This window comes from Trachemys scripta, chromosome 14 (genome assembly GCF_013100865.1).
Source record: "Trachemys scripta elegans isolate TJP31775 chromosome 14, CAS_Tse_1.0, whole genome shotgun sequence".
NCBI classification, from domain to species: domain Eukaryota; kingdom Metazoa; phylum Chordata; order Testudines; family Emydidae; genus Trachemys; species Trachemys scripta.
This window is the reverse complement of record NC_048311.1, coordinates 19,754,167-19,876,062: the sequence shown is the minus strand read 5'-3', so window position 1 is coordinate 19,876,062 and position 121,896 is coordinate 19,754,167. Positions and strand designations below refer to the sequence as shown.

At 50.8% G+C, this 121,896-nt stretch overlaps 5 protein-coding genes across 8 annotated transcripts; all 5 read right to left on the bottom strand.

Moving 5' to 3' along the window:
• Positions 1-2,924: 2,924 nt before the first annotated feature.
• UNC13D (unc-13 homolog D) lies at positions 2,925-52,083 on the bottom strand. 3 transcript variants are annotated; one of them, XM_034789585.1, is made up of 34 exons: positions 51,955-52,083; positions 48,257-48,402; positions 47,979-48,043; positions 35,944-35,976; positions 35,190-35,297; positions 34,384-34,443; positions 31,849-31,915; positions 31,317-31,509; positions 30,213-30,257; positions 29,324-29,392; positions 26,679-26,748; positions 25,972-26,076; positions 24,580-24,672; positions 23,861-23,964; positions 22,889-23,006; positions 21,980-22,104; positions 20,935-21,025; positions 20,257-20,313; positions 19,517-19,614; positions 19,039-19,090; positions 18,291-18,421; positions 17,630-17,750; positions 16,351-16,494; positions 15,914-16,012; positions 14,367-14,573; positions 13,872-13,940; positions 12,551-12,630; positions 10,841-10,946; positions 10,674-10,745; positions 8,277-8,360; positions 7,296-7,416; positions 6,279-6,402; positions 5,091-5,296; positions 2,925-4,521 (listed from the first exon to the last, which is right to left on the bottom strand). In XM_034789585.1, exons 4-34 carry the CDS (start codon positions 35,974-35,976, stop codon positions 4,415-4,417), a joined length of 3,159 nt encoding a protein of 1,052 aa, XP_034645476.1. In that variant the 5' UTR covers positions 47,979-48,043; positions 48,257-48,402; positions 51,955-52,083; the 3' UTR covers positions 2,925-4,414. The 3 variants fall into 3 exon arrangements, with proteins under 3 accessions (XP_034645476.1, XP_034645477.1, XP_034645475.1); XM_034789586.1 differs by lacking the exon at positions 51,955-52,083 and having other exon boundaries at positions 48,257-48,461; XM_034789584.1 differs by lacking the exons at positions 47,979-48,043; positions 48,257-48,402; positions 51,955-52,083 and adding an exon at positions 42,155-42,298.
• Positions 52,084-55,399: 3,316 nt separating this feature from the next.
• On the bottom strand, positions 55,400-64,609 carry WBP2 (WW domain binding protein 2). Its single transcript, XM_034789583.1, has 8 exons — positions 64,408-64,609; positions 63,030-63,138; positions 62,363-62,498; positions 60,590-60,682; positions 60,099-60,236; positions 59,717-59,839; positions 57,955-58,031; positions 55,400-57,671 (listed from the first exon to the last, which is right to left on the bottom strand). Exons 1-8 carry the CDS (start codon positions 64,464-64,466, stop codon positions 57,618-57,620), a joined length of 789 nt encoding a protein of 262 aa, XP_034645474.1. The 5' UTR covers positions 64,467-64,609; the 3' UTR covers positions 55,400-57,617.
• Positions 64,610-72,571: 7,962 nt separating this feature from the next.
• TRIM47 (tripartite motif containing 47) lies at positions 72,572-86,464 on the bottom strand. Of its 2 annotated transcripts, XM_034790369.1 has the most exons (6): positions 85,628-86,461; positions 81,320-81,415; positions 80,055-80,285; positions 77,995-78,190; positions 76,954-77,028; positions 72,572-74,547 (listed from the first exon to the last, which is right to left on the bottom strand). In XM_034790369.1, the coding sequence occupies exons 1-6, from the start codon at positions 86,318-86,320 to the stop codon at positions 73,922-73,924; spliced, it is 1,917 nt and encodes a 638-aa protein (XP_034646260.1). In that variant the 5' UTR covers positions 86,321-86,461; the 3' UTR covers positions 72,572-73,921. The 2 variants fall into 2 exon arrangements, with proteins under 2 accessions (XP_034646260.1, XP_034646262.1); XM_034790371.1 differs by lacking the exon at positions 80,055-80,285 and having other exon boundaries at positions 85,628-86,464.
• A 5,010-nt stretch (positions 86,465-91,474) lies between these two features.
• On the bottom strand, positions 91,475-104,863 carry TRIM65 (tripartite motif containing 65). Its single transcript, XM_034790421.1, has 6 exons — positions 104,325-104,863; positions 101,864-101,959; positions 101,477-101,710; positions 98,157-98,328; positions 97,120-97,203; positions 91,475-92,722 (listed from the first exon to the last, which is right to left on the bottom strand). The coding sequence occupies exons 1-6, from the start codon at positions 104,769-104,771 to the stop codon at positions 92,190-92,192; spliced, it is 1,566 nt and encodes a 521-aa protein (XP_034646312.1). The 5' UTR covers positions 104,772-104,863; the 3' UTR covers positions 91,475-92,189.
• A 3,513-nt stretch (positions 104,864-108,376) lies between these two features.
• MRPL38 (mitochondrial ribosomal protein L38) lies at positions 108,377-116,792 on the bottom strand. Its single transcript, XM_034790423.1, has 9 exons — positions 116,666-116,792; positions 115,027-115,206; positions 113,281-113,415; positions 112,975-113,183; positions 112,468-112,540; positions 111,495-111,540; positions 110,835-110,993; positions 109,833-109,969; positions 108,377-109,136 (listed from the first exon to the last, which is right to left on the bottom strand). Exons 1-9 carry the CDS (start codon positions 116,790-116,792, stop codon positions 109,000-109,002), a joined length of 1,203 nt encoding a protein of 400 aa, XP_034646314.1. The 3' UTR covers positions 108,377-108,999.
• Between the last annotated feature and the right edge of the window lie 5,104 nt (positions 116,793-121,896).

Below are 121,896 nucleotides of genomic sequence, written 5' to 3'. Positions count from 1 at the left end.
GAACGGTGTGTTGCCCTGTGGGGCTCATCCCTGCATGGAGCCGAATGCCTTGGCTGGAGCAAAGGCGACTGCACAGCGTGTGCCATCAGCGGCCCTTGGGTCCTGAGCAGCAGCAAAGACACAGCTTGTGACTTGGGCTATAGTGGCCTGCTGAATGGATGCCTCCGGGCGCTTCTCCTACAGGCAGCCACTGGCGCGGCCTCCCCTCCGCCACAACACAAGCCGCAGCGCCCAAAGCAGCGAGGGAGGGAATCCCCAAGCGGCAAGGGCCGCTTGTAGGACAGGACACGCCCAAAAGTAGGGGTGCCAACTTGAATCCCTGACAACCAAACACCCCCAGCCCCGCCCCCATTTCGTCATTTGAGTCCCCCGCCCCACCTATCCCGTCCTGTCTCCACCCCCCACCCCTCCCCACTCCGGCCGGGTCTCCACCAGCCCCCGGGACTCACCTGCAGAGCCAGCCTGGAAGGCGCTGATGCAGCGGCTGCCCAATTGGGACACAGCGGGGGGGAGGGGGGCAGTCCCCGGAGTGAGGGGCTGGGGTGGGAAAGGCGGGGCACAGCGGAGTGGGGCACAGGGAGGGCGGGTAGGGTCAGGCCCTGGAAGGGGNNGGGGGGGGGGGAGTTCCCCAGAGCGCGGGGCCGGGGACTCGGGGTGCAGCGGGGTGGGGAGGGACGGACCCTGGAGCGAGGGGCCGGGCGGGGTGAGGGAAATTGGGGCACAGCAGGGGATGGGGTGGGGCGCGAGGGGCCGGACTGGAGAACTCGGGGTACAGCGGGGTGGGGAGGGACGGGCCCAGCCCTGGAGCGAGGGTCGGGGGTGGGGTAATCGGGGCACAGCGGGGAAGTGGGTGCCCGTCCCTGGAGCGAGGGTGTGTGTGTGTGTCCCCCGAGTGACGGGCTGGGGAAATCAGGGCACAGTTGGGGAGGGGGGGGGGGCAATCACACAAGTTACAGTGCCCGCCTCCCTCTTCTCCCCGCGCCCCAGTAAGTGGGGGGTGCGGGGGGGGGGGGGGGGGGGGAGCAGCCGGTAGCCCCCCCCCCCCCCGGTGGCAGAGGCCCGTTACTGCAGGTACCCGGACGTCCCTTCTGTACCGGACAGGCTGGTCAAAAACCGGCCCCCTGGCAGCCCTGCCCAGGAGCGCCACCACAGGAGGCTAATTACAGGGCTGAGCTTGTGCCCGTCAGCCAGCTCCGGGGTAGGCTGAGCACCACTCAGTGCTTTGTGCTGCACCACCTGCCAGAGACAGGCAGGGCTCTGCCCAGGGGCCTCAAGCAGTGCCCCGTGTTGGCTCCTCCCCCCAGGCGCTGCATTGGCAGCTGGGGCTGACACCCCCCTACCCCACCTGGCACTTTACTGACAGGGAGCAGATTCCTGGCAGGAGCAAGGAAAGTGGTTTGAAACCAGCGCCGCTGCTCTGTGATTTTCAGCTTTTGTGACAGCACTGGCTGGTTAAACCCCAGGGTTCATGGGGGAGCATGGGGGGGGGCAGCAGGCCAAACTGGGGGTGTCTGGTACCCTAGAAACAACAAGTCTGCACCAGAGCAGAGGCCTAAGAAATCTGCTCCCACTGCTGGGCTGTACCTGTATTTCAGGGCACCTACATAGGCCCTGATGCCATAGGCTCATAGACTTCTGCCCAGGATTGGGGGAGAGGCAGGTGCTGAGAGGCGTGTACAGGGAATTTGCTGCTGCCGACCCCCCATCCCAAGCTGTGTATTTTAGCATGCCCCCCCCCCCCGCCATATGGGTTCTAGCTGTTCCATGCAGCACTTCGACATCACAGGAAGCCTGATTCTGCCCTTGCCCCCACTGGGACAATAGTTGCACTGATGCAGGTGGGAGGCACCTCAAGCCCTGCGTTTGTGGCAGGCTGACCCTGACCGAGGCCTGGGGCATCGCGCCGTGGTGGTGTAGGTGCAAGGAGTTGGCTGCCGCTGCGTTTCGCCTGACCTACAGTAGTGGGTTAAGGACTCAGATCTGCTGCCCAGAGTGTGGGCTCCCCCGCCCAGTACAGAGCTGCCTGCAGGGGGCAGAGCGGGACTGGCACAAGTGGGGCAGGGGGCACACTGGTGGAACAGCAATAGCCTACCCTGCGTAGGGTCAGGCTCAGGGAGCTGCTATTACAGCTCCCACCTCCTCATCACAGCCACGCGGCCCCCCCAACCCAAGACACGAGCTGCTCAGCCTCAGGACTTGCAGGGTGTGCTCATGGCTGCCTGGAGCAGGGAAGGCAGATCACTGGCTCTGTGCTGCAGCTCCTGTCCCCCAGCCTCTGGAAGCGAGCGCAGGGCAGTGGCAGCCTCCATCTCCGAAGCCAGTGGGGTGTTGGATGAGTTTGGGCTTAGGTCTCTCAGGCCTGTAACCAAACAGGCCTCGCTGCGGTGTGGCAGCTGTGGGGGAAAGAACCGCCTGGGCCCCGCCCCCGATCACTGGTGCTGCTTGAAAATGTGCCTCCCGCCAAACATGCCCGTGGCACACAATGGAACCGTTTGGCAGGAACCCAGCAGGCTAGTCAATGTTTGTGGAAAAGTTAACAAAACCCTGTGGGAGCATTTTGACTCGTCTGTTCTGAACTAGGTTAGAGTTTGTTTTAAATAAATGTAAAAGTCAAAATTACACCACGACAATGAAGTGCTTGAACCATATAGAAATAAAACAGGTCCATAGGGGTGGGGTGCTGAGATAAGTTTCTGGATGGTTGGGTTGATAGTTCCTAAATAGAATTTGTCAGAACTGTTGTGAGCACTTTGATTCGGGACAAAAGGAAACATCAAAATGTGAGCCTAGCCCAGGGAATGGCAATTCTCCGTTTCTCCCACCCTTGACCTGGCTAGTCATTTTAGCACCCATCCCTGCTCTGCTTATGCATCACATACTTGTGTATATAATTTTGTCCCCCCAGCAGCAGAGAGTTCCACAGGTTAACTGGAGGCTGTTTCCTCTTTATTGCTTTTACTTTTGTTGAACCATTGACCTGCAATCACAAACTTATTCCCTTACAGTCCTTGCATCAATTACTGTACAGCGGGGGGTTAGCTGTTAAAGGGCTGTAGCTTTGTTTTAAATAAGAATAGCTTATTTGTGAGAACCTTAAAGTAGGCTTAGCTGGAGTGCCCCACTTCCCTAGTGAGTACAGAATGGAGCAGCCCAAAGCCACGCTGATGCAGGGACTTACGCGTGGGCCATGTCTGAAGTGACAACAGTGAGCACGTGTAGCACCACACCCTGCCAGGTAGTGCGAGCCTCCCGGGACGAAAGGGGAGCAGAGGCTTCGTGAATCTGGGCCATTACGACGACTCCTCCACCTCTCGGTCGCTCTGGCGTTGACCCAGTCGCCTGCCATCACCGGGTGAAGGTAGGGGTGAAAGTGGGCTGGTACGGGCCGGTATGGTGTACCGGTAAAAAGTGACCACCAGTACTGGTCCATACGCAGCCGACGTTAAAGTGTTGCTGCGGCAAAGGACCCTGCGTAAAGCGCTGCAGAAGGGACAAAAGCAGCAGCTGCCCCAGGGCCAGCGATTTAAAAGCTCAGTGTGGTACCTACTTTTCCTTGTAGCAGAGAGGGGAAGCTATCCAACGAGATGAACACTTTCCCCCTTCGCCCAGTATTTCCACTATGAGAAGTTTAGTTATTTGTAACAGTAACTAAAACATGGGAGAGAAGTAGGCCTGGGCACGGTCCCTTTAAGGCAAAGGGCGCCGGCTCTGCACCTGCCTGCAGCAGCTGAGCAGACCACAGACCTCCCAGTCCCTGGCCCCAAGCCGAGGGCCCAGCCCTTGCCCAGAGCCAGGGTCTGGGTTTGATGAATTCAAGGGGGCGCTGTTCTGCAGCGGGAGCGCTAGTGATTTCCCCACTGTGGCTGCTGCAGGAGCTGCAAGAGGACACAGTCCTGCACTTACCCTTGACAGCAGCTCTCCCCTTCCCATCCTTTCAGCTCTGCTCCCTCCAGCACTAGTGAAGTCTTGCACGCTCCGTGCGGCTTAGACAGCAGCTCCCCAATGGCTTTGGTTGCAGCTTTTTTTTGGCCTCTCCCCATTTTCCCCTCCTGCACCACCTGGAGAGCAGAGTACAGCATGGCCTGCGGGGAACGCAGCCGGGGCACATCGCACACCCTGCTGGCACCTGACAAGCTGCTGCCGACTAGCCAAGGTTGCTGATGCTGGGTTGTGATGGGAAGCAGCACAGGGCTCCCCCCATCCTCGGCCTGAAGCCAGGTCAATTCCACAAACAGCTGGGACCAGAGACTGCCGCAGCCTAGCTTCACCCCCCAGGATCCTCCTCGACGGGAGCCTCTTTGCTGCCAAGGGGGCTGGGATTGGATGGAGTTATTTGCAACTGGCGTGGTGGTTTGGACCCTGCTACTGGGGCTGAGGCCTGCTCCCCTCTGGCCCGGTTCCTGCCCGGCTGTCATCACGCACTCTGCTTGGACTGCTTCGCCCGCTGCTTGCGCAGCTTCACAAAGGCCTGTGCCTCCTTGTCCCCTTTTCTGGACTCCAGCAGCTTCAGGAGTGGGTCCCCTGCGGTGAGGCGAGAGAGGCAGGGGTTAGAAAGAAGGGGAGCAGAGAGACTTCTTCCCCCTTCCAGCCCTTTTTCTTCCCCTTTCCAGGGAAGCATCCATCCTAAGAAACCCACATTCAGCCCCCACGGCTGATTCCAAGCGACAGCAAAGCACATGGCTGAGGGGGCTACAGCTTCAGCTGTAGCAGAGTTCGGGGCCGAGCCGAGAGCTACAGCTGCCCTAAAGTGACACTAGAGCACAGACTATGGTGTGCTCAGGGGTGGGCCCCTGCATGCCCCATCTGCAATGGGCCCCCACTATCAGAAAGCAGAGACATGTCTAAGTCCCTCACCACAGGCCAGCACAGAGCTGGGTCCATGCCCCAAGGCTCAGTATAACAGGGCACTAGCATAGATCCGAGGTGAGCACCCTGCCACAGGAGAAGGGCTCGCGACTGGATTGTCTGGTGGCACAGCTGGGGACGCCAAGCGCAGAGAGGTTAAGTCACTGGCCCAATATGGCACAGCGAGGGAAGCAGCACCAGGGAGGGGAGGGCAGGGGAGCATCTGGAGACAAAGACAAGGCTACCAGTGGGTTTGGGGTGCATCAGCGGTAACCGGGTCTGGGACACCCGGGCTGGGTCAGCCGCTTCCTCGTCTCCAGTCAGTCCTGGCACATTGCAGAGGGGGAAAAAGGCTTCTCCTTCCAGGTCGTTGGCTCCCACCTTGTCGTAGTCGAACACTGTGAGCAGCAGGCAGGCGCCGGCCTGCTGGCATTTCTCGGGAGGGACCAGACTGCAGAGAAGAGAGACAGGCACAGGCCTTCTCAGGCACAGGGCAGCCCACCCGCCAGGAGCAACAGGCAGAGACTCAGCCAGGTCCAAGCAAGGGGCTCAGACCCTGTGGAGCCCAGATACTACGGTGCCCTGGGGCTACTGAAGCAAAATCCAGCTGGCAGTGAAGGGGCCAAACTTGATTGCCCTTAGCATCAGGGCATAGGAAGCCAAACAGGAATTATTTATAGTGCCAGAGGACCCGTGCGTTCGGTGTGCTACAAACCCAGACATCCCTGCCCCCAAGGGCTTCCAATTGGAGTAGTTATAGCGAGCAGGTAGGGCCTTGCTGCCCGGTCACAGCTTCAGCGTGAGAGACTTGCCTATGGCTGGAGAACCCGGGGGGTCCTGTGCTTTATAAACCCACCTGTGAATAAGCAGGGGCTGGCCGGTAATCAGGAGAGAACAAATGAACCCCATGCTCAGTATCGGCTCTGCTCCAGTACTCACAGCACTGGATATTTCCCATTTGGTTCAATGTGCCCTCCCGAACCTCACCCCTCTAATTTTCGTGCTGATTTGGTTTAGTGCCCCCTGTCTCCCCGACCCCTTCTCAGCAGGCAGCCAAGGGCGTGGAGCCGCTCAGGCAGGCAGCCCCAGCATTCCACATTAGCAGATGTTGGCCTGGCCCCACCAAGAGACAGAAAAGCACTGTGTGTATGTTTCATTTCAGCTGCCAGGGAAGGCCCAGCGCTCTGCTCCAGGCCAGGCTGGGCTTGCCCTACCCAGTGGGGCTTTGCACACACAAGCCTGAGTTTTAGCCCTCCTGAACTGTGACTGCACTAAGCACATCTGGAGCGCATGCGGCTCTCTTCCCAGAAGGCCCCAGTGCAGGATCTGCCCCCCCGGTGAGCAGAGAAGCAAGCAGACCCTGTTGGGAAGGGAAGGTCTGGCCACTGGGGAGCAGGCGATGGGACGCAGCCAGGATGGCTGCTCATACATACAATTCAAAGGCCTCGTCGAACAACGGGTGGAGCTCGTTCTTCCAGCACTGGGTATTGCGCGCCACCACCTCGGGGAACTCGTGTCGCGGCTCCAGGGTCAGCTGGACAAAGGGGTCGCTGGAGCCTAGGGGGGGGCGGAGGAGAGACTAAGAGAGAGCACAAGGCTGCCAGGGGATCCCCTCGCTCCCAAGGAGCAGTGCTGTGCGCGCTGCTGGGATTGTTTCTTCTGCACTGGCGTGGCAAAGCCACGCAATAGCAGCTTTGTGCCCTCCCTCCCTCCCACACCATGGATCTAACCTCCAAGGGCGCTCGGGGGCTACAACAAGGGGGCAGAGTGCGGGATTGGTTCTCTGGGGCTTCTGCAGCACAAGAGTTTCTGGTTTGAAGGTCAGTTTCCCCTCCACAAACCCCGCTGGGGGCACATGTCCCCACGGCTTCTGGATTCTTCCAATCAATGGGCTAAACCTGGCTATGTGGGATTATCAGCTAACGGGGCTGCCACTGCGGTCAGGTGAGGTAGCAGTGACCTCTCCTGGACGGCTGCATGAATTACAGTCTGTTCCCTAGAGATCACCCCAGATTATCCAGGCCAGGTAAGAGGGGATGTGTGCACGTGGCTCTGGAGTATGCTAGTCTGATGCCACCCCCCCTGCTGTGTGTGCACCCCACACGTTACCTAGAGTGGAGACAAACAGGGATCGGTTCTATGAAGTGAGCCAGACCCCCTGCTTAATCTGCTGGGCTCTGTGCTGAGCTCCGGGCATATGTTGCAGATAACAGGGGATTTCACGGGTCATGACCAGACTAACTTCCCTGGGGTATCGGGCTCACAACTCAGCGCTGTGCACAGCTGACCGCAAAGGGACCCCTCTAGGCCATGTGCCAATGCTTTCGTCATTGCGCAGACAGTGCTCTCCCATACCCTGGAGCCACCGGCTGCATGCACCAGCTCTGATGCTGCGCAGGACACAAGCGGCACCTTGGTGCGGACTGTTTCCGCGGCCCACGGGCTCTCACCGTTCGAGTCCAGCGGGATGAGGTTGACAGCGTTGAGCACTTCAACGCGGAGCTTTTGTTCCGAGGGGCGGTAAAGAGCTTTAATGGTCACTGCACCGTACTTCTCGGAGCGGATCTCCAGCTGGGACGCGAGGAGCAGAACAGAAACAAGAGTTCGCCGGTTACGTGAATCACTGGTGCTGCCAAGGGGTGAGCATAGGGGTGCATAATCGGGGTATAGCACTCAGAGCCGGCATCACCGCGAGAAAGAGATCCCGACATGTCTGTACTGGGGTTAGGTACGTGAAAGGTGGACATGGGAGCAACTCTCCTCTCCCGTCTCAGCTGCTAAACTCCCAATCACCTGTCCTTCCCCGTCACCCCACCCCCTCCCTCAGGATGGCAAAGTAGCACTTTCTCCATCCCCAGTGGATCCTGCCATCCTGCACTGTGGGAGCAGAGGACAGGAATAAAACACACATGCTGGCCCACAAAGGAGGGTCCCAGAGTCTGGGTTCCACCTGCTTGTCTATACTGCAGTTTTATAGCCCCACAGCCTGGGCCCGTGAGCCCGAGTCAGCTGAGATGGGCCAGCCACAGGTGTTTTATTGCAGTGTAACAGGAGAACAACATGTACCGGTCAGGCCCAGCTTATACAAGGAAATACAAACAGAAGGGTCATGTTTTGTAAAGGGACCGTTCAATGCAACAAAATAAGTTTACTCACAATCACAGGACTGCAGGCTGGTAACCTGCTGCTTTATTTAACTGAATCATAACTGGGGGTGGGGGGAGGATTCCCACTGACTAAAAAGGAAGTGGGTGGGTGGGTGTGATGCATGGCTCCATCCCATAATTCACTAGGTAGCCCAGTTAACCCTACAATGACCACTTTCCTACCTGTGACTATGGAGGAGTGAAGTGAGGGGACAACCCAATGGGGGTGGGCAAGGTAATGGGGCTTTACTGGGAAGGGCCAGGCCAGGCTCAGCATGCTCTCACCTGCTCTCGGATTCTCTCGCTGAAGTAGTTCTGCATGAGTTTTCTGCTCGTGGTGGAGCGGAGCTTCAGCCCTTCCTCCAAATCCTGAGAGAACGGGGGGTGAGAGGAGAAACACATCCAGTCAGACACTCAGGCCAGCAGATACACACAGGCCAGCAGAGATCAGCACTCACATCCGCGCTCTCAGACCTTAACTCGAACCCCGAAGTCCCCAAGAGGGAGAGCAGCAGCAGTGAGAAGCCACCAGGAAGTTTAGGGTGGGAGGGGATCGAGGGGCATTCTCTTCCCATGACCGTGCCAACCTCTGCAGGAGCAGACAGCCCCTGGGAGCCTTAGCAGGCTCATCGGCGCCTGCCCCACCACTGCCACCTTGGGAACATTTCAGTGGAAACATTCTAACATGAGAATGGCCATACTGGGTCAGACCAATGATCCTTCTAGCCCAGTATCCTGTCTTCCAGGCACTTCAAAGGGAATGAACAGAACAGACAATCGAGTGATGCATCCATGGTCATCCAATCCCACTTCTGGCAGTTGGAGCTTTAGGGACACCCAGAGCGTGGGGTTGCATCCTTGACCATCTCGGCTAATAGCCATTGATGGACCTACCCTCCATGAACTTATCTAATTCTTTTTTGAACCTCATCACAGCCTTCCCGGCAAGTTCCACAGGGCGACTGTGCATTGTGTGAAGAAGTACTTCCTTTTGTTTATTTTAAATCTGCTGAATACTGATATCATAGGGTGACCCCTGGTTTTTGTGTTATGTGAAGGGTAAATAACACTTCCTTATTCACTTTCTCCACACCAGTCATGATTGTATAGACCTCAAACATATCCCACTTTAGTTGTCTCTTATCTAAGCTGAACAGTCCCAATATTTAATCTCTCCTCATATTGAAGTTGTTCCATACTCCTAATCATTTTTGTTGCTCTTCTCTATACTTTTTCCAATTCTAATGCATCTTTTTGAGATGGGGAGACCAGAACTGCATGCAGTATTCAAGGTGTGGGCGTACCATGCATTTATATTGGCATTCTGATATTTTCTCTCTTATTATCTATCCCTTTCCTAATGGTTCCTAACATTTTGTTAGCTTTTTTGACTGCCACTGCACACTGAGAAGATGTTTTTAAAATACCTAGCCACAATGACTCCAAGACCCTTCTTGAGTGGTAACAGCTAATTTAGACCCCAACATTTTGTATGTATAGTTGGGATGAAGTTATTTTCCAATGTGCATTACTTTGCATTTATCAACATTGAATTTCATCTGCCATTTTTTTGCCCCATGACCCAGTTTTGTGAGGTCCCTTTTTAACTCTTCGCAGTCAGCTTTAGACTTAACTAGTAATTTTATATCATCTACAAACTTTGCCACCTTATTGGTTATCCCCTTTTCCAGATCATTTATGAATATGTTGAAAAGCAGTGGTCCCAGTACAGCAACTTGGGGGACTCTGCTATTTACCTCTATCCACAGTGAAAACTGACCATTTATTCCTACCATTTGTTTCCTATCTTTTATCAAGTTACTGATCCAGGAGAGCATCTTCCCTTATTCCATGACTCCCAATTTTGCTTAAGAGCCTTTGGTGAGGGACCTTGTCAAAAGCTTTCTGAAAGTCCAGGTACATTGTACCCACTGGATCACCCTATCCACATGTTTGTTTACCCCCTCAAAGAATTCTAATAGATTGGTGAGGCGTGATTTCCCTTTACAAAAAGCCGTGTTGACTCTTCCCCAATGTATTGCGTTTATCTATGCGTGTCTGATAATTCTGTTCTTTACTGTAGTTTCAACCAATTTGCCTGATACTGAAGTTAGGCTTACTGGGCTGTAACTGCCAGGATCACCTCTAGGGTCTTTTTAAAAAAATTGTCATTACATTAGCTACCCTCCAGTCATCTGGTACAGAGGCTGATTTAAGCAATAGGTTACATATCCCAGTTAGTAGTTCTGCAATTTCATATTTGAGTTCCTTCAGAACTCTTGGGATAATATCATCCTGCCCTGGTAACTTATTACTGATTAATTTGTTCTTCTATTGACACCTGTCTGGGACAGTTCCTCAGATGTGTGACCTAAAAGGAATGGCTCAGGTGTGGGGGATCTCCCTTACATCCTCTGCAGCAAAGACTGATGCAAAGAATAAATTTAGCTTCTCCGCAATGGCCTTCAGTTCCCACCACTCCTTTAAGATATCTCCCTGATGAGAGGGGCGTATTCTGAGCTCTGTCCCTGCAAGGGAAAGGGCTAGCGATTTACTAGGGCGTGCAATGAAAGCTTAGGACTCCAGCAGCTTTGTGTGCATGCAGGCTCCCTCCTATCGGGACTCCTTGGCTGGGAGATCACTCTGCTAGAGCCAGCTGTGACAGGTGCAGGAGCTTCTTACCATGAATGCCGGCATGTGCAGGGCGTCCGTTGGCAGCCCGCAGCCCTCAGCGTGAAAGCAGAGCTCCAGGCTCTGTGGGAACCAGAGAGGAGTGAACAGTTATTTGCTGTATGGAGACCCCTGAAGGCAGGCCTCTGCCCCATGCTCTGCTGCCAGGTGCTACCTACCTGCAAGGCGAACTTCAGCCTCTTGTAGTACCTGGAGGAATTTTGTTGCTGGTTGGCTGCAGCTGTCAGTTCATTCAGGACGTGGTTCCAGAGCAGCTCCAGGAGGCTGTAGTGAGTGGGGGAAAGGCAGAGAATGGATTGCAGCACACAGCGAGTTCTAAAAAGGCCAGTGCAGCACAGCAGATACTATCAGTCCCCGGGCTGGAAAACCCTAATGCCTCAGTGGAGACATGAAGCTGTTGGTCTTAGCTAAGACATAAGTGAAGAGAAACCCAGGCCAGGAAAGGAGGAGGGGAAGTGAAAAGTGTCAGTGTATTGGGACATACTTCTATTGCAAGCGGAGCACAGGCTGGTTCCACTGCAGTAGAATAGAACTATCTATTGCAGTAATAGCCCATACACTGCAAACTGGGGTGATGGCCTCAGCTCATACACTTTCAGGTCAGAAGGGACCATCATGATCATCTAGTCTGACCTCCTGCACATTGCAGGCCACAGAAGCTCACTCACCCACTCCTGTGATAGACCCCTAACTTCTGGATGAGTTACTAAGTCTTCAAATCATGGTTTAAAGATGTCAAGTTACAGAAAATCCACCGTTTAAACTAGTTTAAACCTGCAAGTGACCCATGTCCCACGCTGCAGAGGAAGGTGAAACCCCCCCCAGGGTCTCAGCCAATCTGACCCGGGGGGAAATTCTTTCCCGACCCCAAATATGCTGATCAGTTAGACCCTGAGCACGTGGGCAAGACCCATCAGCCAAACGCCTCGGAAAGAATTCTCTGTAGTAATTCAGAGCCCTCCCCATCTAGGGTCCCATCACCAGCCATTAGGGATATTTGCTACTAGCAGATCAGCACATGCCATTGTGGGCAGTCTCATCATACCATCCCCACCATAAACTTCTAAAGCTCTCTCTTGAAACCAGTTCATTTTTTGCCCCCACTGCTCCCCTGGGAAGGCTGTTCCAGAACTTCACTTCTCTGATGGTTAGAAACCTTCGTCTAATTTTGAGCCTAAACTTGTCGACAGCCAGTTTATATCCAATGCTAGCCACGAAGTTATGACAGCTCCCCATAAATGTCTCTCAGGTTAGCATGGGAAGTGACAGTAAGTGAGGAGGTAGCACTCTATCCCTCGGCTCAGTGTTGAGCTGACGGCCCAGTACAGTGGTGGAAAGCACCATGGTGCTGGAGACGGCATCCTGGGGGTATAGACTTAAAACGAAGGCCCGGAGCACTATGGTGATCAAAGATCCCATGGTATTCTTCACAACTGCAGGGGTGTTTCCTGTGTGGTAAGCTGGCTGGGACATTGTGATTAGTATATTCCCTTTGCCTGAAATCCCCCTCAAAAAGCCTGTTGTGTGCAGTGATTCTGGGCTAGAAAGGCTGCCGCATTCCACTCCAGATGTGGTTGCATTTCAGCAGTGGGGGAAGGATCTCCATATATGTGGTCTGCAGAGTGCTTTGAGATCTTTAGGGATAGAAGGCTCTATATAAGGTAGCATAGTTCCTGGAGGAGAGAGACATGATAGCAGCGGAGAAAGCACCCTGCAGGGAGCTGCTGTGTGCAAAGAGCCACGACTGCAGTGAACCCATTGGTCCGGTCCACAGCAATAGACTCTAGGCTAATGGTGCTGATCCAACACTCCCCCCCGCCCACATCCAGCCCACGGCTGACCCTTGTGGTCCCAACACCGCAGCTCACCAGTTAAAGTTCTCTTGGACCAGATGCTGGTTCATGTACTGCAGCTCCGACTCCAGGAACTTCATTAGGGGAATGATGGACTGTGGAGAGGAGAGTCAGGAAACTCAACGGGGAAGGAGTTTCTCAGGCCCTGCCTCCATCTGGAACTTCTTTGCCAAGCAGCTCCCAAGCTCTTTGGGCCCCTCTGCCATTTCCCAGCCTGAGAGCTCAGCTGTGCCACCCAGCACCTGCCTCCTACTCTGTTGTGCCCACCTGACCCTGCAGTGGAGCTGGGGCTGCTCCAGGGGGGCTTGGAGTTGCATGTATGGCTCTTGTTTTGGAGAGAGCTTGTGCACCTTTGGGCTGGGTCTGCCAGGAAGTAGCAGACATTGACAGGGGGCTCTGGCTGTGGTAACTCCCCCCCACTCCCCGTGCCTGGATTCTCTCTGTGCTACCTAGAGCATATAACTGGATTGGTGACAGCCATAGACCTATCTGGCTTCCCCCCCACCACATACACCTAACCCACCAGTCACAGCACCAACCCCCGACTCCTCCCCCATGATCCCATCCCACTGAACTCCCGGCCTACCCCTCTTGGCTCCCAAGCTGCACTTTGACCAATGCAAGGTGTGTGTGTGTGTGTGTGTGTGTGTGTACGCACATGTGTGTTTGTGTGTGTGTGTGTGCACCCCTATGATCTCTCAAAGACATAGGGCGGGTAACAGGGCTGGCACAGCCTGAGTGGGGAGGAGCTGGAGAGTTACAGCCAGGAGCCAGCAGGGGGTGCTGTGAGTACAGCAGAGGAGGGCCCTGATGGGCCTCTTGCACTTGGTATGTGATGAAGGGCGGGGACAGACCCTAGAGCTAGACACAGGCCAGTTCCTGGTACTGCCTGTGCTGGGGAGCCTGGCAAGGAGTCTACCAAAGAGACGGTACAGTTCGGAGCCGTGCAGCAAACAGCGTGTGCCTCTCGCTTCCCCCAAGAGCCAGGCTGGCTCCGAGCAGGGAGGGGTGAGGCACGGTCGGGCATGCAAACCTCTAGCAGCAGTTTGCGTGCAGCTTTCCCTGGGTGGGAGGGAGGGGGACTCCGCCCTGTAAACTGCCCGTGCCAATTATTATTGTAGGTTTTTATGGCGCCCCTTGGCGTAGCAGCCGGGCACCGAGGTGGACATGTAAGCATAGAGTCAACCCATCCACCCCACGCTGAGGCAGGATTGGGTATTCCTAGGCCATCCCTCACGGCGCAGGCTACCGGGACACGCAGGGCACTGGGCAGAGCCAGGCTGTCCCTGGGCTGATTATCTCCCACAGGCAGCACATCTCAGGAGTTGGCACCTACATCTTCTGGATCCTTAGAGTCACTGGTGGCCGCCAGCTTCTGGATGTGCCTGGAGATCCCGGCATCCAGCTGCCAAAGAAACACACACTTAGAACTCTGGCTTTGCCCCCCACGCCCCCTCCATGCCCGAGGTTTCTGATGGAGAACCTGCCATGCCAGCTCCTTAGAGCTCAACCCCTTCATCACCCAGCCGCATCTGCCTCTGGCACCGGAGTCCCTGATCTCCCTCCCGAACGAGGCCGCCACCCAGCCCAGCAGCTGGGAGTGGTGGGCTGTGCCCTGCTGCCTCCCACACGTCACTGGACTGGGTCCCTTCTGACAGCACGGCAGTCCCAGGGAGAGAGCCGGCAAGACTTAGCTCCATACTATTGGCGTCTCTATTGGCCAGACCCAACAGCTAATGGAGCCCATGAGTATATTTCTATTGGCTTCAATAGGCTTTGGATCTGACCCTATTTGATTGAGTCTTCACCTTGAGCCCAGGCTGGGGGTTACCTTTTTTGCCAGGTTCTGCACCACGTCTCTGATCTCGTGGTCGAGACAAGTGATGGTGCCCTGCAGCTGGTTGTGCAGGGTGTGCTCGATCTGCTCCGGCTCAATGATGCCCTCCATTCGCTGCTCCAGGAGCCCCCAGTCCAGCTGCGCCGGCAGCTTCAAGATCAGCAGCCGCAGCTGCTCCACGTTGTTCACCACGATGCAGAGCTGGGGTGGGAGGAAAGAGGAAAAGCCCCACGTCAGTGAACACGCACTACCCTCGCTGCCCGCAGCCCGCTCCCCCTGGTCCAGTCCCATCCTCACCCCCATAGGCCCATCGTGAAAGGCACCCTGCACCCAGGGGACATCAATGAGCAGTCTGGTACAAACACAGACAACTGGGGAAAGTGAGGCAGGGAACTATTAGGCTCCTGCCCAAGCCAGTGGCAGATCCAGACCCCAGATACCTGTCTTCCAGACCTGTACTTTAAGATCACACTATGATGAATTGTCTGAGCTAATCAGAGGGCAGGGATGACACCCAGTTCCCATGCACGACCATAGCTGGGCATTTATTTCCTTGCATTCTGATTGGACAAGGCTGTAACTAAATGTGCAACAGGCAAGCTCTGCAGCTCAGTCCCATCCCCTTTTCCCCCACCAAGATTTGAGCATTGGCCTGCTAAACCCAGGGTTGTGAGTTCAATCCCTGAGGGGGCCACTTAGGGATCTGGGGCAAAATCAGTACTTGGTCCTGCTAGTGAAGGCAGGGGGCTGGACTCGATGACCTTTCAGGGTCCCTTCCAGTTCTAGGAGATAGGTATATCTCCATATAGTATAAATTAGCCCCAGCTGGCCGTGGCTATGAGACACCGAGTGCAATCATAGACACGCTGGGGAAATGCATGCTGAAGGTTGGGCCAGCGTAGGAGACATTGCAGGCAGGTGAAAGCTGGTGAGTGGGATTATGGTCCCGATGGATCCTGGGAGCAGGGCAGTGAACGCAGGAGCCATCCAGCTCTTGTAGGTACTTATCTGGCCCCTATTACTGTGGTATCTGAGCCCCCCACAATCTTTAATGTATGTATCCTCATAGCACATCTGTGAGGCAGGGCAGTGCTGTTATCCCATGGTACAGATGGGGAATTGAGGCACAGAAAGGCTAAGTGATTTGCCCAAGGTCACCCAGTAAATTCATGGCAGAGCAGGGGATTGAAGCCAGGTCTCCTGAATCCCAGGCTAGCACTAACCACTGAGCAATCCTTACTCCCTGGTTCCCTCACCGAGAGATCAATGAGCGTTTCCATCCCAAAATGTCCCAGGACTTGCACAGAACCCCCCAGTTCCAATTCACTCCCTTCAGAACTTGGGCCACTCGCCTGCCAATGCACTCCTCAAATAGGACTATAGGGAACGAAGGCTGGGATATTATTACCCCCATGACCGCGCTCTGGTCACAGACCGCCCCCCGCCCCCGCCCCACATGCGCTCTTTAGAGGCTCCCTGGACAACCTCCCAATCCCTCTCATCTCCCTGAATTTCCAGCAGTGGCTGGCACTGACACTCACCCTGTTGGCTGCATCCCCCTCATCCCGCTGTTTTGATGACAGCTCCTCTGCCCGGGTCTTGATCAGCTTGCAGTATGTCAGAGCGATTTTACACATGTCCTAGGGGATAGGGCAAGAGGCAGTGAGCTTGGGTAACGCACAGTGGACAGAACACTGCACAGGTTTGCGCTGGGGGCAGATGTCGGATTTACCACCCCAGATCATGCCAATGGGCCATTCCCTCTGAAGCCCTGTCTCTGAAACTGACCTATATCTGATGCTTCAGAGAAAGGGATTAAAAAACCCAAACCACTTGGCCGATGTGTATAGGGGTAGGAGAGGAATTCCTTCCTGACCCCCTGCAGCTGATGTTCTGAAGCATGACATTTGATCACCGCTTCTTAGCATACTTACAACTTGCTATTACTGATCCAGCTAGACTGTCCGACTATACACACCTCAACAAACTTCACCATGATCATGAAGGCTTCTTCTGGGTCCGGCCAGTCCAGCTGCTGCCAGGTTTTAACAATCTGAGCATAGCACGTGGACAGGTCAACAGTGGACGTGCTGTGTTTAGTCAGCTCCCCCAGGGGCATCAGCTGGGTGGGTGGCAACAGAAAAAAATATTTTACCGAGAAACTTGCAAATAAACCAACAAACTAGTTCCAAAGCCAGCTCTTATTGCAAAGTGGCCCCTTATTCACCTTCCTCCTGACCCTTCCCCTACTCTGCTCCCCCCAGGTCACTGGTCTGGGACCTGGCAGTTTTCTCTTGGCCACAGCATCAGCATGCCGTGGCAGAGGAGTTAATGGTGCTTTCTCTCGCCAGGGCTTCTATCCAGTCGGGGTCACATGGGTCTCTCCGTTGATTTCAGTGAGGGAAGGCAGCACAGGAGGGACACCTGGACTGTGAAGCTCTTTGCCCGTAAGGTAGGTGCAGCACGGGCAGAGGTGGCGCTGGCTTCCCCCACATTGTCCTGCCACCCATCAGGCCTCACCCGCCCTGGCAGGACCAGACTAAAGGAGACTGGGTCTCTCCTCTTCAAGGTTCATTCCATCCTTGGCCTCTCCGCTGAGACTGCCAACAACGGGAGCCAATTGCGGCTTGTGACAAGGAATGAAGCAGAGACTCATCAACACGCTTCACACAGGCTACCACGGAGCCACGAGAATATAACAGGGTCAGCAAGGACGTGATGCTGTGAGGGGACAGGGCTTCGGAGAGCGTAGAGAGCAAGGGCCCTGGGGTATGAAGGATCAGCTGTTAGAGGAAAGGCAGGTTCCATCTGTCACCCCTGTGCCCCTCATGAGGGCTTGCCTGCCACAATGGCTTTCAGCAGGGGGAGGGGATTGTCGGGGTGCAGGAGACTGTTATTGTAGGGGTCCCAAAGCCTGTTGAGCCTTAGGATTTCACATAGTAGCCAGGGGGGAGTCCTGGGGGGAAAGAATGGGCCTTCCTCCGCAGCATGGGGCGGGGGTCGCTAGCTGGAGGGTTCTCTGCGACTTGAAGTCTTTAAATCACAGAATTTGGGGACTTCAACAACAGAGTCAAGGGAAAGGGGTTGGGTCAACTTTTGTGGCCTGCATCATGCGGGAGGTCAGACTAGATGATCATAATGGTCCCTTCTGACCTTAAAGTCTATGAGTCTATGAGATGGGTCAGACAATGACAAAAGCTGGAGAGCCTCAGAAAGACTGGGGAGAGTTTCTCCCTCTGTGGCAATCTCACTGTTACCTGGTCCACCTGGATCGCTCTCTGGGTCCTCTCCAGCGCTATCATGTAGGTCTTCTGGAGCCACTTGGGGATGGCTTCCTTAAACCACTGGTGGAAGTCAGTCAGAGCAAGGGGGCCATCCCTGGGAATACAGACACACGACTGGTTTCTGTGCTGCAGCGGAACCAAGACAGGAGGCTACACGTTCCGCTTCCACTAAGACCCGAAAAATACCTCAGAAGGCAGCGGTCACAGCACACACTGCACAGCTGCCCACCTGGCAACACAGGACAGAGATCCATAGGCTGGCAAAGAGCAGCCTAAAGTATTATCTGAGCCATGTATGTAGCTGCCTCTGCCTCCCAGAACCCCACTTGTCTATATCTGGAGCTCTAGCTCTCTGAAGGCCTGTTCAGCGTCATGCCTGAAGCGTGGCAGGTGCAGGTTACATTAAAACCCCCACATGGTCTTGCATTTGTTTATGTCGTCACTGCACTAATCTAAAGCAACGGGTGGCTGGACCAGCGAACCTTCTGATTCCGCTCAAATCTACTCCAATTGGTCCAGCAGAAAGTCAGCCGCTGAGGTGGTCCCAACCCCTTCCATTTCCCTGGTGCTGCTAATGTTTATCTCGCTCTGCATGACTGGACTCTGAGCTGAGGCTGGCTCAGGAGGTCAGTACCTCTTGCACAGGAAGCTCTTCATCCGATAAAGCTCCTGCAGGCTTATGTAGAGCTGGAAAAGGCTCTCTGCTGTGAGTTGGGACATGCTGCTGTCAATCTCACTCAGCTCTTCTTTGACGTGACATGACACCTGCAGGGAAAGGGAACCGCAGGGAAGGCACTGAGGGTAGGAGGGTTAATAAGAAGGGATCTAGGAATGCTTGCCCTGCAATGGGATCAGGGAAAGGAAATGTGCCATCCCAATTAGCTGATACAACACACTTTCCTCTTGTCTGATGTATAAGCTGTTTGAGGGCTCGGGGGGTGGGGGGTCAGATAATACAGCCCAAACCTGTTTATCCCCATTTTATGGGCCCAGAGAATTTCAGCAACTTGGTCAATTTACAGACTTGCAACTGACTCAGTTGCAAAGCCAGGAGTCGCTACTCCTTTGCTTTAGCCACTAGGCTGCACTGCCTACACCTGCCTTTCTTAAACTCCTGGCTAGTCCCAGTGTCCAGGCCTCTGGGGCTGGGGACAGGATTAGTCCCTCCCTCACAATCCAAGGATGCCCACGGTCCCATATCCAGGGTTTGGAATACAAAGGTTTCTCCACCACTAGTGATCACTTCCCATGAGCCCTTGAGGAGCACATGGAGTGCAGGGGGGGCACCTCAGATTCTTCCCTTCCTCTGACAGCTGGCTAAGTGCCTTGGCATTGCTGTATTCTCTGCTGTTCTGACTGGAGAGCCTGGAACACATGCTCACCAGCTCCTGTAGCTCCAGGTAGGCAATGGAGAAGAGATCCACCTTCACAGTGCTGCAGGGGAGAAACAGGAGGTCAGGAATCTGCCGGATATAACTCACTGACCAACCTGTCAAAGCCAGTGCAATTAACCCTCTCCCACCCGAGCCTTTGGACATGAACTAGAGTGACAAAAAGCTACAAAACTAAAACAAATCTGAAAGACTCCAGCCGGCAAAGCCAGTAATGCTGGAAAGAGAGGAGATTTGTAGTTAACCTCTGTTCCCTAAACAACAGGCAACTGTAGTACAAAACAAATCATGAGGGAACATTTCCCGGGGCTTTCCAGTCTCATACTTGGTGTCACAATCTGTTTATATTTACAATGTTCTTTTGCAGCTGGGAAATGTGGTTTGGAGCTGTTGCCTTCAGTGCCCTAAGCAAAGCTGCTGAGAGAGCATGGGGCAGATGCTGAGAGGAATGGGGGAACCATCTACCTACTTGGTGAAGAATTTGTTCCAGGTTTTGTAGCATCGTTCGAGATCCCCATTCACCTCCACGAGAAGCCTGACCAATGCTTTCCCATTCTCCTCCATGGTCTGCAAAGGGAAGGATGGAAAGTCACCCCTTGGTTTTGGTGCCAAGTGATTTTGTGATGAATCAACGTATCTAGTGACAGCCCTCACCATTGTTGTATCCGAGCAGCTCACAGATTTACCTTCTCCATGCCTCGCAGAGGTAGGGATATATCATTACCCCACTGGGGAACTGATGCACAGAGAGTGGTGAAGTAACTTCCCCTGGATCACACAGTAAATATGTGGCAGGGCTGGGCATTGAACCCAGATCTTTACCATGCTTGTACAGTGCCTTAACCACAAGGCCATGCTGCCAAGTGAAGGAGGGACATTCTTTGGGTGGCTGCTCCATTCCGTGTTATAATGGGAGCCGTGCCAAGCTAGCAGGAGTGGCCTGCTCAGACTGACACACAGGAAGGGAGGGGACCGGAGGTGAATGGCAACTGTTCGTTTCTTCTTATGGGGACAGTCGATTGCCTTCTACTTCAGCTGCAGTTGCTCAGCACCTCTGAAAACTGGGCTCAGGGTGTCTTTTGGGCATCCAAAAATCACTGGCCACTTCTGAAAATTGTGGCCTGAGAAAGCGTCACCTCCCTCTTCCTACCCGACCGGCCCCTCAGCCCAGCCCAGCAAACTGGTGTATGAATGAAAGGGGGATCTGACCTTCACCATTGGCTTCAGGTGCTGCTTCTGCATATAAAACCACTCAGTGGTTCCTGACTGCAAGAGAACGGGACAAAGAATGAGGGGAGAGAAGCAGGAGCTGCAGAGACAACCCAGCCACCCCATTCACCCTGGCACAGCAGAGACACAACAGCACAACGCCTTCATTGTGACTCAGAGTGGAACGCAGGTCAGGCTGGCAGCCCAGAGACACACAGCACAGTGGGGAGCGGGACTCAGAGCTCACCATCCAGGCTCCAGGCTCTGTACTGCAGGGAAAGGAGCGCCTTGCACTTCTCTAGAGGGGTCCCACTGGGCAGTCAAAGGCGCAGTGCAGACAAGCTTTGGAAATGCTACCTCCCGCCCCCTCTGCTGGAATCAGGGTCAGGACTCAAGGCCTTTGCACATTGGCATAGGGGAAGGGACAATGCTCGCGGCTCCAGGAGGAAGTCAGAGGAACCACTATGGCAGTGGTTCTCAACCTATTTACCAGTGTGGACCGCATATGCAGCTCTCTATGTATTATGTGTACCACATCCACACAATATATGTACTACCTGTATGCTCCCGAGGATGTCACATAGGCCATAGCTGTGGGCTGATTGGGCTGCAAGCAGCCCGCGGGCCATGGGTTGAGAACCACTGCCCTATGGGTTGGGGGAGGAGATGGTACTGTACCTTGAGAGCCTCCATCACCATCTGCTGAAGGTTAGGGGTCAGAGTACAAAGTTCTTGGAAGGCTTTCATTTTACACATCTGGACCAGGACCCTGTGAAATGAGAATCATTGCTAAGCCATGGCACAACCCAAAGAGCTTCCGAAATGAGAGCTTTGCCACCAACGACAGCAACATCTCCCCACGCACACTTTCCTCTATAGAGCATCCTTCAGTGAGAGGCTCCCTGAAAGCCTAGCTGCCAGGTCACAGACAGAGGGACAGACATGTTCCTATGCTGGCAGCCTGGGAGAGGACCGAATGCTAAGACTTCTTCATCAGGGCTCTGAGCTTGGCAGGACTTATGACCCAGAGCCCAAATTCACCTCCCACGAGGTGAGAAATACCTTGGGGCAGGAGAGGTTAAAGGGGATGGTTTGGAGTTAAAACGAACAAAAGCCATCACAGTGTGACAGCTGCCTTCATGGCCAACACACCAGGGGATGAACTGGGGACCTATAGAACGAAAAGCATGAGCTGCTACAGGTTGCACTAAAGAATCAAACCTCCTTAGGGGGGCTATAACAGACTCATCTCTCCGCCGCAGAGGGGACCTGTAACAGGAATTGACCGGGGGGTTACATAAACTCCAGAGAAAAGTGTTATCCCATAGCATAAAGGCCTCTATTTAATCCAGTCAATGCACACCCAGGAGGGAATACTCTCTAGGTATCACAGGAAGAAATGACAAGATGCCAGTTTACAATGGGGGAGGTCCCTGGATGTCTGTCTACTTCCTTAGGGGATAGACCCGCCAGGGAAAGGCAGAGGAGAGGAGACAACGAAGGGGGCTGGGAATGGAAGTGGGAGAGAGGTTTTCCTGTAGAACAGTCTCCTCGGGGGAAGCAATAGAAGCTCCAATACATGGGGTGTCAAAAGGTAGACTGGATAATGTAGCATAGGGAACAATCCCACACTAGCCCCAGGACGATGTGGCAGGGGAGTGCGGGGGGTTGTTTCTTCTCTGATTGACATGATTCTGTCTATGAAGCATTGCAGCTGGCTGACCTGAGCAACAACTGTAGCCTGTGCGTGGACATTGGGGAAGAGAGCGGGAAGACACTGCGGTACTTCTGGAGGAGAGAGATTCCATAGGCTAGCAAGGACTGGAAAGATTCGGCCAGTTCTGCTTTCTGGGAAGAAGAAATGGAAGATGCATCAGCAGCGACAGTGACGTTGTGATGGTCACAGCACCTCAGGTGGACAACGCCTGTCCCCAGCCAACACGGCCTCACTGCTGAGGGGGACTATTTCTGGATTTTGCAACATGCATCTGTCTCCAAAACTATTTTAAAAATTATCTGCCCCACTGCAAAGGGAAGCACTAAGGAATGCCAGGGAGGCACTGAAATTACTCCCAGCAGCCTCTCGGAAGTGAGGAGGAAAAGCAAAACTGAATCACCTTTAACGGATTTCTAGACTGCTTTAGGATCTTAAAAATTGTCTAGATGCTTGAGGCATTGGTAGAGGCTCCCTAGTTAAGGCTGAGGTGAGTTTTGCATTTAAAGCAGGTTTTTTTAGCATGATCTGTTCCCTGCAAAGGAAACCGCGTAGGAACGCCATCCTCCTAGGAAGGTGCTGAAGCTACTCACAGAAGCCAAAGGGAAGAGCAACCCAGAACCACCTCAATCTGATTTCTAGATTACGACACGATCTTAAAGACGGTCTGTATTATGAGGCGTCCGCAATGGTTCCTTAGCCCATCGTCAGGTTTTTCACCTAGCTGGCATGCGCCATGAACTCCTTCTGCAGGGGGCTCCCACCCCAGCAGAACCAATCTGCGGCATTTCCTCAACCATCCAACAAGGAGCCATGAGAGATGACATGAAGAGGGTCCCTCGGCTGTCGTGGCTTATCGGAGGCTGCCCCCACTCCCTGGATCTCTGCCCCAAACTTGGCTGTGGTGTCCGCTCATACCTGCTCAGGTCGCAGCCTTTCCTGGATCCACTGGTACTCGATGCTGGTGATCTGGTGGAGCAGACAGCTGCAGTTGAACTCTAAGGTCTGGTAGAGCTTGCTGTAAGCCAGCCACTGGCTGTAGTAAAAGGGAAAGAGACACACTGTGAGATTGTGGGCGCGTAGGCCAGGCCCAGTACCCTCCTCAGGTAAGAACACGTTCTCAGGAGAAGGAGGGATTCAGGCACAGATGCTTCTTATTACCCCAGGAGACCAGAGTCAGCCACTCCCCAAGACTCGCTCAGGCCCAGAGCTCCTACCCTGCCTCATCCCTTTCCAAAGCACAGTGCTGCACCTGCAGCGTTCATGTGGAGGGAAAGAGACGGGCGAGGGAAGGGAAAGAAGTTTGGGATAGTGGTAGTGAGAGGCGAGTTCCCCCCGCCGATCTCCACATGCCCCAATCCGTAGCTACAGCCGCGGCTGCAGCGTTAGCAGAATCAGGGGCTTCCTGGCGTGTGCTCACAGGCAAGATAGTGAGGGAGAGAAACCCAATAGTTCCGCCACCATAAACATCCAGGGAGAGCATGTCCCGGGGTGCAGTCAGTGACGTTTGTCTAGAGCAATGCACGAGGCAGAAGTGACCAAACTCAGGGAGAAGAGCAAGGAAGTCAGACTACTGACCCTGCCACAGGCAGCAGGTGTGAGCATCTGCAGTTTAAAACTAATAATATTAATGCTATACTTTGTACTTCCACAGCGCTTGTTATCTGGTGATTTCAAAGCACATCACTAAGCACAGTCTGGCTTCACATACCTGCGAAATAGGGCAGTGTTATTACTATTTTACAAACAAAGGCACAGAGGGGTTAAGGGACTTGCCCAAGGTCACCCAGAATCAGTGGCAGAGCGGGAAATCAAACCCAGGTCTCCTAACTCCCAGACGCCGTTGCCATAATCATTATACAACACTTGCCGAGTGCATGCGGTACTTACGCCATGACCTGGTGAAAGTCAGACAGGTCTTTCTGAGCGGCGTGTAGGTACAGGATAGTGGTGGCGTGTTTACTCAGCTCCCCATCCCAGGAAGTACTCCCGGCCTGTACGAGGAAGAAAAGAGCGAGAGAGTTAATCCTGCCCCGCAGAAGAGAAGAGAGAAGAGTCTCCAAGAGCCAGCCATAGAATTTGGATCCTCCTGTGATTTGTACTTGGTTTTCATTTGCCCCACCTCCTCTCTCAAGCTCTAGAATGGGCCCTTCACATAATCATTGCATCAGTCCAGGCAAATACCCACACGGTTCAGACACCCTTGGGCTCAGCCTGAGGGATGAGCTTACTGGAAAGGTAATGGAAAGTGCTGGGTCAAGTAGTTGTTGCAAGAGTGAGGAATAAGGCTGCAGATCGGCTGGCACTGGTCCAGGTTTCATGTCATCTCACACAATCGCCATAGAAACCAAGGTCATTTAATGGAGACGTCAAAGGAAGGCCCCCTTCTGCCTGTCCCAGGTGGACGTTAAAGATCCCAGGGTGCTACACAGCAGGTCCCTTCTCAGTAACACAGGCGGTTGTGTTGGATGCCTGCACCACTGGAGGTAACTCATCGCTTTGGAAAGTCTCTTGGGATACACAAGCCGAGCCATCTGCACTGCAGCATGAAATTCAGTCCTCCCCCGGCTCCCACCAGCTTCCCTGACCCTTGCTGGCTTCACATGTACCTGGTGCTGCAGGATCTCATAGAGCACCATCTGCTGCAACAGGTGGCGATGGACGGTGTAACTCGGCTGGGTCTTGCTCAAAGAGGTGGCCCTCTGAAAAGAGAAACAAAAGCGGGGAGACGGCTCAGAGCGTGAGATGGAAGGGAGCGTGTCTCCACAGGATACCCAACATCCAAGCCATCAAACAAACCTGGAGCCGGATTTAGAGGTCGCTTGTTTAATGGCAGGACTTTGGGTTCGTATCCAAGCGACCACATCCTTTGTGGGAGGTTTGACACTGCCTCCTGGAAGAGTTAAACCAAGTGCCCTGGTTTCAGGGTATTTAATCACCAGGGACCATTGATGCTGAGATATAGACCTTTATCATGGGAGGACCCAGGGAGATGCTAGAGCAGGGGCGGGCAAACTTTTTGGCCTGAGGGCTACATCGGGGTTGCGAAACGGTATGGAGGGCCGGGTAGGGAAGGCTGTGCCTCCCCAAACAGCCTGTCCCCATCCGCCCCCTCCCATTTCCCGCCCCTTGACTGCCTCCCCCCTCAGAATCCCCGACCCATCCAACCCCCCCGCTCCTTGTCCCCTGACCACCCCCTCCTGGGACTCCCTGCCCCTGACCCCCCCCCCCCGGGGCCCCCCTCCCCCTGCCCCCCCCCGGGCCCCCCCCCCCCATCCAACACCCTCCCCCCATCCCCTAACCGCCCCCCTGGAACCTCCCCCCAACATACCCCCTAGCTCCTTACAGAATGCGGCCCTGCGGACATGGGCAGAGGACTCAGGAGGAGCAGGGGCAGCCGTGCAACCGGAGAGAAGTGGCGGTTTCCCCTTCACAGCGCCGCTTCTCTCCGGCCAGCTGCGCAGCCACCCGGTGCTCCTCCTGAGTCCTCCAGCTGCGTTCCCCACGCTCCCGCCACCCGCACCACCCGCCTGCTCCCCTGCCCCCGCAGTGCAGCCTCTCCCGCCCTGCAAGGGGTGCGCCGGTGCTGAGCTGCCCGAGTGCCCGGCCCTGGGGCCCCCTGTTACTGGGGGGGCCCGGCCAGAGCCAGCCATGCCGCCGCGCTGCTGGCACAGTGAGCTGAGGCTGCGGGGGAGGGTGGACAGCAGGAGAGGGGCCGGGGGCTCAGGGGCCGGACAGGACGGTCCCGCGGGCCGGATGTGGCCCGCAGGCCGTAGTTTGCCCACCCCTGTGCTAGAGAGTGCCAAAGAGAAAATGGAACAAATAGGATACAAGAGAATGAACTCCCCACTCCTCGTCACTACAGCAGCCTGTGGGCCTTCTACACCTCTGTAACCTCCGGAGCAGCGACAGGACCGGCCCCGCTGATATAGCCCTGGCAAGCAACCCACAAACCTCATGTTCCTGTTTAACCTCCTCCCTTCACGAAAAGCTCCTCCTACCTTCTTGTGAGTCATCAGGGACTGCAAGTGGCACTGCCCCCGGTCGGGGTGGGTTTCTGTCCGGGGCTCCAGGTTGTACCAGTGGTCATTCCTGCAATGCAGGTCCTGTAGATAGACAGATGGATGGATGGCTGTCAAACACCAGAGTGTCAGGTAGGGGGATGCCCATTCAGCTAATAGGATCCATCACATTAATACGGCAGGAATTTGTAATATTAGACAATTAACATTTATACTTAATTTAAAAAATGACCCGTGGGCTGGAGGCACTTTTCCTTATTTCCTAAATGAGTCTAATTTTTCAATACAAAATCCACCAGCAGCAAAGCTGTTGTACATCACAGCATTGAGCATGACCAATAAGACTTTGCTTATTTACGATATAGCTGAGAATTACATTAGAATTACCCTGGCCTGAGGGATTGATGATTGCCTGGGGGGAAGGGGGAAATAGCGAAGGCCAGCAGCCCCGGTTAGTCATTAATTCCTTAAGGAAGTAGGGTCCATTGGTGAGAGACCTGGGTTCTATTACTGGCTCTGCAGTTGATGGGCTTTGCAGACCTCAGTTTACCTTTCTGTCACATGGGGACTACAGGGCTGCCCAACCCCTGTGAGATTTAATTAATGCTTGTGACATGCTTTGAGATTCTCAGAGGAAAGAAGCTATAGAACAACAGAGCATTATAAGCCTACATCCCCACGCTCACCTGCAAGCGAAGAACCAAGTTCCCAAGGAAGTCATCCTGCCCTTTGTCTTTCCGAACCTCCTTAAACATCCTGGAAAGGAAAATATAAATCAGCTGGGTGAAATGAGAAAATCTTTTCCTGGGAATGTCAAACATCTAGAGGCTGGGCAATGCACTGGAGGGGCCAATCCTGCACTGGGCCCAGGAGACGGGTGTGATTGGAGAGAACAGAAGAACGTACAGATGGTCTGACCCGGAATTGTCAATGGTCCATCTAGCCCAGTATCCTTTCTTCTTACAGTGGCCAAAGCCAGGTGGTTCAGAGAGAATGAACAGAACAGGGACGTTATCAAGTGATCCATCCCCTGTTGTGCAGTCCCAGCTTCTGGTAGTCACAGGTTTACAGACACCCAGAGCATGGGGTCGTGTCCCTGACCATGCTGGCTAAGAGCCATTGATGGCCCTATTTTCCATGAAGTTATCTAATTCTTTTTTGAACCCAGTTATACTTTTGGCCTTCACAACATCCCCTGGCAAAGAGTTCCATTGACTGACTGTGTGTTGTGTGAAGAAATACTTCCTTATGTTTTTTAAACCTGCTATTACTTTCCTTGGAGGATCGCTGGTTCTTGTGTTGTGTGAAGGGGTAAAGAACACTTCCCCCTATTCGCTTTCGCCACACCAGTCATGATTTTACAGACCTCTATCACATCCCCTCCTTAGTCATCTCTTTTCTAAGCTGAACAGTCCCAGTCTTTTTAATCTCTCCTCATATGGAAGCTGTTCCATGCCGATAATAATTTTTGTTGCCCGTCTCCCTCTTGTTTCTATGATTCTGCAAAACCCTCTCTCCTTCACCTGGGAGTCTCAGCACCAAAATTAAGTGCTAAACTAGGGAAGCAAATGATAAGGCACTTTCTCAGCACCTCCTTCTCAACATTGGTGGATGCAAAGTGCCTGTAGAGCCGGAAACAGCCTGGGTGCAGAGATCATAAACACTCAGTGGTGGTTGATACTCATTTTCCATTCCAGTATTATGCAAACTGAGCAAGTTAATATGCAGATGAGCTGTGGGCCAAGACATGAGCCCCTGGTCCTCCAGGTGCCCCTGGAAGTCAGGAATTTGGAGACCACTGGCTCTATGTCACTACGGGCATGCCTACGCTGCAGGCTGGCTGCCTGCCTTCGCCCAACCCCCCTATAATCCACACTGAAAGCTCTCAAAGGTGCATCTAGGGGAGCATTGTACCCATAGGTGCCAACTCCGTGGGTACTCCAGGGCTGGAGCACATACAGGGAAAAAATGGTGGGTGCTGAACACCCACTGGCAGACCTCCCTCTCCCCCAGTGCCTCCCGCTGGTGGGCCCTGCTGATCAGCACCTCCCCGCTCTCCCCATGCCTCCCACCCAGCACAATCAGCTGTTTTGCAGCACACAGGAGGCTCTAGGGTGGAGGGGGGAAGAGCGAGGACGCAGCGTGCTCGGGGGAGGGGACAGAACGAGGCGGGGTGGGGGTGGAGCGGGGGTGGGAAGAGGTGGGGCAGAGCCTTGGGGGAAGGGGTGGGTGGAGGCAGGGCCTGGGGAAGAGCTGAGGGTCAAGCACCCCCCGGCACATTGGAAAATCGGCGCCTGGGATTGTAGCGCGCTTGAGTGTCCATCTTTGAGGTATGGGGCAGAGTGTGTGTTGAGCCCTGACCTGGCCCCTGACAGACCCATGGCTTGTCCCAGGATTGGGAGGGACAGAAGTGAGCAGCGTGCAGAGCCAGAAGCGCCTCAGCTTAAGGTGTCGGAGGGCTAAAGCCATTTCTACAAAGGGGTCCAGGGAAGACAGACAAGTTCTCCCACAACACACCACAAAACAATTCCTAGAGAGGCTCCAGTTGATGAGGAGCCATGAACTCTGGGATACGCCCCCAGAAATCCTTGTCCCAGCCACAGGTAGATGCGGTGCCAGTGTGGACACAGCTAACCAGGCCTGGGTTCTGTGGCCATGTGGAGACTCGGAGCAGGGTTGGCTAACACATGGACATGAGCTAGGACACGTGGTACACCTGTCACTGAGACATAACGGCAGAACTGTGAGTGGGAAGAGGAGGCTGTGGCCCAGCAAGGAGGCGTTCATCACCAATCAGAGTCCTTGCCACATCCAAAATTCATGTGCCCTGGTCTCTTGCGGTCTGCACGCTGGGTCTTGTTACTCCAGTACAGCAGACACCAGGATCCCAGACTGGAGTACATCAGGCCCATCATTGTAGTGACCTATTTGGTGCTGGGCTGGGAAAGGGAACTATCTGCATCTCTCTTTAAGGACATTCCTGGTACATCTCCAGTGGAGCTCCATGCTCAGAGGAGGCTGACCATTCTAGCCCCCCAGAGGAAACATTACTGCGGCAGATAAGGATTAACTAGTGTGAAGAACAGGACACCGGAGTCAAAGAGCAAATCTCCACAGGAGGGATGGCGAGCGTGCGAGCTGCTCCCATGCCTACAGCACAGCAAAGCGAAGGTTTGACGCCGACCCCCCAAACTCAGCAGGGGAGCCTCCCAAGAGCATGCTGAACAAGGACCTCACAGTGCTGCACTCAGAGCAGCATTCAAGCCAAGTGCGTGCACTGCTAACAGAGCGGGGTGACTGACAGCCCATCCACCCACTCCCCAGTACCGACCTCTTCAGGCCATGGAGATCTGTCAGCTCTCCCAGCTTATGCCGCACGGATTCCTCCATGTCCAAGTCCCTGCCGGGGAGGGTCAGAAACACAGCAGGTGAGGAGGAGGCACATTGAAAAATGCATCATTAACATTAGTTTGCCAAGGAGCCGTGGGGTCAAAGTCAGGACTAAGGGAGAGGCCCCCAACACACGGACTCCACCAGGCCAGAGGAAAGTCACAGAAGGGGGGAAAAAATCAGGAGTTCGGGGAGGAGAGATGATGCCCAGATACAGTGCAGTGCTGGGGGCGGTATAAAACCCTGCAGAGCTAGATGCGAGAGCTGCAGAGTTCTTGCAACAACTGTGGCAGGGAGCCTCAACTCCCCACCCCCGCCCCGCCTCCAAGGCCATCCTCATCCGTCATAAAGAAGGCAAAAGGGCACAAGCCCCAGTTTGACGACGCCCGGGTACGTCACCTTTGTAGAGATTACACAGACCCAGGGCACAGGGGTTGGGGCGAATGCAAATCTGGCTTTATTTCCTTGTCCCTCAGACGCCTCCCTCCTTCCTAGAACCTTGACATAGAAATTCAGGGCTGGAGTCTCTGTTGCCTTTCACCTCGTGGAACCCTTTCCACCTGTGCAAAGTGACTGCAGAATGCAACTCCTCTGATCCCATGGCACAGCGCACTCACTTTCCACAGGCATAAAGGACAGTGTGCAGCCAATGGCTGTGGAGGACTGGGACCCATGTATATTACTGGGGTTCCACACAGGGATCTGTGAGGGTGCAGGCTGCAGGAGTAGTGCTCTCAGAGCCCTGTCTCAGAGCAGGATCTCTCCACACAGACCGGTCTTGAGTTTTCAGTCCCAAGTCGGCATGGGTCCGTACGCTCGATCACACTCACCACATGTCCAGATGGAAGCTGGAATTTGCTTCATCATCAAACTCCCTGCAGGACACAGAATCAGAAAACGTTACTGCTGGGATTTTGAGAGCATTTGCACACAGGCCACAAATATTAGGAAGGGAGGGTGAAGGAGAGGGAGATTAAAGGCAGGCAGCTCCCCCCGCCCCCACCACAACCTAGAAACAGTCTAGGGCTGGGGTGTAGCTTTGTGTCAATGAATGAAGACGAGTCAGGCCCCTGGAAACCCTGGTTATTACAGCTGGGCTATCACAATTGCTCTCTAGTTCACTCAGGGCACTCCCAGGTTTATGGATGGACAATATGCTCCAAGTCCTCCGTTTGTGTTCTGATTCCTAGAGTGGTGGCAGGCCTTTGGCTGATTACCTTCAGATTTTTCCGGTTTGCCCAAGAATATTAGAAAGAGAAGCCCCCAGGCTGCCAAATATGGAAGACTCAAGGCAAAATTATTCATAGAAGATCCAAGGAAGTCTAATCCCTGCAATAGACCAGGCCTGCTGGACAAGAGCCAGATGCCCACTGAGGCGTATCAACTTCAAAAATTAAAAAAAACCCACATCAGCTGGTCTCAGAGCCTGGGTCTACAGACTTGGGTTCATGGGGCTTGTGCTATGGTGCTAAAAATAGCCCAGCCCCTTCGCTGGGTCTCAGAGCCTGAGCTCCAGCTGGAGCAGGAATGTCTGTATGGCTATTTTTAGTCCCAGAGCGTGAGCCCAAGTCTGTAGACCCAGGCTCTGAGACTCATTGCCAGGGGTGTTTTGGTTTTGCAGCGTAGACATACCCTGAGAGATCATTGCACCTCACTTTTCCACTGTCTCCAATTTCTTTACCAGGCTAAAACAACACAGGAGCTTCTGCTCTTTCCAACAAGCAGAGGCTTGTGTTTATAGCACAGCATCCTGGCTTGTAATCCTGCCAGTCCCCCCACCCCTCACAACCTACTAGCAACATTACCTCCCAGTTTATGTCAATCACAAAGACCAAACTTTGGACCTAGATTCCTTGCCAATGGTCCTTGCAAGCAGAGAGGAGACAGCTGTGGCAGCAGAAAAGGGAAAGGAAGGGACAAGGGGGAAGACTTACAGTATAAATGTCTCATTCCACACAGGATTGAGAGTTTGATTTATGACTTGAGTGCGGTGGGTCTGGTCTTCAGGGATCATGTCTTTCACCACGGCCTTTAATGGCTTCTTGTTCTCCGGATGGGAGCTGCTGTCGCTGGAAGGCTCTTGTCTCTTTGATTCTATCCCCAGCAGGCAGTACGGGTCGCTGAGCCCTACAACCACAAGGTATTAAAAAAAAAAAATCCTCCAACAGAATTAGCTATTGTGACAAAATGCAACACCCACCCTTTGTACCAAGGTCCGCCTGCCTCTCGGGGGGGAGTGAACAATGATAACAATACTTTGCACTGGGCACCTTCAAGCTGGGAGCTCAAAGCACTTCACAAACATTAATTAATCCTCACATCACATCTTAAAAATAGGGATATGGGCGACCAACTTGCCCAAGGTCAGACAGCAGATGTGAGAACAGAACCCAGATCTCCTGGCTCCCAGTCCCCTGCTCTAATCAGGTACATTTGTATGTGTGTCATACATGTAATCACACTTACCACTGACATCTTTACCCAGAATGCCTTTGGCTTGCTTCACAGTCACTTTCAGACAAAAAATAGGTTTCTGGAATTAAAAAAACAAACAAACCTCATCTCACCTGAAGGAAAAATCTCCATCATACACAGAAGTGAATGTGTGTTTGATTTATTTGTAAACCCCATGATAAAACAAAGAAGCAGCACACAGTTTCACTATTGCCAACCCTACACACTCAAATATCAGGCCCCAAAAAATCATGAGAAAATGGCTGAGAAAAGATCTTTTAAAAATAATAGATTTGGAGGGGTTTTTTTTAAATTTGCCTTCTGGTTTTTTTAGCTTTTATGGAGCACTCAGGTCATATTTCTTCACAACCAGGAGGACTAGAAACTTACTTTTTAAAAAAAATGAAAGCTGATTCTCACATAATCACGTGTCTGCCTTAAACTCCCAGCTTCTGGAAACATCAAGCATAGCTCTCCCCTTCCTTCCTCTCTGTACACATCTGCCTGCTGCCATTTCTGATTCAGCTTTTGTGGTAATTCCCCTCTCGCCGAGTTCTCCCCTTGATGCACAGCAGCCCCTTCAGAGCAGTGTAGGAAATGCAACTGACCACTGACAAAGAGTGAAACTGACCATACGTTGTGCTGTCAAGCACACAAAGTACTCTAAACAAGCAGAGGCTTGTCTTTATAGCATAACCTCCTGCCCTGTGACCCTGCCAGTCCCCTTCAACCACTAGCACACATTACCTCCCAGACTGCATCAATCATGAAGACCAAAGTTTGGACCTAAACAAGCAGCGGGATCACAACGTGTTCAGACGTTGATAGTATCCCTTTTAAGGATATGATTGGAAAGTTGCAGACGGACAGATCCCCTCAGCACCACGTGTGACTCTCTTTAGCTATTTCTTTTTGCTGTCAGAGGTCAGTGCTGAGAGAGGTGGCAAAGTTCTCTCAAGAAACAAAAACCAAACCCACCAACAATACTTTCAATCACTTCTGAGCCCTGATCCTCTCCCACCTCTGCACGGAGGGGAACAAATTAGTCACTGAACTTCCGAGGGACTAAAGAGGAAGCTGCTCAGTCACTCCCACCCATGGGAGCCGTGGAAATATGCGGTAGAGTGGGCAAGGCCAAAGGAAGCATCTGAGGACAAGGGACTTATGGGAAATATTGCCCCCAACTCCTCAGCAGCGGCAGCTCCAGGCACCAGCGCTCAAGCGCGTGCCGCGGGGGGCGCCCTGTGAGGACAGCAGTCAGGCAGCCTTCGGCGGCTTGCCAGCGGGAGGTCCGCCAGTCCCGTGGATTCAGCGGCAATTCGGCAGCGGGTACGCCGAAGCTGCGGGACCGGTGGACCACCCGCAGGCAAGCCACCGAAGGCAGCCTGCCTGCTGTGCTTGGGGCGGCAAAAAAGCTAGAGCCTCCCTGCTCCTCAGCTCCAGGCCAGGTGCACAGAGGGTCTCTCTCCTCCAGCATTCACTCCCTCCCCTGGGGGCAGCAGAGATGGCTCCTGACAGAGCTGCTGCTGACCACCAGGCTGCATTCTGTCATTCCACTAAGGAGCACTGAGCGGGAGGGAACATGCCTCATGAGTATGTCAACACCGAAGCTGGAGATGTAACTTCCAGCTCAGGTCGACATACTCGTGCTAGCAGGCTAAAAATAGAAGTGTAGCTGCCATGGCTCGGACAGTGGGATGGGCTCGGGTCCCAGACAGGACTGTATGCGGTGCAGACAGCCCATCCTGCCGCTCACACCACCACAGCGACACTTCTGCTTTTAGCGTGCTAGCTCATCTTCCTGAGCTGGAAATTTCACCTCCAGCTCCTGTGCAGTCGTTCCCACGGTCTGGCTCCTACCTCCTTTTCGTAACTGGTCTTTCAGCCCCACAGACTTTGCAGAGGGGACAAAAGCTGACAGGTGGGGGATCATCCCATATACGTCACCTACCTCTTTCCAGAATCTCACCCTGGCTGGTTGGTTTCCCTCCTTGCTCCCCAAAACATAAGACTTTAATCCGGATTTGATAGCAATGACTGTCAGTATCAAGGGACAAACTTGGACTATGGATAGGCCACCCAGCTAACCAGCTGCTGTCCTACCTAAATAGGGCACAGGGTTTAGGACCAATCCTTGGGGATATCCATATTAAACATCCCTCTGGCATTGACCTAGCCTCTATGTTGTTCCACATAACTGAAGCACTGAGGTCAGTAGCACGTGTGCAGGCTATAGATACACACGGCCATGTCACCTGAACATGTTACCACTCTGTACAATGGGGAATCCCTTGAGTTCTTCCTACAGATGCGCTGCCCTGGGGCGGGCACCCACTTAAGGGATGATGCCTGTATCTGTCACACATTCATGTACACACACGAGCTGACCCTGTTGAACTCAATGGGAGTTTTACCTGGCCTGGGCCCACAGGGGGAAGTGACCCGGCACAAATTCTGCTGGCATTGCAGGTGACTGCGGAATAGAAATGTATGGAGAATGCCCCTACTTATGGGTGGTGTGATCTGGGGGAGATGAGCAGACTTTACCTCCAACTCTCTGACCCGCTGCAGTATAACGTGATGCTCCTCCGGGTCCATGCTGAAGGCCTGTTTTAAATATTACAGAAGATATAGGGTTGGCTTTATAACAATGGGACCTGGGATACATCCAAGGGCTTCCCATGTGGGACCACTACTCCCTTCCTCTGGGAGCCAGCTGGCACTCACAAAGGGTTTGATGGGAAAGGAGAGAACAGCTTAAATTGAGCCTAATCAGGACCCAGACTCATGAACACTTGGGCGCGGTCCAGACAGACTTCCTAGACTGTCCTTCCCCTAGATAATAGCTTCTTCTCGGCCAGACTGCTCCTCTCAGCTGCACTTCCGCCCCCAGCCCCTGAGCAGACTCTGCTGCCCTTCCCCTTCCCTGTGGTTATTATTTTCTTCCCACTCCCAGGGGCCCGACCCTCCTGCGACCCCGCTCAGGCAGCTGGCTGGCGTTACTCCTGCTGCTCTATGACTCACGCCTGTGTCCGGCAGGCCCCCTCTAACTGCAGGAGCTCGGAGAAAAGATTCATGCCTTGTTCCTGCTCTGCAGAGCAGCAGCAGCAGCTGCGGGGATCTGAAATATGGCGAGAAGAACTCCCGCTCAGTGTGGGACAGAGGGAACTCCAGGGTTGCGGCATGGAGGGGGCCTCTTCCCAATATGGGACTGAGGGAGTTTTGCAAGCTAGAGGTAGCGAGCGAGCCCCCGCCCGATGGCAGGATAGCAAGAGGACAGGAACGTAGGGCAGGGTTTCAAGGAGCTGCAGGACATGCACTTTCCCTTGACCTGGATGGGCCCAGGGACTGACCTTTTGTACATACTCGTACAATTCATCGGCATCGGCAACATAGGCGGGTTCGGGCTTGCCCTTGCGGTGCAGGATGGTGTAGAGAACCTCCTCGTACAAGAGGTTGAGCTGCAGGGCAAGAGGGTGACAGATCACAGTCAGCTCCTCTACTAGACATTGTGTGAGCTAGTCATTGTGTGGGTGATGTCTTTTCTGGGGCGGGGTGTGGGTATGTGTACGGATTGTACTGTTAAATGTTTCCTCCATAAAACACAAGGGGAAACGTGTTTGCTCTCCCTTCACAAATTGCGTCTGCTGCCCAGAATAAGCAGCAGGACGTACTGTCTAGAAAGCTCCTGGCCATGTTATCCCATGCCTCAAATCAAGCCTGTAATACTCCCCCTTCAGCATTGGCCCATGCTCAGTAGAACACACTTGCTTTCGGGCAGATTTTACAGCACTGCACTTCCCCGTGCTTTGCTAGCGGGAATAGCTGAAGCCGGAGCAGGCTGGTAGCGACTGGACATTGTTATAATCAAGCCTAGTTCTGAGGTGTTTTGTCAACATGGCAATTGCCACTAATTAGCGTCTTTGTTGGCAGTCTCCACAGAGGACTAGTACTCTGTAAGGCTGGAACCTGCGCTAAGGAACATTGCAGGGAAGGTTGCATTGCCACTGCCTGTCTATATGGATAGAAAGAAGGACATCCATATGCAGGGCTGCCAACCCTTTTACCAACACTCCATTGATTAAAGAAACAATGCCAGACTCATACCTCTCGCCTGGAAAATCGGTGGGACAGGTCCATCTAGAAGAAACAAGAAAGACAGAGACACGTTTCCATTCAGTTTTGATGGCGTAACAACCGTTTTTTCATCAGATGTTTTTTCTGAGAATGCAACAAGGCCACGGGTGCTTCCTTCTCCTCTCTGCATGCTTTTAAAAACGACATGTAGATTGTGACAGATGCATTAACTTCCTCCAATAGCTGTATTACGTGCATGTAGCATTGTGAGCCAGGGATCATATGGACTTCCCTAGGGGTGGGGGACCACAGCCCTTCAGGCGCTAGGACAGCAGGGGGGTGATTAGGCAAATTCACTCAGGTTTAACACCTCCCAAGAGGCACCAACACTCGGAGAGGCTCGCATATACTGCTTCAAACCAGAGTCTCTAGAGAACCAACAGACACAAAAAGGTCTTTTAGATAAATAGCCTGAGTTAAACTGACTCAAGCCCTGCTTTTGCATCCAGCAAAAGGGCAGAAGCTTTTGTACAAGGGAGGCCCCATTCCTCCCTGGTACAGGTTAGAAGGACATGACCCATTCCTGGAGGTTCTTGTTCTGAGCTGTTATGAACTTGTGATAGGGTGACCAGACAGCAAGTGTGAAAAATCGGGACAGGGGGTGAGGGGTAATAGGAGCCTAAAAAGCCCCAAATATCAGGACTGTCCCTGTAAAATCGGGACATCTTCCCTCACGGCAGGCAGAACAAACCTTTCTGAGGTTTCAGTTTAACAAGGGATACAGGCAGGTTCTGCACGCCTAGGGTTTGGTGTGGCGACGAGGCGTGGGGTGTCTAACAAAATACTCCTCCTGCTTGGCATCAGTACTGTGCAGCACTTTCCCTATCAGAGCAGCTCCACCCAATGGATTTATTTCAAGGGGGCAGTGGGAGGCACTTGGAGGGGAAAAGCAGGAGAGGGGGACTGGGACATACTACCCAACAAGGTCCCATGAATCCCCTAGTCAGCCCCAACTCATCCCTCCATTCCCCGGTCAGCTCTGCAAGGGGCAGAAGCAGACAGGGGACAGTTAGGGGGTGTGGAGCACGTGTAGCTGGGCTCAGTAACCTTGCAGGTGTCAGTTTGTTGCCTCAGGAAGGGAATTTCCTCTCCCCCCACACTCACCATCAGAAGAGCAGAACTGACCACCTGGGTTGATCTCCCTAGCTCTGAAGCCTCAAATATTGGCCACTGCTGAAGGACACATGGTCATTTGGTATGACCAATCCTATGTGCCTAGGGAGTGCAGCACATTCTTCACTCAGGTCCTGGGTTCAGTACAGTTAAAAGCGAGGCCTTTACGGAAGCACCAGATGCTTCTCTAAGGAGATCTGGGATCTCCTGGTACTTTTGAATGTTTCACATTCTAGTCTGGTGGTGCTACTGTGGACACAGAAATCCATTCTAAACAGGTGGCTGTTCAACACTGGGAAGAAAAAAATCCCCCATCAGGAGGAAGAGACAATTTCTTCCAATTCAATTATCCAGGCCAGTAAGGCAGCCGATCAAAAGTGGCAGCAGAGCCCTTTGCTACAGACAGTTCCTTAGAATCCAGCATTCATGACGCCAGGAGCAAGAGTGCAGGCTTGGAGCAAACACATCTCGACTCAGTTCAGGAGTTACTGGTGAGGGACAGATACATTCAAAAGAATAGGAGAGATGCTAGTGTGGCGTTTGAGCTATGTGGTATATGAGTATCTTGTTCTATTCATTATGAAGGTCAGTAGTATGCATGATTGATTCAAAAAAGAACTAGATACGTTCATGGAGGATAGGTCCATTAATGGTGATGAGCGAGGAGGGGCAGGGATGGTGTCCCTAGCCTCTGTTTGCCAGAAGCTGAGAGTGGACGATGGCATGGATCACTTGACGATTACCTGTTCTGTTCATTCCCTCTGGGGCACCTGGCATTGGCCACTGTCAGAAGACAGGATACTGGGCTAGATGGACCTTTGGTCTGACCCAGTATGGCCCTTCTTATGCTCTTATGATGAAAGAAAGGACAGATGAGATTCTCGGTATAAAGGTTTGGGGAATTCCAGGGATTATGGCGCAAGGTGACTAGAGGCTTCTTTATGAATAAATGGCTAAGATTTGTAGAAAGGAGCCACTAACCCCCACACTTTCTCTGTACAGCTTGTTTTCCTAGAAACACCATGATGTTTGCATTTTATTGTCATGTCACACAGTCAGTGTGATTTCCCTTTGAGACAGTGTTGTTTTGGGTTTATAAAGTTACTGATGGGGGAGGGATAGCTCAGTGGTTTAAGCATTGGCCTACTAAACCCAGAGTTGTGAGTTCAATCCTTAAGTGGGCCACTTAGGGGTCTGGGGCAAAATCAGTACTTGGTCCTGCTAGTGAAGGCAGGGGGCTGGACTTGATGACCTTTCAAGGTCCCTTCCAGTTCTAGGAGATAGGCTATCTCCATTTAAAAAAAAAAATTAACACAGAAAAGCCAAGAGGACATATAAATCCTAACTGTGTTTTCCAGGAAGGAAATACTGTCCAGACAGCATCATTATGTTGCTCCTTGTTGATATATGAGTGCCTCCTCTTAATGGAGAAGGGGTAATAATAGTATCTGATCGTCTGAAGGTTACACATTTGACCTTTGCTATGAACAACAACAAAATGTTTGATCTCTAGTATCAAGCGTTGTTTACTTTATAATACGTGGGTCATGATAACATGGTGGATCCTATATTGCAGCGGGGTGAATTTTTGAAAACTTGCTTAACTTTGTGCATTACGTAAAAAGCAACTCAATCAAAACCAAAAATGAGACATGCTTCTGGATCTACAACACCCAAGCATGGCGCACGTTTGGAGCCGATCCAAGTGGGCCATCGATCTGGTCCTTTTTTGTTTAATGGGTGGGACCAGCACTTCTGATCCCAACAACCCCCAAACTTTGGGGAAGTTGAGCTCCCAGCTTTGCGGCTCAAGCTCATCTCTAAACAAAATGGGACCTTTCCAGCCAATGTCCTTTCCTCTGCCAAAGCCAAAGATACCAGCAAGTCCTCACAAGCACCAAGTTATTTCTCTTCAAAGACTTCTCTGCCTGGTAGTAGGGGTAGTGCAGGGATTCTCAACCTTTTTCTTTCTGAGGCCCGCACAACAGGCTATAAAAACTCCACAGCCCACCTGTGCCACAATAGCTGGTTTTCTGCATATAAAAGCCAGAGGCAGCGTTAGGGGGTATCAAGCAGGGCAATTGCCTCGGGCCCCAGGGCCCCACGTGAAGCTACATAGCGTAGGCTTCAGCCCTGGGTGGCGGGGTCAGGGCCCTGGGATTCAGCCCCATGTAGTGGGGCTTTGGCTTTCTACCCTGGTCCCCAGCGAGTCTAATGCTGGCCCTGCTTGGTGGCCCCCCTGAAACCTGCTTGCTACCCTCTAGGGGGCCCCAGACCCCTGGTTGAGAACCACTGGGCTAGTGCACACCCAGTTAACTCAGAAGGTGAGTGGGCCTTTATTTCACAGATATTCACTCACTCAACCACAGCCCGAGAACTGAGCAACACATTCCTAGCACGTAGCATCGCCTGACGAGTGGTGATTTCACCACCACAAACTGGGTGATTAGGTTATGTTTTAACTGGACATGGTATGGTTTAAATTCTCATGTGACCTGTAGCATTAGTCTCGCAGCAGCATAATGACTAGGCACAAGAAATCAAGCGTGGGACAGTTAAAGGACAGTGTGAAAAAGCGTTATCACAGCGCCTTGCAAGAGATCAGTTTCAAATTTTCCTTAGGCCGCAAGTGAAATGAGTGGTCCTTTTAGCTCAGGGCTCAGCACACACATACGCGCATCACAAAACCACCATTCAGTTTCACCAAAGGCAGCCCCCACAGCGCAGGAAAGGTCCAAGAGCGAAGTACCAAGTGATGGTAAACATGCAGAGGCAGACGAGGGCTCAGTAGCACTGGAATGGCAGAGGTGTAATAGCTGCATTACTTACAGGATCTGTGTGGTAAAAAAAAAAAAAAAAAAAAAAAAGAGATGGAAACAAATTTTTTAATACAAAAATTAGGGCCAAAGTAATCCCAGAGGTATTTGACTGAAGTCAGTAGTTACACCCAGGATGAATTTGATCCTTAAAACTATAGGGGGGAGGGAAAGCCATTTCTACCCCCGTTCTTCCAGTCTGCTAGGTTATCCCTCGCAAATCGCTGGAGACAGCTGGAAGCTGTATTTCACTCTTCGGTTCCTGAATAGCTCTGCTTGCAACGATCCTCTCTAAAAGCAGCACATTCCAGCTTCTGCAGCCTCCCGGTCCTTGGAGCACCTCCAGTCTTGGAAACACTGCATTTATATTGTCCCCTACCCCCTGCTTGAAACAGAGTATTGTCCTTCCCCCGGAAGCAGAGTGTAATGACCTTTCTCCCGGAAGCTGTTTCTGTGGATCAAAAGCCTCCCAGCCCTCCAACCACCCTTCGGACTGAGCCATAGGTGCAGCACTGTTTCAAGCACACGTGGAAAGGCCTTTGTTCCTCCTCAATACAATCCCTTATCTGCTGGACCCCAGTTCCACTTCTTCCCCAGTCGTAGGCTGCAGCGGGACTGTAAGAGGGGAGGGTAGAAGCTGCTTTTGGCTCGCTCTCTCTCTCGACACTTTCGTGGCCCCCCATATAGAAACAACCGTCTCTTTCTTTCTTGCCAGTGTAACCCACACACCTCCTGGGTGTGGTGTTCTGTCCCATCTAGTGGCACCAAGACCACTAAGAGAGATCAAATGAGTCTGTTCTACAGCCTTAGCTAACTGCCAGTTGGCTTTTAACTCATGCAGTAGAGGTTCATGCTTTAAGTTGCAGAGGCCCCGGTTTGATCCCGCCTGCCGATGACTAGGGTCTGTCAGCGTTGCCAGCCGCTTATAGGAGAAATAGCTTGATTAATTTGATAGGGTGTTTTTGTTCTGGGGTTGGTTGGTTTTTTGTTCTTTTGCTCATGTGTGTGTGCACGGAGATTATTATGGAAAAGCTAAGCTGAAGAACCAGAGTTTGCAGTTAGTGCAGAACGTCCTGAGGCCTGTGGTCAGTCTTGCCTTGAGTGGGAGGAGTTTCACAGTTTAGGTCCAGGTCTTGTGAAAGTCTCCTGCACTCCTGAGGCTCTCTTGTTAGTGGACAGTTTCATTGGTCAGGCAGAACATACCTGATGTGGAAAATCAGACTTGCAGAGGGAGAGACGACCTGCCAGATAGCTATGGCCAATCCCATGGAGGGCTTTGATTATTAGGACAGATTAGCTTGGGGAGCCAGTGCAGCTAGCGCCAAGATGTGGTCCCAGGAACCTTTACGACGAAGCACATAGGCTGCTGTGTTTTGTACTAGTGGGAGATTTTTCCAGAGCACGTGGCTTTGAGCTGCAGTAATCAAGCCTGCCTAGGATCAGCTGTTGTACAGTCTTTGGGCTTGTTGCAGATGGAAGTAGTATTTTTAGCTGCTAGTGCTACTTAGGAATACAGTAGCAGTGAGGCGCCCAAAAGGACCCTAAGACTGTGGATCAACAATCCCAGGGCAGATGCCCTCAGCTGTGGAGGAGGATATTCAGAGTATGTCCTTCTTCACTGGTAGAATTGCAACGGTGGAACATCTCTGGCAAAGAAGCATAGTGCCGATGCCCTAGTCCCTGCCTGCATCAATCTCTGACTGGGCACTTTTGCCCTTGCTACTCAATAACCATGACTACAATGAGGTTTCTCTTCTTAATCTCCCACCATTATCGCTCCAGTGGTGCTTGGCACAGTGGCAGTGCTAATGTAGACCAGCCAGCAGTGTTTTTACCACCAGGTAATCTAGACCTGCTTGAAGTCTACACTGGAGTGCCCGATTGCCAGAATTGATGGAGGAGCAACAGTGCTACAGCAGTGGTGAAGGATTGAGAGCGTTTAGTGTAGACACAGATAATATAGGGCCAAGCACCTTCTCCAAGGTGTTGAGAACTCTCATCTCCTTCTAGGTTGGAGACTTTATCCCTCAATTTTGGACCTCAGGGGAACCTCAGGACTTAGTAGCCCCTGGCTCTCCTCCTAGTCCCTCCGTGTGCCAACAATTAAACCCCAGAAGAAGCTCTGTGCAGCAACGTCTCAAGCTCTGAGCGAAGTAGGAGCAAGGGGAAGTGAGAACACCAGGCATGAAATCAGAGACGCATAGCATGCAATGTAAACACCTGTTTAAAATGAGAGTAAAGAGACCACATACGTCACTGCTGTCCTCCCCAGGGCCGTCCCCCGCTGGCATCTCGCTGACGGACTCCATGCTGGGGTGGATCAGAGCAAGTCTGTGCTGGATGCAGGAGGCCAAGCCCCAGAGAACACAGCTACAGCCCTGCTTATTTAGGCTTGAACAGCCCTCCTCACCAGCATCACCTCCTCCGCCCCTCCCCTTGTTCATATGCTCAGAGGAAACCACACTCTTTATCTCACCCTGACCATTTTAACAGCAACCGGAAATGCACAGGGGCCTCGTTCAATAGATCTTGAGCTATACTTTCTCCCCTGCTTGTGGACTCCATCGGGGGTCTAGCATTGGGGAGGGACTGAGGCTGCGTTCCTCTGATCCCCGGCTGGATCCTCAGTTTCTTTCACATTATTAGCTATTGAGGGTTGTAAGAGAACGTGGCACTTTACAGACACCCAAGGAGGCATCTTACAGTTCAACTCAGACCCAGGCAATGCAACTGAAACAAGAAAGGCTCTGAAGCAGAGCTGTCAGGGATAAGATGGACCAGGGAAGGCTTTGCAAAAGGAGTGGGAACCCAAGGGGGCGATTGTTAATGGGTGGGAAGTAAAACACTGTTTCAGGTGTGGGGGCTGAATGAGAAGGGAACAGCAGGGAGAGAGGGCAAAGCACAGGGCCTGTGACGGGGAACTGAATGGAACATGTGTGAAGATGCAGGCAGAGTCGGAGCCACGCACAGTGTCGAAGGCGAGGATGTGGTGTTGAGGTCCTGGTCCAGGGTGTGAAGCCAGCTGTGGGGCTTTAGAGGGTGGAGTTCACTGTACATCTAAACGCAGCACAGGAGAGAATCATCCAGACTCCATTCCCGTGAGTTTGTCAATAGCAGAAGCTGTCTTCAAACCAAAGGCCACTGCATCAGAGGGGGTGGGGAATAAGAAATGTGGCTCGGGTGCAGGTGATCGTGTTTGATTGAGGTCAAGCTGGGCCTACTCCAGACTCTGCAGCTCAGCTCTGTACTTAGGCCACTGGAAAGAGCTAATCCAGTTAATCATCCCACTGTATTACTGGAATGGAAAGGGAATTATTCTCCCTAATGCTGGAAAGGGACACGCTGAGATGTCTGTTCTCCAGCGGGGGTTTCTGACCGGGTGGAGCAGATTTCAGAGAAGCAACTCCTCTCTAGTTACGGGAAGCAGAGTTACAAGTTTTGTTTTACCGGCACTCTTCCCTCTCACAAACAGTTTATCTGATTGCAAATTACTAGACAGATGAGTTAACAGCAGCAACGGCCATCCCCTTCAAGAGATGCCTATCGCAAGGGTGGGCAAACTTTTTGGCCTGAGGGCCACATCGGGGAATAAAATTGTATGGTGGGCCATGAATGCTCACAAAATTGGGGTTGGGGTGTAGGAGGGTGCTCTGGGCTGGGACTGAGGGGTTCAGAAGGGGATCAGGGCTGGGGCACGGGCAGGAGTGAAGGTTCTGGTTGGGGATGCAGGCTTTGGGGCGGGGCTGAGGTTTGGGGTGCAGGGTGCTCTGTGCTGGGATCGAGGGCATTGGGAGAGCAGGAGGGGGATCAGGGCTGGGGCAGGGGGTTGGGGTGTGGGGAGAGACTCAGGGGTGCAGGCTCCAAGCAGCGATTACCTCAAGCGGCTTCCGGAAGCAGTGGCATGTTCCTGCTCCTACGTGTGGAACGGCCCCTGATCCTTGGAGCGGGGCCATGACACGGCTTCCGGGAGCCACGTGGTGTGGCCCCCGACCTGGCGCCCCAGTGGGAGCTCGCGGGCCAGCTTAAAACGGCTTGCAGGCGGGATCCAGCCCGTGGGCCGTAGTTTGCCCACCCCTGGCCTATCGAAAGGATCTGAATTCCTGTTCACTTGATGTGTGAGAGGGAAGGATGGGAACCCAGAGAACCCCACAATCAGAAAGAAAAGCAGCCTAGGAAATCTCAAAGGAAAGAGACAAGATGCTCTGGCTACTATATATTTAATGTATGTGTGGTGTGTACACAGATAAGGATGGGCTTGGTCTTACATTTAAATAGTGTCTTTTAGCCAGGAGCACGTCACACGTTCACTGCCCATAAGCGTAATAAGCACTATCTTGTCTGACATTCCAGGGACCTTCCAAGCTAAAAGTATGAGTTGCTACAGCTTGAGCTAAAGAGGACAGGCTCCATAGCTGGGGGTGTCGCAGACTCATATCTGCTGCAGAACGGGCACAGAGTGGTGTCCACACAGCACTGGCGGTACCAGCTGTTGGCAGCACACAGGACGAGGGCTTTGACTCTGTTCTGCTGAAGCTGTGTAATCTACAGTGATTTCTCCCCCATGGGGACAGGAAGCCACAAATGTTGCAGCTGCACCGGTTCAGCTGGTCCTGCTAACTCCATCCCATAATGCAGTGGCTGGTTATGAGAGCATGTTCTATGCAGCAATGATGTGCACTATGGGCTAGGACTTTAGAAGTCCCAGAAAGCACTGGTAGGAGTGCTGTGCCTGGACGATGTCCAAAACACTTATACAAGGGCAAGTGAGACTACTAGCCATTTATCCCACTGATGTCCTTGCAACCATTTCCTAGCTTAGTGTAGGCACCTTCTGAGTTGCGACCACTTCTGGGGTGAAACTCAGCATCTGTTTAACAGTATCCAACAAACCATTAAACAGCTGGGTTTGGGTGAGACAGGGATTTTCTTTCCAGCTGAAAATGCAGGGGGGAAGCTGAAGTAGGCAGAGATAAAATTGGCCAGGATGTGTTAACAGCCCTCACTCTTGTGAAAAATGCTATGAGATCCCCTAAAGATCCAGACAGCCAGACACTAGTTTTACATCTCATCCCCTCTGCCCACCGCCACTGACATACAATTGGGCCAGGACCTTCTGCCCAGTGGCAGAATAAGCACACTCTCTCTCCAGTGACCTTCCAAGTGGAGGTTAATGCTAGTCCATTGATCAGATGGTGGAGACGCAACTGGTGTGGGAGGGCTGAGTTCTTTCCTTACCCTTTAAAAGCTGCTCATAACCATTCAATGACACTGCAAACCTCCCTCACGGTTTCACAAGGGCTCCCAATAGCATCTGCTTTCACTCCCAGCTCTGGAGAGCCAAACCTTTTTAGCTAGAGACAAGTGGTTTTCATTTGCAAGGGCCAGCAATGAACCCCAAGGGCACAGTGCCTGGCAAAGAGCGTATACGCTTCCTCACAGCACAGGAGAGAAACCCCTTCCTCCCCTTCCTACTGCAGCACGGACCAGTCCATCTCAGTCTGCGTCGCCCACAGGTCTCAGTCCTTGTTTCCTATTCAGGGCTGCACAGGGGATCATTCCAATTAGAGTTTCAGTTGGGTGCACAGGTTGCAACAGCCTGGGAGGAACTGTGGTGAGGAAACCCTTCTTTTGTAACCCTCCCCTCTTGCTACTATCCCAGACGTCCAGGGAGGAGATGCCTTAGCAGCGCTGTTTCCTCTCACGTTCATTACACTGCTCAGCTTTAGGGGCCACCTCTCTCCCTCTCCACTGTCACACTGACTGATCCGTTGATCCCCTATTACAGATCACGCTCTCTTAGGTGGCCAACTGGAGCCTGAGACTGTGGGTACGCTATGGATTTCTGCTGGAACAGCGAGGGCAGTCCCTGATGGACATAGCTGTCCCAGCAAAAACCCCGAGTGTAGACCCGTTATAAGCTGTGCTTTTACGGGTATAGCTTGTTTTGCTCGTGGAGGTGGTTTTGCTCAACTGGAGCAAAGCAATATAGCTGGAGCCACACTAGAAACACTTTGTAGGTATAGTCTATTGGTATTCTTACACCAGTAACACTTCGAGCGTAGACACCGCCCGAGTCTGCCAGCCTTCAGGAGTTTCAGCCAAGTATTTGCTTCATGTTGGGCTTAGATGATGGAGGGTGTCTCCCTCCCGATCTCCCGTATGCTGGACTGGAATGATTGGTCAGACAGCTTTATTATTCCCTACTAGGGTGACCAGACAGCAAGTGTGAAAAATCGGGACAAAGGGTGGGGGGTAATAGGAGCCTATATAAGAAAAAGACCCCAAAATCGGGACATCTGGTCACCCTACTCCCTACATAGGCAGAATCTATTGGTGTTTTGCTTTGCGGCATCTGCAAGATGCCCAGAAGCCAGTGCACCATAATTGAATAATGAAGAAATATAGAGGCAAAATGATTTTGGAAACTGTTTTCATCTTTGCTTTTAGGTGCCGTGTGATAGGCAATAAAGCTTGTGACTGCAAAAGCAAGATCTGATGTAGCACAGCTCACAGGAGGTGCAAGAAGCTGTGGCATAAAACACAGACACCCATTCTCTCTCCATGAGCGGACAGCACCTTTCACTGGGTTCTTGCAGATGTTAAGTAACAAAACTCACAGAAATCTCTTATCCCTGCATGGGCAGAGAGGATGACTTAAGAATTTAGTTAGCCCTTGTATCAGCTTCACCTTCCTTTGGAAGGCTCAAGAAATACAATCCATCACAATCGGTTTGAAAAGAAACACACAATGAAATAGACATTCTTCAGTCACAGGCCAGCCACAATGCTGTGGTTTTATCATTTAAAAAGACTCCTAAATTAGAAACATGGAAAGCAGCAGTTTAAATATGCGAGGGCCAGTTTTTTTTAAACTCGAAAAGTTTGAGCACAAGAGCCTGGTTTTGCAGTGCTCTTCGGAAACATGGCTGGGGCGGGGGACACAAGTACTTTAAATAAAAAATTTGACCTACTTTAAAATTATGATCACAGTGGCCAATGCCCTCTAAACAGACCGGCACCTTACAGCTGACCCTGCTCAGGGTTGCAAGGGAAGGTGCACGAACCCTAGTGTGTATGCATGGAAGGGGCGAGGTCCTTGCTGGCCCTGAACTTAGGGATCAGTTGAATCCCGGGTATGTGATCTCTCCATCCAGCCCGGGGTTCATTCAGGCAACCTTTGCCATTGCATCTGGGCTCCTCCCAAAAGTAAGAGCGTGACAATGATATCAGACACCATTATGATAAAATATCTGATTTTACTGTATTTCTACCCGGAGATTGCACTGGTTACACACACACACACACACACACACACACACACACACACACACACTAATTGTCCTTCCCCCACTCCCAAAATCCAGTACCATGAATTTCACATGAACTTTCTGGGGCAGTGATTTTTGAATATGGATCTTCTGCTAGGGAAGATAAACCCTCCAGCACGTTCACAGGTACCTTGATCTCTGCCCTTCCTGATTCCTACCATGGATTTATGAGCATCTTGATATTGTGCATCTCAGCTACCCTATTCAATTCCTCTGAACAATTTCCACCACCAAAGCTCAGGTACCTAGTCAGACCCATGCAAACCACTCAAGAAAACCCAGGTCAAGAGACTGGTAGAGCACCCCAAAGAGAATGGCAATGGAATGATCTGCTATAATATACTGGCCAAGATTTTCCAGAGTAAGTATGAGTATACCTTCAAGGGCCTGTTTTGCAAAGACACCATCAGCACTTTCTGAAAATTAGACCCCCCCCCTTCCAGGCATCTACAACTGGGATCCCAAAGTCACTTTTAAAATCTGGGCCACTTGGGTGTGCTCCAAACTAGAGTATGTTGCACCAAATAGTGGAATCCTCTGAAAGAGCGTTTTAAAGCGGCATTGAATATATCCAAGGTAAATGAGATGCCATAGTTAAGTGATCTGGAAATATTCATTGCTATGGGAGTCTTCAGAGAAAAGCGAACAGATCAACAAAAGTCACTTTAAAAGGGATTTCCTCCTTTAAAAAGAACCCAGTGCTAAAAGCAATTCTCAGTAAATGTAAGTAACCCGCCTGTCTTCCTACCTCTTGGCTTGGTTATCCAGCCGGCGGGCCCACAGCCTTTCCTCACTCTTATCTTGATCACTGGGCTGGAAATACACAAAAAGTTGAAAAAATGATTTCAACATGAGTCCCACTCACTTCTCCTTTTAACACCCAGGGGGCTGCTAGGGAGGAGGCTGGGTCGAATGACTATGCAAAACTCTGCCCTGCCTGTTACTGTTTGACAAGTCATAAAGAAAAACCCAAGAAGGCTACAGCATAAAAACGGAAAGAAATTTCATCATGCAATCATAACATACCCTTCTCCTCCTCTTCAGATTCTCTGAGCTAATGCTGCTCTCCTTGGGCTCGAAGTCCCAGTCGTCGCATCACCTGACGAAGCCTCCCAGCATCAGTCTCTCCAGGAGTGTATGTTCAGTGCATTCTGTTGGCTGCCACTCCTTGCCTTGAATAGGATGCAAATCAAATTCCTTTCTCTTCCACAACGCACCCCCTCTCTGTGCTGCACTCTGTTAGCTACACACACAGTCAAGAGGAGTAGGAGGACAAAGATTATTGGTATCCTGCCTAGAAATATGAGAAAGCCTTCCATCCTGAGGGGTCCCCAAACTGCTTCAACTACAGCACTACAGAAAAGCAGCCACCTCTGGGCTGGATGACAAGAAACAGCAAGTGCACAGTATGGTTGCCCCACAGTTAGGGAATTTTGGACACCAGGGCAAAACACTTACTCTTACAAGAAGTGCCGGGGACTTTTAATGCCAATGCAGGGCAGACAGGAGCTTTGTTTCTCTCATCCTGAGGATACACTACCACGCATTTTCACATATACAGGGAACCACAGTGCAGGGTGCATAGTTTTTACATTAAATGCTCTCAATCAAAAGACAACATGCGATCATGTCTCCTCCGAGCCACAGAGATGCTGGGTTCCTGAAGATATGGGGATGGTTTTTAGTGAACAAATTGTGTAACTAACAAGTTTCTCTCTTGGCCTTTTCCAATAATATTAATTTGGTTGTGCCATTTATGCTACCATAGAGCAGCTGCACATGGGCACCTGGTATCGCACTGGATACGGACCCACTCCATAACCTCTGTACCAGGGCCGATTCCAAGACCAGCTCAGAAATTCTTAGAGGTTATCACAATAACCGTTTTGGCATGGCACAACATGCCAGGGAATTACCTGGTAGGTCAGGACAGGACGTTCCACCACTAAGTGTCCTCAGGACTGTGGGTTCCAGGGGCAAGGAAGGGGTAAAACCCTTCCACGCTGATCATTATCCCAGCATTCCTCTGGAGAGCAGGGGGGCGGGGGAGGGAGGTTTGAGACAAGCCCAACACAGCCATGATTAAAGAATTAATGGAGACCCCAGTGGCTTCAGACTCAGACCTTGGCTGATTTTTCCTTCCTCCTGCTAAATTCTCCAGTTACTGCCCTGGATAATTTAGCCATGCTTCTTTTTAATTAGATTTAACGAGCTTTCAGTGGCCTCTGGCTTATGGAGGACATTGTCCAATTTTTTAAAAAATTGATATTTTATTTGTTCAAAAAGAACAGAAGTACTTGTGGCACCTTAGAGTAACAAATTTATTAGAGCATAAGCTTTCGTGGACTACAGCCCACTTCTTCGGATGCATATTTGTTCAGTTTGCAATTCTCCTCAGAAGCTTAAAATAACATTTTCTCGCTACTAATTTAATCTTTCATACATGTGGCAATATTACTTTTTTCCCTCCCTGATCATTTCCCATTAAGATGAATTCAACCTCAGTCTCCTTTGGTTATTCACTTCCATATATTTGCAGTAGCAGCATCCATAATAGCACAACTCAGGGAAACAGTCATTGTTTCACTGCTTTTGGAGAGGCAGGAAAGGAGGCTTCAGAGTTCATTGGCCATTCCCTCACCAATTTCACACCGTTCTAGAGCCTTTAGACGCTAACACACATCAGCGTCTCCTTGAGACCAAGTCAGATGCTTCTGAGAAAGGCAATGTCAAGTGGTTTGAACTCACAACTGGGATCCAGACTCAGCATGTTGCCTGGGCAACCAGATATTTTATGTATTAATTTACCCAACATGCCTACTATATGTGCCCAAGGACCATACATGAGATTATTGACCAGCTTCAATATTGAGAGACTCCCACCCACAAACTAAATACTCACCCCACAATCATCTCTTCCCCACACAGGTGAGAGCCTGAGAAAAGAAACGGGCCCTGAAGAGCAGCAGACTAGGGCCAGTGGAGGAAACACATTTCAGAGCCGAGAGCCCCGTACTGAGACCTTACGGGTGGGCGCTGTGGGCGACCACCCAGGGTGATGTGGTCAAGAGGCGAGGAGCAGGGCAGGCCTGGGGTGCAAAGCCATGGAAGGGAGCTCAGGTCAATGCGGGAGGGGGAGAGGCAGTGGGACCGGGGGCAATGGGTGGAAAGCCCAGGGAGGCAGCAGATGCTAGGAGAGATGGAGGGGTGGCCAGGGCACCATTTCCCCTAAGGCCGGCCCTGTCAGCAGTCCCTGGATATAAGGATCAAGACACAGAGGGTACGTCTACGCTGCAATAAAACACCCATGGCTGGCTCGGGTCAGATAAGTTGGGCTTGCGTGGCTTGGGCTGTGGGGTTATAAAATTGCAGTGCAGACACCTAGACTCAGGCTGTCTAGGGGTCCCACAGTCCAGGCTCCCGCCTGAGCCCAGACATCTACACTGCCATTTTTAGCTCCGCAGCCCATGAGCCCGACTCAGCTGACTCAGGCTCTGAGACTTGGTGCCCCAGTTTTTTAATCGCAGTGTAGACATACCCTCAGCCAGCCAGCACCCAGGCCCTACAGGGCTAACTGCACTGACCTACAGCAGAGAGTTGAAAGTTACCTTTGAACGGCGTAAAGGGAAGTTTTAGAAAGGTGGGGTTTTCCATACCAGATCATAGCCAGGAAAGGGCCAATACCTGTTGCTCCAGAGTAGCAATTCCTGCTGCGGCTTCAGTGAAAGCATCCTATTGCACAAGTGGCCAATTTCTCAATGCTGCCCATGGAGATGGGGGTGGGTAGGGTGGAGTTCCTTCCTGACCCCCCCTCCCCCAATGATCGGTTACACCCTAAAGCATGAGATTTGATCACCCCATTGGCTGGCATAAATGTACATTATTGCTCATACAATTATCCAGCCCTTTTCCACATCCACCTATTATCAGCAGCAGCAGAAGTATTTAACCATATGACCTGCCACAGCAGCAAACAGATAGCATCAGAGCAAGCGGGACTCTAATACCAACTCGGAGTTTAATCCCATGATCAGCCCAATGTAACATGACGGATTCACTCTAGTGAATGAAGCTGTGAGCATTGCCCAGCATGACAGCAACAGGAGTGTTATTTGCTCCCCCTCCAGGCCGTTCATGGGTCTATATGCTCCACTATTTGCACCCCCCAACTTTAAAGGATATAATATAATCACATACAATGTTCTATATGCTGACACAATTTTTTGCCCCTGGACTGCAAGCAGGATGACAATTCACAAAGCCCCCGCCCCAAGGTTTCACATCCCCTTTTTTCCAAGCTCGTGTGCATCTAGCCATTTCAAACCCACCCCCAGCATATCAGCCTCCTTCCACAGATTCAATCCAAGCCTGGGAACTAGCCCTCAGTCGCAGTCAATTTTAACAAACACACGGACGCCCGCCCATTGTCTCAATCCCACACAGGTATGTGCATGACACAAACCTTTTTCCAGCTGCTCTCTCTCAGGAAACTCAAACACGCAGCCAAACCAACCAAACCCATTTACCTGAGGGGATCAGGAGAGATTCACTCACAGGGACACACCCTGCAATGCCTGCCACTTAAATATTTCAGGCTGAACTTTGCCCCTTGCTGTCCCCATTTGCATTTGCTATGATAGCCTGCTTCCCAGGCTGTGACTGCCTATAGGTCAGACCACCTCGATCACCAGAGATATAATCAATTGCTTTTTTCCATTACTTACTGATTATAGGAAGGCAGGCAGCCACCCTGCAGGCACTGGAAGGAAAACTACATGCAGGATATGAATGGGGTAGCTGGCTAGCCAGGCTTGTTCCACTGCAATCGCAGAGACAGAGTTACATGACTCAGCTGCTCCGGCTGGAAGTAAATTAATGCAAAACACAGATTTTATTACTAGGAGTTCTGCTCAGTAGGATAACAACAGTGCATTTGTTATGATCTCAGCAGGACTACGCGCATGCTGGGACTGGTCTGCCTTGCTTCCAGTGTTCTGCTTTCCGAACAAAAACAAATGCCAGCATTTCAAACTGAGGGCCTGAACCAACTCCTGCGGGCATCTGGCAGAGTTGGAATGGAGCCTAAAGTAAAAGCATCCGCACTTACCAGAACCATTCAAATAGCAAGTCAGAACAGAAGTTCAGCCAATTAGTTTCCCCATTCTCGATAACTGGAAGGTTCGTCTAGTCGGCTAACAAGTACTACAGGGATGGGCTCATTGGAGATACCACAGATTGGTTCCGATGTCCACAGAATTAGAACAAGAGCAACAGGCAAAACGCAGCAGCAGAGTTGTAGAAAGTGGTATATTTCAAAGGTGTTGGGAGAGAATTAATCAATAGTACCTGGAATTTTTGTAGTAGCAGTTTTCATCAGAGGATTTCAAAGCATTTTAGAAACATTCATTAAGCTTCACTGCACCCCAGTGAGGCAGGGAAAATATCCCCATATTAAAGATGGGGAAACGGAGGCAAGGAGATTAAGTGATTTACCCAATCTCAAATAGAGAATAAGCAATAGAGCCAGGTGAAGAACTCCAGGTCCTGTGCTCTAACCACTGATGCCTCTGTTATTGCTACCTTCCCATCAGCACTTACAGACTTCAGGATCTAATAAGCTCCTAAAATCTGTGGGGGGTTTTAAAAACCTTTTTATTGGTTCAGTAGGGACAAAAACACCACATAAAATAGAAGACTGTCCAAATGACACATTGCAATAGTATGATTTTAGGATCACATGATGTTGACTTAGCGCTGGTTTAGAACTAATTAAAGATCCAACATGCCGAAACTAGATCTGGAGATATTAATTTATGCCATTTCCTGCCCTCTGCTCCCACTTCCAAGCGGAGGCAGTGCGTCCATGCCACTTACCTCTGCATCAGGTTCTTAACAGTAAGACGTAACGTCTCCCTAGAGCTTTTTATCTGCAGATACCAAAGCACTTTCCAAAGGAAAGACCATTACCCTGACTTTCCAGATGGGGTAACTGAAACACAGAGATGAAGTGTCTCGCTCACGGTCATGCAACAGCTCAGTGGCAGAATCAGGAATAGAAAATCCAGGTCTCCTGACTCCCAGTTTAGAGATCTATCCATTAGGCCACACTGTCTCCTGCAGGCAGCTGAAGGTGTTCTTCTTGTGCCAAAATACTCAACATGGCTTCTCAGTAGCTCAAAAGGGTTTGTAGATTTGGTGGCCACTGGGGGGGGGGGGGGGGAAAGCGGGAGATTTATCAGTCTGTTGAGTTAGCAGCCATTTAAAGGAAAAGGTTCTGACTATCACTGGGTCTGTACAGTGTTCTCTATTTGTTCTACTCCTAGTGTGTAGAGACAAGGCTCCATTTCTATGTTGATTTCACTGCGGAACCTGATGGATTCTGATTAAATCTGACCCCAGTTAAACCCAGACAGCTCCATTGAATTGAATACCCTGGTCCAAGCCTGGATCATCTCACGGCTCATCTATTGCATCCTCTACATCTTGGGCCTTCCTCACACTTGCTTCACAGCTCCCCAATCTATCCAAAACTGCTGCAAAAATCTTCTCAGCTATGACTGTGAAGCACCCCGCTCCATAAATCCTTTCACCCACACCCTATTGCCCCCTCAATCAGATTCACAACTATGCCAGGGCACGGTGAGTGGGAAGCATACTTGTTCTCCAACCTATTGCAAGAGGAACTGCAATGAAAAGGGTTAGAGACTGCTGATTTAGCCAACCAATTTCAATTCTTCAGATGGAAAACATTTGTCTGGTCCCAACTCGCTCCGTCCCCCTGAAGCGTATCCAGTTGTTAGCAGACATGACTCTCTACCTGCTTATCTCAGAATCTCCACTGGACTGGACTTGGGAAGAGACACCTTCCCCGCTCAGTTTTCAGATGTGAGTGCCTTTAGTGAGCTACCAAAGAACCCAAGGGAAGACACTCACTTTCAGCACCAGATCCAGTTGTCAGCAGAGCCCCGTGTCCGTGTTTCTTCTCTGGGGCACATCCAGCAGAGGCAGGATTAATTGGGGCTGTGGAGTCACACAGTACATACCACAGCTGCAGGGAAAGGCCCAGGGGGAAGTAGCACAGGCAGCACTGTACCCAACCATAAATTCCCTGGGGTTTTCTGTGCTTGGGCAAAAGGAAATCACAGAAGGGCATAAAAACCAAGTGTAGGATCCCTGCAGTACAAAGCACTCTGCTAGAGCCATGGGAAGTGTTTTAAGGCATCTCCAAGGCTACACTCCGGGAAGCTAGCAGAAACTATTGCTGGCTTTGAAATTAGACTCCTAACAAATGTAATCCATAAAACAGGATTTACCAGGATCTTGCTGTGCTATAAGATTCCATTTCGTCTTGTCTCACACCCCTCCCCATCTTCATCTCATTAGGGAAAAACCCAGCAGCTAAGCAAGCCTCTGGTTCAAGTTACATACATAACATAGCCTGGCAGGTTGCCAGAGCTGAGTGTGCAGTAGCTAGAAACTTGGGGTTGGAAGATGGTCATGTCAGTGAGTGGGTGAATATCAGGTGGGTTAAAGTGGCTTGTTACAGCTCATGGAAGGAAGGAAGAGGAGTAGGGCTAAGGCTCCTGGTTTCCTGCTATGGACCAGACCCTGAATGCCCTCAACTCCCACTCACGTCAGTGGGAACTGGAGGTGTTCACCATCTCACAGCATTTGGCCCTAAGTGAGCACACTGGTTCTCCAAGCTGGAGCTGACTGTAAGTCACTGCATTCTAGAGAACACAGGGGTGAAGACGGTCATCCCAGGAATTCAGGGTCCCCAAAGCCTGAGGAGACCCTATGCTAATACTTCACTGGAATACTTTGTCACTCTACAGCACTTTCCATCCAAGGACCACAGAGCACTTTAATGAATGAATTTGGCCCAGGAAAGGCCAATAGCACCTAAACAACCTAGAGGAATGGGACGTAGGCTCCTAAATGACTCAGGCGCTCTGGAAAATGTTACCCATCATCTCCATTTTAGAAACAGGGAAGCTGAAGACAGATTAAGTGACTCACCCAAGGTCACACAGGAAATGTGTGGTAGAGCCAGGAATAGGATCCAGGCCTCCTGACTGCCAGCCCTGTGCTTTAATTGCAAGACAATCCTTCCATCCCACTGCCTGTGGCGAGACCAGCGTGACACACAAACGCACAGGCACAAAGAGCATCAAGCGAATTTATCTTTACTTCACAGTCTCAGCAAAACAAAATCTGCATTCAGAACTTTTTTAAACATTTATATATTAATTCAACTTCAAAATAAATACTTTTTTTAAAATACCCATTTCTTTACATCACTGCAATTTCAACAGCAAGTCTAGAAAAGTCAGTGCACAGAGCAGCAATGTGAGCAGTCAGCTAGAAAGCTTTCAGGAGATCAAACTAAAAGGAAACAGGAGGTGGGCCCTGTTTTTCGTGCACGTTGCATGCAGTAAACTTCAGCAAGCTTCCTTAGCACATCTTTCAGCACACTTGCTTGGAAGAGCTGTGCACTGCTCTCCCAAAGGAAATCTACAAATCTGATTCATATGTAAGTCTGCAGGATTCTCCCACAGCCGGTTACTGATCAGTCCCACAGAGGTTCCAAGTACTGCAGTGACTGCTACTGAAATCAATATAAAAAAATGACATTATGGAACAAGCATGCTTGAATCCCTAATGGAGCTGAAAAGCCCATGTGAAAGCGCAAGATTAGTGTTATTTATAATTAAATTAATAGCTGGTCTGGGAACACTAACCAACGGTCCAGTGATGAAAAAAAGGAATGTTCTTAAGCTGTGCTACATTGCTTTCTCCTGGATAACCAGCACCGAAGGGCTAGTTCCAAAAATTAAATCCAACTGCAAGTGAACACATTGTTCTACATACTTCTGCTTGGAGTGCCATTGCTATAGCGGTGGGAGGTGATTTGCAACTGCTGCTAACTCGGAAAGACAGGACTGGCATGTGAACTTTCATCACGGAGCTCAACTCAGCTTGAGTACGCCAAACAAGCCAGGACGTTCAGGAATCAAATCTGTTCTGAAGTGTTGGAGGAGGGCCTCCTGTCAGCGACTAGAGAGACGCTGGCTTGGTAACTCGGCACTCCAGAGACCAGGAATCTCAGCACTTGTGTTTCCTTCTGTTGAAGGAAATCTAGGACACGCAGCCCTCTTGGGGTCAGATTCTGATCTCCCTCCTGAAAAAATGAGCAGTAACGAATTTGATGACATTACAATGAAGTTAAAACCAACATGAGAGAAGAATCAGGCCCTCAGTCTTTCCAGGGTGCAACAAGACCTTCTTCAGTCTCACAAAGGGAATGAAACATAGAACAGAGTCATCAGTCTGCGAGTCTTTTCCACATGCTCCCGGTTATACTAGCAGAAGAGGATGCATCTGGGAACCATTTTGCAGGGGTGGGTGGAAGCATCAGGAAAGCAGAGTATGATGATGTTTCAGCTCCACCAGGTCAGGGGAAAAATGCTCTCCCATCCAAGTCAGAACGACACACACAATTCCCAAATCCTTCCAGGGTGGAGTTTACACAACTATTGCCACACCCACCTCAACTGAACAGTCTAATCACAGCAGTAAGATGTGTCACTGGTCAGAAAGCGCAGCTTGCGTTATTGGAAAGAAAAAAAACCCAAGGTGCATTAATGACTAGAAAAGGAATGGCCAGGATTACTGATCTAAGACCCACATCTTACTGGGAAAGAGACAGCAGGACATTCTAATGCCCCAGTAGACCCAAGGTATAGGTAGGTGCCACTACACAGCCTTGTAAGGAGAGTCAAACATTTCCTCAAAAGATCAAACTTGACTGCACCAAGATAGGACGCAACAGTGCACTTTGTGGGGGTACAGCAATATTTCAGGTGTCCCTGCTGAGGGAAGTTTCCTAAGCACTGGACAGAAGTGCAATAGGTATCAGTTTCCTTCTGAAGCCCAAAGCAGCCGCCGCAGCCTCCCCCATGCAATTGTGGAGCAGATGAAAGCTAGATGAGATGCGCTAGGCTGAAGGGAATTCTTTAGAGTTAAGACAAGTCTTGTTTCAGTGTTAGGGATCTGTTAGCTTTAAAATTGGAACAGTCACCTCATTCAACGGAGGACTATATTAAGTGTACTGGTGGAGAAGGGATGCAAGAGAAACTGTCACGGATATTCTAGCTATCACTGGGCACAGGGAAAGCAGGAATTTGACAGCAGGGATAAAACCCTCAGGGTTGTAAGTGATAGTCCAGAACATTTTAAATCTCTTCCTTCACTCTGTGTGTGTGTGTGTGTCTATCTACCTGCCTCGAGGGAAGACTATGACTCCTTAAAGCTGTACACCCCACCCCAAGATTCAGCTAGATGGAAAATAAGGAAGCAATGCATCATAGAGAGGTTCCTTTTCAGCTTATTGGGTCTTCTTGTCCTCTGGTGGGAAGTAAGGAGGAGGGGGAGGCTGGTCCTAAAATAGAAGAGGGGAAAAATATGTAAGGAACATATATCCACAGCTAGGAAATCAATTAGTTCAAACAAACCCTGTTTCTCCAACAGGAACAATGGCTGTTAACACAATCAATATTGCTGCTTTTAACCCTCTACTATCTGTACATGATCACTATCCAGAGTACGGACATTTAATCTAATTTCCTGTGACATTTACTATGCCCTCTAGAGTGACTCTGCCCCCCTTTTACACAGTCAACATACAGTTGTTTATTACATATAGAACAATGCGTGAAACTTACTGTGGGCATGTAGACATTATGAGGGTTGACTGGACTGTAATAAGCACTGGCAGCAGCTTCTGCAGCCTTCGCTTCAGCTATTGCAAGCAAACACAGGTTAAAGATTAGGTGACACTGCAGGGGAGATTAGGTGACACTGCAGCCCACCATGTTTCTGCCTACCAGGTATTAGGCCAACCCTCAGTTCTGTACCCACCTGATCTACAAAGTGGCAACAACAACACAAAGCTACATAGTTAGTGGGACCCCTTCAAACGGCAGAGGGTGAGGAATCAAGTCACTATAGTATTGCCCGGTAAGAAACCAGGGAGATCAGCAGGTCCTGTGGGACTCAGCACTGAAGGAGCTATAATATCCTGCCACATCAGCTTGCAGTTGCCGTCGGGGTTTTGCTCTGTCTATGGAACAAATGCTAACAGCTGCTTTTGAAGACCAGCCGATCACAGGCAATGCTCCCCGAAGGCAATGATCCAAAGACTTTTTACAATAGAAAAATGAGGCTTTAATAGCAGCTGTGGGGAACTCACTCCTTAGGAAAGGCTAATCCACAAGAGCAGCCCGGATCGTGCGGCTGCCCCTGACTCTGAAGTCTTGCGTTCAGCCCCATGGACCCACCACCTTTTCCAAGTGCCAGTCCTGAGCTGAACAGCTATGGATTCAGACTCAAGAGGTGTGCTACACCTGCTCCTTCCCCCACCCCCAATTCCTTTGAAGACCAGAGATCCAGCAGTATTAAAAATCTCACTTATTTAGCATTTGCTTCATGTGATTTTAGTGTTTGTTCTGCATGATTGTAGCGATTTCACATGCAAGAACTTGAGAAAATGTCCCAAATCACTTTGAGAAACCTCATTTAAATGAAACTACAAGTCTGAGTTTTGTGACCAACTTCAGACCCATTTCTATTATGCCTCCCATCCAATTTCATCAATTAGGGAAGTATGGGCAGGTCAGATGAAAGCTGGGCAGCTAAGATTAACACGGTTTGTCCTCTGGCTTTCTGATGGGATGCTGCAAACAATGGCAGAGCTGTGCCAAACAAATGCTGCTTAACTCTATGGATTTCTACCATGCTTCACTCATTGTTCCATTTCACTGAGTGACAGTCAGACTGATTCCTATTGACCTGCTGCCGCTGAAAGCCCTTCTTTATAAGAGCATTTCTATTCTGAAAAGCGTTCTGTTCTTACCGAGACCTTCTTACTCATCAAATCTACTCCTACATATATCAGAGTCAGATCTGCTGACTAATACAAGCTTTTACACTGCTGTTTTGTTTTGTTTTTTTTATTCCTGGTAGCCCTGCAGAATGATCATCACTACCGGAAAACAAGCTGGATTCTCTTCCGGCTCACACAGAAACAGAATTGATCCAACTGCAGAATATTTGTTGATGATGAACTTGTTGGAAAGACTCCAGGTTGGCTGTCAGATTGAACTGAGTTTGCAAGACTGGCAGTTAGGGAAAAACTATATTTTAACTTGTAAATGGAGCAGGTTGTTTCTGAAAACACCAAGAGATGATGTACATGAAACCTTGATTATGCCAATTTTAAATGTTACTTTTCAGAGGAGAATCACATTTTAATGCTTTTGCTCATATTCATTATGCTTTGTAGACAACTATTTGCTGCATATTTCTACATGGCCATTGTAGAGAGAAGAGAAATGATACTGGAATGTAGTAGATCAACTCGTTCTCAGTGACTGATGTTACTAACATTGCAGTAGTCTGATCTAATCCACTGGACACACTTCTCACCTGCAGGAGTGGAAGGAAGGTCTGGGCCACTGACTGGAGGCTCCATGGGCCCAGGGTAAGGAGGTGGTGGAGGTTGCATGTAACCCATGGCTCCATCCATCATGGGGGGACCAGGGTAAAACTCTGCTTGGAAAGGAAGAAAATGAAAATATTGTAGGAACAGCTCCTTTGGGTCAGCCATGGACCATATACAGCCAAAACAAGTCTGAAAACTAAATACAATTAAATAAGCTCAGGTACTTAAATTGCATAAGGTGCTGAACCAAACCTGAAAACAAGCCAGACGTTACCTCCAAACATACAGCCACCTTCCCCTCTTCCTTAACCTGCTTTTTTAAATTTGGTCACTGGAAAGATTTCCTTATTGAGTTCGCAGACTCACCAGGAGGTGGTGGTGGGTAGGGGTATCCTGGCGGAGGGGGACCGTACACCCCATTGGCTGCAGGTGGCGCAAAGGCGTAAGCTCCATTCGGCATGTAGGAATAACCATAGGCTCCATTGGGAGCTTCCCCTCTAGAGGCTATGAAAACAAAAGCAAGTTGATTCTACCAGATCCACAAGGACTGAATCAAGGTCAGGACAGATCCGACCTCTTCACAGCAGTAGATCAGACAAACTCGGAGACGAGTGCAATAGGCTAAGCAGATCTACAGCTGACCAGATGAGTAAAATTAATGATTTTAAAAAAAAAAAAAAACACAAGTGAAATCCAGTTACTGGCTGAAATTCAAAAATATTTTAATCCATCCTGCCATACCTTATTCTAAGAAGGACACATGCACCTTATGCTCGTAACAAGCCCACACAAAAGAGCCAGCTCCCCCTCTACCATTACCCGATTTAGCCTTGTTGTTAAAACTGAAACTTCAATACCTTGAGATGCCACTTGCAGCATACGCTGTCCAAACTCAATAGCGCCCCCAGCTGAAAAAGTCATTTTGAACATTACAGATCCTTCCCAGCCACCTGCAGAGGAGAAAAATCAGTTGAAAGAGGAGAATCTTTTTCAATGTTATTTAGTCTCCCTGCTATGAGGCAATTGTTGTGGTCTATCTATATAGATCCCTCACATGCAACACTAAAATACTTTAGCTTTGTCCCAAATACCTTAAAAGCCTGCAGGTAAAAGGATAGGATCATCATGATTATGCTCTGATTAGAAAAATACACATTGGCCATCGGAGTTTCAGGTCAAGGGGTACCTGAAGTTGGAGCATCAATCAGAGGTTGCTGAAGTTGTGTGCCTATTGTCATAGTCTGTCAGTGGTTGGCAATGACACCAGCAGCATGAGATTTGCTCTGGCTCGGTACAGGATTAGAGCAAAAAACAGGGATTGTGTTATTCCAGTTCGCTAAAAAGCCTTTACAGCTAGTCAATCATTAGCTATAAATTAGACAGGGGTGTCGAGTACCCAATGAAGCAAAGAGCATAAATGGTATGAAAGATGCTCTAGGATAGGATAAAAAAAATATGAGTGACATCCCAGGTTTCAGGCTTAAATAAAACAAACAAACAAGAACAGCCCAAACGTCCCAGCACCACACCAGAGATGAATCAGTGTCCGTGTCAGAACAGGAAAATTAAATTACTTTGTGAACTAAACCCACGATGCTTGTGTGTGTTATAGCGACATTCCTATTAAAGGGGAACTCCTCTGGGAAAGGCTCACAAAATTTTAGGCAAATCCTTTTGCCTTTTACATGGTTTTCAGAGTTTGTTCTCACTGTGTGCACCCCCCTCACAGGCTGATTTGTCCTATTTGATCCTGCACAGAAGCTATAATGCTGATTTCCAGGATCACAGACTGTGGTGTCCTAAGCACGGGATTATGACTTCAGTGCCAGAGTAAGCAAAAGAAATCGAGCTGGGGGTGAGAGAGAGGTTATCAAATTACAGGTTTCCAGTAACAGTGAAAGGAGGAACACAAGAAGTACTGGGTAAATACGTATTTGTACAAGTCTTTCCCTGCCTCTCTCCAGGTTCACTCGAGTATGTAAGTTCCCCTTTAAAACCAGCCTCCCCAATTTCAAGACTGCTTCTTCCCTTTCAAGCCTGAAATAGAACATGTAATGCCCATTTATTCAGTTCCTGTTAAAATAAAGTGACTTGAGATGGTTTTTACTACTAAGGCGTTTTGTGGCAATAACACAACCTTTCCTTGAGCTACACAAGAGATTTGTGATGGACAACTGTTTCTGGTTACTTGTCTGAAAGTGAACGTGGATTTAGGAAGAAGCAGAGAAGTTTAGCAAAGAATCATCTGGACAGGGATTGAACGGATTTTCTCAACAGGCCATAGCTTATCGACATCCCTTAGAATTCTGTTGGCATGACCTTCTCTCTGTTATGAGCCACTTAAGGATGTTTCGTCAATGAGATCATTTGGCCAATTGAACTTTAACATTCAGAACAGAGAGCGGAAATTAGATCAGTTTCTGGAACAGACCAATTCATTGCAACTGGACAGGGAGAAAGGGAAGGGAGAGACATTTTTTGTTACAGTTTTTAAAGAAATACATTTTAATAGTATTGAATACTAAGCCATTTGGATAACACCCAGTTTAGCTCAATGACTAAACTTGATATTTCTCTGAATCTGATGCTATGTAACTACCCTAGCATTACTGTAACCAAAAATTACATACCTCCTGTCTCTGCTTTCACTGTCCCCTTGATATAATTTGCTCCAAAGACAGGCTGTTTAATCTCACAATCTTTTATCAAATAAAAGGGCATCATGAAAGACTGCATGGGATCCTTTCCCTTGGACACAAAGATAACCTGCAGGGGAAAGGAGCAAACTCACAGTAAGCGACATTTGAAACAAGCATGAAGCATAGAGACAATTTACTGTGAGAAAATGGAGCTCAATGTGCTGAAACTGCTTCCCACGCCTGGAGCTTTAAATCAGCCCTGCAGGTCACAAGATCTCCAGAACAGTAGCAAGATGCCTGGGAGCTGAGGCAATAATGTGAAGTGCCTTCTAGAAGCATCCACTAGCTATGATCTCTCTCCTCCTGATTTCTAGTCAGCTTGCTGCTCTCCAGATGGTTACGATTATTAGTTTAACTGATGCATTAAGCCTTTGCTTTTCAGCTCCTGAGGATCCTTGGCAGGCTACATAGCTGCTTGCAGGAACTAATCAGTATTTATGTCTTTTGACAAAGGATTTACAATGCACACATAATGCTGCTGAGGTCCAAAGATCATCCATTTTCAAAGGCTGCTAGATAACCATACTTTCAGGAACCAGGAAGGTTTCTCTGTCACTCTCTATTTAAAGTGTCTGATCCTATTATGAAAACTACTTACTCTAAATGGAGTCAAGAAGACACTTCCTTTCTTGGTCCCTTTGAAGGCATCTGGCATGTTTTCCATATCACTGAATGCAATTTCTATGTGGTCATAGGTCATCAAAATGCTACAAACAAGCAAAGGAAAGAAGAGGCCCATTATTAGGACTTGATCCAGAGTAGCAGTTTGTGTAAATTTGATGGCCTGTATCAGGGGTGGGCAAACTACGGCCCGGGGACCACATCCGGCCCTCCAGATGTTTTAATCTGTCCCTCCGGGATCCGGGACTTATCCCACTCCGCACAGCTCCCGGAAGTAGTGGCATGTTCCCACCTCCAACTTCTATGCGTAGGGGCAGCCAGGGGGCTCCACATACTGCCCCCGCAGCTCCCAGATTTAGCTATTTTGATTTAGAAACTACTAAGTTAAATCAGTGCAACTCCTAGAGTGGATGCAGTTATACATCCTTTATACAGGTATAACTGCATCCATGACAGCAGGGGGTTACCTGGATTAAACCATACTGGTGTGAGGTCCCACTCCTAATTGAAGTAGTGAAATCGATGTGTAGAACAGGCCTCAGCAGAAAAATTGTACAAAAACTTGAGTGTTGGACAGGCCCCAGAGGACAGGAGCCATGAAGAGTGAACTACCCTGCTGTGGCAGAACAGGGTGCTCTCTATGTTAATGAGGGACAACATCCACTAACAAAATAACAAAAGCAGAAGGAAAGAGCAACTTTCTAAGGGCAGAAGATTGTTGAATGGCAGAGAGGGATACACAGATCTAATGACCACTAGAGTCTGAGGTCTCACAGTTTGACCAGGTGGAAGAGGGGGGAGAGGAGGGGTGCTGCCTGGGGTCCATGCCATTGGCACTAGATGATCTACCCAGGAAAGAACATAGCTCCCAGCAGCACCAGCACAAGCTCTGGACAGGCAAATCTGCCCAGCCAGCGCCAGCAGCACAGTACGATGGGAAGGAGCAGGCTCTGCAAGGCAAGGAGCGAGAGTGGAGCTGGGGCTCACCGGCGTCACCTCCATTCCTGGTGCTGCCAGAGGTCACCATGGCAGCCCGTGAGCTCCCAAAGGAGGGTGGCCACCTCTGCGGCACAAGGAACGGGGCAAGCGGGATGGGCCTGAGCCCCTAATCCTGGGCAGCTGGCAGCGCGCACCCGGGCAGCTATCTCGCGGGGGTGTGGAGATGGAGCTGCCAGGGGGAGGGGGGATGCCAGCAGAGGGGGGGGGGGCTGGTGAGCCACGGGGCGCTGGCTCCCGGGGGGGGGGCCCCTCGCCCCCCCCGCCGGGGGGGGGGGGGGACCACGTGACCCAAACCCCACCCCCTTCAAGCTGCCCACTGGTAACGGCCCCCCAGGAAAAAAAGGGGGGGCTCTCACCTCTCGCTGTTATTGACAATCACGCCGCCGCCCTCCGAGTGGTTCCTGTTCAGCGCCATGGCCTCCGCGGCACACTCCCGGGCCTCCCGCTGCGGCCGGACACGGGCCAAGGGATGAGACACTGCGCCTGCGCACCGACCGAGCACTGGAGTGGGATGTGCGCGGAGACCGAATCGCCCAGCATGCAAAGCGGCACGGCACGAAGGCGGGAGCGTGGCATGCTGGGACGTTTGGTTCCCAGAGGTCCCTTAGAGATGGAGTGTTGCATGCTGGGATCTGTAGTTCCCACAGGCCTCTTAGCGGTAGAGTGTTGCATGCTGGGAGGTGTATGGGTCTCTCAGAGATGGGCTGTTGCATGTAGTCTCCATGGTCTGCTCTAAGGGACATGGAGCATGGCATGCTGGTCTGTAGCAGGTGGCATTAGGTCGGCCTTCTGCTTCCCCATCTGCACAGCGGGCCTGCTACATTCCCCAAGGCTGTCGATGGGGTGGGGCTGCATGGGGTCTAGCACTCATAGGGGGAAGGTGCTTTTCAGTGGTATGGCCCTGTCAGAGTGCCCTGTAGTTTGTAGGAGTCCTGTCTATCCAAATGGGCTAGGATCCCCCTCCTCTGGCAGGCCTATGACCCCATATCTCACACCCACTGCTCATTGGCCCCAAAAACATCTCAGGTCATGGACCCACAAAAAGTCAACACATTGCCCCATCACATTGCACAGAAGGACCCCACATGGAGGAGTCAGCGTCTTGTGATGCGCCAACATCACCCTGCAGACTGGTGCAAACAACTCTCTGGCCACAAACATCTCCATCATGACACCATGCTTGTCCCTTAAAATATTATTAAAGCTAATGCTATATCTATCTATCTATCTATATATATATACAGATTAAGAAAAGAGTATCTGTACATCTGGGTATTGTGCTTAGATTATCCACAAATACAAAGTTTGTTTTAAAAGTCATAAGATACATATCATACATAATCAGCAATAACCAAAATTTAGGTGAATAAATTTAACAATACACTTTAGAAATTAGCATTCAAATATTCAGGTTCATCTAATTAAATCAATGCCTGACCCTGGGTGTGCAGGACTCCGCAAGGCTGCACCAACACAACGCTGAGATAGTCGAATTTGCATCACACTAGGAGCATTGCAGCTCGAAAAGTCCTGTAGGGAGCTATGGTCCTAGACTAGGGTGACCAGACAGCAAATGTGAAAAATCGGGACAGGGGATGGGGGATAATAGGAGCCTGTATAAGAAAAAGACCCCAAAATCGGGACTGTCCCTATAAAATCAGGACATCTGGTCACCCTATCCTAGACTTAAATTGTTACTACTTTTACTAAAAACAAGTGTCACCAACGAAGAAGGAACTGGGCGGAAAGAAAACAGCCAGTGAACAACTCAGAAATAGTATTAAATATAAAGGAGAAGTTAGTTGCTTGGTAGGGTTGGATTCAATCTGTTTTGTGGGTCTTGCTCTTTTGCTTGCTGCTCTCCCCAGCAACAAGTAAGTTCCTCCACTCAGAGCAGTGGAGGAACAAATAGAATTGCTGGAGCATAACATATTTTTTAAATGAACAAGAAATTAATTTCCAAATTCCTCTTTCAGATGCTCAGCTGCAGTGTGCTTGAGAGACTGTTTTGTGGAACTAAGGAGCAGAGGACTGGTTAGAGCTGGGCAGGGCCGGCTCCAGGCACCAGACGAGAAAGCACGTGCCTGGGGTAGCACATTGTAAGGGGTGGCATTCTGGCCAGTTTTGGGGCGGTCAGCCCAGCCCTGCAGGGGAATGAACTAGCGATCCTCGCCGCTCACCATGCCGCCGGGCTCCCCGGGACGCACCACTCCCCGCCGCCTGCACCAGCCTCCGCCTCCCGCGCCGCTCTGAGCCCGGCCGAGCCGCCTTTAAAGGAGCGGCTGAGCCAGCACCTCCTGCAGCCTCCGGGGGCTCTGCCTGCCCGGCTGGGAGAGGCACCCCAAGGCCAGAGGGCTGCCCACGGGCGGAGGGAGCGGGCGGGTGCCGCCCTTCACCCCCTGCAAGCCGCCTTGACCACCCTCCATGCGCTCCCTGTGGCTGCTGGGGTTTTTTTTGGCTTCAGCAGTCTGGCCACCTTTTTTTTTTTTTTTTTCCTTTCCTGGGACGGCAAAAAAGCTAAAGCCGGCCCTGGAGCTGGGTATATTATATACCACAAATTCTCCACAGGATTAATTTGGGAACAAGAGGCACATTGTTAGCTTTTAAACCAGGGGTAGGCAACCTATGGCACGTGTGCCAAAGGGGGCACGCGAGCTGATTTTCAGTGGCACTCACACTGCCCAGGTCCTGGCCACTGGTCCGGGGGGCTCTGCATTTTAATTTAATTGTAAGTGAAGCTTCTTAAACATTTTAAAAACCTTATGTACTTTACATATAACAATAGTTTAGTTATATATTATAGATTTATAGAAAGAGACCTTCTAAAAACGTTAAAATGTATTACTGGCACGCGAAACCTTAAATTAGAGTGAATAAATGAAGACTTGGCACACCACTTGTGAAAGGTTGCAGACCCGTTTTAAACCATCACTAGCCTCAACAGAGAACTGAGCTAAAAAGGCAGGTCAGATTTTCTCTTTTCTATTAAACCCCATTGGGTCTATATTTTTCTATACTATAGTAGTAGGTATAATCCAAAGATTTATTCTCATCTTTTTGGGGACAAAAGTGTTTGGAAACATAAATATCTTCTGCTAACATTTGCTTCTGACCAGATTTGGAGCTCCCTTGAACTGGCAAGAAGAAATGGTTCACTTGGACACAGAACTCTTCCTTGCTTAAAATGATTTGCGGTGTTGCTTGTGCCCTGCTGAGCAGCTGCACTTCACGGGTGAGCGTTTAGGTTTGTAAAACGCTTTGGCACGATGTGAGTTACAAGTTATTTTTGAACCAATGTATTTTGCTGTGGTTCACGCCATGGTTTTTCTAAGGAAATTTCCTACCTGGCTCAGTAGTGGCAAAAACACTCATATTTTCTGGGCTCACATCCAGTTTACAATCCCATAAGTGAGAACTGTTTGTACCTCACAGTGCAAAACCACCAGTGATATTTGGTGTTGTTGGCAGGATCTACCAGAGAGCAGCGCAGGGCTGAGATAAAATGGAGACAGAGCTATTTCTGATTCCTAGTTGGTGCCTGGATAAGAATTCAGATTACTGGTGGAGCAGGCTGAGAAAGCTCCTGTTTGCACTATGGATAAAATGGTGGTCAGTCCCTGTTGCTGCAAGATGATTGCTGATAACCATCATCACTTGGAAACAGATCTCCATTGTCTTATCCAGCATTAAAAAAACATTGAACAATCAATGACAAGATGGCCAGATAATTCAGTCGTTTTGTTCTGTAAGGAAAGACAATCCAGTATGATGTTTGTACACTGTTTAATGGTAGTTAACATTCTTTAATAGCATTATATTATTGTTACAGTTTCCTCACACACTTTAATACAGTAATTGTATACCTAAAAAAATCCTAAGTAAAAAGATGATCACTATGTGAGGCGAAAATTGCTCAAGAAAAAACAGACACTCGAAATTGCACAATGCTGTTTAAACAGCGGCTTATTGGATTTATCCTGTTGCTTATGGAAAAGCAGAGGATCGATCCAGGGTTGGTTCAGTGTGAATTTCCTGATCATTCCAGTTTATACCCCATGCATGTTAGGAACATAGGGATTTCAATCCAGGCCAGTGGTCCATCTAATTCAGTACCCTGTCTCCAAATACTATCAGATGCACCAGAGGAATCTCGAAGAGGGAAGTTATTGAATAAACTGCTGACAGAACTTTCTTCCTATCCCTGATAGTTAGAGTTTGGTTTGTGCCCTGAAGCATGAGAGTTTATCTTACTTCCGAATGGACTGAAAGAACAGGCAGGGGATATTCATCTTAAAATGAAGCAAATTGTATAGCTGTGATAAAGTGAATCAGCTCAACTGTTACCTTTTATTAAAGCTACTTTCACAAGTTATTACAGGCAAATGTGGAAGATCATTTATAGCAGGTTCTCTGTAAAAATCCTGTTGTTTCATTTCATGGACATACAATTACTTCTGGGGCCTAGTGGATAGGGTTAGGGTTAGGGCAGGGCACTGGTTTCATGGTTGACCTTTGAACTCTTCCTCTCCAACCTGCCAGAGACTGGCAAGAATAGGCCAAGTTCAGGCATGGAGGTAAGCAGGTATACCAGCTATAACAGAAGTTGCAACTGCTTATCACAGGGCTGAGAAGGACCCATGTCAATAGCTTCCTGCCATGCACTGCATTTCTGCTCTACCCTTGTGGCTGCTTATGGAGTGGTTCTGAAGTCTTATCTCAGCGTTTTCTTCCATCCATAGGGAGGATAATATAATAATGCTTCCCTTTTTTATAGCACCTTTCAACAGTGGTTCTCAAAGCCCTTTCTAAAGCCGGGCATTAGTATCCCCATTTCACAGACTGGGAAAAAGAGGCTTGGAATGGTTAAGTGATTCATCCAGTGTCAGTGGAAGTCAGTCAGGAACAGAATCCAATTCTCCCAACTCATAATTCCCTGCTCTAACTGCTAGACATCATTGCCTCCTGAGTACTGCCGCTGCCTTCACTGCTGAAGCCCAGGATGGGGGAAAAGTTATGCAGATACACAGGGGAAAGACAAAAGTTTAGGCTCAGCCTAATTGATTGATCTCCTGAATGAATACCACAGACAGGGCGCGTGACATACACCTTTGCTATGGGCAACCAGGGAGAATGGGGAATGCCCACCTTTGCATAATGAACCCTCTGCCAAAGACACATTCATTCTAATAAGGAATTAAGTCATCTTCTTTGACACACAAATGGAACCAGGGGCCCACTCCTGCAGCCCACACTCAGGCAAAACTCCCGTTGAAGCTGATGGGAGCTTTGCTCGAGTAACACAGTCAGAATTTGGCCCATGAGAGAAAGCAACATTAGCCGATAAAGACTTAAGCAAGTGTCCTAGAGCCCTTACCGCACATATTAAGCAGAAGTACAGAGATTAATATCTTATTTTTCCCTCTCACTACATTATGGATAGCTTCTCTGTTGTGAAGGTTGAATCTAGCTTTTTTGCTTATATAGCCATTTCCAATCCTAATCACCTCTAGCTTCGCCAAAACTAAAGCAATCCACATGAAACGGCACAAATATTGTCTCACGCCACATTAGAGATTTTATGCAAAGTCAGACACAGAAAAGACAGAGTGTTTCAGAAATAAGAGTTAAAAACATAAGAAGTGAACACTGGTCCCCATTGAAATCAATAGCAAAATACCCATAGACTTAAACAGGGTCAAGATTTCATCCAAGGTGTTTTCACTTCTTGAAGAATTTGCTAATCTTTTTTTTTAATAGCTCATAATATTTCAAAAATCACCATATAATAATAATTCCTAGCTCTTATCTATCTATCTATATCTAGCACTTTTCATCAGTAGATCTCAAAAGTATTTTACAAAGGAGGTAAGGATCATTATGCCCATTTTACAGAATGGGAAGCTGCAGCACAGACCTGGGAAGTGACTTGCCCAATGTCATCCAGCAGGCTTCTGGTAGAGTTGGGAACAGAACCCAGATCTTCTGAAGTTGGTGGCCTTCAGAGGACTGGAGCCTTTGACTATTTTCAGAAGGCGAGTGGGTGCATTTCACCAGGCCTCCATGTTGGGAGATGTACCTGTAATTTTAACTGTGAATTTCCTGGCCTTTGGACTGCTTTTTTAATTACAGCATTTTATTAAGGTTTTTTTCCATGAATATATTTCTATGTATTTACAGCCTTAACTCCATCTTAGCCAAATTCATCCCTACTGGAAGTGGGTTACATCAGTGGTGAATTTGACCCAATTATTTTCTCTTTACATAAATACAGTACACTAGGTCTCTTTTTTTTTATATAATGCAAGCTCTAGGAGGTAGGTGATAAACTAATATCAGAGAAAATTAACTCATAGCAAAGTATATAAGACTGAGACAGGTAGGAGATGAAGCTACTGCAGTGCATAGATGTGACAGTAATTCATTCCAGCTGTTGTATATCTCCAGGGCATACTTGAGAAGGTGGCTTGAGAAATGTGCTCTTGAAAGTTCTCTTTTCCTTTCCACCTTTTTTTAGAAGGGATTCGCCACCATCCTTTATATTCAGGATACATTTATAAATGGTTAATACATAATTAACAGATGTTTTAATATATAGTTAATGAAAGGTTACAGATTGTCAGAATCCAATAGGTTGTTTATAACCAGGGCTTACAACCATCTAGAACAGCTTCTACTGATGTGCTTATAACCATCTTCTATAACACATACTGTTTACATCTGTTACAACTTAGAACATCTATTAATCATTTAAAACCCTTTATAAACTACACTGGGGTACATTAGTAACTAAAAAGGAACTGCACTAACTGGAGTCTTTTAGGAGTTTGGGATTTTAATGCTACTAAAGTTCCCAGGAAAGCAGGGATGTGATTATAACAGAAAAGGAAACCTGCAGTGATACCTTAACTAAATTAATAGTTCCCGGATAAGAAACTATCTATTAAAAGTGAATTTTAATAAATACCGCTATTGCTGTTTCAGGATCTCCAGCCACTGAATGGTGCTGGAGTCTCTCACTAGCAGCTATTTCATCCCACTGGCTGGGATATTTTATAGTACTGGGAAGCAGATTAAGGGCCCAGAGCTGCTTCAGCAGAAGTCAATTGGAATTTAGCCTAAGTAAAGGGTTCAGGACTGCCCTCATAATGCCCACAGGAATATTTTGCTTTCCCAAATGCAACAGACCAACATTAAAAGTATCTGCAGAAGATGATGCTCATGATGCATATATAAATGGTTTACATGTTCCCTTTACATGTACCGTCACTTTGTTCAGGGGATTGGCAATGGGATTTGGGGCATTTCATCTCTGTGTCGCCAGTTCAAACCCATCCCATATTGAAAGCTGCTACCATCTGGATGGTTATTTGGTGGACTATGTGAAAATGAACTTGGTGGTCCCAGACCAGTTTTAGTGGACAGGTGACATGACAACGGGGGCGGGCTAGTTAGCAGTCTCACCGAAGAAGCCAAGAACTGAATGAACCTCTCACAGAAGCTAGAGACGGAAAAGTTCTACAGCATTCGTTCATCTACTCCATCTCCTGGCTAATGCGAGATTGTTCTGCACAGTATATTTTTTAGTCCTTTATCCAAACCACTTTTAAATAATTCAGCTGATGGGGTTGTGACATTGCACCCAATGTGATTTTATGAAAATATGCTAATGAGAATGAATATAATGTAACTGGAATATGCTTCATGCAAAAGGTCTCTTGTAAGGTATCATTACAAAGCTTATAATCTACTGAGTGTGTTCATCCTATTTGTATGAATGTATCATTCTTGTATCTGAAACTAGAAATATTAAATATAACTCTGAGGGCCGACTGTAATTATGCAAAGTGTGGGCCATTAATGGTGGTTTGGAATCTTGATGGCTCCCGTCAACCAGGACAATTGACTGTGGATGGCTCTATTTGCAGGCAGGCCTTCCTGTGAGTCAGGCTGGGAGGAATGAAGGTTTGGGGTCTTACAGTGACATGTGATCATGTCACCTGAACTGGAATCCATCTTTAACCTGGTGTTTTTCCATTGAGAAGGAGGGCTGGGAACCCAGAGGGACAAAGGATTCCCACCTTATGCAAAAGATATATAAGTGGGTGGAACAGAATAAGGGGGCGGGCATCATGAGAAATCCCCTAGCTACCACCTGAGCTGGAACAAGGGCTGTACCAGGACAAAGGATTGTGCCCAGACTAGGAAGGCATCCAGTCTGTGAAAGAAACTTATTGAAGCATCTCTGAGGGTGAGATTTTATCTGTATTCAGTTTTCTTACTGTATTAGGCATAGACTTGCGGGTTTTATTTTATTTTGTTTGGTAATTCACTTTGTTCTGTCTGTTACTACTTGGAACCATTTAAATCCTACTTTCTGTATTTAATAAAATCACTTTTTACTCATTATTTAACCCAGAGTATGTATTAATACCTTGGGGGAGGAGGGGCAAACAGCTGTGCATCTCTCTATATATCAGTGTTATAGAGGGCGAACAATACAGGGTAAAACAATTTGGGGTTTGGACCCCACTGGGAGTTGGGCATCTGAGTGTTAAAGACAGGAACACTTCTTAAGCTGCTTTCAGTTAAATCTGCAGCTTTGGGGCACGTGGTTCAGACCCTGGGCCTGTGTTGGAGCAGCCTAGCGCGTCTGGCTCAACAAGACAGGCTGCTGGAGTTCCAGCAGAGGCAGAAGTAGTCTTGGCACATCAGTTGGCAGCCTCAGGGGGTTTCTGTGATCCAACCCATCACAGGGGTCTTCCACCATTTCCCTTGGGAGACTATTCCACAAAAGAATAGATCTCGCCATTAAGAAGTTTCCCTGATATTCAACTTTCATTCTCCTTAATTTCATCCCATTCCTCCTAGTTATAGCCCTACTTACCACCTCTAGCAATTCTTCCTAAAATGCAGTTACATCCTTGTGCATTGGCGTCATGTTTCATCGTCATCCTGCAGCCAATCCAGGACTTCTTTTAATCTTTCCTCAACCAACCCATCCCTCCCACACCTGTAGTCATTCTTGCTGGTTTTCCCTGAATTCCTGTCTCCCTCTTTCTGGTGTGGAGGTGTGCTGGACTCAGTTGAGCATTCTAGGTGTGATCTCATTGGTGCTGGTCTATCACTTCCCTGCTTTGGGACATGAGGTGTCTTTAGGCACAGCATCCGTATGGCTTGGGGGGGCGCTCTCACTCTTAGATATGGGCCCTCCAGAATAAGGTTGAGGTACGCTGGTGGTTCAGTGTGCTGCTGTGTAGAGCATTGTATTTGTACAGCCCAGGCTGTACCTGCTGTTTTTAAAGCATTGTCTGGGAGGCGTTCGTCCAGAAAGCAGATTTTGAAGGCGTCGGGGGGCTAACACGTATTAAACGACCATCCCGCATTTACAGTGTGGAATAAGGCACAGAGCAGAGTAACTGTGGGATCATATGGTCGGAGCGGTCACTAAGATTATATCCCCTTGGTTAGAAATGGAGGGCTGGCAGGGATAGGCCATCATAAAATGCCCGGTTTTTAACGATAATAATAATAGCTAGCTCTTATCTATTGCTTTTCCTCAGTAGATCTCAAAGCACTTTACAAAGCAGGTTAGTATAATTACGCCCATTTTACAGACGGGAAAAATGAGGCACAGAGCGGTGACGTGACTTACCCACGGTCACCCAGTGGCAGAGCCAGAAACAGAACCCAGGTCTCCTGAGTCCCAGTCCAGGGCTCTATCCACTAAGAGGCGACTTCTGTTTGTTAACTCCTGGGTTACAAACAGCACAGGGCTAGAGTGGGTTGGCAGGGCTATTCCAGAGAGAAAACTATATAAGCCACGGTGCTGGTAAACAATTACAAGAGAGACTCCTGGGTCTTCTCTGCAAGTTACCTCCGCTTTAACACTGAAACACAATCTTTCTTCAACGGCCCAATCTGCATATGGGCATCTACGCTTTCAAGGAAAAAAGCTGGTTTGAGGTTATAAGCAAACAGCGATGGGAACTGGTGGTTGATCTTATTCTGGAAGGGGTCAAATTGGCCTTTTTTGAAGCGAGCAACCTTGAGCTGTTGGAGACACGTCATCTTGGTGTCCCTGACCCCATAGAAGGTCAGTGCCTTTTCTGAATACTCCAGGTACACCCCGATCGTGTGAAAGAAGGGCTGCTGGATAACGGATTCGAAGCCACCAAACCAGGCCACATAGTTCTGTCCATTCCACTGCAGGCAGCAGGATTTCTCGTTCCTCCCCAGGCGGCCTCTGTCGTAGGACTCCCGTGGGTTGAAGCCCTCGGCAATGACGCCGATGCTCACCCAGCCGTCAATGATTTCCACCTCCCAGTAGTAGTTGCCTCGGTTCATCAGGTTCTCGCCCAGCACCTGCTCGCAGTTGATGAACCTGGTTGGGCTCTCGGGGTAGCCGATGGGGGTCAATACTCGTTTGGCCCCTTTGGTTCCAAACATCTGGAGGAACTTGTCCGCGGTATCGCTGTCCAAATCGATGATGAAGGCAACTGTGCAGGAGGGGACAAGCAAACACAAAAGAGAGAATCAGAATCAAATTTAGCACAGAGCATCCCTTTCCCCTTTAGCCCCAAGTGGTGAGTTTCAGTGGCTAACGTTAACAGGTCTGTTTCTGTACTATCGCTCTCCAATATCTGGGCAGAGGCCTTTCCCACCCCTGGCCCAATGGCAATGAACACCAACTCAGCTGTTGATTGAAATCACCAAAGCTAAAGAGATGCGCCTTGGGGTATGTCTACACTACAAGCAAAGGTATGACTGTAGCATGCGGGAGGGGGATACCCGCACTAGCTTTACTCTAGCTAGCACAGGTAACCGTAGTAGCGTAGATGTGATGGCCCAGGCTTCAACACAGGCTAGCTGCTAAAGCAGGAGCCTGCTGGGGAGCCTGGTTGCTAGCCCATGCCGCCGTACGAGCTGGAGTAAAGCCAGTGCGGGTATGCACGCGCATGCTACAATCACACCTTCACTTGCAGCGGAGACATGCCCTTAGTACTGTGTCCTACTGGCTGCTGGATGGATCTGGCCTTTGTCTGATCATCAGGAGAATTCCAGAGCAGAGAGCCCTGCCCCCGAGAACTTCCTGCCACCCCAACCCCTCTAGGAATTCAACCCTGCATACAGAATCAAAAGCATTCCTGCTGATTGCAGCTAAAATACAGTGTCTGATCTGATGGTGCGTGTTAGGGTGATTAGCCACAGACTAAAGCAGCAGATTATTAGCAGGGCCAGAAACAACATGAAAGACTGGCTCTTTCTGTCTAGCAGAGCGGTTAAGAGGCGTATTCTGAATTTACCCCGCAGCAGTTTATCCATTAAGAGTTTCTTAATGCTGCAGAGAATTGCACATACTCAGCCCTACCCCCAAATAAATTGACCACATGCCCTTGCACTGAGCAGCTGAGCAGGTACCCACCATGGATACTGACTTTGAAAGAAGCAACAGATTTTTATGGCTGGTATTGTTCTCTAGGGCAGCAGGGGGCTGGAGGGACATGGAGGCAATGGGCCTCCTATCACTGAATACTGTAGTAATTGGCCCCGGAAGGATATTATCTAATCCCAAGGAATTTCTGTCTGGTCAGAAGAGGGTTATGGCCTGGGGTTGATGTTGATGTTGATGGATATTTATAAAACAGGAGTTCAGTTGGGATAGAGTACTGGCCACCCTCCCACGCACAGGAATAAGGCACAGTGTAGATCCACGAAGCCCAGGAGATCCAGCTTGCAAATCAGATGCAGAGGAGACAGGGGGAACAGAAGGTCCTTGAATTTCCAGCTGAATGAGGCGTTCATGGATTGGATCCATATCTGCACAGGCCCAACTTCCGTTGGGGAGCGTGACCAGCAGCAGCTCCTCCAAGAAGACTGAGGAGTACCTGTGGCACTTTAGAGACTAACACATTTATTTGGGCAAAAGCTTTCGTGGGCTAAAACCCACGAAAGTTTATGCCCAAATAAATGTGTTAGTCTCTAAGGTGCCACAAGTACTTCTCATTCTTTTTGCTGATACAGACTAACACGGCTACCACTCTGAAACCTGTCTCCAAGAAGACTGTTGACAGGCACTAGAAAATCGTCCTTGGATTTGTGAGTAAACGCATGTCTGCGTGAACAGGCGAGGAGCAGAAAATAAAACCAGGGGAAGAAAGCAGAGACCCATGGTAGTGTACAGGTGAGAGATGGCTCACTGGGAGGGATGCAAGCTCAATCTCTCTCCCCTCTCTGCGAGCTTGTGCTCCAGCAGCGCATGGTGGAGCACAGTCTGTCAGATCGAGTCTCTTTCGGTTCTACAGCTGGTCTTTGGGTGGCAGCTTGCCAAGCCCGGCACAGTGCTTTGAATATCAATCACACTGTCTGAATCAGGCAACTTTTCATTGTAACCTCTTCAGTTAGCCTGACTCCTCCTTGGGCTCTTTTGAGACAGAATTTTGTCCGGCTTTAACAACTTTATCTATTCAGCAACCGAATTAGCCACCTGCCTGAAGCCATCAAACTGGTTCAAAACAGAGCGTGGAATTAGTGTTATTTTGATTACAAGTTATTTGACTCCAGAGGTTCCGAGCTAATTAAACAGAGGATCAAATTCATCTGTGACTGAATTAAGTGGAAAGGGCTTTACGTGCAACAGCGTCTTGGCTAGGTCCCCCATGACTGGTTTGGCAGAGCTACACATAGGCTGAGTTTTTAAGACTTTAGCTGGAAGGCAAATGGACTCCCTTTATTAGCTGTATGGTATTTATCCCAACAACATGGACCGGACCCTGCCAGGGAGCAGACATACAAATGCAACTGCCAGTACAGAAAGTTTACATGTCATCAGTGTTTTGAGCAGAAAGGGGAAATGCAGCAACTGGCCTTAGCAACAGAAGCCAAAACAAAGGTCAGGGTCTTACATTTCAGGAAATAGTCTCTTGTCTCCAAGCAGGCTGGATTGTTTGATTTGTCCGAAGGTTGGGGCTCAGCGACTGCTGCAAGGAGAGGAATAAAAGGCGTCACCATCGAGCTATATAAACAGCAAAGCCAACAAAGCCCCCGTGAACGGATGCTGTGTGAATCTCAGAGGGAGGTGCAAAGCCCTGGGCCTCACACCTCAGGGTACATCGTGCTGCTCCTGCATTTAAAAATATAAAACCAAGAGCAAAAAAGAAATGTCCCTGGGACTCTACAACATTCATGCAGGTTCCTGTGACAGATGGTCCTGCTGCTGCACTGCCAGCCAGCCAACAGGGGGCACTAACAACCCAACCCCATGTTCCTAGGCTGAGGCCAGTACACAGTATACACAATACAAGGCAGATCCCTGTTGGACTGGGCTTAATGGCAGGCAATGGCCACATGTGTTCCGCAGGAGGAGACGGGCGTGGCTGGGAAGGGAATGATTTTGATGGGTCTCCAGGAGAATTACAAACAACGGGGAGTTGAACTAGTCATTAAAAGCTAAAATGGAGCTGCCCGAGTCTGTCTGAAACTCAACCAGCAGCTTCAGCTTCCCCCTCCCCTGCCAGGACAGAGAGTCCGGGAATGAAGTGGTAGGTCTGTGTTCAGAGGAGACAAGTCTCCCTTTCATGGGACGCCACTTGGGGGGAGTTCCCCAAACCGCCCGGCCACACCTAGCTCCAAGCCTGTTTGTTGCCTTCTGATTTTCTAGTCGCTGTGGAAACTTCATAAAACCCCCCCGAGCGAGACGTGAGCCCAGACGGCAGAGGCTGACTGAGTGGCTGATTATGCAATTGCACAGTTTCCAAGGCTGTCGGGACGGGTAGGGAGCGCTTCACGGCTCTGCCCTGGGGGTGCTGGCTTCTCACATTCATTTGCTAGTTATAAAAGTTAAACAGGGACTCTCAAGAGCCTCAGTGCTCCTTGTGCACACTGGGGAGCAATATAAACCTCGGCCCACACACCCAGGGGCTAGCCCACGGTGGCTAAATACACACCTTCTTGCATCCCATGGAAACCAGACTCTTCATACCCCTTCCCCAGCAATTGGTCCCACTGGTTCTTGCATGCAGTCACCAGCAGCTCCTTCACGGCACACACAGCCTGGCTGGACTTGGTGAAGCTCAGTTCCTTCTGGAAGCTTGGACATAGGGAACTCTTTTCCTCAGCTGCTATTTTTAAGGTCTGGAACTCCTGAGCCAAGGATACAGGGATCAAGAGCCTGCAAGAATCTTGGGCTGCGTCTTGTTCCACCACCACACCCCTTCCCAAAACACTAGTGCAGTGATTGTTCCCAGGACCCAGCATGAAGACAGACATGCAACAGGGAGGGAACGACTTCTCTGGCCATGTGTTCCTTAGTCAGTTTCAAATCTGACTCAAGAATATCACATACAACAGTATCTCCTCCCACCAAGGACTATTGTGGCGCAGTGGAAGCGTGCTGGGCCCATAACCCAGAGGTTGATGGATCAAAACCATCCTCTGCTATTTAGGGGGGAGGGATAGCTCAGTGGTTTGAGCATTAGCCTGCTAAACCCAGGCTGTGCGTTCAATCCTTGAGGGGGCCACTTAGGGATCTGGGGCAAAATCAGTACTTGGTCCTGCTAGTGAAGGCAGGGGGCTGGACTCAATGACCTTTCAAGGTCCCTTTCAGTTCTAGGAGATAGGATAGGATATCTCCATTTCCACAGCTGAGGTGCTTGAGGATCGCTCGCTCTGAAGAGATTGCCTCCATGCTAGGGGCTGCTTTGTGCATGCCCACAATAGCTGCCCATTATTTTTCCCCCCTTTAACTTTCCAGTGAGTGGCAAGAGGCGAGTTAGTTCACATACAACCCAGTATCAAACTCACTGTAGTGACCTTTAATTACGGGCCTGAGCCGAGGGCGTCATTTGCATTATTTTTTTTCCCAACAACTCTCCCTCTTCACCTCCTATTTCCATTCACCTGCTACCTGATTAACATGCCCTTAGGAGTCACAAGTCTACAGGCTTTGTCCCCACACTGCTGCATTGCAGATCTGAACCTGCTATTATGCATGTGTAACACCAACAGACCCTGATTGTCAGCAGGCACAATCGAACCTGGGACCTCTGGAGCTCAGTGCATGAGCCTCTCTCTACTGCATGAGCTAAAAGCCACCTGGCTGTTCGCTAAGGCTGTAGAGCAGACTCATTAATCTCTAAGGGGTCTCGGTGCCACTACATGGGACAGAGCACCACACCCAGGAGGTGCGTGGGTTACACATGCGCTGTCACATACCAGTAGGGATCACTGACATATTCTAACCTTTGCCAGCTCCTGGGCCCTTGTTCTTCACAGAGTCATGCCCTCAGTTATAATGAAGGTTCAGTGTTAACAATAATTTGGTAAGTATCTAGCTATGTACTTGGTGCAGGTCAACATGCACTCCCAGCGTCTCACTGCTCCCAGCACCCAGGCGCTCCCAGCTCCCGCTGCTGACAGTGAACCTCTGCTCCATCTGCTCCCTGTGTCCGTCTGTCTTCCATTTGCAACATGAGCGTGGGCAAGTTGCTCACTAGCAACCTGACCCAAAGCCCACTGAAGGCAATGGAAAAACACCTGTTGCTTTCAGTGGGCTTTGGGTCAGATCCTGATTGAATAATGGATTAGCCAAGAGCTGCACTGCAGTTTGGAGGGAGAGGGGCTTGGAAGTGTCATGTTCCAGCCATGGCTGGCTCCAGCGTTTTTGCCACCGCAAGCGGCGGGGGGAAAAAGAAGCTGCGATCGGCAGCACTTCGGCGGCAGCTCTACCGCCGCCGCTTCATTCTTCGGCGGCAATTCGGCGGCAGGTCCTTCCCTCTGAGAGGGACTGAGGGACCCGCCACCGAATTGCCACCGAAGAGCCGTACGTGCGACCCCTTTCTGTTGGCCGCCCCAAGCACCTGCTTGCTGCGCTGGTGCCTGGAGCCGGCCCTGGTTCCAGCTCCCCAGGTCCACAGGAAGCGCTAGCGGAGATCAGTACCTCCGGTCATTTGTGATTTTTAACCCTGCCCCAGCGCTTGCTCCGCTCCTGGCGCCAGTCCCTGCGCACCTGTAGGAAGTAAATGGTATCCGTGCTCGGAACCCTCTCCAGGTTCTGTCTGCACTGAGCCAGCTTGGCACGCTTCTCCTCCTTCTGCCGGAGATCTGCTTCAGCCTCAAGCAGCATGGATCGCTCGCCATCCTCGATGAAGCCAGTCACCTCTTTCTGGAAGGTCACCAGAGCTCTGGATGCTTCATCAAAGAGCCTGCTGACCTTTTCCTTCTCCTTCAGGGCGGCGCTCTACGCACACAAAGACGGGCATCTGCATTATTAGTAATCAGCTTTCCCCTTTCTATAGCTCAGTTCAGGGAAGGATCTCAGAGCTCTTTACAAACAGCAGCAGTTCATTAAGATCTTGCCTGTACTGGGGTTTTCGGCACTAATGGAGCTGCACCGGCGCAAACCACCACTTGTACTAGGGCACCGTGCTTACATGAAGGGTCTGCACGGTGCAGCTGAACTGGTGCCAAAAAATGCACCCCAAGCAGTGTAGACATGGCCTATGCCACACCCCACCCCTCTGAGGTCGGCGGTTGTTACTGCCCCCATTTTATACAGGGAGAAATGGAGGCACAGAGAGGTGACGTGAACCAAGGTCAGACAGGGAGGCAGGTGTAGAACCCAACAGACCCCACTGTGCCCCTTTGTGTTTCCATGGAGCATGGTTGCACTTGTCCAACACGTTTCACTTTGATCACCTCTCTCCACAGGAAATGGCAGTTCAGCACCTTCCCTCAGGCTGCGCTTTGCTGTCCCATGCAGAGATGCAGTTCATGCCAAATCCACGGTCTGAAATGTGGAGCAGGCAGGACACCTCCCCAGATGGGAGCAGAAAGCTAGGTGAACCGTAGAGGCGAATGGGTGACAGACACGCAACCCTGGAGTATAATCAGCCTGCTGAAAGCTTAGGAATGTGGCTGCCATGGGGACTGACAGGGCTAAAGGAAATACCTCCCCAGCTGAGTTCCTCCAGGGGAGCAACCTCAGTCCCAGAAACGGTTTCCTCAGGGGCAGTATTTCCTATCCTGACAACATTCCAGATTGGGGGCCAGGTATCGGGTCAGACAGCCGCCATGCTTTCCCAAAGCACGTGAGCACTCCCGAACTGGGAAGAGCTGCCTCTAGCAGAAGTCTCTCCGAAGTTGCTCTGGGTTCTAGGGGGGCTCGCCGGGGCATTTGTTAGAGGACGCAGTTCAGAGGGAAGGTGGAAGGGAGCAGGAAATGCTCCAAGCTCAGCTCAAGCCCTGGGCAAGGTGAGGACAAAGTCATCTTACTTTGATGAGCTCCACGGTCTTTCTGGTCTGCGCGACGGTGACTCCCAGCTCGTCCAGCTGGTTCTCCACGCAGCTCAGGATTTTGGGTCGCTGGGCCTTGAAAACAAAAAGGATGAAAACAGCCCTGCTGAAAGGTGCGTTAGCTGCCATACCCGGGTTGCGTTCAGAACCTGAGCCTTCCAAACGGGTGTGTCTTATACACATCACCTGTAGGGAGCCACAGCACTCGCTCCATAGCGAATGTTACAAACCCTTTTTCATGATAACCCTTATTTTTCACATCCACCCCTCTAAATTCTGTAAATAAAAACCAACTGAGCTGAAAATCGGGAGGATGCCTCTGAGGCCAAGGCAGAACTTTTCTACCAAATTTCAGGCAAATCAAACAGGGGATTCCAGAATTATGGGCCCCCAAAATCAAGCAGGCGGTCAGTTTGCAAATGCTTAGTCCTTCCTTAGTCCTCAAATTGCAGCAGAGACACAGACATCAATGGACTCTGCCTTCCCTTGAGGTTCGAGCGGCCAGGGAGACACGGGAGAGATTTGGAGTTCTTTTCTAGACTAACAAAATCCCAGAACTGTGGGGCTGGAAGGGACTTTGAGAGGTCAGCATTGTGCACTGAGGTAGGACCAGCTGTGACAGGTGTTTGTCCAACCTGTTTAAATGAGCCGCTCGCTGCGAGCAGGATTCAAACTTGTGCCAACCCTATTGGCTTTCATGTCCAACACTGCAAGCTTCCAAGATCACACAGCTCGCCCAACTGGATGGGGCATTTCACGGACCCAATGGACACCCGTTACGCCAGTCACACCTTCATGCCCCCTATTACCCACCGCTGAACACTATGTGCATCTTCAGCACCTTGCAGGGTGGGTAACTCACCACGCAGGGTGTTCCACTCTACTTCTGTGCTCATTGGCTTAATAGCTTAACATGGGGCATGGAGGGGAGGGCCACACCTATTGGCAGAGGCAGAGATGGGACATCATGCTCATTGGCATTGATGTGGGGGGGGGTCAGGGAGGCTGTGTGGATGGGTAGAGCGAAAGGGGCATGCAGGAGGTAAGGGGTACTGTAGTTAGGGAGACAGGGAACCATCTCTGCCCCATCCCAACCAGGTCCCACTGCACAGATCCCCCACCCCCACATTTGAACTGGTGAGTCAGACCGGGACTGGCAGCTAGGGCATGAGGATATTTACTGGAGTTGAAGAGGGGGCATTTCTGGGGGGTGTGTGTGTGTGGATGGAAGGGCAGAGATGGCTCCCCCAACAGCAATCTCTTCCTGCTTCCCCCCACCCAACTGACCCATGTCCTGCACATCTAGGACTCTTATTGGGCCTCCTATTAATGCCCCCCAGGGTGAGCAGGGCTATGGTGGCATATGAGGGAAAGAGGGTTGGGGGCAGGTGGGTGCCGAAGGAGCAGGAGAAAGCAAGAGGGCACTAGCACTGTCCCAACAGACCTGCAAGGACTCACCAGGCAGGGGAGTCACTCTGTTCCAAGTGTCCTATTGGCCCCATCTCCCTTAGACCCCACCCCCGTCCTTTGCTACCTCCCACTTTAACAACAGAAATTCAAATGCAAAAAACTTTGTTAAACATGGAGCAACGGCTGCAGCCTCACAGCAGTGTAGTGAGCTCCCCATCCCCTTCCAGAGCAGGGACGAGACATTCCTCAGCATCCTTCCAAAGGGGAGAGGACTGCTCCCGAACCTCAAAGGTTGGAAAACAAAGGAATGCTGTGTAAAGGCCCCTGCGCACCCCTTACAAGAGTGTCAGCTTCACCACAACACACATTAGAACATGTGCAGCTGTGCTGGATGTGTTGGAAGCATCACCTTAACTCTGCATTGCCTGGTGTTCTAATGGTTGCAGAGTGTGTTGTGTCCTCAGGCCAAAATGAACTTGTAAAGGGCATGAGGGGGCGGGACATTGACTCCACATTTCCTGGGTGTCTGAGGTTTGAATTCTGGGAAGAAGGCTCTCCCCTTCATGAAGGTTGCGAGGGGCACAGTACGTGGCTGCAGCCACAGATGCACATAAGCAACGTTCATGGTGTTTGGATAGACATCGGCCTGGGAGAGGCGCATTGAGAGCAAGGCACACTGTGCTGTCGCCTGATGAAGGGAAAAAGCCAGCCACACGCCAAACCATACCAACAGCACGGCACACGCCAGTGGCTGAGAGCATAAGGAGACCAGCGCATAGGAGAGATCTTACCCTGGAAGCTGCAGAACCCCATGGGAGGGAGCGAGGAGGGTCAACGAAATTGACATTGACACAGTCCAGGCTGTTTACGGCAACTTCAGATCCCAGTGCAGCTGCCCGATACCTCTTCCCCAGAAGCTGACCCCACCCTCCTCCATTGCCAGATACCATCTTGGACTAACCTTCCTGATGCCTGGGTGGTGGTGAAGCATGACCCTTAGCATTACCAGGCCCCCTTTCCCATCCCTCAAGCCAATCCACTGTGAGTAGTTACATTAATATTAATGAGCCAACCCTGTCCAGTAGATTGTGCCTCCAATATGATCTGCCTTAAACATGCTAGATCCGGTGGGCAGTGTACTGTTTGCCTAAGGCTGGCAGCTCCTCGGAGATCCTGCCTTCCTGTGTGTTCTCCACAGTGCAGATCACACCGATGGCACTCAATAATAAAGGCAAGAGGATTTCTCTGCAGCAGGAGAGTGGCCTCAAGAACCAGATGAAATAGCATGTGTTAATTCCAGGCTGGTACTCCCCACTATAAATCAGGTCTGTGATCACCTAGGTTTGCCTCTACCAGCTACGCCCACTCAGAGCTTCCTAGCACCAGCGGGAATCAGACTCCGATCCATCTGCTGCAATAGCACAGAACCCCTGCCACTTGAGCTGAAGGAGACTCCCCATTAAGTGTTAGCGGTATAAGAGCCATAACACAGACACTTCAGCAACTCTGATTCTAACCAGTAGAGGGCAGTGGCCATTAGCCAGGTCATGGCAACCTCCTCTCTGGCTTTGGGAACTTCTCCCAACTACTGCAGATGAGCCAGAATGAAACTGACAGCTCAAGGAAACCTTGTGGGTGAGAATTTGGTAGATGAGTCAGGCCCATCTGGGAACGGGAGTGATGGAAAAATCCCTGCCGACAGAACACAAAAGACGAATGGAGCAAGGAATGGAATCTGGGAATGGAGCCAAAAGAAATAAAGGACCTGATTTAAGATACTGTGGGAAAGAGACACAAGTGGACAAATTGCTCCCAGGTTTAATTCAAGTGAAGGCCATGGAGTGAGGCCAGGGATGGATTTGGCCCAGTACGTCCCAAAGGAACCTGCATATGCCCAGACTTTTGTTTCTGCCTCCTCCCCAAACCCACACATAATCAGTTACATTACCAGATCTCTTGCATGTGTGTAATCTGGCAGCCCAGACGGAACCCTTTGTAGCAGTCCGGTTAAACTGTTATTTTTACATAAAAACATCTTGTCAGTGGATTTTCCAATGCGGCTTTCCCCCCGCCTGGCTGCAGCTCCAGGGAATTGCAGAGAACAGAGCACCATTTTCAAGTTAACAAGCACAGAGTGTTCTGGGATCTTGACACCTTTTTTCCCTTCCTTCTCCCTCCACTGGCAAAATCCTACCTTGATTGTTAAGCACTACACTATGAAACTGACTATGCCATAGCACTGTGATTTAACAGGGTTGGGGACTTTGGTCCTACATGTGTGCACGGGGCCAAACCGTGTTCCCAGCTTGGAAAACAGACAACCCCCTCCCCAACCCAAGCTTTAGCCCATCACTCAATTTATATTTCAGTCCTGGACTCCCTGCAGACAGATCTCCCAATGCCCTTTAATCCTGCCCTGCAGCATCACTGATATTCCAGTCCTGGGATGCCTCTCCAAAAAAGCTCTGTGATATCCTTCATTCCTGACCCTGCCTCTCAATGCTGGTATCAACTAAACGGATCTGCTGATGCCCCTCAATCCTGACCCACAGCCTCTCTGCTATTCATACCTGCAGCTCTACCGATGCCCCCGATGCACAGCATCCTGCTATCCCAGCCCTGCGCTCCCCCCCAGTTCTGCCAATGCTCCTCAATCCTGACCCAGGCCTAGGCTCCCCCCACCCAGCCCTACCGATGCCCCTCAATCCTGACCCACAGCCCCCTGCTATCCCAGCCCTGATGCCCCTCAATGCAACACTCCCTGCTGTCCTGGCCCTGGGGAGCAAACCCCACAAGGGTCTGGGCACCCAGCGTGGCGAGGGCTGTTCAGAGAGGTAGAAAGATCCTCCCCTAGCCCCTTCTGTGCCCCCACCTTACCTCCTTGTGCTCCCGCTCCACCTCCACCGCCACCACCTCGTGGCTCCGGTGCTCCTGGCCCTGGCACAGCTGGCAGATGCAGGTCTGGTCGGTGCGGCAGAAGCTCTCCAGCGGCCGGAGGTGCAGCTTGCATAGGCTGTCCTCGATGCGGCGCAGCGGGGGCACCAGGCGGTGGCCCTGGAAGGCCGGGCTCCGCAGGTGGGGCTGCAGGTGGGGCGGGCAGAAGGAGGCCAGGCACACCAGGCAGGACTGGGCCGCCGTGGCCCGCTCGCCCTCGGGGCAGACATCGCACAGCACCCCGTCCTCCTGCGCCGCCTCCGGCTCCTGTCGCTGGGGGGCGCCGCCGGGCTCCGACGGGCCGGGGGCCTCCTCCTCCGGGGGCGCCGGCGGGGCCATGGGGCTGCGGGCGCGGGGCGGCGGCTGGCGGAGCTGGAGTAGCTCGCACAGCGTGTGGTTCTTGCGGAGCTGGAGGTCGGCCGGGAAGGGCTCCTGGCACAGCGGGCAGCGGGGGGCGCCCTGCCCGCCGCCCGCCCCGGCCCCCGGGCGGTGTCTGTGCGCCCCCAGGCAGCCCAGACAGAAGTTGTGGCCGCAGGGGATGGTGACCGGATCCTTCAGGGTGTCCAGGCAGATGGGGCAGCCGAAGGGGGAGTCCTGCGGGCTGGGCAGGCTGCCGCCGGCCGAGCCGTTCTCCATGCTGCTCGGGCGAGCTGCTCCCTGCGAGTGCGAGGGACTGGGGGACTCGCCAGCCGGGAGCAGGGCGGCCAGCTCCGCCCAACAGGAACTGGTGTCAGAGCGGTAGCCCTGGGGCCGGCACCGGGGTAGCGTGACCAGACAGCAAGTGTGAAAAATAGGGGTGGGGGGTAATAGGAGCCTATATAAGAAAAAGACCCCAAAATCGGGACTGTCCCTATAAAATCAGGCCATCTGGTCACCCTACTCCGGGGGGGACGGGGTGCAGAATCCCCAAGAGAAACGGTTGTGGGGGGCAGGCCCCTGCAGCGGGGATCCCCCAGGGACCGTGACATGGGGGTGCCCCCTGCAATGGAGATTCCCTCAGAGACAGTGACATGGGGGTACCCCCTGAAGCAGGGATCCCCCAACAGAAAGTGACATGGGGAATAGCAATAGCCCCCTCCATTAGGGATCTTCCAGAGTAAGTGACATGTTGGTACCTCCCCACCCCCCAGCAGGGATCCCCAGGAGAAAGTGACCTGTGGCACAGCCCCCTCCAGCAGGGATCCCCCCCACAGTGCACTCACTGACAACATTTTTGGGGGGGAGGATTAAACTAACCTTTTATTTAAGTGTCAGAACAGAGAATTCTTTCCTGGGTGTCTGGCTGGTGAGTCTTGCTCACATGCTCAGGGTTTAGCTGATCACCCTATTTGGGGTCAGGAAGGAATTTTCCTCCAGGGCAGATTGGCAGAGGCCTTGGAGGGGTTTCGCCTTCCTCTGCAGCGTGGGGCATGGGGTCACTTGCTGGAGGATTCTCTGCACCTTGAAGTCTTTAAACCACAAGTTGAGGACACAGGTCATGGGTTTGTTACAGCAGTGGGTGGGTGAGATTCTGTGGCCTGCGTTGTGCAGGAGGTCAGACTAGACGATCATAATGGTTCCTTCTGACCTTAAAGTCTATGAATTAAAAAAAAAAAAAAAAATCAGAGCAAGTTTCCTCCCCACCAAACCCTCTCTCCATCACCAAAGACGAGTGACTCTCCTTCCCCTAGAGAGGAGGGTTTCAGAGCAACCTGGGACACATTGGCTTTACAGGCCCATTGTCATGGACAGAGGCTGTTTTTCTGTTCTGTGTGGGTACAGCTCCTAGCACAGTGGGGCTGTGAGCCATGACTGGGCTCCTAGGTGCTGCCTTAATACAAATAATAGCAGCAAGTGTCATGGTGACTCAGAGAGGCCATGCCCCTGCAAAAACACATTGTGAGCAGTCCCTCTGGAGTTAATGGAACTATATGCACCTGGAGGATTTGGCTTGGCCATCACTGTTAGTAGGATTCGGGGTTGTGTATGGGGTTTTGGACACATCTGCTCACAACTGCTTGCTCAGAATCCACCATTTTCAGCCCATTAAAATAAAATCTGCATCAACCTACCTACAGCCCCGGGAGCAATGCACCGCGTCTCCCATGGGATTCCTCACATGCCTCCAGTTGCTCATGTGCGTAAGAGTTTGCGAGGTTGGATCCCAGCCCAGGGTAGTTACACGGTGCCAGTCTCTGTAATTTCTATGTGCTGGATTCCAGTGACTAGGCCAGCCATCGTTATCAGGCCATTTTTATTTCTCTAGTATGAGGTCAGTTGTATAAATATCTTTTGCTGGACAGTCAGTTTTATGTGTGTTTGCTTTTAAGGTTTGAAAACGCCATGCCCCTGGTTGACTTCGAAGCAAGCAGAGCAATGAGACACAGGCCTTTTCCTTCTCGTGTTACCCCAAACCCTTCCTGCTGGGGGCATGCTCTGGCCACTAGATGAGACAGATTCCTTCCCTCCTTCTCTCAGTCAGCCCCCTGGCCTGCCGGCTCGCATACCCCAGGCCAAAATCACTGCTGGCAGAGGCGGGTGCTGCTCCGTTGAAGCCGCTAGGCTGCCAGTGTTGAATATGGCCGTCTGCTATTCATGTTCTTCAGAGCATGGGAGCCAGGCTGACAGGGGACAGTGCAGCGTCAACAGGGGGCAGGAGGCAAATGGCCAGCCAGTATCAGGACGGGTACCCCCTTCCATGGCTGCTCCAGATGCTGCCCAGGTGAAGGGAGTTGGGCAGGGGCTCTGTGGAGAGCCAGAGCTATGGGGCAGTACCCAGGCTAAGGAGCTGGGTGATTTGCTGCCTAACTTTCGTCCTCCTGAACAGGGAAAAATAAAAGCTATATGGAGACCTGGGTTCCCGAAATTCTGCCACTCCTCCACCCCTTGCAGCCCAGCTCTCCCTGCAGGACAGAGCCTCCCTCCCAGCCTTTACCCTAGCTGACCCATTTTCCTCCCACCCGAGTCTTTGAGCTTCCTTCCAAGTCAAGCAGCTGTGCCTCTCCTGGCAGTTGGCCAGCAGCAACCAACTGGGACAGTCCCTGCTACTCTCCCTTCTGCTCTGCCAAGCCCTGCCTGCCCAACCCTGGGGCCCACCTCTGCGAGGGAGCGATCAGACATTGACATGGAAGCATGACCGTGGATGGAAAGCTGGAGAGGAAAGGGTTTGCAGCAGGGGCTGCTTGAAGTGGGCACGGATGGGGCAGTAGGGGCCTAGTGACCAGGGCCGGGTCCAGGCACCAGCTGAGCAAGCTGGTGCTTGGGGTGGCAGATTGTTTGAGGCGGCATTCCGCCCAATCCTAGGGCGGCACGGTCGCCTTTTTTTTTTTGTTCCGCTCCGGCAGCCCTGTAGGAGGCGGCGACGCGGAGAACCAGAGCGCCCTGCAGGGCAGTCCTCTTCCTTCCCTCCCCGCCGACCAGAGCGGAGCCCTCGTGGCAGGCGGTGGCGTAGCGGGTGGGACTGCGTGGCAGCGCCCCTGCTGTAGCCCTGGCCGCCCCTTTCTCTCTCTCCCCCGCCCGCTTCCTCCCTCCCCCGCCTCCCCCAGCCAGTCCCCCTGCACCCGCGCTCCGGCCGCACCACAGGTTTTTTCTTTTTGTTTGTTTGGTTTGCTTTGTCGTTCAGGCCGCCCCTTTTTTTTAAATTTGTTTTTGCTTGGGGCGGCCAAAAAGCCAGAGCCAGAGCTCACCCTTTTCCTGCCGACTCCCTTCCTCCCATGCCGATCCAGTGGGATGCCCCAATCTCCACAATTGGATGGGGGGGTGAGAAAGGAGCACTAACCCAAGAGGGAAACAGGTGGGGGAAACAGGCTGGTCAAAGAAGGAAGCTGAGGCAAGGAGGGGAATCTGAATTCAGTCTCAGCTTTGTCTGCAAACCCACCTCACTGGCCCAAGCCATGGGGCTGTTCGAGGAGTTGCCCTGAGGCAGAGCAACATCTTCCCCGGGCAGGCAGCAGCCCAGGGGGTAGTGCCAGGGCTCAGAGTGGCACGGTCTGGGACGAGCTTGTGGCCCAGGAAGCATCTTTCCTGAGCAGGACACGTTTGCCAAGCGGGCTGGGTGAGGGTGTGATCAGTGGCCCCAGAGCCACGGGGGATGGGTTTGGGACAGGTGTGTAGGGAATATGGACAGAGGGGGGGTTATAATGGACTGTTTGGGAGCTAGGAGACAGGGCGTAGCTGCCTTGTATTTATGCACAGACATGGCATGGCTCAGGGAGCGGCAAGGCACGTTTCCTCACTCATGGCCTCTGTCCACTGTGAGGTAGGGGGGAGACAGTGTTCAGGCTTCAGGCCTTCACCATCTCCAGTGAGGCTGCCAACACGGGCACCAAGTCACGCCAGCTGCGGTGGTGGTATTTTGGGATGTGGCTGTGGATACCTGTCCGCAGGGAACTGGATCAAGGTCAAACTCATTTCAAACAGGGCAGCTGGAGAGGCAAATTACCTGTGGGAGTCCAGCAGCGACAACAGAGTCATTGGGCCAAATCCACTCCTGGTGTAAAGTGGATGTGGACCAGGGGACCTCCCTGGAGATTTAGTGCATCAATACTTCCATGAGCCTCTCTGTTGAGCATCACCGAGGGCCGTGGTACCAGACACCCTCTAGTAGCAGGAGAGCAACAAATCTTTATCCTGGGAAAGGTACCGAGACAATGCCCCCTAGCGGTCACTTCAACCACGTGGCTGGGAGGTGAAGCTGTGGAGGATGGGGATGAGGGGCAGGCACAGAGCAACGCTTGGCAGACTGGGCTGAGCGGCAGGCAGGCTCACAGCTAAGGAACGCTGGGCATGGTCGGCCATTGCTTCCAACCGCTCTGTGGCCTGTCAAAGCAGGATAACAGCACCGGCACTACACGACGCTCCCCTGCCACCCAGCAAGGCACAGCTTCACCCTTCAGCACAGACTAGTTCGAGTGATGGGGAAGAGCAAAGTCCTGGCCAGTTAAAGGAACAGCCCCATGCTGCCCGGTGCAGGGGCTGCTGGAGAGGGTAGTTGGTTTGTGGGGTATAAGTTTCCTTTTTTTTTAAACTCTTACGTTTCCAAACCACGTTGGCTGAAACATTCATCTCCCTAGGGGACTGAATCAGACAAGACAAGGACACACACAGAAGGGATGGGACGGGACTCCTGGGGAGGCACATGGCCAGGCCAGGGGTATGGGAAGCTCGCCTACTGCTGCCCACACTGGGTCTGTTTTGTGGATAGCTAGAATTTCCTCCAGTCTGCCTTCTGTCAATCCAGCACCTTTCACCAGACCTGAGCTCCCAGGCAAACTCTCACAGCATAAGAAAACAGAGCTTTATTCCAGAGGGGAACAAGTAGAACCCAACCATGGGAATTGACTGTCCGCAGAGCAGAGGAAAAAGTCCGCTCTCCTCTCATCTCCCCACCCCAACTGTGCTCTGAATGTTCTGAGGCCTGGCGCGAGAACAGCCCGGCATGTTAGAAAGGGGCCAGACTGAAATCTCTTCTTGGAACCATCCCGGAACATGGGTGGTTTGGGGAAAGTGGTTAAGAGTTTGCAATACCAGAGTAACCACCTCCTCAGCCCTCTACAGCACGTTGGTGAAGGGCCTGTCCCACTGGCATCTCCTCCAATAAGCTAAGAGTGTCTTAGCAAGGACACAGAAGCACCGACTTTGTGATTTCTCTGGGGGTCCTGGACTCCCACTCCAGTCCTTCCCCCAAACCTCTCTCCCACCCTGCCTCTTCCCACTTCCCACCCCGTTTTGCCTGCTCCCCCGCCTCTTCCTGCCCCCGCTCCTCCCCAGTGCCTCCTGCACACCACTGAACAGCTGATCAAGGCGGGCGGGAGGTGCTGGGAGGGAGGGGGAGGAGACAGAACTGATCCGTGAGGCTGCCAGTGGGTGCTGAGCACCCACTATTTTTTTTCCATGGGTGCTCCGGGGCTGGAGCACCATGGAGTCGGCGCCTATGCAAGGACACCTCTCTGATAGCAACTGCTCTGCAGAACAAAAAGCAGGAGGTGACTGTCCAAGGTTGTGGGAGGCAGAGAAAATGCGGGTTGGGACATCAAGCTGTGCTATCTCCTGTCCTGCCACCATCCCATCAGAGCCTCCCAAACAGCAGCCCTTTCACTGGTGCCACCACAGGATCCTAATTCCTCCATGTTAATGTCACATGGGCTGGAGCCGGGCAATGACGTTCCACACGCAACAAGATTGAGGCCAGGTGCCTTCTGAATCCCACTAGCTTCAGCTCTTCCAGCAGGGGATCCTTGTGACAGGTCTCCTGCCACCTAACTCTAATGTACATAGGGCTGAACTACCTGGGCAATTTTCATTCCAGCCACGTTTCTTTGCTTTTCAGGATTATTACAATCCATCTGCCCATGTTTAATTCATTGCAACCCCATTGCTTCGGCCCTGTCAAACCAGCTGCATTGGGACCCCTCCAGTCTTGGCTACGGCTTTAGTAGGCTGCCCACCGACTAAAGCCAGGCAGCTGGCTACAAGATAGGATACGCCCGGCTGGGTGTGGCTTGGCTTCTGCATCCCAGCTGCTGGCTCAGTTCTGTTGGCAAAGGGTGACGGCTCGGCCTTCGCAGAGCCAGAAGACTGGGTAGAGGGGCTCGGTGAAGACACAGTGGAAAGAGTGGAGGAGCTTCATCTCGTCCCCGATGCCATAGAACGACAGGACGCCTGTACCATAGTCCAGGCTGACTCCGAGGCATTTGTACAAGGGCGCCCTGATCTTATGCGACTGGCCCTCGTGCCAGGCCAAGTAGCAGTCCTCCCGGACCTGCAGCCCCCAGGACAATCCATCCAGGCCGATGCTGAAGGAGCGACCCGCTCGCTTCTTCCTCTGGATTTTCTTGTATGTTACTCCTAGGATGACGGAGTGGCCGGAGATCCTGACTTCCCAGTAGTGGCGGTCTTGGCTATAGCTTTGGCTGCACAGAACCTGCCACAGCTCAAACCTGTCGGCACGATCCTGACAAAGGCCATCAGGAGAAGGGGTGTGCTTGGCCTTTTGGTTCTGATTGGACAGCTGCAGGTACTTATTGGCTGTGTCTGGGTCGAAGGTCAAATTTCGATAATCTGTGGGCAACATGGACATCCACAGTGTAAACCACAGGGGCAAGAACAAATGAATTTTCCTTTAACCTTCCTCCGCCTCAACCCCCACCCCCTGCCTATGTCAGGAATCCAGCCCAGGCATCACTCAGCTATGTAAAATTCTCTGAAGATGGAAAACGCAAAGCATGTTTGGGTGACAGGGTGATTTTGAGCGTAAGGCACAGGACTGGGAGTCAGGAACTCTAGGTTGTGTTCCTGGCTCTTGCACGGGCACGTTGTGGGACTTCGGGCAGGTCATGTCCCCGCCCCATGCCTCAGTTTCCCCAGCAGTAAAATGGGAATAGAGATACTCATGGGAGTATCAGGAGGTTAAATTAATGAGTTCTTGCAAAGTGCTTTGAGATCCTCTGAGAGGAGGAGGAGGATGCCAATGGCCTTCTGCCAGCACCGTCCTTGTTCTGGTTCTAAGAACTATTTCCCACTATCCCCTATCCACAGCATTTCCTAGTAGATGTATTGACCTCTGTTGGGGTGCTTCTGCTCCCCGGTCAATGGAGTCCCACCCGGAGATAACCTTGCTCAGTTAGCTCCTATGGACCTTCGTTCATTAATAATAAATAACATTATTACAATTAATGTTTCAAACATTCTATGGCACTGCTTATGAATACATCTCTTTACAGACATTAACCAATCCCTGTATCAGCTCTGCACTGTAAGTATTAACGATTGATCTTCCAGGCACTGTGGTGATGGGTATATTAGAAACCTGTGTAGTAAATACTAACGTCCCTGTTTTACAGATGGGGAAGCCGGGCTGGAGAGGGTTAAAGGGGCATTCTAGGAATTGGCATCAGAGCTGAGAATAGAAGCCAGAAGTTCCTGGCTCTCAGCCCCTTGCTCAGACCCCCTAGGCTTTGCCCCTTTCTCAAAGGGCTGGGTTTTTTTGAAAGCAGGAGCTAACCAAGCCAAACTGGAGACTGTCTGATAGACTCAGCAGGGTGATTGCTCAGAGAGGTAGAAATGGGAAAAGATGTAAAGCGATAACATCCAGGGAGACACCAAGTTCTTAAAACAAGGGAGCAGAGTCCAGGAGACTGCCCGGATCAATTAAGATTTGGAGCAGGGTGGGTTGGGGAGGGTCAAATGTACTGGGAGGGTGCTATCCCTTTCCCCTATGAGTGGAGCAGCTCTCTGGACTGACTGCCCCGTCACTTCAATTCTACGCTGTGCCACGAGACGTGCAGTTCAGATGGGACCAGCCAAGATGAATCCCTGCTCTGTGCCAGGAGCCTGGCAGCTGCTTGCAGTGATTAAGCTTCTCAGCATTCCCCATGGAAAGTTCTGTGCCTAAATATGGCTGGGCGGGAGCAGGCACGTGACGCTTGCCGAGGAGAGAAGTCCGAGAGGGAGGGAGAGATTGTGTGTGTGTATAAAAGAGAGGGACTCCCACCCACAGGTGGTATTCTGGAATTACTGTACTTCTACAACTTACCCTGGCCCCCATTCTCCCACCCTGGGGGACGAGGAATTCCTGCTGATTGCAGCGGGAGAATTAGGTTCCTTGTAACTAAAGGGTCCACTAAAGGCTTGTCTCCACGTCCACCGGTGCAGCTGTGCCACTGTGGTGCTTTAGTGTAGACGCTACTACGCCAACAAGAGAGCTGTTCCTGTCTGCATAGTTAATCCACCTCCCCGAGAGGCAGTAGTTATGTCGAGAGGAGAAGCTTTCCTGCGACAGAGCACTGTCTACACAGGGGCGTTAAGGTCGATATAACTATGTGGCTCAGGGGCGTGGACTTTTCACACCCCTAGTGATGTAGTTATACTGATGTAGGTGTGTAGTGTAGACCCAGCCTAAGTAATGGTAGCTGAGGTATTTGTGCCTTGTAAGCTACTAACAATGTTAACTTCTATCTGAAGATCTCAAAGCCCTTTGCACACATGGATGACTGAAGTCCCACGCTCTCTTCTGAGGCAACGGAGTATTCTGATCCCCTATTGTTAGGGCAGCTGAGAGACAGCCGTGCTCAAAGTCACCCAGGAAGCCCGTGTCAGAAGCAGGGATAAAATCCAGATCACTTTAGCCACACTCGGGGCATGGCTACACTTGCAGATGTAGAGCACTTTGAGTTAAACCAGCCTTTGTAGAGCGCAGTAGGAAAGCGCTGCAGTCTGTCCACACTGACAGCTTCAAGCGCACGGGCGTGGCCACATTTGCGGCACTTGCAGTGACATTGGGAGTGGTGCATTATGGGTAGCTATCCCAGCATGCAAGTGACTGCAACGTGCTTTTCAAACGAGAGGGGTGGGGTGGATGTGACAGGGAGTGTGATGTGTGCATAGGCGCCAACTTTCCCCGGCGCCGGTGGGTGCTCGTGCCCCCATGCCCCTGGCCCCGCCCCTATTCCAACCCCTTCCCCAAAGTCCCCGCCCCAACTCCGCCCCTCCCTGCCCCTATTGGACACCTTCCCCAAATCCCCGCCCCGGCCCCGCCTTTTCCCCAGCGCGCCGTGTTCCCCCTCTTCTCCCCTCCCTCCCAGCCACGTGAAACAGTTGTTTTGCGGCACAAGCCCTGGAAGCTAGGGGGAAAAAACGTGCATGCGGCACGCTCAGGGGAGGAGGCGGAGGCGGGGCACAGGCCAGCTAGGTGGGGAGGCGGGGAGCTGCCAGTGGGTGCTGAGCACCCACCAATTTTTCCCTGTGGGTGCTCCTGCCCCGGAGCACCCACAGAGTCAGCGCCTATGGTTGTGTGTATGTGGGGGGAGAGAGAGTGGGTTTTTGGGGGGCTGAGAGCATGTCAGCATGCTGTCTTGTAAGTTCAGACAGCAGCAGGCCCTTCCCTTCCCCCCTCCCCGCACCTCTCTCTCTCTCACACAGCATTCCACAGTAACGGCTTGCCTACCGGCTGTCAGAAACGGAGCTTTGAAAGGGCATTTCTGCATTCCTACAGGAGTTCAAAACAATGACAAGAGTGGCCACTTGACTTAAGGGGATTCTGGGACTTTTCCAGAGGCCGATCAGAGCGCAGTAATGCAACACCTCGTTCGCACTGATGCCCGGGCGTTGTAGCCAAGGCGCAGCAAACGTTATTCCTCTCACCAAGGTGGAGTATCAGGAGCGCTGTAGCCGCGGAGTCAGAGCGCTCTACGTGCCTTGCCAGTGTGGACGGGGAGAGAGGTAGGGCGCCCGGGGCTCCTTTATTGCGCTGTAACTCGCAAGTGTAGTAAGCTCAAAGCCATCCTGCCTAGGGAGTGCAGGTTTCAGAAAATAACAGAACACCACTAGCTGTCACCTTCAGCCCCCAACTAAAACCTCTCCAGCGCATCATCAGAGATCTACAACCTATCCTGAAAGATGATCCTTTACTCTCACAGATCTTGGGAGACAGACCTGTCCTCGCTTACAGACAACCCCCCAACCTAAAGCAAATACTCACCAGCAACCACACATCACTGAACAAAACCACTAACCCAGGAACCTATCCTTGTAACAAACCCAGATGCCAACTCTGTCCACATATCTATTCAAGTGACATCATCATAGGACCTAATCACATCAGCCATACCATCAGGGGCTCGTTCACCTGCACATCTACCAATGTGATATATGCCATCATGTGCCTGCAATGCCCCTCTGCCATGTACATTGGCCAAACCGGACAGTCTCTACGCAAAAGAATTAATGGACACAAATCTGACATCAGGAATCAAAATACTCAAAAACCAGTGGGAGAACACTTTAACCTGTCTGGTCATTCAGTGATAGACCTGCGGGTGGCTATATTACAACAGAAAAACTTCAAAAACAGACTCCAAGGAGAGACTGCTGAGCTGGAATTGATATGCAAACTAGACACAATCAACTCCGGTTTGAATAAGGACTGGGAATGGCTGAGCCATTACAAACATTGAATCTATCTCCCCTTGTAAGTATGCTCACACTTCTTATCAAACTGTCTGTACTGGGCTATCTTGATTATCACTTCAAAAGTTTTTTTTTTTTTCTCTTAATTAATTGGCCTCTCAGAGTTGGTAAGACAACTCCCACCTGTTTATGCTCTCTGTATGTGTGTATATATATCTCCTCAATATATGTTCCATTCTATATGCATCCGAAGAAGTGGGCTGTAGTCCACGAAAGCTTATGCTCTAATAAATTTGTTAGTCTCTAAGGTACCACAAGTACTCCTGTTCTTTTTTTTAGGGAGTGCAGGTTTGCCTCGAAAATGGTAACTCAGATCCCCCCCAAGGCACAGCCTTGGCTTGCTAAATTGCTATGTTGTTACCAGTCCAAGAAGGAAACCCTAGTCCCCTTCATAGGTTATAGACACACTTTCCTACTCTTCCCACCCACCCGCATGGCTGGCTCCCAGCGCGTGTTATTCTGAGCTGCACTCAGACCCAGAACTGCCTCACCCTTCAGAAGCTCCACTCTTAATTCACACTCAGGAAGGGCTGGTCTTGCCTTCATCACAGTAAGCGCCTTTGGCTTGGTTGACTCTGCAGAGCAAAAGAGAAAGGAAAAGCTCTAGAAACAAGGAGGGAACTGTTCCCGCAGACAGAGGTATCTGGGTGGGATTTCAGAAGCACAGCCCAGTTCTGACCACTCAGTTGCAGCTGCCTGTCTGTGTCTCTCTGGGGTGGAAGGAAGGAAACGAGGGTTTAACAAAAACTCCAGCTCGGTCACTCTGATGTTACAGCCGAGGGAGCGGGTCCAGCTAGGCCTGCCGGGGAGCCCCATGTCTATATGCAAGAGCCCCAGGGCATGCAGTAAAGCACGCCCTGATCAGAGCTAGACTGGGGAACTGGAATCAATCTCCTGACCCCCTAAGAACTGGCGCATCCCATTACATCTCCTGGCCCCACCCCACCCAGCCTGTTTGTCCGAGAGGAAGGATGGCCCAGTGGGCTGGATGCCAGCCTGGGACTTGGGAGACCTGGGTCAGTTCCCTGCTCTGCTACACGCTCCCTCTGTGACATTGGGCAAGTCACTTAATCTACTCTGGGCCTCAGTTCAGCCTCTGTACCATGGGGGTGACACCTCACAAGGGTGCCATTAGCGGGTGTGAGGTGCTCAGATGCTAAAGTAACGGGCGCTAAGCACTGGACACTGACTTGCTCATCTAATCCGCCTGTTATGTCTTTCAGATTGTCATCTGCTATTTGCTCGTACAGCACCTAGCACAATGGGGCTTAACCTTCAGGCTACTGCAGTAGATCTGGTAACAAAAACCTGGCCTAAGCCAGCAAGCGGCCCCTCTAGTGCCACATGTGGGGATGGGGGGGATTCTTGTGATGTGAATGGTGAGACGTCCCCACCCCCCCCCCACACGTTAGCCCAGCATATCTACATCAGTTCCACTGCAGACAGGTGATTTATACAGGCAGGGGTGGGACGGTGACTTGGTGTCCGGCTGGGCAGTGGGGGGAAGGTCCTCAAGGGAAGAGCTTACCTTTGGTTTCAGCATCAGCCGCCTGTGGGTTCAGGGAATTGGGCAAATCCTCCAGCAAAAGTCTAGAAACCGCGGTGAGGATCTTAGCAGTGGACTCCACCGTGCTGGCCACATTGAATTCAACAGCTGGCAAAACTCCCAGGCTGGCCGGAGAAGGGAGCAGCAGGAATTCCTGCACGGGACAGGAAGAGGAGAGGAAATGCAGCACATACAGCATTCAGATCGGAGGCTCAGTGGCACAACAGCTCAGAAACCCCCTTCCCTATGGAAAGGGGAAGGCACAGTCATCATGTCCCCTGGCATCTGCATCTACTTCCCCAATTCATCTGCTCCGGGGACTCGCGGTAACTCTGCTACTTCACGGTGCTGAACGGCTTGTCCTGGCCTATGCCTGTAGCTCAGTTGTGTTCAGCTGCACCCACTGCTCCTATCACTGTCAGAATGGGTGATGTTCCTCTGTACAGGGGCCTTTACGGAGTAGCATCAGGGTAGAACAGTCTAATTAGGGCTGCCAAGTGTCCGGTTTTCAACTGGAAAGCCTGGTTGGAAAGGAACCTGGCAGTGTCCAGTCAGCAATGCTGACCGGACACTAAAAGTCCTGTTACCCGCAGTAACCAGCCTCCACCTCCACAGGGCGGGATGCACAGCAGTTGCAGCTGGAGCCAGGCGAAGCTGCTCATGGACAGAAGTGGCTGGCTGCTCTCGGCTAGCTCCAGCCTCTCTGGCAGAGGTTAGTGCGTGTGAGTGTGTGTAATCTTGTCTGCCCCGATTTCCCCACCCCGGCCCCTTGCTCAGGGGACCGACTTCCCAGTTGGGCAGGCGGGAAGGCTCCATGTCAGCTCCTCTCAGCCCAGCTCTGCAAGCAGCAAGTGAGTCCCAGAACAGGTGGAGGAGTGAGCAACAAGGGGGAGGAGTGAGCAGGGGCGGGGCCTGGGGAAGAGGCGGGGCAGGGGTGAGGCAAGGTGTGCAGTTTTCAGCAGTTAGAAAGTTGGCAACCCTAAAATGAATCCTCTTCCTTCCCCCACAGGCCTCTAACTATTTCCATTGCCCTCATCTGGATCTTCCTGTATTGTTTGGAAAGGGAAGGAGCCAAACTGAACACAACGCCCCAAGCAAGGATACGTTGTCACCTTGTAACATGGCATTCGATAGAATTAGATACCTAATTTGCATGCCTCATGCAGTCCTCTAGGGGGAGCTTCACGTGCACCATCTTCCTGAAAGGTGGTGTTTCCCAGTAATAACTGCAGCAAAGCTGAAGAGGCACCGAGCATGCTTGATAGTGTGGAAGTAGAGAAAGAACTGACAGGGATTTGAAAGGGATTTCAATGCAAACAGTCCTCTCTGTGAGCAAGAGTCAGGCTAGCTGTAACCCTAATAACGCGAGATTTGTAGAAGCGAGGATTGTGTGAGACGAGTGGGAAAGAACTGTGTGAGAAGTTGTTGCGACCTTGTGTTAGATAAGTATGGAATGTAGACTATAGTCTAAATAGAGGTGAGAAAAATAAGATATCAGGATGACCTATGTATAAACAAAATGCAACTGTTGCTCATTATTGTATGTAACAAAAGGCATAAATGCTGTAATTGTTTACCTGAAGAGAGACCTGTTTAGCTCTCTCCCTCCACGCAATTGCTAGAGATAATAAAGCAACAGAGGGTCCTGTGGCACCTTTAAGACTAACAGAAGTATTGGGAGCATAAGCTTTCGTGGGTAAGAACCTCACTTGCATCTGAAGAAGTGAGGTTCTTACCCACGAAAGCTTATGCTCCCAATACTTCTGTTAGTCTTACAGGTGCCACAGGACCCTCTGTTGCTTTATTATCTCTAGCAATTGCGTGGAGGGAGAGAGCTAAACAGGTCTCTCTTCAGGTAAACAATTACAGCATTTATGCCTTTTGTTACATACAATAATGAGCAACAGTTGCATTTTGTTTATACATAGGTCATCCTGATATCTTATTTTTCTCACCTCTATTTAGACTATAGTCTACATTCCATACTTATCTAACACAAGGTCGCAACAACTTCTCACACAGTTCTTTCCCACTCGCCTCACACAATCCTCGCTTCTACAAATCTCGCGTTATTAGGGTTACAGCTAGCCTGACTCTTGCTCACAGAGAGGACTGTTTGCATTGAAATCCCTNGGTCCTGTGGCACCTTTAAGACTAACAGAAGTATTGGGAGCATAAGCTTTCGTGGGTAAGAACCTCACTTGCATCTGAAGAAGTGAGGTTCTTACCCACGAAAGCTTATGCTCCCAATACTTCTGTTAGTCTTACAGGTGCCACAGGACCCTCTGTTGCTTTTTACAGATTCAGACTAACATGGCTACCCCTCTGATAGAGATAATAAAGTATCTGACTTGCTGCACCCAACCTGAGAGTGAGAACTCTGTTTTTCTCCGACAGTAGCATGGGGTTGCTTCAGGTCTGCCCGCACTCCCGTGCACAAGAGTCCTTTACAAACCACCAGAGGAGGGTAGAGATGGAACTCCTCAGAGTTCAGGCCCCGCTGTGTCAAGGGCACTCGCTCTAGCAGAAAAAGGTTGGGTTCAGCTGACAATGGGCCCTTTTCAGCTGCAAACGAAGAATCTGGATCCTGAGTGAAAAATGCAGGGCTGTTCTGTAACTGGATTTGACTTTCGCTCATTGGGAAAGTGGGGGCTATTCATAAACCGCTGGTCCATGCCCAGGGTCACGTTTCAAGCACACCAATGTTTCAGGGTCAGGAATTTGATTAGGCCCATCTCTAGTCCATACTCTACGATATTAAAATTGCCAGCCAGCCACTTTATAGACTTAGACTCAGTTTCCACTGTGCGCGTGCAGGGAAGGGAGAGATGGGTGGGGGGGTCATTTCTAACATGGTTCTGGCTGGACATAGTGTAGAGGGTCTATGAACACAAGAACAGCCACACTGGGGGTCAAATGAATGGTCACCTAGCCCACTATCCTGTCTTCTGACAGTGGCCAATGCCAGGTGCTCAGAGGGAATGAACAGAACAGGCAATCAATGAGTGATCCATCTCCTGTCGTCCACTCTCAGCTTCTGGAAGTCAGAGGCTAGGGACATCCAGAGCATGGGGTTGCATCCCTGCCCATCTTGGCTAATAGCCATTGATGGACCTGTCCTCCATACACCTGAGGCTCTCTTCCTGAGCAGATGTTATGCACCCTCTTAGAGACTGGTTCAGCTGCCTGTGTGGACAGGGCATTATACAGAGAGTGAAATTGCCTTTGGAGTACATGTGGCCAGGACAATGGCCACAGGGTAGTCGCAGCTCCCCCACACATGGCTGGGCAGGCACCAATACCTCTAGGAATTTCATGTCGTCCACACAGATCAGCAGCTCCTGGGCCTTTTGCCGGTGCTGGGTGAGCATTGTCAGATGATCCTGCAGCTGGCTCCAGTTCTCCTCCACTTGCCCTAGGGCAGTGGCCTGCTCTTGCTCTATCTTGTCCACGGCCCTCCTCTGGCACTCCTCCAGCTCTTTCATCAGGTGGGCAAACTTCTGCAAAATCCCCGATTTCAGCCTCTCTGAAGAATCCTGGGTAGAACAAAAAAATCAATGGAAATGACAAGACAAAGAATTGACGTGACAGCAGTTGGGTGGCTTCCTCCCCGAGCCCTATCCGGAGGGCTTGGAGCCAGTCCCCTGCATCCCAGCTGTGGGGAGGGGTGACTGCCTTTGCCTTACTACCTTTATGGTGCCAGTTTGTTCCTCCAGTTTGTGGATCTCCTCCTCGGTCTTTACTGTCTCCTCCTGGGTTTTTGCCAGAGACTCTTCTAAAAGGACCTGCGAAAGAGGACAGATCCCGAAGTGTAATGTGAGACAATATTCAGTGTCACAGGTACTGGGCAAACTGCCCCTCTGGTCTCTCTGCGTGCCCGTCACTTGGAATCACGCGATTCTCCCACTCTCAGACCAGGCCCTTCACCCCCAGACCCCTCCCGCTTCCTGCCACTCTCTGCTGCAGCTCTTCCTTCCCCCGTGGCCGGGGCCTGTGCTGGTGCTAGTGGGGTGCAATAGGGGGTGCGGGCTCCGGAGGGAGTTTGGGTTCAGGAGGGAGCTCAGGGCTGGGACAGGGGTTTGTGGCACGGGAGTGGGTGTGGGCTCCAGGAGGGGGCCAAAAATGAGGGATTCAGGGAGTGGGAGGGGGCTCCAGGCTGGGGCAGGGGTTTGGGGTGTGGCAGGGGTTACCAGCTCTGGGCTCAGGGTGCGGGCTCCGGGGTGTGGCCAGAAATGAGGGGTTCAGGGTGTGGTAGGGGGTGCAGGGAGCGGGCTTCGGACAGTGCTTACCTCGGGTGGCTCCCTGGAAGCAGCGACAAATCCCTTGGCTCCGAGGCGGAGGCACGGCCAGGCGGCTCTGCGCACTGCCTTCACCTGCAGGCACCACCCCCACAGCTTCCATTGGCCGCAGTTCCCAGCCAAAGAGAGCTTTAGTGCTGGCACTTGGGATGGGGGCAGCGCCTCTGCCTAGGAGCCGAGGGACATGTCGCCACTTCCGGGGAGCCACGCGGAGCCAGGTAGGGAGTCTACTGTGCCGCCAGCCAGACTTTTAATGGCCCAGTCAGCGGTGCTGACCTGAGCCACCAGGGTCCCTTTTTGACTGGGTGTCCCGGTCGAAAACCGGACACCTGGCAACCCTAGTTGGGGGTGGGGGGCGTGCTGCCTGCCTGGCACTCCGGCACTCCTAGCCTCCTCAAGCCCGCGGTTCACCTGCCACCCATGGACAGGATCCATGAAGCTGACAGTTTGCCATGGTGTCTTCCAAGCGTGTGCCCGGGGCTGTTCACAGGCTGTGTTGTATGTCTTTCCTGTGTGCCCTGCCCACAGCCCCCCATTAAGTTACACCGATACATTCAAACAGGACTTTCTAATAAACCACCACAGCACTACAGTAACTTTACCGCACTGACTAGCTCACTTCCAATAACCAACCGTTACTATCCATCAGTGTGCACAGAGTAATACATGTCCCTGCCACCCTGGGCACCCTCAGCACTTAGACAACATTTATCTCCTTTGCGAATATCCATATACCCTGCACAGATCCCCCAGCAAACCCCACTCCCCAGCAAAAGCATCCACAGCCTTTCACATCCCCCTTTATTCCACCCCCCTGAGCAATGCGGATATTTAGCTCTTATATGGCACTTTGGGTGCACAGGTCCCAAAGCATCTCACAAAGGAAGGTAAGTATCAGCATCCTACTTTTACAGCAGGGGAAACTGAGGCACGGAAGGGGATGGGCATTGTCCTGGGTCACATGGGAACAGAATGCAGGTCTCTGGAGAGGGCTACCTGACCTGGAAAGCCTTTTATTTTCCCTTCTGCAAATCCTCCTAGCTCCACCTTACACACACACTCAGAGGAAACCGCTCAGCTTGGACACTGCGTGCCGGCTACAGCACTGGGCTGCTAAAAGGCAGCACCAGGCAATAGGAATTTGGACACAGTCCTTCCACCTCTGCAAGGTTGGGTCTCTCCCTTGACATCCCGGGCAGCAGGTGCAGCCAACCAGCAGAGGACTATGATCCCTAAATAAAACTAATTCCTTTGGGCAGGACTTCACACCCCATCATAGTCAAACCTTCTCAGCTACCTCATCAGAGGAAGGACATTTGTCGCCTTTTGCCCCTCGTGCCGCCGTGGGGGAGCAGGTGCTGTATATGTTCTAAGGTTTGTTGGGTCTCCCTGTGCGGCTCAGGACTGGCTGCGCGCGCACACAGGAAGGCTGGGAGGAACTCCAGGAGCTGGTTACCAGACAGCAGTATGACACTATTAACTATTTAGTGTCCAAATACGCTGCAACATCTGCCAGTTCTGCTGAGCCTTGGTCTAGTTAAACATATGAATACCTTGTACTTGTATTCCTCCTTTCGTCCAAGGGTCACCAGAGAGGGGCATGGACACACTGCCTCTTTCACAGACAGGGAACCTGAGGCATGCAGAGGGTAAACGACTTAGCCAGGCCACACAGCAAACCAGGGTCAGGAATAGCAACCCGGGTGCCAAACCTCTGCCTCAACGAGGAGAGCACATTCACCCACCCACCCACCTGCAGGACTGACCCAGAGCCAGGCAGGAGAGCTGATCTCTCTCGCCATGGCCCTGCAGATTGGGAGCAGATCACAGGGGAGACACAGCCCAGACCTACCTCCTTTCTCTTGCGCTCCTCCTCGAACAGGACCCTGTGGTGGTCCCGGCACTCCTGCACCGTGCACACGCAACAGATGCACATCTTGTCCTCTTGGCAGTATAGCTCCAGGGGCCGCCCATGCCTGGAGCACCTCCTTCCATTTGCGGGGGTTTTCCTCTCGGCGCTGGAGGCCTGCACTTCCCCAGATCTGACCAGCTCCACCACGCTGCAAAGAGCGACGTTCTTCCTGAGTTCCAGCCGCTTCTCGAAGCGTTTCCTGCAGTCGGGGCAGGTGTAGTCCTTCTCGCCTGGAGGAGCCTCCTTCTCTTCCTTGTTCCAGTGGTTGTTGATACACTTCATGCAGAAGTTGTGTCCACAGGGCATGGTCACCGCTGTCCCAAACATCTCCAGGCAGATGGAGCAGACTAGCTTCTCCTCCAGCTTCCGGGGGCCTTGAGAGGCCATCCTGCCTGGGACAGGAGCAGCTGAGACAGAGAAGGAAATCACAAACAGCAGCGTGCGAGGAGACTAGGACAGAGCTACGTATCACAGAGAGGAGGGACGGGCACAGAGATGGCACAGAGCCAACCAAGCTCTTAAAGGGACATGCAGGCCAGCTGCATCATGGTTTAATCAACGCATGTTCTCAGCTCTCTCAAGGGGGTTTTTGTGGTTTTCATCTCCCCTAACTCCACAGCCCCTCAGTCTGCCGGCTGCCTGGGTGTCTTAAAAAACTGCCTTCACTCAGCATCCTGCTGCCGGCTGCTTTTTTGGAGTCACTTGTTTTCTGTTTAGCCCTTGATGGGATTCTCAGCTTTCAACTTGAATGTCTATTTTCTCCAGGGACAGGGATGACCTTTACAAACCAGGCAGAGTCCTGCATCCCCTCACCACCCACTTTTCTGTTACAGGGACCACAATCTGGGATGGAATACCCTGCCCAGAGCCCTTGGCAAACTGGAAAGTACACTCTCCAGGGGTTTTTAATGCAGCACTCCTGCCGCCTGCTGGTGTGAGAGCTGAGCCTGGCAAAACCGTTTCCTGCACAGAGCAGCTCTAGTCATACATAACCCTAGCACTGGTCAGGTACCTTGATCCCTGGGGAGGGATTGCTAGCAAAGCTGAAATGTAACATGTTTCAATGCAGCTTCATAACAGAATGTTGCATTTTCCCTGTGTTCCATCAGTATGGGAAGGCAGAGCTCCTGCAAAAGGTTGCGCCATGCAGTTGGGAGGTCATTGCAAAGCCTAACCTCAGGGGCAACACGCCCCCATAACAACAAAGCCCGGCCGTGCAGATCACTAACCCGGAGGCCACTGCCACGACTGAGCGTGGGCCCCAAATTCACTAACAAGTGGAATTACTGATCCTAGGTAACAAAACAGCCTGTATTCTCCAGGAGAACCTACCAGGGGAGGGGCAGTACGGTAACACGTTAAACACCCAATGAAGGATGTAGATTCACAGTTGAGAACGAAACCGCCAATATTTGGATCCCAGGGCTGCAGTCTGAGGCTGGAGTCCTGGGAGTTCAAAGCTCATCTGTGGAATCAAATCATCACCTAAGGTTTCTTTAAGGTTTTGTCCATTTCTGCCCTTTTGTGACCCCATCACGGGAGATCGAGCAGGGTCCCACCCACCCCTACTGGGACCCAATGATCTTTCTGCTGTTACCACTTTAGTTGTCTCCAGGGGGTGGGTGGGTCAGAGGGGGCTGCTGGTGCATGATGCAAGGCGCTTCCCCCTCCCGCCATGAGATTAAGGCCATAACAGATGCCAGCAGCTGTACTTTCTTGTTCTGCTCCCAAGTGCCTTCAGGCTGCAAGCTCTTTCAGCGAGGGCTCCGCTTGGTTTATTAGGGTGACTATACTGTCCACATTACAGCGCGGCTGCAGCAGTAGTCACGCTGTCTCGCCGGGGGAGAGCTTTACTTGCTGTTATAAAATCCTCATATTTGCACACAGTGCTCTGGAAATAATAAAAAGCCAGTTGCCTCCCTATGGTACTCAGAGGCTAGCTGCTTTGTCCTTTACCCTCCAAGTAATCATTAACTTGTCCCCCCATCCCCTTTCCAGGAGTTCACACTCCATCCCCATCAGAACCCCACCCCCACACTTCACCCCCAGATTCCCGCCCAAGCTGTGGCTGGGAATCACTGCCCCCCTCCCCACACATAGACACACCCAGGGTGTTTCTCCTTCTACAGTCAATATTTGCAGAGGTTGAGCTGAAAAATCCAGGGCTCCTTACACCAACCTCAGGACATCAAAAAACATGAGATTGTTTTAAGAAAAGGATTCTACGGTATTGTGAATTTTTTGTCCCATCTTTTGACTGTTGAACTCCCCCTGCTCAGCCCCCGTGTGTGTGTGCACAGTTAGTGCCACCCACTCTCCCAAATGTATTGGGACAGGCGATTTTGGCCCTTGTGCAGGAGTTCCTCCTGCTCATCTAACCCACCTCCTGCCCAGCAATTAATTCGGTCCCTATCAGTTCATACGTGTCCCCAGCCTCATCTCTGCTCCTCCTGAGGTTCTTCACTCCTCCCTGCCGGTCCTGGGGTGGTTGCAGCTAGGATGGGGCATATCCAGGGGCTCGTCACCTCCCTTTGCCCTAGGCTGGCTGGTAATGGGAGGTACCAGAGGAGCTGTCCCCATTGCTCAAAGGAGGGGAAGGGGGGACCCAACCTGCCGGTGTCTTTCTGTTCCCTCCTCCGAGAATGTTTGGGTTGCTGGAGAAGTGGGAAAGAGCTCTGCCTGCAGCGGCTCTGATTGGCTGCTCAGCTCCAGGTTGGGCAATGGGGACAGGTAGCCAATCCGAAGTCTCAAATGCACAACTGGGCTGGAGAGTGACATCTAGGGTGACTGGCTCCAGCCCCAGCCAGAATTCTGCTGCTTGCAAAACCAGTGGCAGTACCGTAGACACAGACCCCCAGTCCTTCTCCTTCCAGGGTCAGTATTTGCAGAGGTTGAGCTGAAAAACCCAGAGTTTGTTATAAACAGACCCGGATTCCCCCACCACCACTGCACACTCTAGGGGGCTGCTTCCCTTCGCACCTACCCCCTCTATGTCCCTGCTCCCCACTCTTCCCCCTAAAGACCTCCCTCTAAGGCTCTTATTTCTGCAAGACTCCAGGCTACACAGACTCCCCACATCTCAAGTAAGTTGTTGCAGCACCAGGTGGTCTGTGGTTTGATTTAGAGGAAAAAATAAGGCCAACGTTATCCCATTACAGAGAGTGGCCAATAAACTCCCTGTGCTCCCTCAGCAGAGGTGACCCACCCTCAGAGAGGTACTGCACTCTGAGCAGAGCTTTGTAGGCTGCCTGAGGCGGCAGAAAGAAGAAATCCCCGGCAGTTGGTGCAAATAGAAGGGCGGATACTCAGCCACTAAATGTCTTCTGTTGGTACTTACTCCTTTAACAAGAGGGATGCCTCAGATACAGTGACAGGAGCTATTGCAGGGAATACACAGCTGGAGTCCTGGAGAGTTGGAGCAGGGGTATTGATATTACGTGGGGGTTAATTTAAGGCTGGGGATAGGTGCAGAGTCAGAGCATTGGTGATTGGAAGGCACCGTGTATCTACACAGATGCACTGCTGCCTGTGTTTTAAGCATCCCACACGTTGGTGTGCCGATGTGTCTCAGCCCAGACCCAGGCAGGTTTGAGTTCTGGTTTTGACCCACATCTACTAACAACCTACAGACCTTGTCCATGGCCTACGGGGAAGGAGGTGAGTTTGGACCATACCTGGAGTTTGTGTTCTCTTAATTTTGGGGTAGGACCCAACCCCTTCACAAACTCGAGGCAGCCTGGTCAGCCTAACGTGACCTCTATTTCAAACCTCCGCTGTGCCAGCGTTTCCACCCACATGGCAGTGCGCAGCAGGGGTGGGGGCATGAGGGCCCAGAGCAGCAGGAGGCTGCCCTTCAGCGGTAAGCATTGATCCCATCAGTCCTGAAATGCACAAAGAGCCCGATACATTTCGAACGGCTGCATTAGCTGCTGGCAGGATCCCTGTGGGTTCCCCAAAACTCTCAGCGACTCACACCCAGTCATGTCACCAGCTTCGCTTGGAAAATGTTTATTCAGATTTTTGAACTATCTGTACAAAAATATGAAGGATGCCGCTCAGGATCCCAGTACTGGGAAGTTCATGGCAGGGGAAGGAGACGACGCACCGGACCGACAGTTCTGCCTCTGCCAGGCTGCACAGATCACTGGGTTGGATTTAGATGAGGGTATTTTTCTGTCACTGCACAGATACATGATCTGAACTGGCTAACCAGACCAAGTCAGCCTTGGCCCACCTATGCTTAGAGCCCTGGCTCCTGCAGTGAAGTGAGACATGGTGCCTTTGGAGGACACTGGGCCATTCAGCTACCACTAGCATCTGGCTCCTTCAGAGCAGAGATGGATACACTCTCATGGCCATAAATACCCAATATGAACAAGGCTTTTGACCAGGTAACTGCCAATAGCAGAAATATCTGCTAACCTCAGTTCCACCCTTTCCAGTGTTGTCAATGAAACCGAGCTTGGATCAAATCATGCTGTGATTCCGAAAGTCCACACTCCCCTTCTCCCAGAGACATGGAGCATCCCAGACAGCGCAGTCATGTGATGCATCTGGAGAAGGTAGAGTATTCCTGCCCCAATGGCCTGGAGCTCCTGGGGAGGTGGCAAACTCCTCAGTAAATGCCATACGTGGGCTCGTGGCTGTCCCTGTACCTATCCAGGTACCTCAGAGGCTGCAGGTGTGGAAACTTCTTCTGAGGGGGGTGATACACAGGGGGCCGCACAAAGTCAAACACTGGCTCCTTCATGTCTGCAAAGGGACAATGGTGAACGTTAGACGAGACAGCTCAAAACCTAACCCTGCACACCAACCCACCAGGCCCCGCCCACTCTCCGTCGATCCAAAGGTACCACGTCTCCCTCCTCGGGCAGAATGGGAGATTAATGATAGATCAAGAACACACACGTAGTTCTCTCCACCACGTACTCTCCCATTGTTATTTTAAAGCGTCCACGCGAAATGGGATTCAAAGCCCACCAGAGTAAGGCTGTTCCCTTAGACTGCCATGGACACACTGAAGCCTTTAAAAGAGAAGGCGACTGCTTCTAATTCTCAACTGTAAATGTTCCCAGCGTCAGACTAATGTGCTAGTGATATGCGGCTATCTAGGAACCAGTTAGAGCAACTGTCCCAAAGGGGGACATTCAGAACCGGCCTTTGCATTCACCCCGCACTCAGACACGCCCATGCCTCCAGGAACCCTCTTGCTCCATCACAGAGAGATCGCATGGCCACAGTTGATTTAAGTCAGGTGTGTCTGACATCTGAGCAAACAGCTTTCAACCCCTTGTCCTTTCCCAACCCAGGCCCTACCAAATGACTTCATCTCCTCCAGGATACATTTAGATATGCTTGACTGCTGGATAGTGGGGTCGGAGGAGAAAGGGACCCCCCTGCCTCATGCAACAGCCACTGCCCCATACCCCTATAAAGTGAGTTTCTTACTGAGATGGTTGTGAAAGATGTGAGTAACAGAATCATCCCATTGGCACTGGAAAAATGCCAGCCCGGCTGGCGTCATATCGTTCTGGTGCTTCTTGTAGAAGTCAAACGTCTTGAAGGTTCTCATCTTGAGACTGTGGCTGAAAACAAGACAGAAATAAAAGGACAGGTCTCTCTTTTAATTAAAAAAAATATATATATACACACACACAACCCCCCCTATCTCACAGAACTGGAAGGGACCCTGAAAGGTCATTGAGTCCAGCCCCCTGCCTTCACTAGCAGGACCAAGTACTGATTTTGCCCCAGATCCCTATGTGGCCCCCTCAAGAATTGAACTCACAACCCTGGGGTTTAGCAGGCCAATGCTCAAACCACTGGGCTATCCCTCCACCACTAACAATCCTGCAGAGATGGAGAAGAAAGACCCCAGGAGAGAAACCTACATGGCTATTTAAAGTCAAACTCCCTAGGCAGCCTGAGGTGGAAGCATGCCAGCCATACATAAATTGGCCTTGTCATGTCAATCCGGCAAGTCATTCTTTTAACATCCTGTTCTACTGGCGAAGTCAATGAGACGCCATGGAGGTGCAAGCGTCTTCCATACTGTTCCCATTGCAGGACTGGGGCCTTCACTTAAGAAAAGGTATAACAGGTGGGTGAAACAAATGGGGCAGGCTGTGGTAGCAGTAATACCAGCATGTGTCTTCACAAACCAGCCGCGCATACAACCTCCAGAGGATTTGTTTTGTTAGTGGAAACAAATAAGCAAGAGAAACAGCAAACGTGACTATGCCCCCAGCGCCGTCCAAAGTGCAAAGGAAACAAGCTGAAACAACAGGGGAAAAATCTCCTTTCAATTACGGTCAGTTATTGTTACAAGTAATCTCAGTGGGTAAAATGTTTTCAGAGAGCAGTGGGATTTTTTCAGTTGAGAGATCAGCTTTGTCTGCTCTGATCATACAGGGCACAAGAACCTGGCAGGGACTCAAGATTCAAAGTTACCATGGGGTCGGCCGAACATCTTCAGTGAAATCGATTGGTCGGTCCTGCTTGAAGAGGAGGAAGACAAAGCGGTGGTAGCCAGTTCCCTTGGCAGGGAATGGGGGGAAGTAATGGCAAATCTCTTTTCCTGAATCTATGTTGTTGCCTGGAATGTTGGTCCTGTGAAGTGCAAGACATTTTTCAGTCATTATCCAAGTGGCTGGTTTTATTTTCTTTTTGACATCTCTGATCAAAATCATAGCATTGAAGTTGTGTGTGGGGGGGAAGATCTGTGGCATGCTCTCCCCTTGTGTAGCTGTGGGCTATTCCCTGCCATAGCAAGCATGCAGCTACTAGAGACAGACCTAGTCAGGGGAAGCAGCAAATCACATCCATAGAGCTAAACAGAAAACAGTAACAATTCCTGGAACTACTCTAGCTTTAGCGATATCAGTGCTCCAGGACTGATGTCTGACCAGCACTACGCAGGCCAGATGATCAGGGAAAAGCCAAGTCAATGTTTGCCAGATTTTGTCTTTGTAGCAACTACATTTCAAAGCTCTGTTGGGAAGCTCTTTCCCCATTTCTTTGACCATATTTCCTCTCACAGGGCTTGGGAGGCCAGGGCTGCCGTCCCTAACGCACATCCATTACACAGATGTATTGGTTTGCAATACTCACACCAGCCAGTGGATGTACTCAGAATCAGCATCTCGCAGGTGTCCATCTGTGCACACACAGAGAAAAACACGTCTTAATGACAAGTACTATGCGTTTGCCTGCTGCCTTATTGATAGCATCTACTCCAAAGCCAGAATTCCCTAGGTCCAACAGGAAAAGGGGATGATGCCTCCAGACCTGTCAGCTGCTCTCTACCAACTCATTATTGTGTCAGAAAAACAACTGGAACAAGTCCCAAGAGGATGGAGTTCAAGGCTGTGAGCCAGCAACCCCCGAGTTCCAACCTCTGTGTTGACACCAACTCACCGTGTGACCTTGGGTGAGTCACTTAACTTTGCTGCACCTCGATTCCCTAATCTACAAAACGGGGACAGAGATACTGACCTACCTACTTCACAAGGATGTTGTGGAAATCAGTTAATGTTTGTAATAATACTTTGGAAATATAAAGCTTTGTGTATGAGATGCGCAGAGAAGGACAGTCTTGTGGTTATGCACAAGATTGGGAGTCAGGAAACCAGCTTTCTTTTCCTGGCTTCCCTTCCAGTGTGTCAGACACTAGGCAAATCATTTCACCACTCTATTTCTCTGCCTGCAAAATGAGCATAGTACTGCTACCCTCAGAGAAATTTTGCAAGGCTGAACTCGTCAATGTATGTAAAGAATATTGTGACACTATTTAGCATTCACGTTGCATTTTGCAAAATGACTAATCCCTCTGATTAAAGGTGGGCCAGGGGAGCAGAGTATTGCTATTCCTTCCTTCAGCTCCACCACCTTCTGCCAAGCAGATCTTTCCATTCTAGCCCTTCTATGCAGTTTCTGGAGTGATTCTGCAGGCGTGGCTGAACAATCCCTACGGAATGACCACCCCGCTGCATCAGGTTACACAGCCCAAGGTAATACGATTTTCAAAACAAAAGAGGGCAGAAATAGCCAATTTAAGGAAGCTCTTGAAAGTCTTGATACACACCCAGATTAGTGAGCAGCAGAGTCCACAGGGATCCTTCATCTGCCTCATATGTCACTTCTGGGGGACTGGATGCCTAAATACGCAATGTAAAGAGACAGTCGTGAACGTAAGAATCTCCGGTAAAAGCTCCCAAGGATTGTTTGCATTAAAATGATGTATTTTTTGAGAAACTGAGTTAGTTACTCAGACATAACCTGGCTGTACAATAAAAACAGCCCCAACAGAACAAATCAAATCTGGCTTTGCCACAGAGCGAACCAATTTCCATCAGGAAAGGCAGGGGTATTTTATCAAAAGCAAGTTCACCATTTCATTTAAAAATGAATCCATTGCAATGCTGTTTCCTTATCTTAACTAGAAGCATCTCCAAAGCATATGATTTTCCATTTAAAAAGAACATTCCTCTTACAGTAAGTGTCTGTGCTGTCAGGCCAGTTAAACCTTGTGTTGCTTCTGATTAACTTGGGCACACTTTAATATTCTTCCTAGTGATCAATTATAAGATACCTCGGTGGGTGTCACAAAGTTCCCATGATATACTGGCATGACATGCTCATCATCTAGGTTGTATTCTACCCGCAGAACCACTCTGGGGACGAACATGGCTTCATCAAACATATCGTGGTATATCCCGTAGTGCTCGGCGACAAGCTGCTTATGCAACGGGCCATTGGTTTTCTCCCACTCTGCCTTGACTTCATCAAGTGGAATCACCACTGCAATTGCAAAGAAGGAGTTGTGAGACACGTGGAGGGGTTGTCTAAGCCACCACAGATACAGAAGAAGAGGAAACCAAGACTGCAGGGTACATACACGTCCTGAGGCGGGATGCTCTTTCCATTTCCATGCTCTGGTGGTTCTGTTTCAATATCTCTTTTCTCTCCTTCAGTTGCTTTGCCCGTGGTGGTCTGTAGTAAGGCAGGCCAATGTCTATCTTTGCCTCTTCATCTAAGGTCAAAAACATGTAAGTGAGAAACCTAAAATAAGCCCCATTCTGTTCTTTCTGTCCAGCAGTCATGGGCAACTGTGACAGACAAACCAAAAATGCATGAGGGATACAAACAATCAGATGAATTACAGGCATAAGCCCTGATCCTGCAATGAGCTCGGTGCAGACAGACCCCTGTGCCCGCATGGAACTCATAACAAGACTGGGACAGTATTTTGTCCACACCATATAATCTAGCTGCCCGACAAGTGAGAGACTCTGATACCACTGAAACATTTAGTGTTGTCAGTGGTACTACTACAGCACAATCCTGTTACAGGTGCCCTCCTTCAAGAGGGACATGGAACAGAGTCCCTTCTGCCAGTTTCTCGTACAAGTTAAAAATCCCAAGGCACTTTCCCAGAAAGCGCATAGGGAATAACTCAAGTGGAACGTTAGCCACGACTTCTCAGTACAACTGATTCTGATGTTCTAGTCTATAGGGGAGCTAGTGCATGCACGTTGGTTATTCTGTCTATGCAGCCATTACAACCCCGCTATCTAACAATGCTTTGTAAAAGATTTGGAGACATCTAAGGATAAAAAGTACTTCACACTCTCGCTGAAGCTCATTCGAGGCTGAGTTTTGCTTGAGTATTAAGCCTGTTAAACAGGTCCACAGATACACCCATGGATATTTCCACTCCCTGCTTTACAATCACCTAAGCTGTATCGTGGGTCTAATTTAGACTAAATTTTGGGATTGTATCTTCCTTATGTTTATACAATGCCAAGCACACAGACAGCACTCAAACAATATCTGGCTTATAATATTGCCTCCTTACAAAGGACAGCTGGATGTGTCTTTCACCTCACTATGGCGTTATATAAAACCAGGTTCCTCAATCTTTGTCTGTTAGGGTTATTGTTTCATTCTTAGATAAATTAGAATAATAAGCCAGATGCTCTTTTGAGATGACTTTGCTCTATAGCATTTGGGAAGGGATGGAGTGGGATGGGTTGGAGAGGTTATGAGCTGTTATGCCTTTTACAAGAAGGGAATTTTGAGTTTACAATGCTTGTAGGTAGTTATTTACTTTTAGGTGTGAAACACAGCTCATCTGGCTTGGTTAACTGAAAACTAAGTGGTGGAAAGACGCTCAGACCCAAGGGCATTTTGGCTCCTATCTTTGAGGATCTAGGCCTGTGAGTATAGGGTAGGTGCTCACTAGCCATTTTATGAATGAAAATAAACATAATACATCGTTAGAAACTAAAACCCTGCATACTTCAAAAGGAGAGCTTGGAGACCTTATGGTTTATTTTCCTTTGTATTACAGGAGCCCCCAGAAATAGCTTCCTTACTCTCATCCCTAATCTTTGAGTGAAAGGAAGCCAAAGATTTAGTTGCATCTGGCAAGCCCTTTCCTTTAAGAGGAAGATTCTAGTCAGTTTCCCTGAAGGGAGCAAATTTCTACAGCAGCAAGGGGTCTACTACCCACACAAGTATTTGATCAATCCCTTGTGGAGCACATTTTGGTGCTACATGCATAACTACTGGCCTACAAATAGCCCCTCCTTCCCTACAGCAACAGAAGTCAAAAGTAACTCATCTCCCTCCCCTTGGGTACCTTGCTCTGGTGTGACAAGCTTCTTGTATGTTTGCCACCAGGGAGTCTTCTTACTCTCCTTTTCAGCCACTTTGAAATAGCGAGTGAAGCTGCGGTATTTCTCCAATGCCTCCAAGTTGCTGACATCTATGTCTTCATTAGGCATTGGCCCTAGAGGGGCTGCCCGCTTGCAGAGAGCAGCTGAAAACACAGGAGGTTTTCATTTTACAAAGACACTGATAATCACATGCTAGAGAGACAAGATCAGAGGGGGATTAGACTGGACGAAGAGCATAAGGTTGGTTTTGTGACTACAGCATAGGCCTGGAGGTTAGAAGACCTGGGTTCTATTCCCAGCTGCACCCCTAGCCTGCTGTAGCCTCAGGCCAGCAACTTAACTTCTGTTCTCTCAGCTTCCCTATCCGTAAGATGAAGATGATGATATACAGCAGTGCATGTGAGGCTCAATCCATTAATCTTTGTACAGTACTTTAACATCCTCAAAGAAAAGGTGCTAATAAAAGCAAACTGTTTGATATCAAGGACAAATTTTTACCATTTCCAACACACTCTGCTGAGGTTTTTATACTCTGCTCATCACCATGGTACCTGGGCAGTTTAATTTTGGGGGAAGAGTAGGTTAAGTTTTTCTCCTTGGTGTGTTTTTAAATTACCCCTCTTCCCTTTTACACTTTTAAAAAATTGTTTTCAAGGCAGTGAAATATATGAATACTCCGATGGGTCTAGGACCGAATTCCACCATGCCGGGCCAGCAGCTGAGAATGTGCCGCTCCTCATGCTTACAAATGAACCCTTCCATTACATAACTATTGAGGATAGTCATGGCCACACAGAAAGGGATTGTTTCTCCAGTAACCTGAGTCAGTTCTGTGGAGGGCTTTGAATTTATGTTAAGACCAAAATACAATGTTGCTTATTCTCAGCCCCTAGTAAGTTCTAGGGTGATCCAGCACACCAGGGGATCAGTGCAGTAAGTTTGGTATTATCCCCCAAATTCAGGGCAAGTGGGAACGCTACTGATAGCGGCACAGGCCGGTGTTCGTTATGCATGTTTTACAAATGGGTAAGGAAGGAAGGGAGTCCCCAACAGGGCGACCATGTGTTGAGATACTGCATCAATTCCCCATCCCACTGCACAACTGCTGTCACTTTGCAGTCACCACCGCACTGGACTAGCACTCTGATGCCACCATGGCCCTAAAGGGGGTTACAGGCCCCAGAACACCCAGCAAGCTGCATGTCTGTCATTAGTAGGGACTGGGGCAGCTCACGATAGTCAACTGCCCCGCACAGCAAGCTGCCCTTTCTCTGAAACCCTGGGACAGATGGTTGCCCTGTATAGCGAGTGACAACTGGGAAGGGAACCCAGGCGTCCGAGACGCTGCCCCTCTCTAACACCCTGGGACACAAGGCTGCCCCACACAGTGAGGGAGAAGGGAACCCAGGTGTCCGAGAGCCCACCCACCCCAGAATCCCAGGACAGATGGCTGCCCCCGGTATCTGGGGAGCCAGGCAGGGAACCCAGGCATCCGAGAGCTCAACCCCGAGCGCACCAGCCCCCGTGCTCCTGCTCCGCCCGGCGAGTCAGTCCCAGGGACCCGAGCGCCGACTGGCTCCGGGGGTAAGAGCGCTCACCCACCAGCGGTACCGAACGCCCGCCCGGTCCGTATTCCGTACAGCGCCGCACTCAGTATGGGCGCCGCCATTTTGCCAGCGCTGCGACAGTGATCACTGGAAGCCCCCGCCCCACAGCACATGTCCCGCATTGCGTTTACCAGACGGGCCTGGAAGGGCTGTCCAAGCTAGTGCCTGAATGAAAATGTTACAAAATATACCTAAAAAGAGGTACATCCTCATCATGGGGTGAAGGACTAGAGACGCCAACCCCAGGCAGCGAGCTGCCATGTATTTATTTTACCAAGGCAAATATGATTGCCAGCTACAAAACGGGGTCCTGATTAACAACTGCAGTCTGGTGTGTCACTCACAGGAGGAGTTTGGCTGGTGGGTTGCGGGCTGTGGGTTTGCTGGTGGTGTCCACTCCAGGATCCTGGAGCCATTCTCGTTGCTATATTATAAACGGAACTGTGGGCAATCTTACGTACAAGCAGGACTACTAGCTGCTGCCTGTAGTACGCTTGGTAAAGATGATGGTGCCTTTTCCAGCATTGTTGGCTCTTATGGTTGTATCACCAATCCCACCATTTTTTATATATTTTGTAAAGCTCTAACTGCTGGAGTCAGGTGATCACATGAGTTTTTTTTTTAAAGTAAGTTTCTAGTCCTTGTAATTTTTTTTTTCAAAAGAAAAACTTGAAAATGTGAAGTGAGTGCAACCATCGAGCCAGAGGAGTGCCTTTGACAACCATGGTCTTAATCCTGGAGCTTTCTGATCTTTTGGATGCCCTGGGCCCAGGTCATGAGTGCTTCAAAGACAAACGTGATTGTAATTACCTGACAAATTGTCTTAATTAGAAATAAAAAGAGCTAGGAGGGGATGCAATTAAATGAAGAGTTGGTCAATTGAAACGAAGGGAGCAGCATGAGGAACTACTCAGAGCAAAACCATCTCCCTTGAGGCCCATTACAGAAATAAATAAGGGGGGCACAGGTCCTCTCCATGCATCAAAGTTTAGCTGCTGTGTGGTTATATTTGTAGTTCTACCGTGCACTAAGGCTCCTGAAATGGGACCCATGCAGATTGCACCTGCAGAGAGCCCCTTTGATTATATAGTGGAGCTCTATGCTGCGGTCCACACCCATGGATCGGGGCCAGAATTAGTAAAATGACATCCAATGCTGGCGAGCTTCCTCTCACACAAGAACATCAATCTCTGCAAGATGCCGAGGGGAATCATCACAGCCTGGCTCCTGAACTGGGCAGAAGCTGATGTGTGAATCAGACAGAGTTGAGGAATATTTTGAAAGAATGGACACGGGCTAGCTGTCCTTTCCAATTCTTCCCAAGCCACCAGAGGTCAGTGCAACAGCAGGAATGGAACCAGAACTTTGGTAGCTGAGAAACTGGAATCACAGAGAAGAAAAGACTTTTGAACTAGCACTTTTCATCAGTAAATCTCAAAGTGCTTTGCAAAGGAGGTCAGGCTCAGTACAGTAACAGCGAGAGGTATAGATTACAGACAGAACATTCCAAAGGACTGAGCGAGAAGACACGCTACGGCATTTATAGTCCGAGACCTATGTTATAGCCATTCTCCACTCCAGCCTAATTTTCTGTTCCAACCTTCTAATAAATGACAGAAGTACAGTTGCTTCGCTGGAGAGGGGGAATTGGGTGAAACCAGCCACCTTCCCCTTGAATTTATGAAAATGGATTGTTTGTAACGTGATGGGTAAATCTAGGGGGCCCATCAGCAAGTCGTGCCTACCAGCGAGAGGGTGGATTAGTTTCCCGTGGGAAGAGGTGGGATCCCCAGCACTTTAAAATGACCGCTGAACCTGGGGAGGCTGCACTGGGTGAGGGAAGAGAAAGCGAGGCCAGTCCAGCCAGCAGGATTGGAAAGATGTATCCAGCATAGTCAACACAGATCTTCCTAAGGCTAGAATGTCAAGGTACAGCGTAGTTCTTCATACAGAGCTACACACTGAAACAGCTGAGATGCTTGTGTCTTCTTTGCACCCGTTTCCTTCTTGTTTTACAGTTGGGCGGGTGTATGATTACATTAGCCTATCTAACCGCTTCAGATGGCTGTTGTGTCTCCTGGCAGCAACAGGAGGGGAATTCAGGCCAGCCTGCTGTCTGCTTTGAGGAGGTGCCATTGATTCTCAATGTAATAGCCCATAGGGGGTTATTGGGATCAGATCAGCTCCTTCCTTGGAAGGGCTAGAGCGGGGGATTAGGGTTTTCCCACAGCCAGCTCAGCTCTGTGTAAAGAGCAGAAACAATGAGAAAAACCCACATCTAAGCTCAGGTAACACTGAGTGGGTTAGGCCTCACCTAAAGCCTATAGGTCATGGGTTCGAGTCTCACTTGAGCTCACGCTGCAAGACCACCTCCAGTTCACCCACTTGCAAAACGGGTATTCAGCTCATTGAGTTAGGGCAGTCGAAGGCGGGCAGGCATGACGCTGACCACATCACTTCCTTGGGCAGTGGTGGCTTTGAAACTGATGTGCCTTAACCGCATCAGCCTGATATGCCATTGGTTCGGGAGGTCTTTGACCTGACTGGGACACTGTTGCATGTAAGGGGAGCCAAGTCACATTGTGAATCAGTAGCACAACTGGGACTAAAACCCAGGAGTGCTGCCTCCCTCACTGTCCAGTACTGTAACCCCTAGGCAACACATCCTCCTTCAGCTGTGAGCATGCAGTAGCGGGCAAGATGCAGCACCCGAGCACAAGGGGGTGGGGGCGGAATGCGAAAAGTAGCATCTGGATTCATTTTTAATGTGTTAGTGCACATGGGTTTAGATGAGCCCGTTGGGTTCTTTTCTCAGCTCCACCACTGACTCCACCCACCTCTCCCAGTCTTCAGTGGCATTGCACAGACGTCACCGAGCGCTGCACCTGACATCCTCTCTGGCTCATCTCTGCAACAAAGGCCACAAATAGCTCAATTACAGGAGCAGACGCAGAAACAATTTAGACCCTGAATTAAACCAGCTTTGTCTCCAAAAAGGTCAGTCGTCCTCCTCCTCACCCCCAAGGTCTCCTTCTTTGTCTCCAACAGAACAATGGCAGTGCCCCCGCCGTGCTCGAACACTGGGATCAATAACACACAGGCACAGAAGCGGATCATGGCGCTGTCCAAGCCCCATTAGTCCCCTGCTGCACTTTAATTCACTCCCTGACAGAAGCACAGGGCTAGATTCTGAGCTGACACTAATGTAAACCTGGAGTTACCCTGCTGAAGTCAATTTGAGTTACTCCAGATTTACAGTGTAACGAGATAAGAATCCAATCTGTGGTATTTGACGCTGTCCGTCCCCATTATCTTCAGATTCTCTTTCCTTCCAATCTCTCAGCTAGACTGACCAGACAGCAAACGTGAAAAATTGGGGTGGGGGTGGGGGGTAATAGGAGCCTATATAAGAAAAAGACCCAAAACTCGGGACTGTCCCTATAAAATCGGGACTTCTGGTCACCCTACTCTCAGCACATAAATGGCAGCCCAAATAATCAGCGTTTCTCTCCTTGATGGGTTGGCAAATGGCTGATAATGGAGCATGACAAGGGTGGTTAAATGCACAGCCCTCTGTAAATTACTCCATAGGGCAGCCAAGAAAAAGAAACGGTGCTGTTCTTTCGCTAGATTCTGTTCAGGGGCGAGGGCTTTTGTTCCTCTTACAAGGCGTTCACGATTTTACTATATTATTTAAAATATAAAAGCAAATGCTGGGGGTGGTGTGGAGCAGATGCAGAGAGACCAGTTCTCCCTTTGGGTACATGCTGCATTTGAGAGTAATAAAAACTGAAGCTTGTCTTAAGACTAGCAGAAAACATTTGGCACTGCTAGCACTCTTCCCCTCCGTCAGCAGCTGAGAGGCTCGTGTTCTTTATCCAAGGTCGTTGTGTTCTGACAGCAGAGTGGGAGAACGGCTCTGGTATTAATGTGGGAGCTGCACCACGGCTCTTTGACTAAATCACTCACAACAGCAACAAAGACACAAACCTCCCACGCTGCATCAGCAGCCAGCGAGCAAGGCTAAGCGGAACCAGCATGGCTGAGAGAGAATCCACAACATTCTGCAGACACTAGGGTCCTAGGTTGGATTTTAACCAGTGACCCAGCATTGGAAGGCTCTATGCGCCTTTACCAACCCCAAGAATGTAATTCCCCTTCCCAATCAAACTAGCTTCTTCTCCAAAGGTACGGAACCTGCCAGCGCCCCACAGCATCTCTGCTAGCCTGCTCAGGCCTAAAGCCTGACATGAACCCGACTAGACCAGTCACCCGAACCTGACCCAACCCTGAGTCATTCGAACCCAACCCTTCCCCCGAACCTCCGTCAGCATTGCTGCTGCCTCGCCCTTGGGGCTCAGCCTGGTGGGGCTTCCTACTCCCCACACCTGGGGCCAGTGATCTGTTTCCAACTGCCTCCTGTCGGGGAAGGGAACGGAGCAGCGGCTGTGTGTGCCATGCCTGCTGGCTACCGTCACCTCGCTGTGCTGGGACTCATCAACACACTCCACTGCAGGCATACCATAGCCAGGTGGTGGTGGCCAGCAGCAGCGGGTCATACAGCCACTGGTCCACTGACCCCACGGGCAGGAGAAGGGGATCAGAGACGCCCTGACCCAAGCCCAAGAGTGTTGGGTTGTGTTCCAGACTCAACCCAAACCTGACCTCTTGATGACAACTGGCAGAGCGCGTAAGGGATACTTACAGTTTTACAGGGATCCCCGGCCTGAGGTACATGCATAACTGTTTGCCAAAGGATGGCATGTAAGGTCTCTACTGAGTGCCAGTAGCCCACTGGGAACCATAATCATTGCAAATGCACGTACGGAGGCTAGTTAAGAGGTATTTGTACTGAAAGCTATATTCTTAAGGTATGTAAGTTAAAACAGGTCACCAGAAGGTGAGAAACAGCTTTTGGACCGGCAGAGGGGAGTAAATGTTTGTCTTTCTGGCTGGTCATTGTGTATTGCATGTCTAACACTGTAAGTCTATTTGCTTGACTGAGCCTGATGCTACTGAAGAGACTGTAAAGTCGACAAGAAAGGAGCACACAGGAAAAACAGCAGGGAGGATCCTGTTTACAAGTAAAGCCAATAGCTCAGAAACGGGCCGGGCCACCGCGTCCCACAGCTCCCATTGGCCGGGAATGGTAAAACCGTGGCTACTGGGAGCTGCGAGCAGCCATACCTGTGGACGCTCAGGTAAACAAAGTGTCCCTGAATGAGC

What these genes read in the sequence shown, in the direction of transcription:
- UNC13D (XM_034789584.1), bottom strand. Translation starts at nt 42,211, where the DNA reads ATGGAGTCCGTCAGCGAGATGCCAGCGGGGGACGGCCCTGGGGAGGAC. An exon ending in CCCTGATGACTCACAAGAAG is followed by an intron (nt 24,673 to 25,971) that starts GTAGGAGGAGCT and finishes TTCTCTTTTCAG; the next exon opens with AGGGCCACCTCTTTGAGCAA. An exon ending in CATCCCGCTGGACTCGAACG is followed by an intron (nt 6,403 to 7,295) that starts GTGAGAGCCCGT and finishes GCCCCCCCCTAG; the next exon opens with GCTCCAGCGACCCCTTTGTC.
- WBP2 (XM_034789583.1), bottom strand. Translation starts at nt 64,466, where the DNA reads ATGGCGCTGAACAGGAACCACTCGGAGGGCGGCGGCGTGATTGTCAAT. An exon ending in GCTGCAAGTGGCATCTCAAG is followed by an intron (nt 60,237 to 60,589) that starts GTATTGAAGTTT and finishes TTGTTTTCATAG; the next exon opens with CCTCTAGAGGGGAAGCTCCC. An exon ending in ATAATGTCTACATGCCCACA is followed by an intron (nt 57,672 to 57,954) that starts GTAAGTTTCACG and finishes CTTCTATTTTAG; the next exon opens with GACCAGCCTCCCCCTCCTCC.
- TRIM47 (XM_034790369.1), bottom strand. Translation starts at nt 86,320, where the DNA reads ATGGAGAACGGCTCGGCCGGCGGCAGCCTGCCCAGCCCGCAGGACTCC. An exon ending in TGGAGCGGGAGCACAAGGAG is followed by an intron (nt 81,416 to 85,627) that starts GTAAGGTGGGGG and finishes TTTGTTTTCAAG; the next exon opens with GCCCAGCGACCCAAAATCCT. An exon ending in TTTCCATGGGATGCAAGAAG is followed by an intron (nt 77,029 to 77,994) that starts GTGTGTATTTAG and finishes CTCTCCTTGCAG; the next exon opens with CAGTCGCTGAGCCCCAACCT.
- TRIM65 (XM_034790421.1), bottom strand. Translation starts at nt 104,771, where the DNA reads ATGGCCTCTCAAGGCCCCCGGAAGCTGGAGGAGAAGCTAGTCTGCTCC. An exon ending in AGGAGCGCAAGAGAAAGGAG is followed by an intron (nt 101,960 to 104,324) that starts GTAGGTCTGGGC and finishes CCTCTTTCGCAG; the next exon opens with GTCCTTTTAGAAGAGTCTCT. An exon ending in AAGAGTGGAGCTTCTGAAGG is followed by an intron (nt 92,723 to 97,119) that starts GTGAGGCAGTTC and finishes TGTTGCCCACAG; the next exon opens with ATTATCGAAATTTGACCTTC.
- MRPL38 (XM_034790423.1), bottom strand. Translation starts at nt 116,792, where the DNA reads ATGCGGGACATGTGCTGTGGGGCGGGGGCTTCCAGTGATCACTGTCGC. An exon ending in GCGGGCGTTCGGTACCGCTG is followed by an intron (nt 115,207 to 116,665) that starts GTGGGTGAGCGC and finishes CTGTGTTTTCAG; the next exon opens with CTGCTCTCTGCAAGCGGGCA. An exon ending in GCTTGTCACACCAGAGCAAG is followed by an intron (nt 113,416 to 115,026) that starts GTACCCAAGGGG and finishes TTTTGACCTTAG; the next exon opens with ATGAAGAGGCAAAGATAGAC.